Source organism: Phocoena phocoena, chromosome 6, assembly GCF_963924675.1.
Source record: "Phocoena phocoena chromosome 6, mPhoPho1.1, whole genome shotgun sequence".
In the NCBI taxonomy this organism is placed as follows: Eukaryota; Metazoa; Chordata; class Mammalia; order Artiodactyla; family Phocoenidae; genus Phocoena; species Phocoena phocoena.
In genome coordinates this window covers 87,201,438-87,345,616 of record NC_089224.1, presented here as the reverse complement: position 1 = coordinate 87,345,616, position 144,179 = coordinate 87,201,438, and the positions used below count along the sequence as shown (strand labels likewise).

At 36.9% G+C, this 144,179-nt stretch overlaps 1 pseudogene; it reads left to right on the top strand.

Annotated features, from left to right (window-relative positions):
- The first annotated feature begins 33,096 nt into the window (after positions 1 to 33,096).
- On the top strand, positions 33,097 to 130,523 carry LOC136125104 (WD repeat domain phosphoinositide-interacting protein 3 pseudogene; annotated as a pseudogene).
- Positions 130,524 to 144,179: the final 13,656 nt, after the last annotated feature.

The window sequence follows — 144,179 nt, the reverse complement described above, 5'->3', positions numbered from 1 at the left end:
ATTAAAATAAAAGCTAAATGTATATGTAGCTAATAGCATAGCTTCAAATCTATGAAGCAAAAATCGACACAACTAAAGGGAAAATAGACAAATCTATAATTATATCGGGAAATTTTTAACACCCACCTTCAATAATTGGTAGAGTAAGTAAAGAGGAATTCAGTATGGATTCAGAAAGTTGAAAAATACTATCAAACAAGTTGATTTGTTGACATTTGTAAAAACTATTCAACAATTACAGAATATACAGTGTTTTCAAGTGAGTATGGAACATTCACCAAGATAGAGATATGCTGGTTCATAAAACAAATCTCAATAAATTTTAAAACACTGAAAACATACAGAAAATATTCTCTGACCACAACAGAATGAAATTTTAAGCTAATATCAAAATAATAATTAGAAAATTCCAAAATCCTTGTAAATTAAGCAGTACACTGCTAAATAAACAGTGTGTCAAAGAAGGAATCACAAGGGAAACTAAAATATATTTTGAGTTGAATGATCATGGAAATAGAATATGTCAAAATTTGTGGGATGCAGTAAAGCAGTGTTTAGACAGAAAGGAATAGTGTTAAATGATTATAGTAAGATAGAAGAAAAGTTCTTAGTTATCTAAGATTTCAACTAAGGCTGGAAAAATAGGACCAAAGTAACTCCAAGTAAGTAGAAGGAAATAATGAAGAGCAGAAACAAATGAATTAGAAAACAACCCACAAAAAGACAGAGAAATGAACAAAGCCAGAAGTTGGCTATTTGAAAAGAATAATGAAATTGGTAAACCTCTAGCTAACTCATTAAGAAAAAAAGTGAAACCACAAACTAAACATTTCAGGAATGAAAGAGGGAATATTACTGCAACAGAGACAGCTTTGCTAGTGAATTTTGTCAATTTAAAGAGTAAACAGTCTTACAGAAACATTTATATGAACTCAGAAAAGAGGATAAACTTCCACATATCAGGAGAGAACACCTATAAACCTTTTTTATGAGGCCACCATAATCTGGTACTAGCAAAACCTGACAAGAATATTATGACAAAAGAAAATTATAGACCAATATCACTAGTGGATATAGACTCAATAATTATTAATAAAATCTTAGCAAATAATATCCACCATTATATCAAAAGGGTATTATATCATGAACAAGTGGGTATTATACAAGAAAGGAAAGATCAGTTTAATATTTGAATATCAACCAATTAATTTTATCACATTAACAGAATAGAGAGAAAAAATTCTTATGACCATGTCTATAAATGCAAATTTAAAAATTTACAAAAATTCAAACCCTATTTATGATAAAATACTCTCTGTAAACTGGTAGTAGAAGGATACTTTCATAAGGACATCAGCAATATAGTAAAATAGGAGTTTCCAGAGCTTGTCACCTCACAGAAACATCAGTTTGAACAATTATCCACAAATGAAAGTACCTTCACGAGAGCAAAGGATTCCAAGTGAGAGATTAAAGATGGGTAAAGACTTCTGGGTTTTCGTTGAAACCCAGCACAAAAATAAGAAAAGACCCATTAAAGAGGGTAAAACAACAGTTTTGCATTACCCATGTCATCCTCCCAAGCCCGAGCAGTGCAGTTCATAGAGAGACTCCTACTTCATGGAGGAAGAAGAGTGTAGTGTGTACCCTACTTTGTCATGAACCCCAGCACCAGTCTCACCCCAGTGAACCCTGGCACCATGCTAGCACCTGTAATCCCAGGCTTGCCCTTTCATATCTAGGCTCCTGGCTGCCACAGTGCCAGTCCAGACCCGAAGGCCCCAGGGTGCAGGTCAGCCCCCGTGGACCCAGGCTCAATGCCTGCCTCAGTGACACAGCTTCCAGGCCTGCACCAGGGTTAGGTTGGCACCTGCAGCCCCAGGATCCAGACCAGCCCCTGCTAATAACTTCAATAGATGCAGAAAAATGTATTTGACAAAATTCAACACACTTTTCTGATAAAACTTTTGACAAATTATAAGAAATATACCTCAACATAGTGAAGGCCATATATGACAAACCCACAACTAACTTCATATTCACAGATGAAAAGCTGAAAGCTTTTCCTCCAAGATCAGAAACAAGACAAGGGTTCCCACTCTTGCCACTTCTATTCAATATAGTACTGGAAGTCTTAGCCAAAGTAATTAGACAAGAATAAGAAATAAAAGGCATCCAAATTGGAAAGGAAGAAGTAAAATTGTCTGTGTTTGCAGATGACATTTTCTTATATATAGAAAACCTTAAGGCCTCCAGCAAAAAAGCAGAATTAATAAACAAATTCACTAGAGTTGCAAGATACAAAAATCTACATACAAAAATCAGTTGCATTTCTATACACTAACAATGATCATGAAAAGATATTCAACTTTCTGTTGAATTCATAGGATAATTGAATAGAATGATGCCAGGGGCTCAAGATTAGAGAAAAATGCAGAGATGTTGGTCAAATGGTACAAAGTTTCAGTTATGCAGGAAGAATAAGTTCTGGAGGTCTAATTACAGCATGGTGAATATAGTTAATAAATACTATATTTTATACTTGAAATTTGCTAAGAGAGTAGATCTTAAATGTTTACTCCACATACACACAAAAATAACTATATGAGGGATGGATATGTTAATTAACTTGATTGTGATAATCATTTCACAATATATACACATTTCAAAACATCACATTGTACATTATAAATATATATACCTTTTATTTGTCAATTTTACCTATATAAAGCTGGAAACAAATAAAAATAGTATCTAACAACAACAACAACAACAAAGGGTACTTGCAAAGCATAATGAAGGACATCTGTGGAAAACTTCAGCTAATACCAAACATAATGAAAGAAGAGCTGAAATTTTTAATTTTGAAAATCATGATATTTGAAATTTTCTTTTAATACATGTTGATGTTTTGGGATCCTATCTAAGAAATTTTTGTCTTCCCCAGGGTAAAAATGATATTCTGTGTGCCCCACAAGAAGTTTTATAGATTGAATATTTATGTTTAGTTCTATTATTTACCTCAAATAGATTGTTGTATATGGTGTATATACTTGTTCCAGCATTATTTATTGAAAAAACTATCCTTTCCCCATTGAATTACCTTGGCATCTTTGTTGAAAATCAATTGATCATATATGTGTGTTTCTTTCTGTACATCTTTATTCTGTTCATTGATTTATTTGTCTTTCTTTATGTCAGTACTGCAATGACTTGATTATTATAGATTTATATTGAGTTTAATGATGAGGTAGTGTAAATCCTCCAACTTGATTCATCTTTTTCAAGATTGTTTTGGCTCTTCCAGGTCCTTTACATTTCCATATCAGCTTAGAATCTTCTTGTCAGTTTCTCCAAAATTTCTGTCTGGATTTTGAATGGGATAACATTAATCTGTAAACTGACTTGGGAAGAAATGATATCTAAATAACATTGAGTCTTCTAATCCATGACAAGTTATCTCTATAATAGGTCTTCCTCAGTTTCTCTCTACAATGCTTTGTAGCTTTCACTATAAAAGTCTTATACATTTTCTTTTAATTTTCTCTCAGTTGTTTTATATTTTTAATGTATTACAAATGATGTTTTAAAATATATTTTCCAATTGTTTCTTGTTGGTAAATAGAAATGCAATTGGTTTGTGTGACCTGACACAGCCTGATAGCTTGGTAGGTTCTCCTATTAATTTTATTAGTTATTTTATAGATTCATTGGGATTTTTTTATAGTTATTTATATACACAATCTTTGTGAAAAAGACAGTTTCCTTCTTTCCAATTGTAATGCCTTTTATTTCTCTTGCCTTATTGCACTGCCTGGGACACCCAATATAACGTTATACAGTAGTGGTGATAGTGGATATTCTTGCCTTGTTCTTTTCTTTAAAATTTTTTAAAGAATTTACTTTGTTTAAGTATAGTTGAATTACAATTTTGTGTTAATTTCTGCTGTACAGGAAAGTGGTTCAGTTATATATATATTGTTTTTCATATTCTTTTCCATTATGGTTTTTCACAGGATATTGAATATAGTTCCTTGTGCTATACAGTAGAACCTTGTTGTTTATCCATTCTACATATAATAGTTTGTACCTGCTAATCCCAAACTCCCAGTCCCCTCCTCCCCCCTCCCTCCCCCTTGGCAACCACGAGTCTGTTCTCTATGTCTGTGAGTCTGTTTTTTTGTCATAGATAAGTTCATTTGTGTCATATTTAAATTCCACATATAAGTCATATACTGTATTTGTCTTTCTCTTTCTGACTTCACTTAGTATGATAATCTCTAGGTCTGTCCATGTTGTTGCAAATGGCATTATTTCATTCTTTTTTATGGCTGAGTAGTATTCCATTAAATATATGTTCTTTATCCATTCATCTGTCAGTGGACATTTAGGTTGTTTCCATGTCTTGGCTATTGTGAATAGTGCTGCTATGAACATAGAGGTGCATGTATCTTTTTGAACTAGAGTTTGGTCTTCTGCATAGATGTCCATGAGTGGGATTGCTGGATCACTTAGCAACTCTATTTTTAGTTTAGAAAACAGTTTTTATACTGTTTTCCATAGTGGCTGCACCAATTTACATTCTCACTAGCAGTGTAGGAGGGTTCTCTTTTCTCCACACCCTCTCCACCATTTGTTATTTGTAGATTTTTAAATAATGGCCATTCTGACTGTGTGAGGTGGTACCCCATTGTAGTCTTGCTTCACCTTTCTCTAATAATTAGCAGTGCTGAGCATCTTTTCATGTGCCTACTGGCCATCTGTATGTCTTCTTTGGAGAAATGTTTATTTAGGTCTTCTGCCCATTTTTCAATTGGGTTGTTTGTGCTTTTTGTTGTTGAGTTGTATGAGTTGTTTGTATATTTTGGTAATTGAGCCCTTGTTGGTTGTATCATTTGTGAATATTTTCTCCCAGTCCATAGGTTGCCTTTTCATTTTGTTTATGGTTTCCTTTGCTGTACAAAAGCTTGTAAGTTTGATTAGATCCCATTTGCTTATTTTTGCTTTCATTTCTATTGCCTTGGGAGACTGATCTAAGAAAACTTGGTACGATTTATGTCAGAGGATGTTTTGCCTATATTCTCTTCTAGGAGTTTTATGGTGTTGTACCTTATGTTTAAGTCTTTAAGCCATTTTGAGTTTATTTTTGCATATGGTGTGAGGGTGTGATCTAACTTCATTGATTTACATGTGGCTGTCAAGCTTTCCCAACACAATTTGCTGAAGAGACTGTCTTTTTTCCATTGTATGTTCTTGCCTCCTTTGTCAAAGATTAATTGGCCATAGGTGTGTGGGTTTATTCTTGGGCTCTCTATTCTGTTCCATTGATCTATATGTCTGTTTTTGTGCCAGTACCACACTGTTTTGACTACTGTAGCTTTGCAGTATTGTCTGAAGTCTGGGAGGGTTACGCCTCCTGCTTTGTTCTTTTTCCTCAGGATTGCTTTGGCAATTCTGGGTCTTTTATGGTTTCATATAAATTTTAGGATTTTTTTGTTCTAGTTCTGTGGAAAAAGTCATAGGTAATTTGATAGGGATCACATTAAATCTGTAAACTGCTTTGGTAGTATGGCCATTTAAATAATATTAACTCTTCCAATCCAAGAGCATGAGCTATCTTTCCATTTCTTTGAATCATCTTTATCCCTTTTTTAATGTTTTATAGTTCTCAGCATATATGTCTTTCAACTTCTTGGTCAGGTTTATTCCTAAGTGTTTTTTTTTCATGCAATTTTAAAAGGGATTTTTTTTTACATTCCCTTTCTGATATTTTATTATAAGTGTAAAGAAATGTCTTGCCTTGTTCTTGATCTTAAAGTCTTTTAAGTGACTTTATCTTGCTATTTCTCCTTGTCCATGTCCCTACATTCTGCCTCTTTTCTTCTAGTCTATAAATGGAAGGGACTGAGATATATCATCTTTTGTTTTATTTTTAACTGAGGCAAAATTGGTTAAATTTACCATCTTAACCAATTTTAAGTGTACAGTTCAGTTGTGTTAAGCGTATTCACGTTATAGTGCATCAGATCTCTAGAACTTTTTCATCTTGAAAAACTGAAACTCTGTACCCACTATACAGTAATCCCTGTTGCCCCCATCCTTGGCAACCAACTTTCTATTTTCAGTTTTTATGAGTCTGACTACTTCATCTGAGTGGAAATCCTACAGCATTTGCTCTCTTGTGACCAGCTTATTTAGCATAATGTCCTTGATGTTCATTCACGTTGTAGCATGTGACAGGAATTCCTTCTTTTAATGCTGCAGAATATTCCATTATATGTATACACGACATTTCCTTTATCCTTTCAATTGTTAATGGACATTTGGGTTGCTTCCTTCTCTTGTCTGTTCTGGATAATGCTGCATTAAACATGAGCGTACAGGTATCTCTCTGCGATATCACTTTGAGTTCTTTTACGTATATACCCAGAAGTGGGATTGCTGGATCATATGGCAGTTCCATTTTTAATTTTTTAAGGAGGCTGCATGATGTTTTCCATAATGACTGCACCATTTTATATTCTCACCAACCGCGCACAAGGGTTTCAACTTTGTATTCTTGCCAACACTTGGGCATAGGAGCTCCTGGATTGAGGGGCTTTTCTTACTTAGATAACCTAGGTATTGCAAAATCAACATTTTTAATATTCCCATTCCCTCTTCCCCCACATAAAACAAGCAAGCAAACAAACAAACACCGTGTTTCTCCTGCTCTCTTCTGATCTTGAGTAAATCGTTTAATTAACACTCACCAATTTTCAATTACTTTGTTAGGTGCTGGTGATGAGAAGATGATAAAGGTATAAACACTTCCCTTACCATCTTCTCAGTCTAGAAATATAGTGTAAAGGTGGAATCATTTGTGAGGCATGGGAGTGAGTGAGTAACCTTTGCTGTGGTCTGGGAATGGATTACAAAGGACTTCTTGGAAGAGTTGATACCAGAGTTGAATTCGGAAGGTTATCCAAATGAGTATGTGAAAGGAGTGAGTTCCAAGACAAATAGAATAACATGTATTTAAATTTAGAGTTGTAAAATGTCATTTTGCATTCAGGAAAAAATAAGTAGATTGGTGTGATATGATCATTGTATAAAAAGAGGGAGTAGCAGGTGGTAAAGCTGGAATTGTCACACAAGGTTGTCTATGCTAATTTAGTAGCTTTATAGCTCACATTTTAGGTACTAAAGAAATATATTTTTTTTAACCAGGAGAAAAGCAATATGAATATTGCTTAAATTTTAAAAAGTATCACTTTGGTGAGAGTGGGGAGAAGGGATTAAAAATAAAACTGAAATTAAAGCTCTGACAATGAAAATGGATGGGAAGAGTTGGAGTGCTGAGATAGAATAGATTGAGATGTGTATAACTTGGGTTATATTGCCATCTGGTGTTCACCATGCAGTATAACTTGATGCGGGGAGTTAGAACATTAGAGTTGAACGTAATTTGAGAAAATTGGGAAAAGAGGAAAATGAGCTCTCAGCGGAGATCAGAATTTGGCTTTGCAGGTGCTTAATTAATGTCTTATTTTGACACATTCTAGAAGCTCCTGGGAGCAACATGAAAGATGTGTCATTTTCAATCATTTTAGGAGGGTCTATGTGCATAGATAAATCATGAGGGAAGTCACCTAATGAACATGTGGGGCTGAGAGAATGTCTTTGATACTTTACTGATCTTCCTTAAAGAAGACAATCTTTCATCCTGACTGAACGTAAGTCTGGCTGAGTAATCATTAACTTGCCCAAAGAAGAGTCAAGATTATGGGAAAGACAACCTCATCTTCTAAGAAGCAGGGTTTTTACTCAAGTTGAAGACTCCATGGAGTTAAATTTTCTAGAGGGGAAAGACCATTAAACCAAGATTAGGGTTATTGCATAGGAGGATGTATTCATTTGGTAGGCTTCCGTAACAAAATACCATAGATTGTGTGCCTTGAACAACAGAAATTTATTTTCTCCCAGTGCTGGTACCTGGAAATCCAAGATCAAGGTGTTGGCAGGGTAGGTTTCACCTCTGAGGAGACCTCCCCTGAGGCCTCTCTCCTTGGCTTGTGGATGGCTGCCTTCTTCATGTGTATTTACATGGTTGCCTCTCTGAATGCACCTGCCTGGTGTCTCTCTGTGTGTCCAAATTTCCTCTTGTTACAAGGACACCAGTAGTATTAGATTAGGGCCCACTCTAAGGAACTCATTTTAACTTGATTATCTCTTTAAAAACCCTATCTCCAAATATGGTCCCATGCTGAAGTTCTGGAGGTTAGGACTTCATCTTATGAGTTGTGGGAGACACAGTTCAGCCCAGAAGAGAGAGTATGGCTGGCTATTTCATACTTCCTCAGGAACATACTCAGGGCCTATTATTAAAACTAGTACCTGGCTCTGGGAAACACTGGGGAGTCCTGTGAAGTAATCTGCCTGCCAAAATCCATACTGATTGTCTCTCCAAGTAGTGGTGAGTTTTCTTTTGTGGTGGCAGGGATAAGCTTTCTGGAACCTTTCTTGAACTCGGATACCAGCAAAGCAGATGCTTTAGGCGGGGGTGTGATGGTAACTGTTAACAGCTGGGTGCACAGAACTGTGTACTGCATTTCCTAAACAGAGAGTAAAGAAGACATTGTCTCATTCCCAGTGGACAGGGACCTCAAGGGCTGAAGATTTAATGTAGTGTCGTTTTTGCTTCCTAGTATAATTTTTGGTTTGTTCGGGTTCTCTAAGCCTGGCATAGAAGTTAGAGTTTTAAAAACTCATGTTTAAGAAAAATTTCTGAGGAGCAAAGTCAAAGAAGTGTGGTCAAAAGAATCATCAAAACAAAAGGTGGTTTCAGCCTGAACTAGGAACCTGGGGGCAAAGCCAAGGGCTTAGAAAGTCCAAGGAGATGAAAGCAAGCAAGAATGGATCCAAATGGATGGAGGGAGGGCTGAAGTGGACAGAGTAACTTCAAATGGGTGAGATTTTGAATATTTCTGGTAGTGTGGCAAGGGCAGAATAAATTTATTTAAACACATTTAAGTATGACTCCCTTATATCACATGATTGTCTATTTTGTGGATAAAGTGTCTTATACCACTTATGATTACCATTACAGTGCCTGGAAAATAGTAGTGGCTGAATAGAGATTTGATAATTGAATAAATAGCTCATCACAGAGCTCATGCTCTGTAAACCAGCACAAGATAACAAGCAACGAAAAGCTACACTGGCCTACCTTGTGTCGAAATAGGAAGCAGCTCTACATGTAAGCTCTACACGCTTGCATTTTTCCTAGTATAGTTTTAACTATTCCTTGGAAGGATTGAGTTTAAATTTAAGCTCTATACTGTTATAACCCTCTTGGCACACTAGATGGCGACAGAGACTAGCTTGTCTTTCTTTGCGGTCGCCCTACTGAAAAGCTTTCTCAGGAATAAAACAAATTCACTGGTTTGTTTTCTACCTATTGTAATTGATATTTACAAATAGTGAAAAATTGTTTTACTTATATTTTTATTCAGAAGATTTTAAAACAAAATGAACTCTCGAAGAGACTTGTAGTGTCTTATATCAAAGATTAAATAATAAGTAATAGTTCTGTGCTCAGCTCTGAGCTGGAATCTATGGGGAATAGCAATAAGGAGAAGGCTTCATCCCTGCCCTTGAACTTACTAATATCTCTTACATTAACATAATGTAATGTATCAGTCATCGGCTCCCTGGCCTCACCTTGCTCAGGGTAAACAATAGGAAAGCTCTATGAGGAGCACCTCTGATCTAGTGCTGCTTCTGCTTTGTGTAAGCACCAGATAAGATAAAGCATTTGTTTCAATGTTAAGTGATTTTTAACGCTTCAGCCAAGGCAGAGCTCAAGGTTGTCCCACAGTGTGATTTCAGTGGGGGTGGGAGTGTGGTAGTAGACTGTCTTGACAAGACAGACACTATTGTTTCCAGTCAATGACTTCAAAGAAGGTGTATTCATTTGCTAGGGCTGTTATAACAGAGTATCACAAACTGGGCTGCTTAAATAACAGAAATATATTATCTAGCAGTCCTGGAAGAGGCAAGACCAAGGTCAAGGTGTTGGCAGGGTTGGTTCCTTCTGAGGGCTGTGAGAATCTCTTCTGCCTCTTGCCTAGCTTCTGATGGTCTGCTAGAAATCTTTGGCATTCCTTGACTTACAGAAGCATCACCCCAATCTTTGCCTCCATCTTTGCATGGTCCTGTGATCATTTCTGTATCTAAATCTTACCCCCCACCACCTTTTTTATCTTCTGAGAGAAATTATACAAGATAAGGTGCTTTAAGGATATTATAATTTTTGAACAGTTATGAATTCATTTATAAACATAATTATAAAATTGAATGCACACGTGGGATCTAATGAGACACATAAATGCTGACTGAAGGGGACAAGGTAGGGGCTGATTCGAAGATATGTTTAGCCCCTTAATTCATAAACCCTTGCCTGAAAAAAGATTTGGAAAAATCAGAATGACCTATTAATTACAATTAATGTAATGTTTTTTCAAAGTACACCTGGAATGACCTTTCATAGGAGTCATGTGGCAGATTAAAGAAGGCTGTGCATTCTTAGACACTCCAAGACAAGGCATGGGTCTATGTCACCTCCCCTGAAGTGTGAGCAAGCCCTGTGCTTGCTCTAATAAAATATTGCAGACATGATATTGCACCAGTTTTTCAGTCCAGGCCTTAGGAAAGTGGCAGCTTTCGCTTCTTAGCTCCTGAAACACTTGGTCTTGGAGCCCTGAGCCACCATGGAAGAAGTATGGCCGCTCTGCTGGAGCCACCATGTGGAAAGAACAGGCATTTGGGTGAAGCCATTCTGTATGCTCCAGTCCAGTTCTGCTGCAGCCTAATCCCACCAAATTTTCCCTTTTTATAAGAAAGGTCTTACCCTACCCCAGTATGACCTCATCTTAACTAATTGTGTCTGCAATGACCCTATTTCCAAGTAAGGTCACATTCTGAGTTGGGGAGTTAGGACTTCAACAGATGTATATTTGGGGGACACAATTCAACTCATAGCAGAAGTCTTTAAAACTATTTCCCAGGTTGGTATTATAAGTATCCTCTGGTTGATTTCCTTTTTTGGGGGTGTGTGTGGCTTTTAAAAATCATGAGATGACCCCTGTATAAAATCTTTTTAAAATTTTATTTAATTTATGATTTATAATAATTTATGATTTTTAGCATAAATCATAGAATCTGTGCTAAAAAGCAATAAGTTATCTCTCCTTCTCTTCTTTCTTCCTCCCTCCCTCCCTCTTTTCTTTCTTTATTATTATTATTTTTCACACAATGGTTTAGACTTACATCTGGTACATGACTAGCAAATACTGAATCAGTAGAAAACAGGAGGAGCACAAAAGTAGGAAAGGATAGGAGAAGTTTCTAATTTATCAAAATATTAGCAGTCATACTTCATGTTTTAAACAAAAATGACAACATAGAGCCTCATTAAATTGTGAATAACTAAGTTTCCTACAACATATTCTAAGGCCACTTAGCCAAATGAATCTAATTTTTTTTTAAGTCTTGAAGGACACTAGCTGCTTACCTCATAGGCAAGGCAGGCTCCTTGAAGCATCATTCTGTATTCTCTCTGCTATCCAAGACGAAGCACACTGGGGAATGATGTGGCCTAAAGCAGCCAAACTGGCCATGAGGAAGAATGCTCAAAAACAGGATGCTGGTGACCTTAGTGAGAGCATGCGCCAACCTTGTTGTATTGTAACTGGAGTTTTGGTGTTGAATTAAATTTGTCTTTACAAGATGCATTATTTACATTATATATGATTAGAAAAATGTTGTTTTGGTCATTCATACATACAACAAACTTCTAAAGAATTCTTTCTATGTGAAGGCTCAATGTTCAGCACAGAGAACTCAGAGCTGGTTAAGGCATGATCCTTGTTTTCAGGAGAATCCCTCCATGCAGTTGAGCTCATTTGACAACCTAGATACACACGTGTGCATTACAGCAGCATGAAGAACACTTGCCTATCTGCTGAGCCCAGTGCCAAAATCCTGGACAAGTGTCAGAAACTCTGCATGTGCATATGGTTGATGGGGATCCCATGCCAGCTCGTGGGAAATTCTTGTACTCCTGCCCTTGCCTCTTTCCTCAAACCTCTTTGACTGTTCTGCTGGTCACGTTTATGGGTCAGGCAAGTGAGGGTAGACAGAACCTCTGGAGAGCACCTCCTGGATATACTTTGAGCACATTTGCTGAGTATGGTTGTCATCATGATTAGTGTCCTCCTCCCTAATGAAGGTCGACTATTGAATATCCTCTCTTAACCTTAAAGTGCTCATTGATTCTTCAGTTCATCAGCATTCTCAAATAATGTTATTTAAATACTTAACTCTTCTTTCACTGGCTCAAATTTATTTTCAAAGCTCTCAATTTTGCTTTATTCAACAGCTTTTTAATATGTGAAACAATATATTCCTGGTTATAATTATATCATTTATTCAGGCAGTAGAGTCCTATTTCTGCAGAAAACATCTTCCTCGTTTGTATGCCAGGTCAGCTGTACTCCTTCAGAGAACAGCGTGTGTCCAGTGCTCTGCCAGTGGAAAAAGTGTGAGCCCCACTGTCCCACAGCAACCAAAGAGCTGGGCGGAGAACTGCCAGGCAAAATGTACATTCCTAAAAATCGCGAAAGGAGCCCTGGTGGTTGGACATAGCCAAAAGTGGAGGTCTATGTGTTAGTATAAGATAGAGTCCAAGCCTTCAAGGAGTCACACAGACTAAAGATGGCACCTCATTTGTTTTCCTTTACACTGTGTTCCCAGCACTGAGCACAACTTACATGTTCCCCAACTGTATAACAGGTTGAAAACAGTTAACTCAGTAGTTTTATTGGAGGCTCTATGCAAGTCACAGGAGACTACAAGCCCAGATGTTTTTATTATTGATTTTATTATTTTTAAGAATAAATCATTTAGAAATTGACAAACATAACTGAAGCATGGCCTATAAAATCAAATCGAAGCAAAGCAAATTTGCACATCTATAAATCAATAAACCAGAAAAATTATGCTCCTGACTAGTGCATGGTGTTTGCTCGCCTAGCCAGTGCTCAGTAACCATTTATTAATTTGAAAGTGAAGGAGAAACTTCTAAAAAGTAATCTCAAGTCAAAAGCAATGTAAATTCTCTTGTAATAAAAGCTTTACACCATGATGACAAGTTTAAAGCTCTCATTTGGCGTTGCTTGAGTCCCTACTATGTACCCAATATCCAGACCTGTGACGCACCTTCCTTTTCTGAACTTTATTATTTCACAATAACAATTTTTCTTACTATGTAGATACAAATTAAATTGTATGTCATTCTCTATTAATAGAGAGAAGGAGTTTCCTTTATTAAGCTCTTATTGGAGACAAAATTTTCCCACTCTGAGAAAGATCAAATAATTTCTAGCCTTTAAAATTCTTTAATTCCATAAAAATTAATGCTAGGACTATTTCAATTAGGAAATATGTGCAGCAGTCAACTTGTTTAAGACCGTGGTAAAAGTCATTTCAAAGAGACTCAATTCACGGAGGACATTAATTATAGCAAGAGGTCTTTTGATATTGACATCAAATCACTATATTTAAGTGTTTTGACATGTGCGGACATGCTTAACTTTCTGAAACACATTTAAATCTTTCTGTAAGTCATCTACTAAAGGTGAAGAGAAGACTACCCATAATACCGAGTATCCTTGAGAAATGACCACGGCATTCACTGTGAAGCCGCATTACAGAGTCAAAGTTGCTAGTCCTTCTGCAGTGTAAAATGAAAATGTTTCATGAGTCTAAGTGGGACCAGTGAATACTGGTGCTGCCGTTTCTAAAGGAGCCACGGCAAGGTGACTTCAATTCTTGTAGGTAGATAAAACCATCCTCTGTGAGGGTATCTCATAGGACTTAGCACACAACATCCAAGAGTTTAATTATCTGCGGACATAACCATACAGTTTAAAAATAATTGACTGAGGGACTTCCCTGGTGGTCCAGTGGTAAAGAATGGGGGAACTAAGATCCTACATGGCGCAGGGCAACTAAGCCCATGTGCCGCAACTACTGTGCTTTGGTGCCGCAAACTACAGAGCCCACGTGCTCTGGACCCTGCGCGCCACAACGAAGAGCCCACACGCCACAATGGAGAGCCCACACCACAGTGAAAGATCCCGCATGCCACAACTAAGACCTGACGCAGCCAAAAAAATAAAAATAAAAAAATATAAATAAATAAAATAATTGACTGAATTATATGCAGTGTCTACACCTTACTAAAGTGATCAGGCTAAAACAAGGAAAAGTGTCACTGAGTCATCTGCAGTGTACATGTTCCTGTGAACAAAAGAGGAGTCTTACCTACTTAAGTCTAGAAAAGGAGGAATTTTGCCCAGTATAGAAAAACGTTATCCAAAAGACACAGTCTGACCACTAGATAAGTGAACAGGATTGGGGGACAAGGAGAGATTGCTGGCTTTTCTACATCTCTGTTAAAATATTCCCAAGAGCATCCAATTCCTTTGCTCTGATTCTTTGTCACTGAGCGACCTTCTGATGACACATTCATTTTCAAACTACTGAAGTCTCCTGTGTCTAATACCAGGGAAAGAGTGCCCTGAATTTGTTGGAAGTATTTCTTCTTCCATGATAAATTAACAACTCTGCTAGTGTCTGCTTTACCACCTATCTCTTGAGAATTTTGTTGTTATAAACCAGCCCCTCAGAGATCAGTTCCAGCCCCTCAGAGATCAGTTAACTCTTGGCACACTGACAAATTCAAATTTCTAGGACTGAAAAGGAAGAAACTTTTGGAGATGATGGATATAGTTATTACCTGGATGGGGTGATGGTTTCATGGGTGTATATATATATGTCAGAACTCATCAAGTTGTATACTTTAAGTATGTTCAGTTTTCTTGTGTATCAATTATACCTCAGTAAAGATGTTTTAAAAAAAAAGCAAAAAAAATCAAGAAACAGACTCTGGGCTCTGTAAGATCAACAGGCTCTGAGGCTTATTCTCATACGTATGTTCTAATCATGACTTGTCCCTGGTGCAACTGTTTGATACAACAACAGCAGTAACAAATTTGTGAGTGATTACCATGAGTTAGCCAATAAGCTGAGTATGTTCTCATATATTTAATTATCTAATTAGCTCTTTGCCTTGTGAGACAGTTTCCATTTTACAGGTGAAGTAATAGAGGCTCAAGGTAATAAAATAACTTGGTCACACAGTGGTATATTTATGGTTTGAACCTAAGCTTGTGTGACTCCAAGATCTTTATGGTATTGCCTGCTGTCTCTCTCTAAGTTATTAAATGAGTTTTAATAGAGATCCTGTCCTTTACTAGTTCAACGACTTCATGGTAAAGAAAACTCCTACACTGTGAACAACCTAGATGTTAACAGTGGAATAGATCTCACCAATTAAGACAGTGGAATATAAAATGTAATATCTAGTGATTGAATTGATTTTGAATTTCTTAATAGACCTCTATTTGACTAAAAGATTTTAAACTGTTAATCACCTCAGCCATGGATGGGCTGGGTTGATTGTCTGCGGCTTAATTACTCCAGTGTCCTCCACATTGGCAGTCATTTCACAAATACATTTAAACTTGAGTCCATCACTTGGTGCTGTGAAGGGCTACCAAATTTACTATTTAGGCTATAAGGTCTAATAAAAGAAATAGTCAAATAAATATAATTGTAATGAAATGTGTTGTTACAACCATCTGAACCAGTTGCTGTGGGAACCTTAGGTAAGAGCAATAAATCACCTGGGCTTATGGGAGAGCTTTACCAGTAAGGAGCTCTCAGTTGGCTCTAGTCTTAAAGGATAGATGAGTGTTTGCTGGGTGAAGAATTGAATAGGGGAAAGTGCTTTGCAGGCAGTAAACCCAGGCTCTACAAGGCATTAACATGTAAAAAAGTTCTATAAGACCATAGAATGGTAAGAAATGCAATGTGGTAAGTTTTTATTTGTTTGTTTTTGTAATTATGAGCATGTTGGCTAGAGGTTAAGACAGGTGGCATGTAAGGGAGAGCCAGATCACGGGAAAGTGCTTGACTCTCTGTTGCTTACAGGTTTTTTCTCCGTGAGTGATTTCAAGTCTAAAGGAGGAGACTCAATGAGACAGACGTAGGTCCTCCATCATCAGGTAGGGTCTAATTTTTAAGTCTGATTGTCTCAGCTTTCTGGACTTCGATTAGCTTCTGCTTCAGGTCATGTTCAGTGTATGCAGTGAAAAATGGGATGGATCTTTTCATTCACACTGAACATTCTTTAAAGAGGTTGTCAATGTGTGGTTATGAGACCGTTGTATCAGAAAAATCTGGAAAGCTTGCTGAAAAGGCAGATTCCTGGATCCTGGGATTTTGCTATTCTTGGCTTGAGTTAATGGCAGGAATCTAAAGTTTTAACAAACATCCTGCAAGATTCTGTTACGTATATAAATGTGGATACCCTTGTTCTATAGGATAAAATACAAAAAAATATAGTTACATTGATTAATGGCAGCTCTCATATAACTCAAATATTTTCTTCCCTTTAAGAGAAAAGAAACTACAAGGCAATATATTGATAACATTAATATAGAATTACAAATCCATCTTCTAGATCTAGAAGATTATGTATATCATGAGTTAGGATTAATTCAATTTATGTACTATTCTTACGTATATTACAGCAGAGGCTACACAATGGAAGCCTGTTCAACCTGAATTTGCTCATGGAAGTGTTCGTTTTGGCCTATAGTCTAATTTCTCAAAGTTTAAATTAACTTCCTCATTTAGACACAGCAATATTTCATACAAAATATTGAATTCACATTATGCAATCAATAAACAACTGAAACTGGTTAGGGGATGCCTCCTTTGGGAAAGAATACGGACTATGTAGTTCACCATATACCCCACCCAATCTTTTCCACCCTGGGCTCTTGCCTGGCCCATAGGACTAGTCCTGTCTCCCTGAAACAAGGCTCCTCCACATCTGGCTACTGCGTGCCTTCTAGTTTCATTCTTGCTCTTTCCCCAGTTCTCCTCATGCTCAAGCATTGCCAAACATTGGGAGGTGGTTGGTCAGAGACCTTCACACTTCTGTGTCTTTGCACATGCTGTCCCTTAGGTTTAAAATGTCCTTGTCAACTTTGTATTCTTGGTCATCTTTTAAGAGCCATTGCAAGTATCATACCAGTTGTGCAGTCCTCCCTGACTCTTCCCAGGCTAGGTTAGGAATTCTACCTCTGCTCTCTAACAATTTTGTGAAACTCTCTAGCACCTCTTAGCATGTTATACTATAATCAACTGTTGAACATCACCACTAAACCATGACTTTATTCAGTATTTGACATTTAAAATGAATTTTTACCTAGGCTTGGTATAGAAAGGATCCTTTCAAACCCACAGGCAACCAGAAGATCTAATAATCCCAGTGACCCAACTGCTTAATTATCTTAGTAGTAGACATTGTGACATTATTTTGGAAGAATGCATAACCATTTTGACTTTATCCAGAAATGTTTGGGCAGAGTTCTTCAAGTAGGTGCAGTGTATTCTTTCTTATTTCATTAGTTATTACACTTCTGAAACGAATATATCAGAGGAGACCTAAAAGCCTACTTTATTAAAATTCTTCCTATCAGATATACTACAACTACATCTTAGCTGAATGCAATTTGTGGTAAGTTCTTAGAAGAAAATCCTATTCTATATTTAACTGTAGACTTATCTAACATAGAAGTCGCATTTAACTCTGAATTCTGTTTATTCTCTTTTTGGTAAAATAATCTATTGCCCCCTTCATAATAATTCCAGTTTCAACTATTCTCTATCACTTTCAACATTCCATTTCCTCCAAACATCATGCGAGTTATTTTTCCTTTTCTTGAACATACTTATTAGTTTCTCCCTTTCTTTTTCTGGTCAAATGCCATCAGGTTTTAATTAATTCCTTCTATAATATTTGCATGCTATGATTTTCTTTAATTTATTTTGTCTACACTCTTGCCTTATTTAATTCAAGGGAACATTTAGGGAATGGATATAGTTTGCATAAAAGATGCTTCACAAATAAATTATTCTGCTTCCAGCTGCCAGAATGGGTAAGCAAAAGCTTGCAAAGCCATTTCTATAAAGTCTATCTGCAAACAATGAGAACATTCCTGATTAATGTAGGCTAAAGCTACACCGAAAGTCATTAGTACACTTCATTTGCACTTGCCCACTTCAAGTTTTAAAAAGTGACGCTGAGTTTAAATGTTTGAAATTACTTTTTCAGCACCAGTTTTAAAAAGAATGCATAAATCTGGCCTTGTTTGGCTGATAGCTCTCTGTCCAGATGGAACTGTGATTGTGAATTTCTAGAGCATTACAAGCTTAGAGGTCCAGTGATTGTACTATGATGTTTCACAAATTAAATTCCTCTCCTTTGTGAGTTGTTGCCAATATGATAGCATTTACTTTATTGAAAATAACTTCAATTCCATTAAAATTAACTGGGTGAATTAATATAAAGCATATTTTTTGGAAGGTGTTAGGAGATAGAGATGAGCCTAAGGAGAAGGAGAGCAGGGCTGGAGGAAGAAGTACTGGTATGAAGTGACACAGAGAGGGGAAAGTGTCTGATTAGAGGTCTCCAAGAGGGAGAGAGAGAGAGAGGATACAGAGGGGGTGCCAGGCTGTAATGATTTTTCTTCATTTTTTTTACTCTCTATTACCTCTATTTTTTTCATAAAACTTTACAATTTGATGTTTTATAAACACTTATGTAATTGCTTATTATCTGTCTCCTGCAGTAGAGTATAAGTTCTAGGAGTGCAGAAACTGTGTTAGTTTTATTTTCAAATATATACCAAGCACCTGTCATGGTGCTGGTAAATCGTAGATTTTGAATAACTATTTGCTCCATAAAATAAGAAAGGCTGAAAAGTTAATACATTTCCAAGTTCTGGAAGTATATGAGCCATGAAGATCTGAGCAACCCAGGCAGGAAAGGAATTGTGAAGGTAACTTAAAGTTAAGTATTTACAGGGAAAAATGAAACAGCAGGAAGATTAGAGATGGAGCAGGGAAAAATTCTGGTGTTTTCCTACGGAATTAATATGATAACATTTAAAATGCCTTAAAAGCTAAACTAGTTTGTTTGCAGTAGACTAAAGTAGATAAAGAAGTAATTAATATTAGAACATGTATATATGAGTTTTATTATATGGTGAAAGAGTAAAGAAGTAGAGGAAGTAAGAGAGGCTAATTTTAATGGTGTTATACCAGGCATAGTTATTGTGGCCATGTTTCTGAATAAATGGGGGATTCTTCTTTTGCTTGTAATTAATTTAGGAATTCTCTTTTCTACCGAAAGAAATTTAAAACAATGTCTCCATTCAAGGTAGAAAGGCAGTATGGTGCTGAGTGACCTCCAGCAAGGCTGCTCCCTGTCAGGCAAAGGGTTGGGGTGAATCCCACATCAGTTTATATCAAGGTATAAGAAATAGGCTTTACTGGATAAAAAGAAATAACACAAGGCACGATCAGTGACACAGATACCCATGTCTGCCTTCTCTTACCACTGCACAGAATGGTGTACCAGAACCAAGGCTTCCACTGATGAAGTTGAGGGTCTCACTCTTAAAGGGCAAACATGAGAAAGTGGCTTTGTCAAGAAAGGGATAAACTGGCCAGTTGCATTTGGGGTACTAGCTATTTATAGGAGTCATCTGGGATGCTCATGCCCCACTATCTGAAGATCTTAGGACCTATGCAATATTGCAGTTCTCTGGGGGAAGGAAGCCTGACACCTGGGATGCTGAGCCTGCATAAGCTCCTTTCATTGGGAGGCTACACCAGTTTCTCAGCCTGCTTATTATCTGGGAAACCCAGGCAGAGAAACCCAGTAGTACTTGCTTTGTGCCCTTTGACAAATTAACTTCTCAAGGTCTCAGCTTTTTTATCTTAAAATAAGAATTATGTGTATCTCATAAAATTCCTTGGAAATTTGGATTTTATTCTAAATGAACTAGATGTATTTGTTTCTCAAAAATGTACTATAGAATCATTTATTAGTGACCACTAAAGACTACAAAATTTCATTTTCATGACCTTCATGACTTTTTGGAAAGTACAAACAAATGATAACTCCATTCCAGATATGAGTTAATACTGGGATTTAAGTGCAGAGTGCTAGAAAACTAGAATTCTGTTTGAACTTAAATATTATTTAACATTTTTTTAACATAGTTACATGGACCTCAATATTAGGTAACAAAATGCCCAATGATCAAGACTTTGAGACCTTTTTATTTACACATTTATTGCAAAGTAATTCTGGCAAGAAAAAGAAAAGGGTGGCATGATTGTTTAGATGATGTCAAAAGGACAATTCCTGAGTTTTCTGGCACATACTAAGAGCATATTTCTCTGTTTTTAAATGGAGAATCACAATGTCTATGTTCTTATTGCCCAGAAATAACTCAAGCAACACAGTCCATATAGTTGGAGAGGCTAAGGATGTTCTAGACCAGTCTGTGAGGAGGGAACTCTTAGTGTGGTGTGCCGTGGAACTAACAGGATGCTTTCTTTGTACCAAGCACCATGATTTACCTTTTACACATATCATTGTATTGCATTGCATTTTCACAACAGTCCCTGTTGTTCTCCTTTAGTGGTTCATCTGAGGAAAAAAAATAGATTACTGAAGAATACTGGGTAGCAATCTGAGAAGAAAAGATGCCTACCTTTTTTTTTTATTGAAAGAATGATTACTTTAAAAAGTTTCTGTAGACTTAAGGTCTTAAGAAATTTCAGAGCTAGGCAGCAAAAATATTTTAAAAAATAACTAAATTAGTTAAAAGATAATAGACTGAACTCTAAATAGAAGGGTACTTTAAATAAGAAAAACACCAAGGACAATGGCTACACTCACATTGTAGTAGAAGACAGGGTCATGGTCTGCAGTGAGGGGACTGGGTCAGGCTGTTCCAGAACAAGGCCTGGACTCATCATTGTGCATGGAGGTCAGGACCTTAGAAGCTGGAGTGACACAGATCAGGATTCAATCCAGGTGTCCCTATTCTCCAACTATGTGACTTTAGGCAAGTCATTTAACCTGTCTGAGTATTTGTTTTCTATTTATAAAATGAGAATAATAAAATGCCTCCATCATACAGTCCAGATTAACTTAGTTTGTACAAATTACACCTAGCACAGTGCTAGGTATATGAACATTCAGTAAGTGGGCTTATTGTTTTTAAAATTTTTATTGCCTGGGCAACTTTTAAAGGGTTTCTGGCATATAGGATTGGAGTGAATCTGAGGTCCCTAAGATTCCTGTGTCCCCAGTTGAGAAACCAGTGTCTTGAGACTCTGTGCCTGGCATCAAGGGTTCATACCTTAAGGGAGTGACATTGATCTTTTTTCCATTTATGACACAGAGACTCATCAGAAAGGAGACATCCTTCTTAATTCTGTTCATACCAAGTGCCATCTTTCCCTTCTCTTATAAAATAGCACATAGACTTCAATCCAAAGTCCTTGTTAATGAAAATGTGATATGAACTATTGGCTTTAAGAAATCATATGCACTATTTTAAAGAATTGATATTGATACTTTCATTTGTATATTAACAAGCACACTGAACACATTTATAGCAAAACACAGATCTCATCTGAATGTCCTTTGACAATAAGAATAGTTAACTCTTCATTTCTTACCATCTTTTCTCCTGTAGTAAAGAAAAGGCATTAATACTTCTGAGTGAAACATGAAAGCTGCTTTTCTGCAAAATAGATTTATAAGTATTCTGAAGTACTATAATAAGAATGATAGTAAAATTCCAATCATTCACTGCTACAAAAGTTAAAATACAAAGAACTTACTGGAGTTTCTTTTAATCATCTTTTAAATCTACAAAGATAGTCAAAGTAGAACACTATTGGTTTTTATTTCTGAAAGTACTTTCCCATAGGGCATTATGCTGCTGTATCAGACCAAGAACTCCTTTCCATCACTTTGTGTGAGTTTTATAAATTAATGAAGATCTTGTTTGGGGGGAAAACATGCCATTTAAGATATTGTATGTTAGAAAGAGCTCCAAAATTCATAGGTTCCCTTCCATTTAGGCACTTGAAATGCTCAGATTATACTGAAAGCTTCTTGAGGAATGCCAAATGCAGTTGCCTCTGCAAGTGAGCAGCAGAGTCCCAGAGGGTCATCTGAAAGATGTTTTGATCCATGGCTGATGTCACTAGAGGGATGGCTCAGTCTAAGACCTGAGATGTCTTCAAAGACCTAGGATCTGTGGTTTAATTAAAATGGATGGACGGAGGTGTTAAGGGGGAAATTTTTTCAACAGCTTCAAGACTAGAATTTATTGACTTCAAAGACAAAGAAGACAAGACGATAGTCCCAGAGGATAGAACAAAATTTGCTAGTAAAAATGGAGCAACATTTTGATTCTTTTTAAGATCTCTTAAACATTGCAGAACAAACAAAAAAATATTCAAAGCACTCTCCATAGCTCTGGTTTTCAGATTTCTATGTTCATTAGGATCAGCTGTTACAATACAGATGCCCAAGCCAGACACTAACCCTAATGACTGAGATTTTCAGTGGGAGAAGGTAGGTGATTGTAATGCAATCAAGGTCTAAGAATAGTTACTCCATGTTTTTTGTCACCTGACGTACCAGGCAATAGGGAAAGGTCTCTGGATTTTAAGACAGTAAAACACAACTATTTTTTTTTTTAATGAGGTATAGTTGATGTACAATATTGTATAATTTTCAGGTGTACTGCACAGTGATTCACAATTTTTAAAGGTTATATTCCATTTATAGTTGTTATAAAATATTGACTGTATTCCCTATATTGTACAATATATCCTTGTAGCTTATGTATTTTATAGATAGTAGCTGGTACCACTTAATCCCTTACCACTATCTTGCCCCTCCCCCTTTCCTTCTCTCCACTGGTAACCACTAGTTTGTTCTCTATATCTGTGAGTGTTTCTTTTTTGTTATATTCAGTAGTTTGTTTTATTTTTTAGATTCCACATATAAGTGATATCATACAGTATTTGTCTTTCGCTTTATGACTTATTTCACTTAGCATAATACCCTCCAAGTCCACCTACTGGGTTGGCCAAGAAGTTCATTGAGTTTTTTTTTTTTAACATCTGTATTGGAGTATAATTGCTTTACAGTGGTGTGTTAGTTTCTGCTTTATAACAAAGTGAATCAGCTATGCATATACATATATCCCCATATCTCCTCCCTCTTGCTTCTCCTTCCCATTCTCCCTAACCCACCCCTCTAGGTGGTCTCAAAGCACCGACCTGATCTCCCTGTGCTATGTGGCTGCTTCCTACTAGCTATCTATTTTACTTTTGGTGCTGTATATATGTCCATGCCACTCTCTCTCTTCCTCTCAGCTTACCCTTCCCCCTCCCCATGTCCTCAAGTGCATTCTCTACATCTGCGTCTTTATTCCTGTCCTGCCCCTAGGTTCTTCAGAACCTTTTTTTTTTTTTGAGATTCCATATATATGTGTTAGCATACGGTATTTGTTTTTCTCTTTCTGACTTACTTCACTCTGTATGACAGTCTCTAGGTCCATCCACCTCACTACAAATAACTCAATTTCATTTCTTTTTATGGCTGAGTAATACTCCATTGAGAATGATGTTGGCTGTGGGTTTGTCATATATGGCCTTTATTATGTTGAGGTAAGTTCCCTCTATGTCTACTTTCTGGAGGGTTTTTATCACAAATTGGTGTTGAATTTTGTTGAAAGCTTTTTCTGCATCTATTGAGATGATCATATGGTTTTTATTCTTCAGTTTGTTAATATGGTGTATCACATTGATTGATATGTGTATATTGAAGAATCCTTGCATTCCTGAGATAAACCCCACTTGATCTTGGTGTATGATCCTTTCATTGTGCTGTTGAATTCTGTTTGCTAGTATTTTGTTGAGGATTTTTGCACCTATGTTCATCAGTCATATTGGCTGGTAGTTTTCTTTTTTTGTGACATCTTTGTCTGGTTTCTGTATCAGGATGATGGTGGCCTCGTAGAATGAGTTTGGAAGTGTTCCTCCCTCTGTTATATTTTGGAAGAGTTTGAGAAGGATAGGTGTTAGCTCTTCTCTAAATGTTTGATAGAATTCGCCTGTGAAGCCATTGGTCCTGGACTTTTGTTTGTTGAAGATTTTTAATCACAGTTTTAATTTCAGTGCTTGTGATTGGTCTATTTATATTTTCTATTTCTTCTTGATTCCGTCTCAGAAGGTTGTTCTTTTCTAAGAATTTGTCCATTTCTTCCAGGTTGTCCATTTTATTGGCATATAGTTGCTTGTAGTAATCTCTCATGATCCTCTGTATTTCTGCAGTTTTGGTTGTTACTTCTTCTTCATTTCCAATTCTATTGATTTGAGTCTTCTCCCTTTTTTTCTTGATGAGTCTGGCTAATGGTTTATCAATTTTATTTATCTTCTCAAAGAACCAGCTTTTAGTTTCATTGATCTTTGCTATTGTTTCCTTCATTTCTTTTTCATTTATTTCTGATCTGATCTTTATGATTTGTTTCCTTCTGCTAACTTTGGGGGGCTTTTTGTTCTTATTTCTCTAATTGCTTTAGTTGTAAGGTTAGGTTGTTCATTTGAGATGTTTCTTGTTTATTGAGGTAGAATTGTATTGCTATAAACTTCCCTCTTAGAACTGCTTTTGCTGCATCCCATAGGTTTTGGGTGGTCGTGTTTTCATTGTCATTTGTTTCTAGGTATTTTTTGATTTCCTCTTTGATTTCTTCAGTGATATCTTAGCTATTTAGTAGTTTATTGTTTAGCCTGCATGTGTTTGTATGTTTTATGGATTTTTTCCTGTAATTGATATCTAGTCTCATCGTGTTGTGGTCAGAAAAGACACTTGATATGATTTCAATTTTCTTAAATTTACCAAGGCTTGATTTGTGACCCAAGATATGATCTAGCCTGGAGAATGTTCCATGAGCACTTGAGAAGAAAGTGTATTCTGTTGTTTTGGGATGGAGTGTCCTATAAACATCAATTACGTCTCATTCAGTTTTAAGTAAAAATAAAAGACATTTTTCATTTTCACCAAGAATTTTATTGAGCAATGTATTCACTAACCAGATGAACTTTTTGGCCAATGCAATAGTTGTTGCAAATGGCAGATTTTCATTGTTTTTTATGGCTGAATAGTATTCCATTGTATAGACATACCACTGCTTCTTAATCCATTCATCTGTTGATGGCTACTTAGGTTGCTTCTGTATCTTGGCAATTGTGGATAATGCTGCTGTGAACATTGGAGTGGTGGGGGCCTGTATCTTTTTGAATTAGTGTTTCTGTTTTTTTCAGATATATATCCAGGAGTGGAATTGCTGGGTCATATGGTAGTTCTGTTTTTTAGTTTTTTGAGAAACCTTCATACTGTTTTCCACAGTGGCTTCCCCAATTTGCATTCCCACCAACATTGTATGAGGGTTCCTTTTTCTCCTAATCCTCTCCAACATTGTTATTTGTGTTCTTTTTGATGATAGCCATTCCAACAAGTGTGAGGTCATATATCATTGTGGTTTTAATTTTCATTTCTCTGATGATTAACAATGTCGAGCATATTTTCATGTGTCTGTTGGCCATCTGTATGTCTTCTTTGAAAAAATGTCAACTCAGGTCTTCTGCCCATTTTCTAGTTGGGTTGTTTGGTTTTTTGATGTTAAGTTAAATAAGCTGTTTATATATGTTGGATATTAACCCCTTATCAGTCATATCATTTGCACATATTTCTTCCATTCAGTAGGTTGTCTTTTTGTTTGGTCAATGGTTTCCTTTGGTTTTCTCTCCTATCATATGCACTCATGGAAAGTGCAAAATTTTATTAGAACATTTAGCAGTGAGGTTTCTTCAAAGATTTGATGTTGGTTATGTGTGCTTTTATTCAATAAATGCCTTTTGATGACCCTGCTAAGTATAATCCAATGTAATTCCTGTTGGCAATAAAAGGATGAATCAAGTTATCTTTAATTTACTCATATTCTAATTGTAGAGGCACACAAGCAACCAGGAAAATACAATAGAGGGCATGAAGATAGATATGCACAGACAGAGGATGGCAGTAAGGAATGAGAGCTTTAACCCAAGTTGAAGAGGGGAATTTCTCAGAGCAAATTAAGCCAAATCTTGAAAAATGATTACATAGCTAAGATAACTTGGAGTTGTCTATAAGAGCATATTTCATTCAGAATTGATCTGGTAAAAACGTCATGAAACAGCTGGGGTAACCACAAGTACGTAATATATATCACCTTTTAGTATACTTGTGGATATACTTAATTAGTACCAATTAAATATAGTAATTAAGTATACACAGAGTAATAGTTGTGGAAGAAGTGCAAATAATGGAAAGGAGCAGATCACGACAGTCTTGTTCAGTAAAATTAGAAATTTAAATTTTATCCTGTAAACAAAGAACTACTGAAGGATTTTTAAAAACCAAAGTGAAAAGACCAGATTTGCATATTTGAAAGCCCCTTCTGCTGTTCTGATCAAATTATGAAGGAGATTAAAGGTGCAGTAATGCAATTGAGGTCTGAGAAAATATTACGGTAATCTGGGCAAATGACAGTGATAGAGATGGGAATGGATATGAAAGATATTAAGAAGACAATAAACAGGACTTGCAGACTTAATGTGAGTAGATTGTGAGTAAATAAATGCATACAAAATCAATATTTGATCTGCAGAAATACTTCACTGCTGAATGTTTTAATAAAATACCCATTCCCCATAAAATGTGGGATTTGGAGAGAAAACTAAAGTGGACTTTATGCTCTTGGAATCCAGAAACACTGCCCTGTCCTCTGAGGTATGGGGGTGGCAAGAACTGTGGAATTTGATAGACATGTCTTGTTTATTGTCTTCTTAATATTTTCTTAATTGGAACATGACCTGGTAAGTGTTTTAAAAATACTAAATTTAGATCAATAGGAGAAAGATATATAGGTTTTCTATTAATCAATATTTTAAATATTCTGGTGTTAAGGTGGTTAACCTAGGGTCAACAGCATCTGTTGAGCACTCAACAATATTTTTGTTTAATTTAAAAAGTTTTTCCAGTTTTATTGAGATGTAATTGACTCAGGTATATTTAATAGTCCGAATCATCAGGGTTTGCTCGTGGATGGAGGTAAAGTGAAAGGAGAAAGTCTGGGGTGGTAAGTGGATGAATGGCAACACCATCAACTCAGGTAGTGGAGAGAGACAGGTGTTTGGGGAGGATCATGAGCTCCGTTCAGCCACGTGGATTTGAGGGGACCATGGGACATCCAAATGCAGGTACTGGACAGGCTGTTGTACAGGTGGTGCTGAAGCTCAGGGAATGAGTCTGGGCTGGTGAAAGGAATTCGGAAATCATCACTTATTATAATGGAATCAAGAGAGGACGTGTGATGAGCATTCAAAAATATTAATTGCACAATTAACATTAAGCAGCTACTGTATTCCATGAACTTAAGGGATTGAGTGAAGGACTCTGTTCATAGGGCGTATATTGTAGTGTCAATGTAGGACACAACAAATCATGGTCTACATGCCAGATCTTTTCAGGAGTGTTGTGTGAGATGGAGGGAAGAGTAGTCACCTGGGACACTTCATGGTATGGATGAGAATCAAATTTGCTTTATAAAAATATGGTATTTTTGCTTTCCACAATGGCACAGAAAGACACCAGGCAGAAACATATTCATGAAGTAAAAGTGTAGATACATTTAAAGGAATTAATAACATTTACTTTTCTGATTAATTGTAAGAAGAAGAGGGAAGTAAGGGGAAGAGAAGAAAGAGGAGGAGGAGGAGAAAAAAGAGGAAGAAAGAAAATGAGAAGAAAACTATTGAAAAAAATTACCTGTGGGGCTTCCCTGGTGGCGCAGTGGTTGAGAGTCCGCCTGCCGATGCAGGGGACACGGGTTCGTGCCCCAGTCCAGGAGGATCCCACATGCCGCGGAGCGGCTGGGCCCGAGAGCCATGGCCGTTGAGCCTGCGCGTCCGGAGCCTGTGCTCCGCAATGGGAGAGGCCACGAGAGTGAGAGGCCCACATACCGAAAAAAAGAAAAAAATTACCTGTAACACTTCCATCCAGAGATAAGCTTCATTAACAGTTTTCGGAATAACATTAAAGTCTGTTGTAAAAGTACATATTGCACAGTTATTGCAGCTGTTTTTTGCTTTAACTTTTTATCATTTTACATAATTATGAGACTAATACATAAAAAGGTATAAGAATTAGGTGAAAATACTAATCATAGCACTGTTTACGCTTGTCTGCCCAGCTCTTTACATTTAGTCTTTTAGTGTCATTATACTTATTATTTTAGAATGCTAACAAACACAATAGCAAACAAAATTCTGCTATGATAAAATAGTAGCATTAATATTTTGGTATTTTTTATATCTCTGTATATTTCTTTAATAAATATATGAACCACACTATATAGACAATTTAATATTCTTCTTTTCCTCCTTAGAGTTTAACTTTATCCTAAGCTCTTTAAATATTTATTTAAAAACTTATTCAAAATGACTGCATGGTATTTTATCATGTGAGCCATATTTTTAAAAATATTGTTACACTTTCTGGTTATACATAAATATATACGTGTATATGTATTTTCTTAGTGCACCCTGGCAATATGGTAATAAGAAATAGGTTTTATTTTACTGGCTCATGCTTCGCCTGCTAGTGCAGAATCCCACCTTCCCTTTGTTCCATCATCATTTCTGTAACCTCCTGGACATGTGTATCAGATGTGCTTATTGCCAAGTCTGGCCTACTGTCACATGGCATCTGTCATTTTCCTTGTTCCCTTGCCTGCCTGGACTCCAACGGTCCTGCCTCTGCCCCCTAAGCCAGGCTAGTTTGCTATCTGTCACCCTCCAGTACTCACAGGTGAGCTCTGTCCCCTCTGGTGCCATACTAATGTTGGGTACCACCTAACTTTTTGTCTCTTTCTTCTGGCTATGAGCTCACTTTCACAATGTGCCACCTCTTCTGGAGGGACACTGTAATTACTGCCTCAAGCCTTCTGCACTGCTGGTCTTTTCTTGGGGGATTCTCCTACTATGGTGAGGTCAGGGTGACAAAACAGCTTTGGGTACTCTGAGCAAAAAAAAAAAAAACCCAAAAAGCAAACAACAACAACAAAGTAAGAGAGGATGTTCCCCGTTCAGAAGCAAAAGCTTTCATAAAAGTACATTTTCAAGTTCATAAAGTGTAACATGTGCCCTAATTATTTACAGGGATTTTTATAAACTAGCTCTTTCAGCTTTTATTTATTGCTCTCTCATGGAATTTAGATTTACTTACAGTAGGAACTGGGCTAGAAAATACATTTAGAATGGGAAATGTTATATTTGGAATCTCTCTGCCTTTTCAGTGACTGTGGCTTTATTAAGTCAACCTCCTTGTGCGTTTTTTTTTTAAATCTTTATAATTCTTTGGGCATATATACTTTTTTTTCACATCTTTATTGGAGTATAAATGCTTTACAATGTTGTGTTAGTTTCTACTGTACAGCAGGCGTATATACTTTCAAGAAAGGATGATTAAGTTTAAACTGGTACTTCTGCTTACATTTTCCTTAGTTAAGTTCTCAAAATTCTTTGAAAAGATCCTTACTAATATCCAATAATCCATTCGGGATGTGGCATGGGATAGAAATATTCTTAGTAGAGTCACCCTGTCTCTTCCCTTTGGGCAGGCTATTAGAGATGAAGATTTGCCAACCATTGCTAAAAGGTGAATGAAATTCCCAATCTAGACCTATGTCAGCGAATTTTGGCACTAGTCATTTTTCTCTGGCTTTGTCTTGGGAATCTCAACCTCTAACTAGGCCTTTTCCATCCTTGGGTTTTCTCTTAGGCGTGCTTGCCATTTTCTCAGGCAGGATGACCTATTGGTGGAAGGCTATTTCATACCTAGTGTGGTGTAGGAACTGATGCAGAATCCTTGTCTCAAAGACAATAGAGCTGGATTTGGCAAGCCTCATAACCCTCCTCTCTTCCCTTGCAGATTTTCTCTAGTTTCTGCTTCAGACTCTGCTGGTAATCAACCAATTATCAGAGATCTGAATGATCTACCTCTGAGAACCATGAAATACTCTATATGCTTCTGTATAGGTTGGCATGGTGCCTGCTATTGGCCCCTTTCTCTGCCCTCATTCTTTTCTCTAGTGTTTTTTTCTAATACATCAGCAAAGTAAAAGAAGAATTGCTCATAAGCTTCTGATTTCTGAAATTAATCCATCTGGGTCAAACATAAAAGTCAGAAAAGGGTATGGTCGACAAGAACAGAAGGCACCAATAAACATATGAAAAGATGTTTGACCTTTTCCTATAAAAAGAAATGCAATACATTAAAACAACTATAGAATCTCATTTTTTTATATATCATGTTGACAAAAATTACAAGGTTTGATAATATCTTGAGCTGGTGAGGACAGAATTATGCAGAAGTATATATTGGTGCTAAGAGGATAGACATGGACCTCATTAGTATCAACTTGGTAACACACATATAAATTAAAACTGCCCATACCTTTTGTTGTGGGAATTATACCACCTAAAATATACCTCCTAGATACCCTCACACAATTGTGCCAAGATATATGTATAGGAATATTCATTTAATGTTGTGATATAGAAAAATAATCAATAATCACAAACAGAGAAATAAAAAGACATCCAAAAGATCTGGATACAACCAGAACCTCAATCAACAGAGAACTGAACAACATGTTATTGAAGAGAATAAGGTATATACTGAAAAGAAAGGATTTCTAATATATACTACAGGAAAACAACAATATAAAGAACACAATGTATAGTGTAATTCTGGTCTGTGGAAATAAAAACGAATCTATCCATGTGGTATTAAAATTTTTCTAGAAGATAAAAGTAAATACTAATAGTTATTACCTTTGGGAAGATAAATCGGTTGGAGAAGAGTAGCTTTCACATTTCATTTGGAATCCTCTGTGTCTTATAATGCAACTTTTATTTATTAATTATAAATGTATATGGGAGATATGTGGACTGAGTTTTTAGATGAAGATTTTATTATATAAAAGATTTTATTTATACATTTTTGACACAAAACCAAATGTGTATGTCTATACGTATTTAAATTTTTGTAAGTTAAATTTTTAATTTTGAGATCATTGTATATCTGCATGCCATTGCAAGAAATAACATAGGAAGTGTTTTTTAGCATCTCTTTGTATAGCCTTTTAGTGTTGCTAAATGAGTAGTAAAGCTGTTTTAATGTATAAATGCTTACTGATTACAGAGATGAAGTTTTAAAAGTATTACTGTGTTAAAACATGACTGGAGTGGGAAAAAGACTCTCAAACATGGCAGCACGTAAGAATCACCTGGGAGCTTTTACAAAATAGTAAAGCTCAGACCACATAGCATACTAATTAGATTAGAATCTTTTGCGAAGGCAAGGATTGGACACATAAATTTTTACAAGTTCTGCAAGTCAGTCTAATGTGCAGCCAGAGTAGAGAACTATTGGCTATACCAATGCTTCTCACACTTTAATGTACCTAAGAATCACTTGGGAGTCCTGTTAAAATGCAGATCTGGTTCCATGTGTCTGGGGTGGGATCTGAGATTCTGCATATCTAACAAGCTTCAGGGCTGTGACAAGGCAGATCATTCATGGACTGCACCTGGAGTAGCAAGGGACTGTAGCATTTGTTGTAGTATTTGCTGAGACCTTGGATTTTGAAATTCATAGAGCTCTATGTGTGAATATAGAGGCTGCAGACAGAAAAAAATGTGAGTAGGGGAATAGAGGGTAGAAGGAAGGAAGAGAGGGTAAGTGTGATGGGAAAGAAGAGAAAGTGCAGGTGAATAGATAATGGGTAGATGGATGGTTTCACAGGTAGCACCTTTCCTTCTGTCTTTCCCTTATAAGAAAATCATTGTTCTTTGGAGAAATTTTGTCTAAATTTCACCATTATCTTAAGCAGTCCTGTACCTATGAATAGTTACAATTTTGAAGAAGAGTTTTGGATTTGTTCCTTGGAAAAATATGAACGCCTCAGTGAATTTATAGCTCAGTTCAGCCTTGTCTGAGTAAGGACTTTAATGTTATAATGGCTCTAAATATGTTAGAAGCAATGTTAAGGGCAATGAGAGCTCACAACAAAATGGTAACAAATATTTATTGAGCACTCGATGTATGCCTGGAACTTTCACTTATACTATCTAATTTAATTTCAAAACAACTCTATGAGCTAAGTACATGTTTGTAATTTTATTTTTGATGTCAGAAAACTGAATCTAAGGCATTGAAGCATTCAAGATATTTTCCAAGGTCACATAAATATAAAATAACAGAACTAATATCTATACTCAGATGCTTTTACTCCAACTTCAGTGTTCTTTCCATTTAAACTAGAAGAGTTTAAAAATACAGAAATAGTAGATAGATTGAAAAATAAAGAAAAGTTTTATTGCATAATATATAGGTCATCAAAAGATGGAGACTAGTCTGTAGATTATAGAAACAGTTATGAAGAGAGCACTGAATCTAAAGAACATAATAAAAAAAGTTCAGAATATAGTCTTGAAAATTGTGAATGGTTTTGCTATTGGACTACTCCAGTAAAAGACTGAACTATTAAGAAGTAAATGTAAGAGTCATTTAGGAACCCAATGCTATGTTTAGTAAGTTCTTTGCTCTAATGATTCTCTAATAGTAAAAATAATCCTTAGTTTTTCTCAGCTCATTTGCTCAGAACTACATGATACATCGATGCTCTTGTGCAAAGCTGTAAGTACGTCTGTGAGAGAACTGTACAGAATACTACCCTAGGAGTAGAGAAGATATATGCGTGTGTGTGTATGTTAGAAGAAACTTGTTTAAAAAAGTAATGAAGACATTTTACCATCAAGGATGTTATAGGCTCAAGACCACCATCATCTATAGCAGTGGTCCCCAACCTTTTTGGCACCAGGGACTGATTTCGTCGAAGACAGTTTTTCCACAGTGGGAGGGTGGGGATGGGTGCAGGGGGTGGTTCAGGTGGTAGTGCGAGTGATGGGGAACGAAGGAGAATGGCAGATGAAGCTTTCCTCGTTCACCTGCTGCTCACCTCCTGCTGTGCGGCCTGGTTCCTAAACAGACCGTGGACCAGTACCAGTCTGTGGCCTGGGGGTTAGGGACCCCTGATCTATAGAGAATATGTAAAATGAGTTTTAGATTAATGCTGAGATAGGTACACTCTCATGCTAAAGGCAGTTCAAAACCCTCATGCACTTACTGTATACCCACCTGTAGTATGTTAGCAGTGGCTGCCATTAGATTCTTCTCAGCCATTAACCCAGACTCTGCCTTTCTGTCTGATGCACAACATCACTCTCAAGTTGCTTCTCTATTTCTCCTCCTGGCTTTTGAACTTGTTGTGGCATGATAAGGACTTGATATCCCTTGCGATTAATTTTCAGCTCTGGGAAGATGCTCCTCTCTGATACAATCTCTCAGAACTTGTCCTCTAGCATCAGGTTTTAACTAGCTCTTTGTAATGTCCTCCCTTCCTTCCTGAGCAAAAAGGCTCAGGTAAATGTATTGCAATTACAGTTGTGTTGAAGATATTCCCAACATACCTGATGCTGATGTGCATTAACATGCATTAAGTGGTAAAATATCAAGGCTAATATTCTCATCACTACTTTCCAGAAATACATACTGACAATGTGATCTAAGGAAAACAGCAGCAAAAGGAAGCCTAGTCTAGCCCATTTGTAAATTTTGCTTTACCAGTAAACCTGATCAATCTTTGTTATTGTTAAGTAATGGGTTATTGCTGAGGATGTGAAAAACCAAATGAGAGGGAATCTGCCAAGAAAGATTCAAACCAAACATAAGATTGCCCACTATTTAATTCTCTTGTTTCTGTACTAGTTTCAGATTCAGGCATTTCATGAAACTCTGGCCAAATGCCAAGGATAAAATTCAGTATGTTGTGCCTGACTTGGAAAACTAAATTACAGAAAAAGTCCTTCTCAGGTCTATTCCTTAAATGTCAGTGATGCAAAAGCATACTAAAATAAAGTCTGCATGTATTATTATTGCGATTAGTATTTTCATTATTTAAATGTAAATTTTCATTTTTATTAATTTAAGGGAAAATTCTGGCTTTATATATGTGTTCCTGTATAGATAAATATATATTAAATGACTAAAGTAGGAATGATGGTCTCTTCCATATCTTCTTATGGAGTGAATTTTAAGACTCTTATAAAGCCATAAAACATTTGTATTCTTTTTCTTGAAAAAATGAAGGCGAATCCCTATCACCTTTAGATATGTTACACCTCTTGATAGTGTCCCACAGTTCTTGAACGTTTTATTCTGTTTTTTTTCTTTTCCATTATTGTCTTTTTGAGTTGCAGGTTGGAAAATTTCTATTGACCTAACTTCAAATTCACCAATTCTTTCTTCATCTGTGTTGAGTCTAATGATGAGCCTGTAGGAGGCATTCTTCATTTCTGTTACTGTTTTTAATTTTCTTATAATTCCATTTCTCTTTTGGCATTACCCATTTTCATCTTCAGATATGACATCAAACACTTTAACATAGTAAACAAACTTTCACAAATTTTTGTCCCTTTTTGCTTCACATTTTACACTATAGGTGCACCAAATTACTTCATGTATTTCTATACAAACCCTTTTCAATTCCATGTTTAGTGAAATTCTTATCTTTCAATACCAAGCTCAAATATTACTCTGTGAAGCCTTTCTGGTCTGACTTCACCACTCCTTGGCATGATTATTAATAGCTCCTTCCTATGTTTTGTCAGAATATTTTCTATATAACTTTATATATTCAATACATATTATACATATTGCTATTATGTTATATTATTATACCTATTATATTGTTATTACATCTATTGCTGGATATCTATTTCCTTTATAAGACTATAGCATCCTCAACAACAGGGAAGACATTTTATCCATATTTACAATTCCTGGCACATAGTAATTGTTCAATGTTTTATTACTTATACTCTGTCTTATTCTTAAAAGCATGGTAAAGCTTAGAATAAAACATAAGCAGAAAAAAAAGAGTGATAAATTATAAATAGAAATATAGGATCCAAATAAGTGGAAGTGATTATATAAAATTTAAAACTTGAAACCCTTTCAAATAAATGTCTACATATTCAGAATACTTAAGGACACAACTGAGTTTTAAACCTGGCTCTGAGCTTCCTAGAAGGGAAATAAGTAAAATGAGATACGTGGTATATTAGGAAGCAAATTGCCACAACAATGAGAGATAACAAAGACCCACAACATCTCAGCAGTCCATACCATTTATTTATCATGCATCTCCAGGTCAACTTGAACAATTCTGTTGATCTCAGCTGGGCTGAGATCTGGGGATTAGATGGGTATTGGCTGATCTAGATTGCAGTGACATATATTCTGCTTCAAGGTGCAGCTATGAGGGTCTGCTCCAGTGTCTCTCAACTCTCTTGAACCAGTGGGCTAGCCAGATCATGTTCTCAGGGAGATTTGGGGATCAAAAAGACAGGACCAATATTGAAGTCACTTTCCAAGCCTTTGGCTCTGTCATGTCCACTAGGATTCCATTGCCCAAAGTAAGTCAGATCCAATGTCAAGAGGCAGGAAAATACCGTGTTTCCAAGTAAGTGGCACCAATGAGGCACTGAATAACTCTGAATCATAATCTAATCATACATCATAAATACTGAATATATTTTAAAAGAATATTATTTAATAAGGGGAAACAAAACAAAACAAAACTTGATGTACCAGTCTAGTACACCAGTAAATATTTCTCAAGTGCTATTTTTTGTGGGAGGTCCTTAGTGATACATTATCACTGATAATATTTTCTAAGCCAATCTGGTTTTAAATTTGTATCATTGTTTCCTTAGCTTCACCTAATACAAATAGGTGTTTATGATATGGTTATTGTTTCACATGCATTATTTAATAATACCTCTATAAACATGTCAGAAAAGGAAGGCACTGTCTTTATTTCCATTTTATAGATGAGGAAACATTACTCAGGGATATTAAGTAATATTTCCAGTACCAAAGATTTAATAAATGACATAATTCAGGTATCACAAAATCCTAGTTCATTCCATAATGTCATGTCATTTTTCCAAGAACTGGAACTGCTTTAATTCTGAAATTGATAATGATAATGTAAATAGGAACTATATTCATACACAAGGCTAATAGTTGTTTGCAGTATTAAAAGGGCTTGCCACTGCCTATTTTTCTAGCCTCATCAATATTCACAGTGGTGTTTATATTCATTTTTGCATGTGGATGTCCATTTGTTCCAGCACAATTTGTTGAAAAGACTATCTTTTTCCATTGAATTACCTTTTCTCCTTTGTCAAAGATTCAGTTGGCTGTGTTTGGCTGGTCTACTTCTGGCTCTCTGTTCTGTTCTAATGATCTATTTGTCTATTCCTTCACCAAAACCACCCTGTTTCGGTTATTGTAGCTTTATTTTAAGGCTTAAAGTCATGTAGTATCAGTCTTTTCACTTGTTCTTCTTCAATATCACTTTCTAGGTCTTTCACATATAGATCCTGAACATATTTTATTAGATTTGTTCCTAAGTACTTCATTTTCATGACAATATAAATGGTAGTTTTTAATAGACAATTTTTTAGAGCAGCTTGAGGTTCACAGCAAAATTGAGTGGAGGGTACAGAGAGTTACCATATACCTCCTGCCCCAAAATATATACCTCCTCCCTCATTATCAACATGCCCCACCAGAGTGGTACATTTGTTACAACTGATGAAGCTACATTGTCACATCATTATCACCCAGAGTCCATAGCTTACGCTGGGGTTCACTCTTGCTATGGTACATTCTGTAGGTTTAGATACATATATAATGATATGTATACACCACTGTACTATCGTACAGAGTAGTTCCACTGCCCTAAAAATTCTCTGTGCTCAGCCTATTTGTCTCCAATTTTGCCTTTCCCAGAATGTCATACAGTAGGAATCATACTGTATGCAGCCTTTTCAGATTGGCTTCTTTCACTTAGTAATATGCATTTAAGTTTCCTCCATTTCTTTTCATGGCTCATTTCTTTCTAGTGCTGAATAATATTTTATTTTCTGAATGTACCACAGTTTGTTTATCTGTTTACCTACTGGAGGACATCTGGTTGCTTCCAAGTTTTGGCAATTATGAATAAGCTTCTATAAACCTCTATGTGCAGGTTTTTGTTTAGACATAAGTTTTCAACTCCTTTAAAATATCAAGGAGTGTGATTGTGGGATCATATAGTAAAAGTATGTTTAGTTTTATAAGAAACTGCCAATCTGTCTTCCAAAGTGACTGTACCATTTTTCGTTTCCACTAACAATGAGTAAGAGCTCCTGTTGCTCCACATCTCGCTAGCATTTGGTGTAGCCAGTGCTCTGGATTTTGGCCATTGTGTTGTGTTTGTCATTTCAAGTTCCACTTTTCCATGGTTGATATCTAGGAAAGCAATGAACTTCTGTGTATTAACCTTGTATCTTAAACGTTGCTATAATTGCTTATAGGATTTTTGTTGTTGTTGATTATTTGGGATTTTCTACATAGATATCATGTCATTTGCAAGAAACGCCCCCCCAAAAAAACCCCCACAAAAAAACAGCCCCCCAATAGCCAGTTTTATTCTTAAATCCCAATTTGTATACTTTTAATTTCTATTCTTATCTTATTTCATTAGCTAGGACTTCTGGTACAATGTTGAAAAGGAGTGGTGAAAGAAACATTTCTGTGTCCTCACATGGTGTTTCCTCTGTGTACGCATATCCCTGGTATCTCTTTTGTGTGTCCTAATTTTCTCTTCTTATAAGGAGACCAATCAGATTTGATTAGGGCCAATCCATATGACTTCATTTAAATTTAATTACCTTTTTAATCATCCCATTTCCAACATAGTCACATTATGAAATAGTGGGGGTGAGAGCGTCAACATACCAATTTTGAGGGACAAAATTCAGCCCATAAGAAACACTATAAGCATAAGTCTTGCTGAGAGCAGCCTCCAGTAAACTAAGTCTTGACCAAGAAGGATACAGCTGCTTTTGCCTTTCTTCTCCCTTTTTTTTCTGATTGACTGAAGATGTGACAGATGGAGCTAGAGCAGCCATCATGTGATCCTGAAATAAAGGCTAAGTGAGTCAAGGATATATCAGAATGTACACTGTGGAGTCTAAAATGAATATCGGTAGCCATTTAGCTCCAGACTTCTTATTATATAAAAATTTTTTAAAAACCTGATTAATTTAAGGCTTTTGAACCAAGTGTTTTATTATTTCCTGCCAGATATAATTATACTTAATATACTTTCTATGTTAGAGATTTCATAAATTTCAATGATTAAATTTTGATTATTAGCACTAATTAAGACAATGTGTCTGTTTCAATCAGGATCCCGTTAGGAAAACAGAATTCATCCCAAGTATTCCAAATGAAGAGACTTTAATGAAAAAGTTACATATACTGGGTAAGACTAAGAAAAGGAGCAGTGAAGAAATACTGCGGTCTTGACTTCAGAATACCTGCCTCTGCTTCTAGTGTCCAAACCCAACTGGAAGACCTTTGGCAGAGGAGTCTAGTAGATAGCGTCCAGGTATGTCAGCCTTCTAGGGAAAGTGAAGGGCAGAGAAAGGCAGAGAATAAATCTTGGAGAGGTATAGGGGAAATGCAAAATAATCAGCACAGCTTCCTAGAAAACTTCAGCCTCATATTAACCATTCTTCATTTCAGTTACTCTTTGACATAATACAGTCAGTAGCTCTTCTCTAATATCAGATATCCACACTTTAACATGAATGTACAAACCTATGAATTAAATTCAACCATCTCTGGGAAATGAGATTTGACTAAAAAGTATATGAGTGAAAAATCTGTGATAATGCAAGTTGAGAAACTGCAGCTTGTAATCAGTTATAATTCATCAGAAAATAATAATAATAAAAAAGAATCCATAGCTGTATCCTAGGTATACCTTGGTTTTAATCCAATAATGATGAAAAAGTGCTGCTTAAAAGCAGTTGGAAGGTTTGGGAGGAAGTCTCAGTTTCTTTATCTATAAAAGGAAAGGAAGCAACCTCATCAATTATATTACAGGTCTCTAAGAATAAGACAAAATATCAGTGATCAAGTACATATTTTTAGACTAGAGCTTGATAAATATTTTTATAATGTATATGGTAATTAGGTTAGAGGAAAGCCTATATGTTAATGATAGCCCAAATTTAATAAGCACCTCTGATGTGTGAGATGAGTTATTCTTCTTTTCTTCCTTCTTTCTTTCATTCTTTCCTTCTTGCTTGCCTGCCTGGCTGCGTTCCTCCCTTCTTAGCTACTTTTAACAAACATTTCATGCTTTGTGGTAGTTATTGAGAATACAGAGAGCTATGGTATTACTAGAAGAATTACATAACCTAAGCTGGGGGCAGGATAGAACCCATTCTGAAATGTGAAGATCATACAGAAGCTAGCTGTGGGAAGAAGTAGGGAGGTATACAGACCGTGTGCAAAGACACTGAAAGCAGAACACATAATGCATAATACTACTGCATTTTCTAAGCATGCCAGGAAAATATAGGGTGGAGGGTGGAGGCAATCAAGGGTGGAAGAATGTAGGTCTCAGAGTGACTCATATGACTTGCTGAAGAGTGTGGTTTTAAAAGTATTAGAGTTGCTATGTGTTATCATTCAAACTAGGAAAATTTTGAGGGTGAGAGTTGGTGCTATTAATAATTACCCTGGGATAAAAGTTATAAACTGAGAATGGGCAAACCAGGATTTATGGTTGCTCTAAATATTAGAGATACATTGAATGGTTTTAAGGAGAGATGTGGTGTGACAAAAATTCCCTTTGAGGTAAAACAAGTCTGGACCCTATTTAAAAAATTAGTGAGACAGATTCTGAGACCTTGGGCCAAGCCAGCAGCAGTGGGGTTGAATACAAGAAGTTATATTTTAAAAATATAAAGCAAGTAGTACAGGATTAGACATGGATGGTGAAGAAGTACAAGTATCTCTTATGTCACTTGAGCAAGACAGCTGTCTCATATTCTTCATCAATAGTAATTGTTGGATATCCATATCTGCTACAAGTAGATTTTTAAATTATAAATCAGATATTTTTCTTGCTTAAAATTCCTAAAGGATTTCCCATTGTTTTTAGAATAAAACTCAAACTCTATACAGCCCAAAGTCCCTGTGGGGTCTGCCTGTCTCTCAGCTAAACACAGTGTCTGCTCCATTGAGTCAGGAAAGTTGTCTATTTATTGCCCAGTGCTTACTTGCATGGCACATGGTAGGTGATTAATGAATATTTATTGAACAAATAGATTAACCCATGGATTCTCCACACAGAGTCTTCTTAGGCTAGGCTTTGATTGGAAGAAGGTTAAAAATTATATAACATGTTTTATAGCTAGATGAGACCAAGAGAGGTCATTAAATCACTAGCCTTCTTACAGACGGGCATTTTTTGGGAAGCAGCCACAAAAATCAAGGCACCAGACATGTGTAAAGGTCCCTTCTGGGAGATACTGGTGCTGTGGAGCACAGCAAAGGGAGAATGCAAGTATGGCACCTGCCAGTCTCCTTCCCTGGAGAGTGTTCCAGCAGGCTCCTAGATGTATGTGTTAAATTAGATGCCTGCCCCTCAGGTTGAGGTTTTAATATAAGCAGGTGAGCCTCTTTCACTTTAAGTCTGGGCACGACTGACTGTTCTGGGCTGGGCCCTGGGGCTGGTGAATTTGAGAGCCCTGTGAGAGGTGTTTCTTACATCACTGCCATCTTGTGGGTCTCAGGACACATTGGTTTTCAAAATTAGATGTTTTGGAGGTTCATCTCTCAAGAGCATGTCTTAAAAGTTAGAATGCCCAATGTAAGTTTTGAACCCTCTACTCCTCAGGGAGAAGCTCCAGGTTTTGAGTTCCCTCCTAGGTTTTGAATGGGTTGCTGTTCTAGAGGTGGGATTTATGGTGAGATTGTGTCCCACTCTTTCCTACCAACTCTGATGTGGTTTTCTTCTCATTTGCCTGATGTGTAGTCACCATTTAGCCAGTTTTTAGGGGTTGTTTTGTTCCATATGTAGGTGTAGACTCGGATTCAGTGTGTCCATAAAAGGAGGTGAGCTCCTCACCACTAAACCAACATTATAAGGAATGTTAAAGGCGCTTCTTTAAGCTGAACATCTCCATCTTGAACTGGAACTCAAGATAAAACCTCAGAAAAACCTTAATGAAATGGAGATAAGTAATTTACCTAATAAAGTGTTCAAAGTAATGGTAATAAAGATGTCCATTGAACTGGGGAGAAGAATGGATGAACACAGTGAGAACTTCAACAAAGAGACAGAAAATAGAAGAAAGTACCAAATGGAAGTCACAGAGTTGAAGAATATTATAATTGAACCAAAAAATACACTAGAAAGGGTTCAACATCAGACTAGAAGAAGCAGAAGAAAGGATCAATCAACTTGAAGACAAGGCAGTGGAACTCACCAAATCAAAGGAGCAGGAAGAAAAGAGAATAAAAACAAAGTGAAGATAGATTAAAGAACTTATGGGACAACATAAAACAAATTAACATTCACATTACAGGGCTCTCAGAAGGAGAAGAGAGAGAGAAAGGAGCAGACATTTTATTTGAGGAAATAATGGCTGAAAACTTCCCTAACCTGGAGAAGGAAACAGACATGCAGATCCAGGAAGCCCAGAGAGTTCTAAATAAGATGAACCCCAAAATATCCACAAAAAGCTACATTATAATTAAAATGTCAAAAGTAAAGGCAAGGAGAGAAGATTAAAAGCAACAAGGGAAAAACTTGTTATGTGTAAGGAAGCCCCAATAAGGCTCTCAGAAGATCTTTAAGCACAAAATTTGCAGACCATAAGGAAGTGACACAATATAATTCAAAGTTCCAAAAGAAAAAAAAAAAACAAACTTCCACCAAGAATACTCTACCCAGCAAATTTACCATTCAGAATTGAAGGAGAAATAAGGAGTTATCCAGACAAACAAAAGCTAAAGGAGTTCCTCACCACTAAACCAACATTATAAGGAATGTTAAAGGGGCTTCTTTAAGCTGAAAAAAAAAATAGTGCTAATTAGTAAATAAGAACACATATGAAAGAATAAATCTTACTGGAAAAATAAATATATAGTAAAGGTAGGGGACTAATTACTTATAAATTTAATGTGAAGGTTAAAAGAAAGTAGTAAAAATAACTATGTTTATAATTAAAGTAAACACAAGATAAAATATTTAAAATATCAAAAACATAAAATGTGCAGAGAGAGTAAAAATGTTGAGCAGAATGGGATCAAACTTAAGTTGTCATCAACTTAAAATAGGCTGTTATAGATATACATTGTTATACATAAGCCTTATGCTAACCACAAAGCAAAAACCTATAGTAAATACACAAAAGATAAAGAGAGAGGAATAGATAAGCATATCACTAAAGTCAGCTGTCAAACCACAAAGTAAGAGAGCAAGAAAAGAAGAAAGGATCAGAGAGGAACTACAAAAACAGCTAGAAAACAATTAACAAAATGGCAATAAGCACACACCTATCAATCTTTACTTTACATGTAAGTGGACTGAATTCTCTCATCAAAAGCCATAAAGTGGCTGAATGGATTAAAAAATCGAGACCCATCTATCTGTTGCCTACAAGGCACACACTTTATTTTTTTTTTTTAACATCTTTATTGGGGTATAATTGCTTTACAATGGTGTGTTAGTTTCTGCTTTATAACAAAGTGAATCAGTTATGCATATACATATGTCCCCATATCTCTTCCCTCTTGCATCTCCCTCCCTCCCACCCTCCCTATCCCACCCCTCCAGGCGTCACAAAGCACCAAGCTGATATCCCTGTGCTATGTGGCTGCTTCCCACTAGCTATCTACTGTACGCTTGGTAGTGTATATATGTCCATGCCTCTCTCTCACTTTGTCACAGCTCACCCTTCCCCGTCCCCATATCCTCAAGTCTGTTCTCCAGTAGGTCTGTGTCTTTATTCCTGTCTTACCCCTAGGTTCTTCATGACATTTTTTCCCTTAAATTCCATATATATGTGTTAGCATACGGTATTTGTCTTTCTCTTTCTGACTTACTTCACTCTGTATGACAGACTCTAGGTCTATCCACCTCATTACAAACAGCTCAATTTCGTTTCTTTTTATGGCTGAGTAATATTCCATTGTATATATGTGCAACATCTTCCTTATCCATTCATCCAATGATGGGCACTTAGGTTGTTTCCATCTCTGGGCTATTGTAAATAGAGCTGCAATGAACATTTTGGTACATGACTCTTTTTGAACTATGGTTTCCTCAGGGTATATGCCCAGTAGTGGGATTGCTGGGTCATATGGTAGTTCTATTTGTAGTTTTTTGAGGAACCTCCATACTGTTCTCCATAGTGGCTGTACCAATTCACATTCCCACCAGCAGTGCAAGAGTGTTCCCTTTTCTCCACACCCTCTCCAGCATTTATTGTTTCTAGATTTTTTGATGATGGCCTTTCTGACCGGTGTGAGATGATATCTCATTGTACTTTGATTTGCAGTTCTCTAATGATTAATGATGTTGAGCATTCTTTCATATGTTTGTTGGCAGTCTGTATATCTTCTTTGGAGAAATGTCTATTTAGGTCTTCTGCCCATTTTTGGATTAGGTTGTTTGTTTTTTTTTGTTATTGAGCTGCTTGTAAATTTTGGAAATTAATCCTTTGTCAGTTGCTTCATTTGCAAATATTTTCTCCCATTCTGAGGGTTGTCTTTTGGTCTTGTTTATGGTTTCCTTTGCTGTGCAAGCTTTGAAGTTTCATTAGGTCCCATTTGTTTATTTTTATTTCCATTTCTCTAGGAGGTGGGTCAAAAAGGATCTTGCTGTGATTTATGTCATAGAGTGTTCCAAGGCACACACTTTAGATGTAAGGACACACACAGACTGAAAGTGAAGGGCTAGAAAAGGATATTCCATGCAAATGGAAACCAAAAGAAATATGGACTAGCTATACTTAGATCAGACAAAATAGACTTCAAAGCAAAGACTGTATGAGACAAAGAAGGACATCACATAAAGATAAAGGAGTCAATTCAACAAGAGGATATAACATTCATAAATATTTATGCACCAAACATAGGAGCACCTAAATATATGAAGCAAATGTTAACAGGCCTAAAGGGAGAAACAGGCAACAATACAATAATATAGGAAATAATACAATAATAGAGGGAATTTTAATACCCCACTTACATCAATGGATAGATCATCCAGACAGAAAATCAATAAGGAATCATTGGCCTTAAATGACATGTTAGACCAGATAAACTTAATGGATAATTACAGAATATTTTATCCAAAAGTAGCAAGATAACATTCTTCTCAAGTGCACAGGGAACATTTTCCAAGACAGGTCATATGTTAGGCCACAAAAGAAGTCTTAATAAATTTAAGAAAACTGCAATCATAACAAGCATTTTCTTCTGACCACAATGGTATAGAACTAAAAATTAATTACACGAAGAAAACTGGAAAATTCACAAATATGTGGTGAGTAAACAAAATGCTACTGAATAACCAATGGGTTAAGGAAGAAATCAAAAGACAAATTAAAAAATTTCTGATACAGATTAAAATGGAAATGTAACATAACAAAACTTATGGGCTGCAGCAAAAGGAGTTTTAATAAGGAAGTTCATAGCAATAAATGCCTACCTCAAATAAACAACCTAACTTTACATTTCAAAGAATAGAAAAAGAACAGTTGAAGCCCTAAATGAGCAGAAGAAAGAAAATAACAAAAGTTACAGCAGAAATAAATGAAATAGAGACTAAAAAGACAATAGAAAAGATCAGTGAAATGAAGAGCTTGTTCTTTGAAGAGATGAACAAAATTGACAAATCTTTAGCTACAGTCACCAATGAAAAAAGAGAGAGGGCTCAAATAAATAAAATCAGAAATAAAAGAGAAGTTACAACTGATATCACAGAAATACAAAATATCATAAGAGACTGCTATGAACAATTATAAGCCAGTAAATTGGACAACCTAGAAGAAAGGGATAAATTCCTAAAAACATACCACCTACCAAGACTGAATCATGATGAAATAGAAACTATGAACAGACCAGTTACTAGTAAGGAGATGAATCAATAATAAAAACCTCCCCAAAGCCAGCACCTAATGACTTTGCTGGTAAATTCTACCATATATTCAAAGAAGAATTAACAAGAATCCTTCTCAAACTCTTCCAAAAAAATGGAAGAGGGGTAAACTCATCCAAACAAATGTTATGAGTCCAGCATTACCTTGATACCAAAACCAGACAAGGATACCACAAAAAGGGAAAATTATAGGCCAATATTGCAGATGAAGATGGATGTAAAAATCTTCAACAAAGTATTAACAAATTGAATTCAGCAATACATTAAAGGAATCATAAAAAATGATCAAGTGGGATTTATTCTAGGAATGCAAGGATGTCTAATCATCTGCAAATCAGTCAATGTGATGTACCATATTAACAAAAGGATAAAGATCATATGATCACCTTAATAGATGCAGAAAAAGCTTTTGACAAAATTCAATATTGATTTATGATAAAAACTTTCAACAAAGTGGGCACAGAGGGATCATACCTCAATGTAATAAAAGTCAGATATGACAAGCTTATAGCTAACATCATACTCAATAATGAGAAGCTGGAGGCTTTTCCTCTAAGATCAGGAACAAGACAAGGATGTTATTTTAACCACTTTTATTCAACATAGTATTGAAAGTCCTAGCCAGAGCATTTAGGCAAGAAAAAGAAATAAAAAGAATCAAAATTGGAAAGGAAGAAGTAAAACTGTCACTATTTGTAGATGACATATTATATATAGAAAAGCCTAAAGGCTCCATCAAAAGACTATTAGAACTAATAAAGGAATTCAGTAAAGTTGTAGGATATAAAATCAATACCCCTAAATCTGTTGCATTTCTTTACACTAATAACAAACTATCATAAAGAGAAATTAATAAAATAATTTCATTTATAATCACATCAAAAATAATAAAATATCTAGGAAATAAACTAAGGAAGTGAAAGACCTGTATATTAAAAACTATGAAACAATGATAAAGAAACTGGAGAAGACCCAAATAAATGGAAAGATGTTTCATGCTCATGGATTGGAAGAATTAATATTGTTAAATGTCCATACTACCCAAAGCAATATACAGATTCAATGTATTTTTCAGTGGTATTTTTCACAAAAATATAACAAACAATGCTAAGTATGGAACCAAAAAAGAACGCTGAATAGCTAAATCAATAGTGAGAAAGAAGAACAAAGCCAGAGGCATCATGCTTTCTGATTTCAAACTGTATTACAAAGTTATTGTAATTAAAGCAATATGGTATTGGCATAAAAACAGACACATATTGTAGATCAATGGAACAGAAGAGAGAGCCCATGAATAAACCTATGCATATATGGTCAATTAATGTATGACAGAGGAGTCAAGAATATACAGTTGGCCAAAGAAAGTCTCTTCAATAAATGGTGTTAAGAAAATTGAATGAAACGGGGACATTAACTTATATCATACCCCAAAATTGACTCAAATGGATTATTGAATGTAAGACCTGAAACCATAAAACTCTTAGAGGAAAACATAGGCAGTAAACTCCTTGACGTAGATCTTGGTGATTTTTTGAATCTGACACAAAAAGCAAAAGCAGCAAAAGCAAAAATAAATAAGTGGGACAATATCAAACTAAAAATCTCCTGCAGAGCAAAGGAAACCATCAACAAAATGAAAAGGCAATCTACTGAAAGAGAGAAGATATTTGCAAATCATATAATAATGGGTTAATATCAAAAGTATATAAAGTACTCATAAAACTCAATAGTAAAAAACCCAACAATCCAATCAAAAAATGGGCAGAATATCTGAATAGACATTTTTCCAAAAATGACATGCAGATGGCCAACAGGAATATGAAAAGATGTTCAACATTGTTAATCATCAGGGAAATGCAAATCAAAACCACAGTAAGATCACCTCACACCTGTTAGAATGGCGATTATCAAAAAGACAAGAAATAATAAGTCATAGTGAGGTTGTGGAGAAAAGAGAACCCTTTTGCACTGTTGGTGGGAATGTAAATTGGTGCAACCACTAGTGAAGACAGTATGGAATTTTCTCAGAAAATTAGTAATGTTGATCATATTTTGATATGCTTTTTTGGCCATCTGTATGTCTTCTTTGTAGAAATATCTGTTTTAGATCTTCTACCCAGTTTTTGATTGGGTTGTTTGTTTTTTTATTTTGATATTGAGCTGCATGAGCTGTTTGTATATTTTGGAGATTAATCCCTTATTAGTCACTTCGTTTGCAAATATTTTCTCCCGTTCTGTGGGTTTTCTTTTCATTTTGTTTATGGTTTTCCTCTCCCTTTATTTGTTTATTTTTTTCCTGGAAAATAGATTTAATCCTATTCAAATTAGAAATGTTCTGCGTTTTTCTTCCAAACCCCCTCCAAACAAAAGTGTCCTTTCTTTTCCCCCAGTAGTGAGTTGTTTAAATTTTTTTAAATAAAAAAATTGTATATATTTAAGGTGTACAAAGTGATGTTTTAATATATTTACTTCAGAAAATTTGTAATTAAGTTCTTTCTCTGTCTTTTTGAGATGCATATAAGTCTTTTAAAAATGAAATAAGCCTTTTTGCAGCTTTATGGTCCAGGAAGCTCTTTTTCAAGGACCTGGAAACTCTCTCTTTGAAACATAATCATCAAGGAACATGGTGCCTCTATCTCCCACTTTCTGAGGGAGAGTAAGAGCCTAACTTCAGTCAGCCAGTGCCTTGCTCCAAGTTGCAAAACTACCTTTTGTTATAAATATATCAGAAAATTACATTCCTTTGGATGAAGCCAATTAGCTAACATAGATGGTCACCCCGATTATCAAATGAAATTAGGATAGACTATGTGACAAATGGTGCTGTCAAGTCTGCTTACTTGAGGACCAATTATTGTTTACTTTGAGAACATGTATGTAAATGGGTACTTGGCTATATATAAGGATGAGATTTATTTCTGTTTTTGCAATCTCTTAGCAAATTGCCTGGTTTAGTGTTTACTTAATAATAAAATTGTTTCCTTTCTCTTCTACCTTTATGGAGAAGTTTTCTGGATTAGGAGGAAATTTTGTTTTTAATTATATTTCTCCAACATATGGAAGGACTTACGGTTAAGTAGTAAAGAGTTAAATAAATGCTTAGAATGATTTATTCAATCACAATGCTCACATCGATCTGTGCTTATATACATGACTTTTTGCTTCCAAAAGTATGTTTAATATTACTCCTTTCCCTTGTACCTGAACATTTAATGACCAGAAAGCTGCAGCTTTGTTGAAGAAAAGGTGGTGAGTTGATCCATGGAGCATAGAGTTGGTATTGATGTGTGCTAAACTAATATTTCAGGTATACCAGCTGCTATGTCATTGCCAAGATTCTAAATTTGAAACTAAGAATTCTGCAGTGAGGTTCTTGAAGAGATTAGTACCATGATAGATGCTTGTGAAGGGCTGAGCTCCACCTTCAACCAACTTATGTCAAGAAAACCTCATCCTACCTGGAGAGTGGAGCTCTTGCCCTGGACTGGAAGCATAGCCCCTGGGACCTTGAAATCTGTAGATAGACTAACTTGAGGTTGCCTGCCTGCTTGGAATTCAGACTTTGGAATATTATCCATCCATTCATTCTCTTTTACCTCTAGCTACCACTGGTCAGACCACAATACATTTCATTCTGAACTGTCCCTGAAGAGTGAAGGAATGAATCCCTGATTGGGAAGGAGCAGTCTCAGACAATAGCCAAGATTCTGGAAGCAATTGAGAGGGTGGTAGGTAAAGAAAAATGCCACATGGGAAATGCCAGCAGGGAAGAAAAGATAAAGAAGTTATTGTAACGATGCTGCTAATACAGTGTTATGTCATGCAGGTAATTCTGAAATATGTATGTGTGAGCATGTGTGTGTGTACTTATATATTTCAGTTCAATTACCTTTAACTATAGTAATTCAAGCCAAAAAAGTTCAGTTATTTATTATAGCTATAGTTTGTATATGGCTTTATGGGACAGTATTTATAATTTTTTTTGTTTTCAAACCAAGCTTGTGCCTTTTACATGCCTAAGCTGTCCAGATGCCAGTTAGCCAGCACACAGAAGTAGAGAGCTCTGGACAGGGCAGCCCTGTTTATAATTGAAGTCTTCCTCCTTTGCTCCCTGTTAGAGCACTTATTCTTGCCTGGCTCTTCTGTTCATCAAGCTCTTGAACTCTTTTTTTTTTTTTTTTTTTGTTTTTGTTTTTGTTTTTGTTTTTGTTTTTTTTTGTTTGCGGTACGCGGGCCTCTCACTGCTGTGGCCTCTCCCGTTGCGGAGCACAGGCTCCGGACGCGCAGGCTCAGCGGCCATGGCTCACGGGCCCAGCCGCTCCGCTGGCATGTGGGATCTTCCCGGACCGGGGCACGAACCCGTGTCCCCCGCATCGGCAGGCGGACTCTCAACCACTGCGCCACCGGGGAAGCCCGCTCTTGAACTCTTGCCTTGCCTACAGTTAGGATCCTGGTGCTTTCTCTTCAGAAGTAATTGATGACAAACACACATCAACTTGTCTTCAACCCAGACTATCCTTCTTAGATATAGCTTTGTTTTCTGGTCCCTCAGAGTAGCTATCTTTCCTTATCTAGACTCCACTAAAAATAATTTGTAATGTTTTGTATGAATTGAATTATTCTAAATCGCTAGAAGGTTGGTTCTTCAGTATTTTAACAATTATGCTACCACAGACTCCAAATTTATTTATAATATCTGCTGATTGCATTTGGAAATATTGATCATGGAAAGCAAACAAGAGTGTATTCTGGGGCCACGTAGAATTAATGAGGTTTTATGATGTACATTTTAGTCTTTTAATCTGTTATGTATTCATCATTAACAAAAAAAGAGCCACATAACCAATGTAGGCCTGGGGAAATCTGGAGTAAAATATTAGTTCTGAAGTACAAGTTAGAGGTCAGAAGAGGCAAAGGTCAACATCTAAGAAGTGTGTGTTATTAAAGAGTCATGTTCCAATTTTCACACTGCAAAAGTAGTAAAAAAGGTAAAATCAAAAGGAATGGTCCAGCATGTTGGATCAGTTGCCTAGAGAATTAATGGTCAGAAAAAGGGGATTAGGAGAGTTCAAGGGGTCTGTTAGGGGACAGAGAATGAATAAGAAATATTTCCATTTCTTTTCAAGGCAAAGGTGCCATTAGTTTGACAGATGGCTAGTTCATGGTTGTGCTGTTGATCACATACATTTATAGTGTCAAAGATGTGGTGTGATGATGAGAAATAGGGTAGTTTGAAATTATGGATAGCAAAACAAAGATGAAAATAAATGAAAAATTGTCTTAAAAATCTCCAAGATAATGGGGAATAAAGACCCCATGAACATTTGCCATTGCCTAAAACTCCCTACCCTTTGAATATCAAAATCAAAATAATTAAATTTATCTAAAAATCCCATCAGCACCAAAAGTCATTCATTTCTAAGAGAAGTTCTGGGAACTTATATTCATTAAAAAGGTTATACCAAGGGCTTTTGATAAATACTTCCCCAGACCAAAAATATATTAACTTACGCTAGAGATTGGGGGGAATAATATAGCAGGCAAAGAAGGTTGGAGGATCTTAGAAGGAGGGAAACTGAGAGTTAGGAATGTGGCAAGATCTGAGATAGAAATGAATGTACCGACATAGGCAGATGGACCATGCATAATCTTGTAGCAAGTTTCCATGTCATTAGCATGAAACTAAAGTAGCAAAAAAAAAAAAAAAAAAAAAAAAGAGCAAAAGACTCCTGTGTGAGCATTGTTTGAGTACCTAACAGCTGCATAGGAACTGAGTCATCCACAGCTGACTATCTGGTCTTTGCTGAATAGATGCAGGGTCTATGATATTTGCTGTGTCAATTTTTGATGTGACTTATAATAACCAGCAACTAGAATCTAGCTTAGAGACCTCCTAGCAAAGACTTAATGCTTGACTATGCCCTGAGACTTGGTCTAGTCCCCATATGACTTAAGCCATGTGGATACCCAGTAGCTATACATACAATCTCCAGTGATACCCACAAGCTCAGGAAGTGATGTAGACCCTCCCTCCTGGATAAAGGTGAGGGAAGTACCTGTTTTTGGGGAAAGACTGAAAAAGCATCCTCATCAGTTACATTTTTTATTGAATCAAACACATGGTAGGTACTCCATACATTTCATTCAATTTATGTTATTTATCACTTTGGGGAAAATAATTTAAAAAATAACTCCTTAAGGTATTATAATAGAGAAATACAAAAAGAAGTTGAACTCATAGTCAACACTCTGGTGCTCAAAAACCAGTCTTCCTTAAAATGTCATACTGGAGCAGGACTTGTTTCTGGCTGGCTGTTTAGCGTATTATGTATCTAATATGTAAAAATTCATTTTCCTGGGCTTGATTAATATTTGCCTTGTAATTCTGAGAAACATTTTATGTAAGAGTTGGCCACAACTTATTTCTTCGTATGTACTTTAGTCTCTTTTCATCTTTATGAATATAATAGTGATCTAACTGCCATATCTGTCACCCCATTTTTACCCTAGGATTGATCCAGATGATCTATCTGGCTAGCAGGAGCCCACTTTATCTTATAACCATCCAAATGTTTCTTCCTAAAGTTGCTTTCTTAACTAAAGAGATAATCTTCTTCCTTCATTCAACTATAATATTTATTACATCCCTGGCCTCATAGAATGTAGACTCTACTGGAGGGGAGAGAGAGATTAATCAACGTATTTTTATGCAATTAAAAAATTACATAATCTAATGTAAAAATTTTTTAAATGTGATAAACTATATGAAGGAAGATTCTCAGAACTTTAAGAGGACATAATGCAGGATCTTTCATCTAGTGGTGGTGGTCTTCTTTAAATGCTTCTCTGAGAAATGGTGTCTGTGCTGAGATTGAAAGGATGAGTAAGAGTTTAATAGAGGAGGAGAAGGGAATGATGGGATAGAGAAGACCATGTGAGGACAAATATTTTGCTAGACTGTAGCATGATTTGCTACCAATAAAAGGGGGAATTCCTCTACTGTTAATTTTCATTATTTCATTCAGCGTAGTTTTTTAAAGCATTTATCATATGCTAGACACTTTACAATATGTTGGAAATACAGTGGTGAATGAGTAGTTATTTACTTGGCTGTTTGTCCATGCAATAAATTATTTATTTAGCTTGTAGTCTAGTGGGGTAGAGAATTAACAAAATGATGACAAAATAAGTATAAAATTTCACATGCCACAGTGCTGTAACAGATGCTTTATGTAACAAGATGCTTTATAATCTGTAATAGGGGAAAATCTTCCCTGAAAATAATATCCTTATGTTGAGAGCTGAAAGATCAATAGATATTAAATAGGAGGAGACAGGAGAGAATTAGCTTCAACATGAAACAGTAGAAGGCCAGTGTTGTCAAAGAAGACAATATCAGAGGATGTGCCTTACAAGATAAAGATGGAGAAATAGGCAGAGGCTAAGCTGTACAGGGCCTGTTGGAGGACAGAAGGAACAAAAAGTGCACACTAAACTGAGAGGACATCTTTTTTTAAAATATCTTAACATTTATTTAGTATCTCATAGTTTACATTTTCACATTCACTATCTAATGTAAATGAGGAGACAAAATCTACGGAAGAACTAATGGCTTATTCCATCACAGTCATCATTTCAAGTGGAGAGAAAGTGGTAACTTTTATTATTGTGTTATTTAGTTATTTATTTTTGTTGAGGCATAGTTGATTTACAATATTATATAAGTTTCAGGTGTACAACATCGTGATTCACAATTTTTAACGGTTATACTCCATTTATGGTTATTATAAAATTTGGCTATATTCCCTGTGCTCTATAATATATCCCTGTAGCTTATTTATTTTATACACAGTAGTTTGTACTTCTTAATCTGCTGCCCCATCTTGCCCTTCCCCCCTTACCTCTCCCCATTGGTAACCACTAATTTGTTCATTATATCTGTGAGTCTGGTATTTTTGTCTTATATCCAGTAGTTTGTTTCATTTTTTAGATTCCACATATAAGTGACATCATACAGTATTTGTCTTTCTCTGTCTGACTTATTTCACTAAGCATAATACCCTCCAAGGCATCTTGAGACTAAAAAACAAGGCAGATAGCTCCATATACTCAATGGATCAGTTTATTATAGGGTAACTTACTAACAGGGTGAGATTGGGATCGGGGGGACAACCATCCAGAAGCTAGATGGTTAGTTAGACTCAAAAGGACTTGAATAGTTGGATGTATCAATTGAAGAAGGGCAGAATTTTTTCATAGGCTTTCTCAAGTTTTTTAGACTTTGTAAGTTACAAAAAAGTGTGTAATCATTCATTTGTGTAAGACATAAAGGTGGATAAAGATACTTCTGGCAGGGGAAGTAATAGTTATGGTTTTAGATAGGTTGAAATTGAAGGGCTTGGAGGTAATCTAGGGAAGCGAGAACATTTAAATCTGAAGTTCAAGAGTTAGATTAGATATAAAATGTCCCTTAAGGAATCACCAACATATAGGCGATAGAAATGATAATTGAGTTTATGTGAACTGATGATTTCGAAGAGTGTATATATGGAAAAGATAAAAAGGCCAATAATAGACCCCCAGCTAACAGCAACAGGTTGAAAGATAAATAAAGTAGACTGAAAAGAAACACAAGGAGAGAGAATAAAAGCATTATGATAGTGTCGCATGATAGAAACCCAGGAAGGACAGTATTTCTAACAGCAGGAAGTGATGATTACTGTCAGATACCTCAGAGTATTTTCACAAAGTAAGGAATGAAAAGAGATCACCTATTGGAAATACAAAATTGGAAATAAGTTGGAAAACTTAGCAAGAATGTTTCAAGAGTTTTACTGATGAGTACCAAGTTCCCAGTCAGTGATTGAGCACAGGGGCTTGGAATTTCTGACTAACATTTGTCTCCTCTAATAGGCCATCTTTGCTCCAGAGCTGCCTCCTGGGTTAAGCTGCCTATTGCCTATTCAGAAACAAATCATTTCCCCCTCCCGCCAGAAAACTTAGCCCAGGAATTAGAAAAGACACTACCCTAAAGGATTTCTTATATTCTTATGTTTACTAAACTAATTTTACTACATTTTGTAGTATTAGGACTCTTTCTGCACCTTTAGTCATTTTACTATCTTTAATTCAAAGTGTTTGGATAATAAAACCACTTCATAAGCTTGGGAAAAAATAATAAGTATCACTAAAGAACATAAAAGCAGACAAAGACCTTCATCTACAACATACTCCATTCTTGGTCTTCTTCCTGGAAGTAACCACTTTTCAATATTTAAGACAACATCTAGGAATTCTCTGCTGTTTAAAACAGTTTAGTGTACTTGCACAACCTCTTATCTTCCTTCCCAATTCTTCTCCCATTAGAAAAAATAAATTTTGTGTGTTTGTCCTATCAGTAATCTAACTTGAAATTGTATACTTAAGCTTAAATGATTGACTTTACAAGATGAGGGATTTAGGAGAAGTGCATTTTCATTTTCACTTCTTTTTACCTCTGATGACCCTTTCCTTTGTCAATCTTCTACCAGATGAGCTTAAAAATTGTCATTATTTATAACATTTTCATTGAGTTCTGAAGTATAAAAACATTTTCTTTTTAGCCTATGGATTTACTCTAAAATTTGAGAAAAAAATAATGCGTATTATGACCATAAAAATATGAATCATTGTAGAACCAAATAGTGTTACTAACTTATAGAAAGAGAAATGTAATTGTAAGTTAATACCTTGTCAGCTGAAGAAGAATCAAAGTGAATAAATTCTTTTTTCACATACTTCATCAATTATTCACAATTGTGCCACATTTAGTTTTCATTCTTGTATAGCTTTTTGTCTTCTCTGTAATTTCTACTTATTTTTCTTTTTGCCATTGTTGATAGATGAGATATGTATTATCTACATTTTATCATTAAGATTTTCCAAGTTCTTATTTATATATTACTATAAATTTTGTGCACCTACTTTCTTATTAAACTTTCTGACTTCCTGTTCTAATTTAAACCATTTGTTTTCTTTGCCTGCTGTACAACAGACTGTTTATTGCATTTCTGGTTTAGTTTCATTGTTGGTGGGTTTCTATGTCTTTTTCTTTTTTTAGATGCCTTTTTTATTCTGCTGGAGTGTGTCCTGAATGAATTTTAGGGGCAGAGAAGATAAATTTCTAAACCTTTATGTGTCTGAAATGGTATCTTTAATTTGCCTTCACATTTATTTGCCAGTTTGGTGAGGTAGAGAATTAAGAGCCAAATTCATTTGATTTTCAACTTTTGAAGACATTTCCCCCAACTACTTCACCTTCTTGTATCCAATGTTGTTGATGAGAAGTCAGGTACCTTCCATAATGGATGCTCCTTTTCTTTTATCAGTTTTCTGCTGGATGAACTTTTATTTTTATTTATTATTTTTGCATATATCTTAAAATTTTTTTTTAAATTAAAAAATGTATTGGAGTATAGTTGATTTACAATGTTGTGTTAGTTTCAGGTGTACAGCAAAATGATTCAGTTATACATATACATATATTCATTCTTTTTCAGATTCTTTTCCCATACAAGTTATTACAGAGTATTGAGAGAGTTCCCTGTGCTATACAGTAGGTCCTTGTTGGTTATCTATTTTATGTATAGTAGTGAGTGTATGTTAATCCTAACCTCCTAATTTATCCCTTCCCCCCACATTTCCCCTCTGGTAACCATAAGTTTGTTTTCAAAATTTGTGAGTCTATTTCTGTTTTGTAAATAAGTTCATTTATATCAATTTTTAAAATTAAATTCCACACGTGAGTGATATCATATGATATTTGGCCTTCTCTGTCTGACTTACTTCACTTAGTATGATAATAGATGAACTTTTAGATTGTCATGGTGGACTGGCCTGACCATTGCCCCACAACCAACTCTGCACTTTAAGGCTTCCACTGCTTATCCTGGAAGAGCATGTCTGTCTCCATCACTGCCTCTCCCAAGGTGTATTCAGAGCGAGTCTTCTTCATACATATGACTATGATGCTGCCCAATCTCCATCTTCTAGAAATTCATAAAAATGTATTTTATTCGTGGAAATTTATATTGTCTTGAGTTGCATATATATTTAAACCTTTTTTTTTTTTACAGTCATTCCAATAGGATCTTGGGAGGTGGAAAAAATGTGTGTTCCATCTGTCACTTGGAACAGCAAACACCTCACTGCTGCTGTCTGTAGATCCTCAATAAAGGAGCCTATATGTTTTTTTGAACCAAGTGGACACAATTATTAGTTGTGGTTAATAGTCGACTAAATAAGGAAGATAAAATTATCACGGGTGGTCCTCTCATTTAAGAGACAGCAGGGCAAAGTTAAACTATGTCTAAAATCTGATTTGATATAAAGTATCAAAGAAAAGTATCAAGTTTTTTATTCAGCTGATGACAAAGCAAACTCACTTTCACAATCATTGTTCCTTTACACTAATTTTTTATACTTGTACTAATTAAAGTGGTTCTGTTTTTTGACTGTAAGGAACAGAATTTAATCCTGATTTGCTTACTGAAAGAAGTAGAATTTTCAAATAAGATTTTGGGGTGTTGGTAAATCTAAAGAAAGGTTAAATAGTTCACAAGGAAATGGCAGAAATCAGGGAAGCTCTAGGAGCCCCAACAGTCAGTATTCATGAACCCTCTTTCAGGGTAGGAAATCTCCAGCTTTATTGACTCCCATTCACTATACCCATTCCAAATTCTTGGTTGAGAGCTACTGATTGGCTCAAATTTGTTAGGAATCCTCCCCTCAATCAGCGGTAGAGTTACATCATATAAACAGAGCCAAAGATCAGCCCTGAAAGAAAAATGCCTGTGCTTTGAGTGGTGCTTGTGGCTCTCACTTCACTCAAAGAAACAACATTTCAGAGTACAGTGTCACAGTGAACTCATTAGCCACTGAACTCAAAGATCAAAACATCCTTACAGTAAAACTTACTGGCTGCTATCACTAAATAGGAAATTCAGTAGCTCATGTTGGCAACAAAACCAACCCTTCTTTCTATATGTCTTTCATAGTTTCAGATGCAAAAAGTACTAGGGCCTCAAAAAGCAGAAGGTATTTTTACACTGTATTATTTACACACATTTATATCTCTTCCTAACAAATAAGCAAACAAAACCCAACAAAATTGAGAGTGGAAAATAAAATTAGTCAAGCAATGAAAGGAAACAGAATAAATGATTAATCCTAAGGAGGCATTTCATGAATAAGTCGGTTGGCTCCAAGAATCACCATGTTGTAGCTTTCCTCTTTTAAGTTAATATACAATCCTAGTTTAGAGACTATGACATCCATGCTTAAAATAATAGAAATGTAAGTCAAGAAGTTAACATAAGAAAATTGCCTCATTTTATAGACAATAGAACAGTCTTAGAAAAAAGAATTTGTCTTCTAAGACTAAGAGCTTACTATTGCAAGAGGAAAACTCCAGTCCGGACCCTCTCATCCTAAATTCAGGGCTCTTTGAACTGGTTTCTAAAATGGTATTACAGTATTCCAAGAGGCTTCTATTCTGTTGGCTATTGGAATCTTTTGGTAATAATTGGGGTTATTCTACTGGGAAAACATATTACTGCATTCTATAAAAGAATGATTTTTCACCAAACTCATGCTCTATTTTATTTTTAGGATTAGTCTTTGCCTAGAAAGGTTAAAATTGTCAGTGGTATCATTTTGGTTAGTTTCAGACTTGCATTTGAGGACATTTTATAAAGCTAAGTGTTACAACTAAGCTTATTGCTCTGAGATTTTAATTAATAATTAATTTAAACATTATTTTTTTCTGATGACTTCTGAATATCTAGTTTCACTTGATCAAAGTGCCTTTATGAATTTCTTTATTAAATTTCTAATCCAAATGCTAATTTACACAGAAAAATGAGCTACTTTTGAATATGGAGATATAAAGCTAGATAATATGTTTTCTACTTTTGAGGAATTCATAGGATAGATAACAGAGAGCTACAATAAAATAAGTATAATGCAATGTAATAGGTGATATAGAGAAAAATCAGGGTTATGAAAACATATACTATTTGTCACAGGGACTGTGTATGTGTGAAATGTTATAGTTCCTTTCCTCAAGGATTTCACAATTCAGGACCTCCAGTAATAATATTCTCTATCCCATGAGGCAAGTGCCTTATTATGACCACAATTTGCATGACCATTTTTTTTGGAAAATAGATGTTAAAGGACATGGAACTTTGGTAGAATCTTTGGAGTTAGAAAAAAATGTAAGACCCCGTAGTCTTAAGCTTTTGAGTCTCAATTTTATCATTTTAAAAATGGGGATAATATTATCTACTGATTGTTGGTAATTATTAAGTGAGAAAAGGAATGTCTTGGAACATTAGTATTTATTATGCACTCAGTAAATATTGCTTGAATAGTAGATGGTTGAGAAGTGGAACATGGAGGATAGTGACACCTAATGGCAGGCAACAAGAGGTTTTGGTGGATGGTATAAATGAAAATAAGTGAAAGGGAAAATAATGCGTTCCACCATGTTTTTAAATCTAAATTAAATGAAACGGCAATTTCCCATGCCTCTGGGATTTTTCCCAGAGACAATTTCCTCTAAAACCCCCAACTTCCTTTGCTGCATTGCTTTAATGATGTTCTTCTATTAAAATGCCCATGAAAAATTAGAAAAATAAGACAGTGCATATTTATACTTATAAAAACAAGTAAAAAAGATAAACATTTGTAACTCCAATGCACAGTATAGTTGTCTGTCTCTCTTACCTTCACCACAGTTTGCTGAGCAGTTTGAAGAAAATCTGTGATCTGCAGTGCACCCTGCAGAGACTTAGCATCATCCTGCTGTTTCTTCATGAGTAAACTGTAAACTCTGCTTGGGTTTCCCAAACAATTATGAGACAATTAAGCTTTGCTCTTTAAGGATGAGTTCAGGACTAGAACTGACCTCTTCTTGGCTAAATAGTGCTCTGAGGGCAAAACACTTAATTATGGAAGATCATTTTAAACACACACACACAAACACAGAGTAATCTAAGTCCTTTGTAATAGCATCTGTAGACAATACTGCCATTTTTTTTCATGGATTTAAATGTTTTGCAGACCAAAAGGTTTTCTAATTACAAATGAGCAGAAACAGAAATAAGCTTCTTGAGACACGGTGACACACATGAAACCTCTCACTGAGTAAAATCAGAACATTAGAAGCCAGCAGAAAATTTCCAAAATCTAGTCACCTTAAGAACATACAAGAAACCAGTAGTTGAAGAAAAGAAAAAGGTCTCTAGAGACCCTCAAATCATTCCATCCCTATAATCACTTCTGCTTCTTTGGCTCTGTGCTTTGGTAAACAGGAAGTAAATGGAAGAACTTGCCCTCATATACCTCTTCTAAAAGAAGTAAAATAAGATGCTCTGGATAGATGCACATGCATGACTTCTAGAAGAGATTACTTCTTAATCTCTCCTTACTTGCCTACCCTAGGGAGTTGGCTGGACTTTATAGAAAAATAAAACCTGAATTTTGTCTCCCAACCTGTTTTTTACATCTGTAAAGTGAGGCTAATATCCTTCTCATAGGAATTTGTAAGGATTAAAGACATGTATCTAAAAATGTTTATTGAATTTCTGGGGATAAAGTAAGTATTTGAAATGTGTTGAACAAATCAGTTCTATCAGTAAATTTTTAAAAATATCTGTGGAAGTTAGGATTAAGACATGGTACACATGGTCCCTGTTATATCCTGGTACTGAATCTTGAATTTTGATTCCAAGATAAATTTGAAGCTATTGAAGAGTTTCAAGTGGGGAAGAGGGGTAAGATGATTTGACTTACATTTTTAAAAGATCACCTTGATGGATCTATGGGAAACTCTTTGGAGAATAGCAAGAAAGTGACAGGAAACAATTCAATTAATGAGGCTTTTGCAACTGTCAGATGAGAAGTGATGATTACTTGGGCCAACTGGGATTGGAGGAGACAAAGTGACATTTAAACAGAGTACTTAGTTATGGATTGGGTGGGAGTTTTTGGAAAGATGCTGGGTAAAAGGAAACAATTTAGAATGAAATTCAAATTTTGCCATTAGCAATTGGGAGGATACAGAAATGGCATTTTAAAACCATTAAATGGAGAAGAAGAAATAGATTCTATAAGAAATGTGCTGGCACATTATAGGAATGACTGAGGAAAACCTGAGAACCAAATTTAATAGAATAAAATATAGATAAAATTATCTTATTTTTATTTAAGGAATGTCTCTCTAATCTCAGAAGACATAAAGGAACAAATAAATTGGGAAAATGGAAAGATTTGACTATGAATATTTAAAAACTTTTCAACACCAAAATAAATGGTGAATAATATATGATAATATAATTAGCTTAAAAATGCAAATGAGAAGAGGTAAAAATTAGCAATATAATTCTTGAAAAAGGATTGCTATTCCATATTTATCAAGGGTAAGTTGGAAGGGTAAATCAGATAATTTAAATAATGCTAAAGACTAAGTATACAGGAGAGAAGAACTAACATAAAGCCTTTTAAATAATAGCTCCAAATGAATATTGGAAGGCTGCATTGACCATAAATAAGAATATTGGTTAGAATCATGCAGGAACCAGATTATTTTAAAAGGTTATAAAAATAATGGAATATAATCACTTGGTGGAATAAGGGGTGCTATTACAAATGACTTCTAGGAAATTGTGCCATCCCTGAGATTTAATTTATACTTCGTTTATATCTAGAAAGTAGTTCTGTTCTCTACATATATAGACATCTACAAAAACCTTCTCTTTTATGATACAGTTTTCAAGTTATCTGTGTCATGTTCTCCCCCTGCTCCCACCCTCTCTATATCTAGCCAAATATCTTTCTAGCTAAAGTGCTTTAGGTTTTATGCTTCATTTTACGATTGTGAAATTAAAACTGCTGGCTTTTATAGATATTGTGCCTATATTTGATTATAGTTGTTAAAAAATTTGGGTCAATCCTTTGACTAGAAAGCTCTTTTGTGGGACTTTATCATACTTAAATAATCCAAAAGCAGATAAAGAAGAATACCTGCAAAAAGAGAATTATAAATGATTAATGAGTAATATAATGTGCTCTGTATCACAATAAAATAATATGTAGCCATTAAAAATGACTATTATAAAGACTATAGCAACAAGAATATTCTGATGAATCTTTTTTTTTTTTTTTCTTCGGTTCGCGGTCCTCTCACTGCTATGGCCTCTCCCGTTGCGGAGCACAGGCTCCGGACGCGCAGGCTCGGCGGCCATGGCTCACGGGGCCAGCCGCTCCGCGGCATGTGGGATCTTCCCGCACCGGGGCACGAACCTGTGTCCCTACATCGGCAGGCGGACTCTCAACCACTGCGCCACCAGGGAAGCCCAGATGAATCATTTTAAGCAGAGTATAAATGCATATCTACACTATGGTTAAAACATTGTAAAAATGATATGTATTCGGAGGCCAGGTCTGGAAAGGAGCAATAAAAATGAAAACAGTTTGATTCACAGAGGTGATCAGATAGTGGTTCTCAAGCTATAGTGTGCAAATGAATCATCTAAAATACTTCTTAAAAATCCACATTACCAGGCCCACCCTAAGAGATTTGTACTTAATATGTCTGAAGAGAGACTTCAGAAAAAGCATTCCAAAGTAATTCTGAGGCAGGTCATAAGTAGCTTGCTGTTGGGGGCACTGTGACAGGATCAGGGGTGATTTAAAGGATTATAACCACAGTATTAAAATCCACTAATGTGGGTATGCTGTTTGCCCCATCAGTATGAAATATACTGCACTTGAGTGTATCACCCCTAGTCAAAATGTGATAGACTAAATTTTACACTGTCAATGTATAATATTATGATATATGCATATTTCTGACCCACATTAATCATTTTTTTATTGCCTGTGTCTGGGGGACTTTATTTTCCCTATCTACTCCCTGGGAAGAGACTGGCTCCATTTGCTAACTTTCTGCTATTCAGTTCTCAGTATTGAGTAGGGCAAACAATAGATTTACATAAGTTCATTGGTTGATGAAGACCTTAAATGATAGTTCTCTAATGGTGGAGGATTGGAGTTTAGCCTGCTATCATGGATTCAGTATCCATATTTCTGGGTGAACCTACATTTGCTGTATCTTGACTATCCTCCTGCCTCCTCAATCCTGGTTTCCTTTACCCTATCGAAGCAGATCCCATCTATGACCCAATGCACATCATGCCCCACTGTATTCTTGCTAGCACTCTCCCTATTGTACTGAATTGCCTTTCTTGGCAATTACTCATTAGCTTCCTGCTTTGAAGGTACTTATCAGTAGGAAGCATATGGCTCTAGCCTGCTATGATTTAATTAATGATTGCTACCTAAATGGCTACTGTACTTAGAACTGTGACTGGTGTATACTTATGTATACAACAAAAGTTAGGGATTATCCACTCCATCTGGTGGTCTGCATACCTTTAGATATCAACATTGACACTAACCCTAACCATCTCCGTGTCTATGCTGGATACTTGAAATGGACTTTAAAGAAGTAAACCACTATGGCTTCATGAATATCCCACACCTCCAACTTCTTTCCGGTACCAGTTTCGTCTTTCATTCCATGGGGATGAAGTTTCAGCAAGAGTGATATCCAATCATCATATTTGTAATGATTAGATTAGAAAATATTTGTAATTTCTAATGTAGACATAGACAGTCACATTAATAGTTATCTCCCCAAAGTATAATATACAAACTAACTCTGTATTGAGAAGAAGGAAAAGGATGCAATACTATGTCAAGTACTTGGCGCACATAATTAAGTTTACTTCACAACACTTCCATATTACATGAGGAAACTGAAGTTTGGAGATAATAGAGGTTTTTTTCCCCTACATCTTTATTGGAGTATAATTGCTTTACAATGGTGTGTTAGTTTCTGCTTTATAACAAAGTGAATGAGTTATACATATACATATGTTGCCATATCTCTTCCCTCTTGCATCTCCCTCCCTCCCACGCTCCCTATCCCACCCCTCTAGGTGGTCACAAAGCTCCAAGCTGATCTCCCTGTGCTATGCGGTTGCTTCCCACTAGCTATCTATTCTACGTTTGGTAGTGTATATATGTCCATGCCACTCTCTCACTTTGTCACAGCTTACCCTTCCCCTTCCCCATATCCTCAAGTCCATTCTCTAGTAGGTATGCATCTTTATTCCCATCTTACCCCTAGGTTCTTCCTGACCATTTTTTTCCTTAAATTCCATATATATGTGTTAGCGTACTGTATTTGTCTTTCTCTTTCTGACTTACTTCACTCTGTCTGACAGACTCTAGGTCCATCCACCTCACTACAAATAACTCAGTTTCGTTTCTTTTTATATTCCATTGTATATATATGCCAAATCGTCTTTATCCATTCATCCGATGATGGACACTTAGGTTGTTTCCATCTCCTGGCTATTGTAAATAGAGCTACAATGAACATTTTGGTACATGACTCTTTTTGAATTATGGTTTTCTCAGGGTATATGTGCAGTAGTGGGATTGCTGGGTCATATGGTAGTTCTATTTGTAGTTTTTTAAGGAACCTCCATACTGTTCTCCATAGTGGCTGTACCAATTCACATTCCCACCAGCAGTGCAAGAGTGTTCCCTTTTCTCCACACCCTCTCCAGCATTTATTGTTTCTAGATTTTGTGATGATGGCCTTTCTGACCAGTGTGACATGATATCTCATTGTACTTTTGATTTGCATTTCTCTAATGATTAATGATGTTGAGCATTCTTTCATGCGTTTGTTGGCAGTCTGTATATCTTCTTTGGAGAAATGTCGATTTAGGTCTTCTGCCCATTTTTGGATTGGGTTGTTTGTTTTTTTGTTACTGAGCTGCATGAACTGCTTGTAAATTTTGGAAATTAATCCTTTGTCAGTTGTTTCATTTGCAAATATTTTCTCCCATTCTGAGAGTTGTCTTTTGGTCTTGTTTATGGTTTCCTTTGCTGTGCAAAAGCTTTGAAGTTTCATTAGGTCCCATTTGTTTATTTTTGTTTTTATTTCCATTTCTCTAAGAGGTGAGTCAAAAAGGATCTTGCTGTGATTTATGTCATAGAGTGTTCTGCCTATGTTTTCCTCTAAGAGTTTGATAGTTTCTGGCCTTACATTTAGGTCTATAATCCATTTTGAGCTTATTTTTGTGTATGGTGTTAGGGAGTGTTCTAATCGCATACTTTTACATGTACCTGTCCAGTTTTCCCAGCACTACTTATTGAAGAGGCTGTCCTTTCTCCAAGGTACATTCCTGCCTCCTTTATCAAAGATAAAGTGACCAAATGTGCGTGGGTTTATCTCTGGGCTTTCTATCCTGTTCCATTGATCTATCTTTCTGTTTTTGTGCCAGTACCATACTGTCTTGATTACAGTAGCTTTGTAATATAGTCTGAAGTCAGGGAGCCTGATTCCTCCAGCTCCGTTTTTCGTTCTCAACATTGCTTTGGCTATTCGAGGTCTTTTGTGTTTCCATACAAATTGTGAAATTTTTTGTTCTAGTTCTGTGAAAAATGACAGTGGTAGTTTGATAGAGATTGCATTGAATCTGTAGATTGCTTTGGGTAGTAGAGTCATTTTCACAATGTTGATTCTTCCAATCCAAGTACATGGTATATCTCTCCATCTATTTGTATCATCTTTAATTTCTTTCATCAGTGTCTTATAATTTTCTGCATACAGGTCTTTTGTCTCCTTAGGTAAGTTTATTCCTAGATATTTTATTCTTTTTGTTGCAGTGGTAAATGGGAGTGTTTTCTTACTTTCACTTTCAGATTTTTCATCATTAGTGTATAGGAATGTCAGAGATTTCTGTGCATTAATTTTGTATCCTGCTACTTTACCAAATTCATCGATTACCTCTAGTAGTTTTCTGGTAGCATCTTTAGGATTCTCTATGTATAGTATCATGTCATCTGCAAACAGTGACAGCTTTACTTCTTCTTTTCCGATTTGGATTCTTTTTATTTCCTTTTCTTCTCTGATTGCTGTGGCTAAAACTTCCAAAACTATGTTGAATAAGACTGGTGAGAGTGGGCAGCCTTGGCTTGTTCCTGATCTTAGTGGAAATGCTTTCAGTTTTTCACTATTGAGGACGATGTTGGCTGTGGGTTTGACATATATGGCCTTTATTATGTTGAGGAAAGTGCCCTCTATGCCTACTTTCTGGAGGGTTTTTTATCATAAATGGGTGTTGAATTTTGTTGAAAGCTTTCTCTGTGTCTATTGAGAAGACCATATGGATTTTCTTCTTCAGTTTGTTAATATGTTGTATCATATTGATTGATTTGCGTATATTGAAGAATCCTTGCATTCCTGGAGTAAACCCCACTTGATCATGGTGTATGATCCTTTTAATGTGCTGTTGGATTCTGTTTGCTAGTATTTTGTTGAGGATTTTTGCATCTATATTCATCAGTGATATTGGCCTGTAGTGTTCTTTCTTTGTGACATCCTTGTCTGGTTTTCGTATCAGGGTGATGGTGGCCTGGTAGAATGAGTTTGGGAGTGTTCCTCCCTCTGCTATAGTTTAGAAGTGTGAGAAGGATAGGTGTTAGCTCTTCTCTAAATGTTTGATAGAATTTGCCTGTGAAGCCATCTGGTCCTGGGCTTTTGTTTGCGGAAGATTTTTAATCACAGTTTCAATTTCAGTGCTTGTGATTTGTCTGTTCATATTTTCTATTTCTTTCTGATTCAGTCTTGGCATGTTGTGCATTTCTAAAAACTTGTCCATTTCTTCTAGGTTGTCCATTTTATTGGCATAGAGTTGCTTGTAGTAATCGCTCATGGTCTTTTGTATTTCCGCAGTGTCAGTTGTTACTTCTTTTTCATTTCTAATTCTATTGACTTGAGTCTTCTCCCTTTTTGTCTTGATGGGTCTGGCAATGGTTTATCAATTTTATTTATCTTCTCAAAGAACCAGCCTTTAGTTTTATTGGTCTTTGCTATCGTTTCCTTCATTTCTTTTTCATTTATTTCTGATCTGATCTTTATGATTTCTTTCCTTCTGCTAACTTTGGGGTTTTTTTGTTCTTCTTTCTCTAATTGCTTTAGGTGCAAGGTTAGGTTGTTTATTCGAGATGTTTCCTATTTCTTAAGGTAGGATTGTATTGCTGTAAACTTCCCTCTTAGAACTGCTTTTGCTGCATCCCATAGGTTTTGGGTCGTCTGTCTCCATTGTCATTTGCTTCTAGGTATTTTTAAATTTCCTCTTTGATTTCTTCAGTGATCGCTTCGTTATTAAGTAGTGTATTGTTTAGCCTCCATGTGTTTGTATTTTTTCAGATCTTTTCCTGTAATTGGTATCTAGTCTCATAGCACTGTGGTCGGAAGAGATACTTGATACAATTTCAATTTTCTTAAATTTACCAAGGCTTGATTTGTGACCCAAGATATGATCTATCCTGGAGAATGTTCCATGAGCACTTGAGAAAAATGTGTATTCTGTTGTTTTTGGATGGAATGTCCTATAAATATCAATTAAGTCCATCTTCTTTAATGTATCATGTAAAGCTTGTGTTTCCTTATTTATTTTCATTTTGGATGATCTGTCCATTGGTGAAAGTGGGGTGTTAAAGTCCCCTACTATGAATGTGTTACTGTCGATTTCCCCTTTTATGGCTGTTAGTATTTGCCTTATGTATTGAGGTGCTCCTATGTTGGGTGCATAAATATTTACAATTGTTATATCTTCTTGGATCGATTTCTTGATCATTATGTAGTGTCCTTCTTTGTCTCTTGTAATAGTCTGTGTTTTAAAGTCTATTCTGTCTGATAAGAGAATTGCTACTCCAGCTTTCTTTTGGTTTCCATTTGCATAGAATATCTTTTTCCATCCCCTCACTTTCAGTCTGTATGTGTCTCTAGGTCAGAAGTGGGTCTCTTGTAGACAGCATATATATGGGTCTTGGTTTTGTATCCATTCAGGCATTCTGTGTCTTTTGGTGGAAGAATTTAATCCATACATTTAAGGTAATTATCGATATGTATGTTCCTATTACCATTTTCTTAATTTGGGGGCGTTTGTTATTGTAGGTCTTGTCCTTGCCTTGTGTTTCTTGCGTAGAGAAGATCCTTTAGCATTTGTTGTAAAGCTGGTTTGGTGGTGCTGAACTCTCTCAGCTTTTGCTTGTCTGTAGAGGTTTTAATTTCTCCATCAAATCTGAATGAGATCCTTGCTGGGTAGAGTAATCTTCGTTGTAGGTTTTTCTCCTTCATCACTTTAAATATGTCCTGCCAGTCCCTTCTGGCTTGCAGAGTTTCTGTTGAAAGATCAGCTGTTAACCTTATGGGGATTCCCTTGTGTGTTATTTGTTGTTTTTCCCTTGCTGCTTTTAATATGTTTTCTTTGTATTTAATTTTTGACAATTTGATTAATATGTGTCTTGGCGTGTTTCTCCTTGGGTTTATCCTGTATGGGACTCTCTGTGCTTCCTGGACTTGATTTACTATTTCCTTTCCCATATTAGGGGAGTTTTCAACTATAATCTCTTCAAATGTTTTCTCAGTCCCTTTCTTTTTCTCTTCTTCTTCTGGAACCCCTATGATTCGAATGTTGGTTCATTTAATGTTGTCCCAGAGCTCTCTGAGACTGCTCTCAGTTCTTTTCATTTTTTTTTCTTTATTCTGCTCTGCAGTAGTTATTTCCACTATTTTATCTTCCAGGTCACTTATCCGTTCTTCTGCCTCATTTATTCTGCTATTGATCCCTTTTAGAGTATTTTTAATTTCATTTATTGTGTTGCTCATCATTGCTTGTCTCATCTTTAGTTCTTCTAGGTCCTTGTTAAATGTTTCTTGCATTTTCTCTATTCTATTTCCAAGATTTTGGATCATCTTTACTATCATTATTCTGAATTCTTTTTCAGGTAGACCGCCTATTTCCTCTTCATTTGTTAGGTCTGGTGGGTTTTTATCTTGTTCCTTCATCTGCTGTGTGTTTTTCTGTCTTCTCATTTTGCTTATCTTACTGTGTTTGAGGTCTCCTTTTTGCAGGCTGCAGGTTCGTAGTTCCCGTTGTTTTTGGTGTCTGTCCCCAGTGGCTTAAGTTGTTTCAGTGGGTTGTGTAGGCTTCCTGGTGGAGGGGAGTAGTGCCTGTGTTCTGGTGGATGAGGCTGGATCTTGTCTTTCTGGTGGGCAGGTCCACGTCTGGTGGTGTGTTTTGCGGTGTCTGTGGCCTTATTATGATTTTAGGCAGCCTCTCTGCTAATGGGTGGGTTTGTGTTCCTGTCTTGCTACTTGTTTGGCATAGGTTGTCCCACACTGTAGCTTGCTGGTCGTTGAGTGAAGCTGGATGTTAGTGTTGAGATGGCGATCTCTGGGGTATTTTCACCATTTGATGTTACGTGGAGCTGGGAGGTCTCTTGTGGACAGAGTCCTGAAGTTGGCTCTCCCACCTCAGAGGCACAGCACTGACTCCTGGCTGCAGCACCAAGAGACTTTCATCCACATGGCTCAGAATAAAAGGGAGAAAAAGTAGAAAGAAAGAAAGAAAGGAAAGAAAGAAAAAAGAGAGTAAGGAGATAAAAGAAAAGAAAATAAAGTAAGATAAAATAAAATAAAGTTATTAAAATAAAAAATAATTATTAAGAAAAAAAAAATTTTTAAAGTAAAAAAAAAACAAAAACGGACAGATAGAACCCTAGGACAAATGGTGAAAGCAAAGCTATACAGACAGAATCTCACACAGAAGCATACACACTCACAAAAAGTAGAAAAGGGGAAAAAATAATAAATCTTGCTCTCAAAATCCACCTCCTCAATTTGGGATGATTTGTTGTCTATTCAGGTATTCCACAGATGTAGGGTGCATCAAGTTGATTGTGGAGATTTATTCTGCTGCTCCTGAGGCTGCTGGCAGAGATTTCCCTTACTCTTCTTTGTTTGCACAGCTCCCGGGGCTCAGCTTTGGATTTGGCCCCGCTTCTGCTTGTAGGTCGCAGGAGGGCGTCTGTTCTTTGCTCAGACAGGACGGGATTAAAGGAGCCGCTGATTCGGGGGCTCTGGCTCACTCAGGCCGGAGGGAGGGAGGGGTACGGAGTGCGGGGCAAGCCTGCGGCGGCAGAGGCCGTCATGATGTTGCACCAGCCTGAGGCGCGCTGTGCGTTCTCCCGGGGAAGTTGTCCCTGGATCCCGGGACCCTGGCAGTGGCGAGCTGCACAGGCTCCCCGGAAGGGAGGTGTGGAGAGTGACCTGTGCTCGCACACAGGCTTCTTGTTGGCAGCAGCAGCAGCAGCCTTAGCTTCTCATGCCCGTCTCTGGGGTCCACACTGTTAGCCACGGCTCACGCCTGTCTCTGGAGCTCCTTTAAGCAGCGCTCTTAATCCCCTCTCCTCGCGCACCAGGAAGCAAAGAGGGAAGAAAAAGTCTCATGCCTCTTCGACAGGTCCAGACTTTTCCCGGACTCCCTCCCGGCTAGCCGTGGTGCACTAACCCCCTGCAGGCTGTGTTCACGCCGCCAACACCAGTCCTCTCCTTGCGCTCCTACGGAAGCCCGAGCCTTAGCTCCCAGCCCCGCCCACCCCGCCCGGAGAGCAGACAAGCCTCTCGGGCTGGTGAGTGCTGGTCGGCCCTGATCCTCTGTGCGAGAGTCTCCCCACTTTGCCCTCCGCACCCCTGTTGCTATGCTCTCCTCCGCGGCTCCGAAGCTTCCCCACTCTGCCACCTGCAGTCTCCGCCCGCAAAGGGTCTTCCTAGTGTGTGGAAACCTTTCCTCCTTCACAGCTCCCTCCCACTTGGGCAGGTCCCGTCCCTATTCTTTTGTCTCTGTTTATTCCTTTTTCTTTTGCCCTACCCAGGTACGTGGGGAGTTTCTTGCCTTTAGGGAGGTCTGAGGTCTTCTGCCAGCGTTCAGTAGGTGTTCTGTAGGAGTTGTTCCATGTGTAGATGTATTTCTCATGTATCTGTGGGGAGAAAGGTGATCGCCGCGTCTTACTCTTCCGCCATCTTCCCCCTCTCTCTGATAATAGAGGTTTAAATGAAGTGACAGAGGCAAGATTTCAACTTATATATATCTGGCTCCAATGCATTTTTTTTTTTTTTTTTTGCTACTATGCTACAATGCTAGTCAATCTGTCAGGTTTGTTGAATTTAGTTTAGGAGGTAAAAAGAAATCATGTAGAAGGAAAAGTTTATTGCTAGCTGCATGGTGTCAGACAAGCCAAACTGCTGAATTAAGGTTTTTAGCTTGTGTGTTTTAAAATTTTTCTAGAACTGCTTATCTCAAGTATTTGACTATTGTGTAACTTTAGATTTTGATCAAGTCTGAAAAACAATGAAAGAAGAAAAATGAGGTTTTAAGTGTATATACTATGGACAAATTCTCGACATAAAATTAATGTGCAGGGCAAACGGATAGCTGAGCAAAAATGATTAATTGCTCATTAAAATTTACCTTGATATTAAAGTGTGTCAAGGACATATAGTTATGAAGGCTATCAGAGGAGACTAATAGTGTGAGAAAAATAAGAAGTGGCCATGAGGTCATTCTTTTGTTCTGTTCTGTGAACTTAATAGCATGAGAACCATTGCATAATGACTGACACAATAATACAGATCAAAAATGAACAATGTAGCAATGCAAATTAAGAGGCGGTATTGGTTTGACTTGGATAAGAATATTGAATAAGCAAGGTTAGGTCATGTGAGAATTTTTCTTTTATTTAAGAGCTCTAATAAGAGTTTTAAACAGAAATTAGGGACTTCTCTGGTGGTCCAGTGGTAAAGAATCCACCTTCCAATGCAGCTAAGCCCACACGCCACAACTACTGAGCTCGCGCACCTCAACAAGAGAACCTGCGTGCCGCAAACTACAGAGCCCACATGCCCTGGAGCCCGTGCACCACAACTAGAGAGAGAAAACCTGCCCTCCACTCCACAACTGGAGAGAATCCTGTGTGACGCAATGAAGATCCCGCGTGCTGCAACTAAGACCCAACGCAGCCAATAAAAAAAAAACAACAAAAAACAGAAGTTAAATTGTAGTTTTTATTTTAAAGATGTCAGTACCTTTTTCATTAAAATGTTCATGGAGACAAAGATAACACATATAAATCATTCTGAGAACTAAGGATATATATCAACAATTGGAAAGGGACCCACCCAGAGGAGTTTGCATCAACCACCAGAAGCTGATAAAACTGGATTGAGAAATACTATTATAACCTATGTATTGATTCCTGGTGGAAGGAAGTGGGGATTGAGGAGAAGAGGAAATCAGTATAAAATACAGTTTTATTCCTTCCAACTTAAGTTGGAGACTTTGGATTAAAACAACCTGAACAACTACAGATTTACCCATGGGTATGCTTTCTTTACAGCTAGGACCAGGACCACATGCCACCCTCCTCTATCCCTCATCAATATCTCTCCTTTTGCATCCATTCAAAGAAACAAACTCTCAGGGTATAATATAGCAGGTTGAAAAAGAAAAAGACAGTGTATTGTATCAATATTTCTTCATGTGTTTTTTCACTTATATTCAGTGATGTATGCACAGAGACAAGCATAATATTGAGGTAAATAATGCAGAAGATTGTAGGCTTTTATGTACTCAAGTGGGAAAAGAGCCACAGACACATTTTTTTTTTTTTGCGGTACGCGGGCCTCTCACTGTTGTGGCCTCTCCCGTTGCAGAGCACAGGCTCCGGACGCGCAGGCTCAGCGGCCATGGTTCACGGGCCCAGCCACTCCACGACATGTGGTATCTTCCCAGACCGGGGCACGAACCTGTGTCCCCTGCATCGGCAGGCGGACGCTCAACCACTGCACCACCAGGGAAGCCCCCACAGACACATTTTTATCTCATATTTATTTGTTGATGTACCGAAATTGAGACAGTCTTCATTTATATCAAGATCAATTCAGTTTTTGTCAGTTTAATGGGCTTTTAACGCTTACCTTTAATTCTTCACACTACCTGATATTTATAATATTTATTTTTATTTCCATTATTTTCTCTATATAATTTTTATTTTTAATTTATTTTATTTATCCTTTTTCAATTCACTTCTATTTTTCTAACTGTTGGTTTTTGTTTTGGCAGCTAATTTTTTAGGATTACATATTTATAATGTTTTAAAGTATTTGGTAGTGCAAGTCTCACTTATTAGTCTCAGAAATGTTGACTTGCCTATTCAAGTCTGCTTTTCCTCTCAGAATTATTTTAACTATTCTCAAATATATCTGTATGCAATATTGGATATTGATACTGTGATAAAACAGAAATTACTTATGGAAGAATTGTGACTTTTATGAAATTCATTCTGCAGGTATAGGGACTCCCTGAAATACTTTATAACTTTAATGAGAATTTTGACATTTCTTACACAGAATTACTATACATTTCGTGCTTATTTATTTTTAATTGTATATAAAATATTTTATTTCTTTGTAATTATCAAGCTGGTATTGTTACTATGGAGGAAATGTATTAGCATTTAAATTAGAAAACCATGGTGAGAATTTGGAATAGAATAGAGAATTGATTAATAAACTAGATGATTCAATCAAATAGTGCCTTTACCTGAGTAGGAGCTAAAATTCTAATGGCTTGAAAATTAGGTAATGATATGACTCAAATCTAAAGACAAAGGCTTTGTGACCACTTCCTTCTATAAGTTACAAGATTCCTATTGCTAATTTTAATTTGAATTAAGTGTACCCCATTATTGTCACAGACAATAATGGTCATGTCACAGCCAATATTCCTATTCATTAGGAGACCTCAGCAAAATCCAAAAAGGCAAACCCAAAATTACTTGCAAACTTCATTTCAAAATTTGAATGACACAAGTATTCCTAAGTGAGTAAATATGTGATCATCCAGGGAATCTAGAAGAATATAATAGTTTGAGGAAATCAAATTAGTTAAGAAATAAACTAGTCTTCCAGGTAGCCATAGACAATGAAGTCAGTGTATTAAACAACCTTCCAAGATCTCTTCCCCCAAATATTTAAAGTAGCTTCACATTACACAAGGTTATTCCCTAAGCAGTACTTAAAGACAGAAGAAGCTGAAATTTCTAGATAACTGTGAGGAAATGAAAAAAATCAACATATACTAGCACCTTGGTCTCACTGGTGTCTGCCTCACCCCTGCCTATGATAGGGCTTTAAGGAAAGCAAAGATAGACCAAGAAAAGTGTTAGATACTGAGAGTGAGTTGGAGCTATCACTAGAAAGCTTAAACCCACCCTAAATCTAAAAATACTAAAGATAGAAACAAGGCAAAAAAAAAAAGCAATTATGAGCATTATTGAAACAAATAAAATAATAGAAAGTACCAGAAAAGAAATAGAAAATCTCTGCAAAGTGATAAAAGATATAAAGAAGACCAAATGGAGATTTTAAAACTGAAAATTTTAACATTGCAATATAAAAACTCAGTGGATGAGTTTAACAGCACTGTGGAGGGGAATGAGGGGAAAGAAATCAATGAACTGAGTGATATAACAATAGAAATTACCCAGTCTGACTAACAGAGAGAAAATAGACTGGGGGTATAAAAAGAACAGAGGCTGAAGGACCTGTGGCTCTTTAGTCAAAACTCTAACAGGTGTATCATCAGAGTCCAAAAAGGAGATGAGAAAGAGGGCAGGGTAGGAAAAGTACTCAGAGGAATAATGGCTTTAAACTTTCCAATTTGGCAAAAGACATAACCTACAGATTCAAGAGCTGAATGAACTCCAAATAGAATAAACTCAAACAATTTGCACTAAATGCATCATAGTCAGTCATCTGAAAACTAAAGAAAAAGAAAAAGCTTAAAAGCAGTGAGAAAGGAAAGACACCAAGTTCTGAAAGAAAAGAATTGATAACCCATTATATTATATCCAATGAAAAATCTTACAGAAATGAAGAGGAAATCAAGACATTCTCAGATAAAGGAAAACTAAGAGAATTTATCACCAGCAGACCCATCTTAAAGAATGACTAAAAAAAATTCTGTTCTATGAACAGAAAGAAATGATAAAAGGGACCCTTGGAACATCAGGAAAAGGAAAAAGAACAGAGTAAGCAAAAATACGGGTAAATGCTATAGGATTTCCTTCTCTTGAGTTTTCTAAGTTATGTTTGACCAGAGAAGTAGACAGTATCATGTCTTATGTGATTCTAAATGTATGTAGAAGAAATATTTAAGACAATTATATCATAAGCAGAAGAAGATAAAGAGATGTAAAAGGAGGTAAGATTTTTATATATTACTTGAGAGGTGAAATGATGATACTAGTAGACTGTGATAAATTGTGTATGTAATATAATATCTAGAGCAATAACCAAAATAGCTATACAAAGAGACACACTATAAAGCACTACAGATAAATAAAAATGGAAAATTGTTCAATTTAAATTCAAAAAATCATTCAATTATCCTACAGAAAGGCAGGATAAAGGAAACGGAGAAATTTAAAACAAACAAAAGTAAAATGGGCAACTTAAGCCTCAACATATCAGTAAGTACATTAAATGCAAATGGTCTAAATACACCAATTAAAAGACTGAGATTGGCAGAGTGAATTAAGTAACATGTCCCAACAATATGCTCTCTACAAGGCATTCACTTCAAATATAACATCGTAGGTAGGTTGAAAATAAAAGGATAGAAAAAGATGTATCATGCAAATATCAAACAAAGGAAAGCAGGAATGTCTGTGTTAACTGACTTCAGAGCAAAGAAAATTACCAGAGACAGAGAGGGATATTGTATAATAAAAGGATTAATCCACTAAGAAGATTTAGCAACCCTAAATGCATCAAACAACAGAGCTGCAAAATATGTCAAGAAATAATTGATAGAACAGAAAGGAAAAATCAGCAAACCTACAATTATAGTTGGAGATTTCAACATCCCTCTATCAACAATTGATAGAACATATAAACAGAAAATCAAGAAGGATATAGAAGAACCAAATAACAAAATTAACCAACAGTATGTAATTGACACTGATAGGATACTCCATTCAACAAAGCTGAATACGCATTCTTTTTCACCAAATTTTTAAAAAATTAAAAGTACAGAGTATATTCACAGACTACGTGGAAGCAATTATACCCATTATAATATAATCCATAGATTATATCCATTATAATCTATCCATTATAGAGGATAACAGGAAAATCTCCAAACAGTTGGAAACCACACAATATATTTCTAAATAATCCATGGGCCAAAGAGGAAATCTGAAGGTAAATTTAAAAATAACATTAAATGGGCTTAAAATGAAAATACAATAGCTTAAAATTTGTGGAACAAACTCAATGACAGCAAAAAACCCTAAACAACCCAATATAAAAATCAGCAAATGACTTGGATAGCCATTTCTCAAAGAAGATATATAAATAGCCAACAAGCGCATGAAAAGAGGCTCAGTATCACTAACCATTAGGGAAATGCAAATCAAAAAGCACCATAAGATACTGCTTCACACTCATTAAGATGGCTATTATCAAACAAATAGAAAATAACAATTCCTGGCAAGCTTGTAAAGAAATTGGAATGCCTGTGCATTGCTGGCAGGAACGTAAAATGGTGCAGCTGCTGTATCAAGCGGTATGGTTGTTCCTCAAGAAATTAAACATAGAATTACTGTATAATCCAGCAATTCTACTTTTGGGTACATACCCAAAAGAAGTAAAAGTAGGGACTCCAACAGATATTTGTATACCCATGTTCATAGCTGCATTATTCCCAATAGCCAAAAGGTGGAAGCAATCCAGGTGTCCACTGACAGATGAATGGATAAATTGTGGTATATACATACAACAGAATGTTATTCAGCCTTGAAAGGGAAGAAAATTCTGACACTTGCTACAACATGGATGAACCTTGGAGACATTATGCTAAGTGAAATAAGTCAGTCAGAAAAGGACAAATATTGTATGATTCCACTTATACGAGGTATCCAGAATAGTCAAATTCATGGAGACAGAAAGCAGAATGGTGATTTTTAGGGACTGCGGGGAATGAGGAATGGAGAGTTATTGTTTAATGTGTACAAAGTTTCAGTTTGGGAAAAAAAAAATTTCTGGAGATGGTGGTGATGGTTGCGGAACAATGTGAATAATGCCATGGAATTGCACTCCTAAAAATGGTTAAAGTGATAAATTTTATGATATGTATATTTCATCACAACTAAAAAATGTGGGGCATAGCTAAAGCAGTGCTGAGAGGAAAATTTATAGCACTAATTGCACACATTAGAAAGGGGGAAATGTCTCAAATCATTAGTGTAAGAATCTAGAAAAAGAAGAGCAAAATAAACCCAGAGCAAGCAGAGAGAAGGAAGTAATAAAGATAAAAGCAGGAATTAATGAAATTGAAAAAGAAAAAAATAGAGATATTTAACAAACAAAGAGCTGGTTCTTTGAAGAGTTCAATATTATTGGCAAACCTCTACTAAGACTGACAAAGGAAAAAAAAAAAAAGAGAGAGAAGACTCAAATCACCAATATGAAGGATGAAACATGGTATATCACTACCAACTTGCCATAATGTATATCAGGTGTTCTGTTTGAGACATATTAAGTTTGACATGTATCATGAAACTTCCAAGCCATAAAGTAGGCACAGGGATTTAGGTGCCTTGGGGCACAGGACTCTTGTTGAAACCTGCCTCAGCAGGTTTTGGTCATTTGCCATGTGACAGTGCATCTTTCACCTGAGAACAGATACATCTGATTAAACTATTAGGCGGAGTACATTGCATAGCCAGGCTTAGTTTATTTCATTCCACGGAGATAATTTATTTAAGTCATAACAAGAAATAAAATGAAAGCATGTCATTTTCCTTATATATTTTTCATTATGTCATGAATATTTTTGCATGATTGTTACTTTATAATAGCTCCAATAGAGAAAGAATGAGCCACCTCTACATCCCAAATGATGTCACTGTCATCAATGGGTGTAAATGAAGGAAGGTCACACAGAGAAGAAAGGAATGAAAGGCTGTGTCTCTGTAGCTTAATTGCCAATGAACCTTGTTTATCCACCCCCTTGCAAGATATAGCTGGGGGCTGGATGATTGATCAGGAAGTGTGTTCTCCAGTGCTGCTCAGACTTTTGAAACTTGAGGCAGAAAACCTTCATCATCATAATGCAGAGAAATTAGAGTGGGTGATAGCTGATTGCTACTTACTGTCTAGCGGAAAATGGGGATTTTGTTGGAAAACTTCTCAGACTGATGTCTGTCTCTAAGTTCTGAACATTTCACTCTCTGGTTATAAAAAGAACCTACTATATAATTAGACCCCTGAGAGGGAGAAAGTATCTCTACTGATTTTTGGCCACAACTTCCACTAAAACAACAGGGAGACACCATCATGTACATCGTTTAAAGTCATGGGAATTTCTACAATTATGTGGAACAGTGTTTCTAAAAATTTTGGCAATTTTAGGTCTCCATTAGAAAGTATATTTTAAAAAGACTTATCAAAGTTTAAAACAATAGTACAAATAAAACAGAATATTTTAAAATTGACATTTATGATTATTTCAGATCAGTGAGAGAGATGAAATTATCTGAAATTTTTCAGCAAGCTTTCTATATCTGGTTTAATAACGAATGGCTGTAGTAGACAACTGGGGCCATGTTCAGTTGGTACATTCTTTTTAATCCCTTTTTCTACTAGACAGTTCTGACTTCGATTTTAGTCACCAGGAATGCACAACAGTGTTCAGTGTATCTGTTTAATGGTTCTGGAGATTCAGATTCAAAATGGACTTAAAATTTATAGACAGATTTTTCAGTGACTACATACACTGTAATATCAGTTCAAAAGCTGAAAAGTTAAATGTCTCAACATGAAAGATAATGGTGAATGGGTCTTTATCCACTCTTTGTTTCATTAATCTCTGTAAAGCATTCCTTCAGGTTTTGATTACATATGCCCACATTATATACCTACAGTTTCATTCTCCAGCAGGTGAAAAAGTTATCAGGTGTTGTGAAAGAGTGAAACTCAGCAATCAAGCAATCTGCAACATGGTTTAGTTTTCTTTTGAAACCTCAATATTTTATCCTTAACTTGAAAAATTGTAGTATTTTAGCATGGTGTCATAGATTCAAACTGTTCAAGATTCTGCCCATTTCAATGAGAAACACAATTTAAGGAAATACTTAAAATCTTGTAAATGATCTGACATTATCAGAAATGTTTCATCTAATGTCTCATTTCACTCACTTGCATGCCTTTATAACAATCTGCATTCTTATGTGTGTAAAGGCATTTTGTTGCATAGCATGTTAAAAATACTGCTCGATTTGATCATATTCACAATTATCCTCTTTTCTTTTTGACCCTGAATTGAGATCAGGAGTGGGCTCTAGAGCTGGAATGCCTGGGTTGGAATCCCAGCTCCACTACTTACTAGTTGTGTGACCATGAACAACTTACTTAACCTCTCAGTTTCTTCATTGATAAACTGAGGATCATTCTAGGTAGTGACAACCTCATAGGTCATAGTGGTCATTAAATGAGCTAATTCATCTAGAGGTTTTAGAGCAGTGATTGATATATAGTAAGTACTGAGTACATGTTATTTGTTATTATATATGAATAGCAGAAAAAATAAGAATTTATGCAAATATCAGAGATTTTATCTCCTTGTAGTATATACAGTACGTGTGGTTTTCATTACTTTTCTAAGTGATTATGCTTTGTTAGTCAGAACTCTTTCTGTCATGAGTTGAAAGAAGAAAATGTTGAACCTGGCTTGAATGGAAAAAAGGAATACATTGGCTCACATAAACTGGGAAATCTAGAGGAGATTTCTCGTTAAGCTTGGCTGAATTATATCAGACAGTGTCATCAATAATAAATCAATCTGTTTTTCTCTCTCTCTTCAATCGCCTGGTTCTGCTTTCTGCAATTTTGCTTTACTCTCAAGAAAGAAGTGGCATTCAGCCACCCTGTGCTTATAGTTCTTAACTATCACAATCTCAAAAAAGACTTTCCCTCTCACAACATCCTTGTGAATGCCCATGTAAAATAAATATATAAAAATGGCTTATGGGAAAATCAGTCTCTATTTAATTGCCCCTTGCACCTTCTCTCTAGAAGCATTTCTCCTTATCCCTGGATAAAATCTCAGGCTTGTTCCATATCTTTTAGTTAATGACAAATAGTTTTCTTTCTCAATGTTAAAAAACCCAGGCTGATATTAAAGCTTCAGTGCTTAATCCACTTTAAAGCTTCTTTCATTCCCCAGCTTAGCCCTTCTTCAGACTGGAAATTCTGCAATGGGAACACACAGGTGGTGTTGGTTTCCTCACCTTTTTCTGTTCTCGTTCCTCTACTCCTTTCCCACTCACTATGCCTCTTTCGCATCCTCTAGTCTTGGAATAGGGGAATAAGGGGAAGAAAGAACAGAAAAGGTTTGCTCATATGATGCAGTCATAATCTAGCACTGGTGCCTCCGAGAGTGGCGGATGTCCAAAGGCTTACTCTTCCTCTAATTTAGCCCTTTTGTGGGTTTCTTGGGGACTTGCTGGGAACCTCTTACTGGCAGTTCCCTGATGCTCACAGAAGTCTCTCCTGGCTAACTTATTTCAGTTTCTAGGTTCTGAAAGGCATTCCAGGAGTCGCTCTGGAGAGTCTACTCACCACTTCAGGTGGTGCTCTTGATTGGGAATCCTTTAAAATATGCAAGTCCAGCCGTCTTCCACAGGGTCCCTATCTGGTTCTTCCATGCCTCACATCTTGCCCCCAGACTCTCGAAGTCCAGGACATTGCAGCTCTTTTTGCTGGGCTTGGGAATGAGCCTGACTATAGGCAGCATGAGTTATCCTTTTACCCTGAACTTACCTTGTCAGGCTTTCGTGCTGCCCTGGTGCTGCCTTGACTAGATAAATTTTTCTAATTTTTGATTTGTCTTGGTAGGTGTGTGTGGCTCTTCCATAAAGTGCATTTTTCAACTTAGCTTCATCAATAATATAGGTGATATTTTTGCCTCTGATTTTATTGTTTTATTTCTCATATTTTTCAGAATCTAGGTAGGAAAAGTGTTTTTTATTAGACGGAAGGAAAATCTCAGAGATCTACAGACCACCATACTGAGAAACACTAATCTATTGGGGAAAATATAGGATGAAATGGAGAAGGCCTAGGACATGGCCTCTGCCTTCAGATTTTTAGTTTAATTAGAGAAACAGGTAAGTAAACAAAATGTACAGTTCAAATAACTTGCCCCAGGTTAGGAAGAGTCAGAGCTTGAATCTGAACCCAGGTCGATTTCAACTTCTTAATCCTTCTTAAGGCCTTACTCTGGCTTTTAGAAGCTTGGAGTTTAACAGAGAAAGGCATGCAATCTTCATTTCAGGATAGCATAGTAAGAAAAACCTTACTTCTATCAAGTGTTTTGATGTAGTAAATATTATGATAGAAGGTCTTTCTTCAGATGCCAGTGTCATTACTTGGCAATGACAGAGTGACTGTCTTTGTCAGTTCAGGCTGCTATAACTAAGTACCATACACTGGGTGACTTATTAACAGCAGACATTGATTTCTCACAGTTTTGGAGGCTGGAGGTGTGAGATCAGGATGCCAGCATGGTCAGGTTCTGGTGCAGAATTTTGGTCCAGGTTGCAAATGACTGATTACTTCTTGTATTCTCACATGGAGGAAAGAGAGTGAGCTAGTTGTCTGGCCTCTTCTTATAAGGGCACTAGTCTCATTCATGAGGCCTCTACCCTCGTGACCTAATTACCTCACCAAGGCCCCACCCCCAAATACCATCACATTTAGGATTAGATTTCAACATATGAATTTGGAGGGAGCACAAAAATTTAGTCTGTAATAATGTCCTGGGTATAAGTGCACGTATCTGCATGAATCTTGAAGTTCATCTCTAGTACCCAACTGGTTTAGTCGCTCTCCACTTGTGTATACTGATCATGTGTGTATGCTCACCAAAACCCAATGCATTTTTAACATATTCTGAAACATTAGAAAACTATTCAGAATCAGAAAATCCCACAATTTCTGAGATTTCAAATGGTTTATTTTTACTGTACTTTGTTACATATTTAAAGAAATATGATATTCAATTCCACAAAAATAACATTCATATTTGGACTTCATTTAAGTGATTTTATACATCCACTCATTTGATACTTATACTGATGTTATGGAATATGTTATCATTATTATTATTATCAACACTATAATTATTATTATATCATAAGGAACCTAAGTCTCAGAGTTGTAAAGTGGCTTGCCAAGTAACAGTTAGCAGCTGTCTGGGTTCTCTTCTGATTGAAACCTTTCGGCTCGACCTCAGTGCCTCAGATACTGCCAGCAGTCACTCTAGCTTTTCCTTGGCTAGCTCCTCCAGAATGATGGATATCTTCAGAAAGTTGCCAGTGTGACTGCAAGAGCTGATGATTGGCTGGCTAGAAATAAAACATATATCAGACACTGTGGTAAAGCACAAACACATTTATAGACGCATTGTTTTTAATCATGAAAAGCTGGTATGACAGGTAATTTTGAAATATTAAATTGTGTTTTGCTTTTCTACCTATAAAAAAATTTTTAAAAAGAATGAGCAGTATTTATGGGTTGTTTTTGTTTTGTTTTGTTTTGTTTGCGGTACGCGGGCCTCTCACCGCTGCAGCCTCTCCCATCGTGGAGCACAGGCTCCGGGCATGCAGGCTCAGCGGCCATGGCTCATGGGCCCAGCCGCTCCGCGGCACGTGGGATCCTCCCGGACCTGGGCACGAACCCATGTCCCCTGCATTGGCAGGCGGACTCTCAACCACCGCGCCACCAGGGAAGCCCAGTATTTATGTTTTATACTTTGTATTTTTCTCCCCTTATTCCAAGAAGGCAACCAGGACTTTGTATTCCCTTCCCTTGGGTATAAGTTCTAAGAAAACAAAATTTCTGGTAGAAAAATCACTTTTTATGGACTTTTTGAAAGCTTAAATTCCTGGCAGGTATCATGAAAAAGAGGAAAGAGAAGCCTGTCTCTTCCAGGGTGAGAAGTAGATAAAAGCAATGAAAGAACTGAGATATACTACAACATTTAAAAGGGGATGGAAATCTGCTAATTTGTGGTGTATTTGGAATGTGAAGTCTGATCCATTAAAATATCCACGGAAACGGGCTATTTCAAAGGAATGACTGCTTGATAAAGCTCAGAAGGCTGGACCCTAGACACTATGGCTGGAACATAGGCAAACATTCAGGTGCCTGACTGCTACAGAAGCTCCAGAGCTACAGGACTTCGAAGTTCAGTATAGGATGAATGTTAGGTGTATCAACTCTTCCAGAATGTCTCAAAGGCAGGTGAGGCCTCTGTGGACATATAGTTTTACAGAAGCCTCCATTATCATCTTTGTATGAAGGCAGGGAAAGAAAGGATTCACCAAAAGATTGCTTTTCTAGACACCTACTAGCTAGAAACTGGAAGACAGATTTAATTTTATTTAGAAACAATAAAGTATATACATGCATATGTGTGAGGTGGAGTTGGATAGTTGAAGTGAGCTTGGCAAACCTGGATCATTTTTGACATTGAGTGATGGGTATATGGGGTCTCATGATACCATCCTCTTTTTGTATATGTTAAAAAAATTTTTATAATAAAACATTTTTAAGAAATCAATAATGTAACAATTCTTGCACTCCTACTTTGTAGAAAAAGATTCATCCTGGCCATGCTGGAAAGAGCCTATGAAGTACAAAATAAAGGGAGTGAGTAGCTCAGTAGCAATGCCTGCCATGCGTTTAGAATGGAGAAGTGGCAATATACATGACCTGTATTTTCCATCCTTGATTAAGATTCTCCAACTTCTATGTTTTATACAGAGTCATCAGAAATCAAAATATTCTATTTTAGTCATCTTCACACAGAAATAGAACAAATATGTCATGCTTTAGTGGAGATAGATTAATAATTTGAATCAATAGCCATGTCTTTTATTATAAATAAGGTTATTGCCCAATATATGATTCTATAGCCTTTTTTTTTAATTGAAGTATAGTTGCTTTACACTCCTGTGTCAGTTTCTGCTGTACAGCAAAGTGAATCAGCCATATATATACACATATCCCCTCTTTTTTGGATTTCCTTCCCATTTAGGTCACCACAGAGCACCGAATAGAGTCCCCTGAGATACACAGTAGATTCTCATTAGTTATCTGTTTTATACATTGTAGTGTATATATGTCAATCCCAATCTCCCAGTTCATCCCACACCGCCCCCCTTTCCCCCTTGATATCCACACATTTGTTCTCTATGTCTGTGTCTCTATTTCTGCTTTGCAAATAAGATCATCGATACCATTTTTCTAGATTCCACGTATATGCGTTAATATACAATATTTGTTTTTCTCTTTCTGACTTATTTCACTCTGTATGACAGTCTCTAGGTCCATCCATGTCTCTGCAAATGACACAACTTTGTTCCTTTTTATGGCTGAGTAATATTCCATTGTATATATGTACCACATCTTCTTTAACCATTCCTCTGTTGATGGACACTTAGGTTGCTTCCATGTCCTGGCTATTGTAAATAGTGCTGCAATGAACATTGGAGTGCATGTATCTTTTTGAATTATGGTTTTCTCTGGGTATTTGCCCAGGAGTGGGATTTCTGGGTCATATGGTAGTTCTATTTTTAGTTTTTTAAGGAACCTCCATACTGTTCTCCATAGTGGCTGTACTGATTCTATAGCCTTTTAAACCAAAACCTGAATGAAATGTTTCTGCTTGCTTTAGTTACAAGGGAAGCTCTACTAGGAACAGAGATGGGATTTAACTAGAGTCCCTGATCCACTTAAGCTGCTAGATCCAGATACCCTTGCTGGTTTGGGTCCACCAGACTAGAAGATGATGAAATAAAACCCAGCCTGTATCCTTACCAGAGTTCGGGGGCTGGATTTCATTTCCAAACTCAGAAAAAAGTTCTGGTACCCAGCTCCTCCCCCACTACCAGCTGTGATGCCCCAAACCTTCTCTCCCAGCTCTGTGGGTGCTCTGGGATGACACAATCAACCATCTAGGGCACCAGGGCTCAGATTCTTGCTCTTCCTAGAGCCCTAGAGCTGTCAGGCTCAGTGAGGCTCCCGAGTTGCCAGCCTCTCTCAAATTCTGCCATAGGACCTGCAGCTCAGCAGCCCCGTGAGCCTGAGCCAGAAGAGCTCCTTCTTCCAGACTGTATTATTAACACCAGGATACACAAGATGAGACGAGTCTAGCAGAGGGAAGTCAGAGCACCACCCGAGAGGCCTAGGACAGACCTCTAAGGACTGCCTGCTCTTTAAGCCCAGGCCGCTCCAGGGAGGAGCTATGTTCCTGTGAACCTATCATAAGTGAAAGCTTCCAATAGCTCAAGATTTGACATTAGCTCCTGAGGAGCATGTACTACTAACCAGCTGTCCACGTCTAGGTCTCTGGGGAATGTCCAGCCACACTTAGGACTGGCCCAAATACAGCTACTTCCCCAGAGAAACCACTGCTTTGGAACTGCTCACCCACATTCAGGCCCCTGAGAGTTCCTTGTCTCTCAGGGCTGAAGGTGGAGTATCAAAACCTAAAAAGGTTTCAGAGGCTTCCCCAAGGGTCTCAAAAATGATGTGCAGGAAGAAAATATTACAACTTTTATTTATATTCATCTAATGGGCTAAAAAGAAAGTACACTTAAAATATATATATAATTGACCGTGACATCCCCACTTGGTCCATGTGTCGCTTAAGGTATAAGCTGTATCCTGAGGGGAGAATATAAATTCCACACCTCAAAGGGGTTGACAGCTGCACCCTCACACATCCATTCAAGCACATTGCACCCTAGTGTGGCTCACATATGCTTGGCTATGTGTGTTTATGAATTTGATATCATGAAGAGTAGACTTTGTATAATGCTTAAATTATAATGTCATAAGGTGTGACCATATAAATCTGTTCTATGTGTTGTTTTTATTTTTGTTTTTTGTGCAACATAGTTCCCTTATTATCTTTTGGCAAAGAACCTAAACGAGTAACAGTTTTCTTTCACTAAATTACCAGTGTTCCAAATTTGCTGACCTTTTTTGTGATGACAAGTAGCTGTCGATAGAATGCCACCTAACAGAGATCTTCAAGAAAGATAAAGACACTTACTGTCTTCTTTGAAGGTAGAGGTGACTTTCTAAAAATGAGTGAGAAAGTGATTGTTTTTGCTTTGTTTTCTTTTATTTTTAATCCTGGTATGGGAAAAGAATGTTGAAAAATGGATGTTTGGAAGTGTTTATATTATTGTTGTCAAAAATGATATGTCTCAGACATAAACTCATATCTTCCACTTAATAAAAATTGAATCAGAACTCTCTAACCTAATTTAAGATCTTCCAAATAAGAGTTTCAGTGGTTTTTAAAAAACCATTTGATGAAAATATTAAAATAAAATCCCTTCTGATTCATTCCAAAAAGAATCCGATTTTGACATCAGGAAAAGGGAGAACTTATTAAATATTTACAATGCAAGTGAACAAGAAATTTTTTGAATGAAACTCAGAAATTAATACTATGATTTAGAAAGTGTAGCCAATGATGCACCTCCTGTTGGATCCACAGATCTTTTGAGAAATACTTTGCAGCAATGTTTTGATGGTCATCAAAACCAAGTATCAAAATAAACACAACTAGACCTTTAATTTCTGCAACATAAGGCATTAAACCCAAATTTTATTTAATTAATGAAGTATACTCCCATCATATCACAATGCTCAGTGTTATTAATAATTTAGTGAGCCCGTGAATACAGATTCCTGTTTAATTAATACATATAATTTAAATATTTAAATATGCATATTCACTTGATTGTATTCTTTGTATAATGTCTGTTTTGTTAAATGGTGTGTAGTGTGCATAATACCTAGTACTATATTACATATATGTATACACACACACATATGTACACACATGTATAAAGAAAGAGGGAGAGAGAGCCAAAAAATATGCAAGGATGCCCCTGGGTCACACACATGAAATCCAGAATATCTGGCTATAGCTTTTGAACGACAGCTTGAAATAGGGACTCTGAGGATGGCACATTTCTATAACCGTAGTTTTAAACTCAAAGCTCGGCTTCTAACAATGTGTTTGATGAATGAAAATTCCAGTATGGCTAGAGGTTTGAATTGTCCTCAGATAATAATAAGCATCCATGAGTTCTTTCAAAAATGTTTTAATCCAACCACGTATACACAGAGCAGTGAAATAAAATTGCAGAATATTTACCTTTATAAAAAATTTTCTATTTCTGTTAGACCTGAGGAAAGGAGCCTGATGTTTCTATTGTGAACCACTAGATGGCAATAGCTCTACATTACTCTCAACCTCACTTCCTAGGGATCCTAGTGGTCTTGGAGTTGGCATTTGGAATAAATATTGTCTCTGCAGATATTTGCCAAGAAAAGGCATATCTGCTTTAGGAACTCTGAGATTGATATTATTAACGCAAGTGCATTTCTGTGCTTGTATCTTGTTGCATATATCTATGGCTACTGCAAGTTATCCACCAATTTGATTATCCTGGAGCTGTAAATTATTATAGCAAAATCAATAAAGAATTTATTTTAAGACATAAAGGTCTGCATATGGAAAGTTTAAGATAATTGCAGTGCTTTTATGTATGCTAACCTAACCTCATGGCTTTGGAATTACTGAATAAGACTCATGCTCATGCACAGCTACAAATACAGATACAGACGGCAAAAGTGAGAGTTCGCTCTTGCTTCTCTTCCTGGCTATTGCTGTGTATTCACAAATAAGCCACCTAACTGTCACTGAGAGCTGTCCAGTTCCTCTTCCATGGAATATGGATCTACAAGGAGCACCTGCAAAATGCATGAGGTTTTGGACAGAAAAAATGACAGAATTGGAGACAGAGTAACGACTGGGCAGCAAGGAACGCTCTTTGGCTCAATACCTTGAGGAAACTGATACTGTGTAATTTTATATTGAAATAGGAACAAAATGTAAATTAACATTTCGTGGGGCTGTTTTGTTTGAGTTTACTCATGTAGCCATAGTGGGGTGGTGGAAAGAAACCATACTCAAGAGTCCTGGAGTTGGTGTAATCACTAACTAGTTTGAACTAAAGCCCCCACAGATGAGACATATGAGATCTTTTAAGATTTCTTTGTTTTCTATGACTTTATCAACTATTAGTTCTAAATGACTCAAAAATTGGGAAAAGAAACAGGTGGAATTAAATTTTTAAAACACCTCTTGACCTTTGAATTTGTATCTTTTTATTTCTCAAATACTTTTAGCTCTGACCGTTTCAGAAATGCGATTTTGTTTTAGCATCTTTCTCTGCCCTGAAAACTGCCTCCTGTCCTCTTCCAATTTTTAAAGCTTTCTGATGGCAATAAAAAGAGAGTGAGAGAGCACTAAAATGCAGACACCCTGAATATTAATTTTTTTAATTAAATAAGTATTGGTGAGAAAGAAACAAAAAGCCACAGTTTTCTGTAATTTATCTAAGACCACATTTGGCTGTTTATATGGAATATAACACAAGTGACTAATCTCTCTCAGGCTTTTTGCATTTATTTAACTTAAATTCCATCTTAATCTAGTTCTCATGGATTTCTTCCAGAGAGAATACCAAAGGATTGTTCTGGGACTGAATCTTCTTTTGACTGCCTACAACCAATTGATCAATGTGGTGTCTCAAAACAACAGTCATTCATCCATTCAACAGGCTCACACAGAGTATCCAAATATTGTGTTCTCACATAACTGTCTAGAGCTAGAAGGAAGAAAACGGCAAAGGGGTCTTCTTCTAGTGTGCCGTTTTTGTTTTTGTTTTTGTTTTTCCAGGGAGGATAATCTTTCCAGGTATCTCATAGCTCACTTTCCTCACATCTCTTTGGCCAGAATTGGGCCTCATACCTCCTCTAGGCTCATCCCTGGGAAAGGTGCATGGGGTTTATAGGAGAAAACATTTATAGGAGAAAACATTATAGGAGAAAACATTTGAACTTGGTCTTGAGAAAAACTATCGTCTTGGTATAATACATGCAGAGAATAGAAAAACATATCCATCATTTTCTTTCCAGTGAGTAATTTGTGATCCTCAAAATACATCGCACAGTTCCCTTTCATGCTACTAGGTTCCTCTGATGATTTTAGAATCAGAGAAAGAAAACAAGTTATTTCATCTGAGAAATCACCCACTGAGCCAAAGCAAATAAAATAAAGTTTGTGATGTTGTAAAGGAAGATATGAGTGCGAGAAAACAGGAAATCAAGTGGAAACTGAAATTTTTGAAAAAATCAATTGGAGTTGAAAGATCAGTCAAGAGGGCTTCCCTGGTGGCGCAGTGGTTGAGAATCTGCCTGCCGATGTAGGGGACACGGGTTCGTGTCCCGGTCCGGGAAGATCCCACATGCCGCAGAGTGGCTGGGCCCGTGAGCCATGGCCGCTGAGCCTGCGTGTCCGGAGCCTGTGCTCCGCAACGGGAGAGGCCACGGCGGTGAGAGGCCCGCGAACCGCAAAAAAAAAAAAAAAAAAAAAAAAAAAAGATCAGTCAAGAAAGGAAACAGTAGCGGTAGCTCTGAAGCTTAGGTATTGATAGCACAATCCGTGCTGTTCTTAATGGGTCCTTACAGACACACCAAGAGAGGTGGTAAATGTTGGTGGCAAAGAGTGCTTAAACTCTAATAAAGACATGTTTCATCTCGTCACTAAGGAATCTAACTTCCATTTCAGAGAGAAGTAGAAAGGGCATTATTCCATAAATAAGTATCTAGGATATTATGTAGTGCTAACTAGGGAAGTAAAGCTAAAGAATATTTCAAGTGAATTTTGGAAAATTCCTAGCATTACGAGTTCCATAGGCTTTAACCCAGATAAATGAGTTTAATTCCAAAACTCTGCCATTTAATAGCTGGGGTACCTTAAGTCACTTATATTAATGAGCCTCAGTGTCCTTACTTGTAAAATGGTGCTGATAACAGTATCCTGCAACAAAGAACTGCTGTGACGATCAAATGAGATAATGATGAAACACCCAGCACAGATTCTAGTGTAGAGCAAGTGCTCAGTAAATAGAAGTTCCCTCCTTTCTCTAGAGCAGTGCTTAGCCTACACCAACCTGGCTGCATCAGTCAGGTTCCAATCAGGAGACAGAAACTACACAGCGATTTGTACAAGTTTAATAAAAAGAATATTAACAATAACAGGAGATTTGAGTAACAAGGGAGGGGCTAATAAAGAAGTAAAGAGAACTCTAAAGAACATAGGAAAGGTAGATAAAAGTAGTTACTACCACGTAGGGGTATGACAGAGCATCCAATATATTAGAGCCCCCTTCCACCCGTCCCCCCATGGCTGAGATCCAGATCTTGTTGAAGAGGGCATGGCCATGACCCACTGGATGGCAGAAAAGTAACTGTGGCGACGCACCTGTGGAAGCCACTGGAAGTCCGTACTCTACGGTGCTGAGAAAATTATGCACAGGGCATTATCTTGCCAGAGGCATTCCACTGCCAAACCACCAGAGAGGGTGCTGGAGGAAGCTGTTGGTCATAGGTGCTGCTCGCCACCGTGCACTGTGGGAGCTGGTGTTGGAGGAGACATCTGGGCTGAAGATTCCTGTTGCCGGAGAAACCACAATGCTGCAGGAGCCAGGACTGGAGCTGTGTGCAGTGAAGGCATCAGGCACTGAAGAAGCTACACACACTGCAGGAGCCTATTAGTGGAGCACTCCGAAACCAGAAAAAAGACCCCCTTCCTCCACCATTGATTATCTCCCCAGGACTCTGTATTGACAAACCTTAGCATTGTCCCTTATATCAAAGAAGAAATAAAGAGCCCAACTTCATTCCACAGATCAGGCAATAAAGAGTAGATTTGTAGTTGAGAGGCAATAAAATGATGAAGGCACACTGGCTAACCTCATTTCCTCTTTGGGGTGCATCAGTGTGGAATCATTCCCTGAATTTATTCAGAGGTCTCAGTGAGTGTGAATGGCCAGAGACAGGCTGGCTAGGGAAGGGCCATCTAGGGATACTGACTGCAACAAGCAGGGGAGGAGACTTGAGTTTCTTTCTCTCCACATCAATCCTAGCTCCCTCACCTTCCCATGAAGAAGAAACTGCTAATCTTATTCATCAAATTCTAGGCCATAGATTCATCCATATTTGCTAATGGGCAAGAATACTGTGCCAAAAATGTTAGGAGTCCACATTATATTTTTTCTCTTTCACTTTTTCTCTTTTATGGTGCTCTTGGGAGGAACTCTGTTACCTCTAATTTTTTCCACAGAACCTCCTGAGAGTCCTGGTCAGTGTGTCAGGTTCCTTGTACCATGTGGTTGGTCATTAGGTGGTAATACTCCAAAATTTGAATTTAGGCTGATTGCAGGCAAAAAGCTGCAGACCTCTAACTCAGCTTTGCCAACATTTTGCATTAGGAGTAATTAGGTACTTACCCAATAATAATGAACTAATATTTGTTTCCCATTGGCTTTGTTCCCTGTGTCTATCTCCCTGTAGAGTTTTCAGGGATGAGTTAGGATTTGCAGAACAGGATTCAGGCATTCATACATTTTCATAAACACCTTCAAAATTCCATCTTAATTTCTAACAACTGCCATCTTGTTTTTGCAAACAAATGTCTAAAGTGGTTGGCATTTCTTAAGTACTTCTTATATACTTACAATCATAAATACAGAAATATTTATGTAGCAATTTATAGTCTTCAACAGAAATATTTATATAACAACTTTACAAACAACTTCACATGTTTCCTTAGGCCATCTTCACAATTTCTTTATGACATTGTTATTTTTACTCTTATTTTATACCTAAGAAAACTGAAGTTGAGAGGCTAAATATATTTCTCAGTATCACATCATTTTAATAAGGCAGAGTTGGGATCTAGGCACAGGTGTTCTAATTCTTAATCCTATGTTCTTTCAAATAAATAAATACATTTTTTAAAATTCCTGGCACTACTGTTTATGGAATAGTAGGTGTTCCATAAATGTTGACTTTACAAGTCCCTGCCCTCTACTTGTGCTAGCTGCTTTCTTTGTGTAGGAAGTAGATCTGTTAAGGCAGCTTATTTTCAGCTCCCATTGCCATGGTAATGCTAATTATTTAACATCTTGTTCCAAAGGCCAAGATCCCAATGGAGATCATACACAGGGCTCCTGCTATAATGAGCATGGCTTCCGGTGGTGGGAAAGAATACATTTTGATCTCTTCCTCCAGTATTACAAAGTTATTTTGCCATTTGTAATTTTTGTTTCTTGAGAAACAAGATAAATTCCCCCAAGTATGTGCTCATGCTGTTTAAACCTCCACACTTGTTTTTAAAGTTCTCAGGAAATGTAACTCTAAAACAGCTTTTTGGACAGCAGGGTCAATTGTTGTAGATAGATTCATTTAGTAAAAAACAGAGAACATCTGATGCTTTTAAAAGGAGATTTTCCCAAAATACTTACTGTTGGGGATTAAGAGCTTTTGAACAATCAGTGTTTACCCACTATTACTGCCACACTACGTTTAAACAGTTCCCAATTCATTCAGGATATATGGCCCACAAAATGTACTTCCTTGGCAATGTAGGAAACTTGCATTAGTGTTCTATAGAGAAATAGAAAATGAGGAGGCAAGATGCTCTTTTCCTCCTCTCTGTTACCTCTTTCAGCGGTACAGCATCCCCAGATGCTCTTCGATTCTGGTAACATTTCTTCCCTTTTGTCCTCTAACCTTTGGGGAGGTATCTGGTTTTGCAGGTATTAATTTCTGGACAATATTCCTTCCCCTACTTTACTCTTCCAGGACTCCTACTCATTTTTGCTCTTCCAACTTTCCAGTGCTAGGGTAACCAATTCCTTCGTTCAAAGCTCCCAAAAGGTTTCTATTTTCCTGATTGAACCTAATTGATAGAGGAAACAAATCAATATGTTGATTTTGAAATGCATCAAGGTCTTAAAAGGAGTTAAAGGGTAGAATTAGATATTCTTTAGATATTGTTATCAAAGCCTTCTTAAAAGTGAATATATGAGTTACAGTCTAAAGTATGAGAAGGAGATAATAGTAAGGAGATCTGAAGGAAGTGTGTTTCAGCCAGAGGGGACCTTCTTTGGATGATAATTAGTGGTAGTTTGGATTAGAGGGGTGGCATTGGAGGTGAAGTGGGTGGATTCAAGATGTATTTTCAAATAAAATGAAAAAGAATTGTTCATGAAAAAATTAAAAATTGGGGTAAGAGAAGAGCAATAAGAGATGATGTCGTAGGCTGAATAACAGACCCCGAACATATTCAGGTTCTAATCCTTGGAACCTGTGAATATAACTTCATTTGACAAAAGAGAGTGCAGATGTGATTAACTTTAGCATCTTGAGATGGAGAGGATTAGCCTGAATTACCTGGATGGGTCCTAAATGGAATCATATGTGTCCTTATCAGAAGGAGATTTGATAGGGCAGAGAAGGAAACCATGTGACCAAAGCACGGGGAGGAAGAGTCAGGGAGAAGATGCTATACACTGGCGTTAAAGATGGAGGATGGGTCACAAGCCAGAGAATAAAGGCAGCATTTAGAAGCTGGAGAAGGCAAGGAAACAAATTCTCCCTAAAGCCTCTGGAGGAAATGCAGCCCTGCTGACACCTTGACTGTGGCCCAGTGAAATCCATTTTGGACTTCTAACTTCTAGAATGATAAGAAAATTAATCTGTGTTTTTTTAAAGCCACCATGTTTGTGGTAATTTGTTAGAGCAGCCCTGGGAAACCAATATAGATGACTCCCAGAATCTCATTTTGAGCAACAGGGTAAGTGTGATACTATTTACTCAAATGAGAAATATTGGGAAATGAGCAAACATGTTTGAAGAGTGGGAAGTATCAAAGAAATATCAAGAGATCATTCTGAACTTGCTAGTCTTAAGATCTACGAGTAACCCAAATGTGAAATGATTAGTTGGCTCTTCCATATTTCCTGCGTGGAGCTGGCCGAATTTCCTGGGTCAGTTGATTGTGGGTTTTCATCACATTTGGGAAATAGTCAACCTTATCTCTTCAAGTGTTTGTTCTGCTCCATTATCTCTCTTCTCCTTTTCTGGGACTCCCAATGTTAGACTTCTTGATATTACTTGACAAGCCACTGAAGCTCTGTTGATTTTTTTTTTTTTCCATTTAAAAATAATCTGCGTCTGAGCTTGGAAATTTCTATTTACCTATCTTCAGTTTCACTGATACATTTCTTCTGAAAGCACTTTTTATTTTAATTTCAGTTCTTGGGTAGCCATTTGGTTCAATTTTAGTTTCCATATATTTTCTGAAATGTATCTTTACTCATCATATCCATTTTTCTTATTAACTCTTTAATATATCTATAGTAGTCATTTTAAACTTATTGTTTGCTAATTCCAACATCTGCTATGTCTGTGTCCACTTTTATTGGCTGATTTTTCTTTTGAATATAGATGTCAGTTTCCTGCCTCTTTACATTTCTAGTAATTTTATTTTACATTGAATAATATTTTGCAGAGACTTTGGATTCTGTAACTTTCCTCTGGGAAATGTTAATTTTAATTTAACAAGCAATTAAGTTGCTGGTGGACCAACTTGATCCTAAGGTTTTGTTTTTCGTTTTGTTAGAGTGATTGTAATTGAATTTTTCGCTCAGTTCAGGGCATAGACTTTAGTCCTGGGAATGGTCTTTACTACTCTAAGTTGTGGCCCTTCTGAAGTATCAGTTACAAACCCTAGATTTAATTCCTCTAATTAGGCAGAGCTCGAATTCCAAACTGCACCTCCCTAATACCAGGCGGCTACTAAAATTCCTGTTCAGTGTTTTAGCTTTACAACTGTTGTTTTCTACTAAGTTCATTAGAATCTCACTCTACACATGCACAGCTGAATTTTGGAAGAGTTCACACACAGATTTGGGGATCACGCCTTCTGTGGTTTCATCCTTTCATGCACTTACCTATCCTCGTCAGTTTCTAGCAGCCCCAAACTTTGACCTCAGACTTCTGTTTTCTGCTTGAACTGTATCTCCTGTGCACAGGGCAGACTGGAGAGTGCTATCATGGGAAAAGCCAGTTAAATGTGGATCTCACCCAGTGTGTTTCCAATCTGGAAAGTGTAATATCAGCTCCAGGTTCTGCCTGCTCTCAGTTGATATGAAGAGACGTAGAAATAGACATAGATATGCTTCTTTGTCCAGAGTTTGTAATTGTTATTGTCAGGAAACAGTCCAATATAAACTGCCATACTATCATCAGAATCCTGGCAGTTGGTTGAATCTTGATTTCAGGAAAGAATTCTGGAGCTAATATAGAAATTTATATTTATCAATAGGAGAAACATCTAGTAAAGTGCTTCTAATTATTGGTTTCACATTACAGTAACCTGACAGTTTTTAATCTATTTGGTTAGATACCCCAAAATCAAATAAATCAGACTTTCTGGAGGTTGGACCCAGGGGTCATTAGTTGTTAAACCTCCTCAGGTGATTAAAATATGCGTTTAGAGTTGAGAACCTCTAATCTTGAAGATAAGCAGGGTAAGAGAAGAAGTAGATTCAGATTTGACAACCAGTATTATTCAGTAAAGGGACTGAGAAGGAACAACCAGAGGAAGGTAGTATCATGAAAGCCAAGAGAGGAGAGTGTTTCTCTAAGCAGGGAAAAGTCATCAGATGTGTTAAATGCTGCTTACAGTTTCAGTTGAGGACAGAAAAGCAATAATATTTTGCAACATGGTATTTGTTGGTGATAAACATATCAAAACAAATGCAAGAGTTTTTAATATTAATTGTGATCAAAGTAGATGAGCAGTATTGGGATACACATACTATGTTTCAGATGTGGATACAAAGAAAACCTTATTTCTGTAACTGCTCTCATCCACCTCATCGTCTATTGTTGCATAGTCATGAAAAAAAAAAAATTAAACTGCCCCCGTAGCTCTCTCTCTTCCAGTTTGAAAGTCTCTTTCAAGTCAAGTCAGCCTCTTTGAGATTCTTAGTCATGACCACAAGTTGAATCAATTCTGCCCTTTTCCCTCTCCCTTTTCTATGTATATGTGGGAGGGGCTGGAGAGACATAAGTTCTTGGGTAGCACACATACTATCTGCGGTGTTAGGGTTAAGAATGATGGATGTCCTATGAGTCTTCACTAGATTCCTTATATGCATCCATCACCAACTAAGTCATTGGGCGAGATACTATGCTTGCCAGCTTCCTTATTCTTGTACCTGCTTTTGAAGTCTGGGGTCACAACTAGAATCTCTGACCTTGAAGTCTCCCAAATCTGTATTCCGTCCTCCAAGCTTCAAGCCTCTATTGCTTTACAGTTTCCTCAGTTTTCCTCATTGTACATCTGAAACCAAGCTAAAGTTTTTAAATAAGGACTTATTAAAGATGAAACTGAAAGTAATGATAAAAGGGAATATAGCAAGTAACATGTAAGTTGTTAACTCATAGAACAAAATATTAAAGCATATTTATATTAGAAGTCCCAATTAAAGAGATCAAGACTTAGAGAGGTATCTACTAGGAGTTATGCCTCTATATTCTGCCTTGATAGTTCATCATTTCCTGTTATCTTCCTGGTCCCTTATCTTAGGAACTGCCTGTTCCAAAAATAACTGACTCTGATAATAGCCTTTCAGGGAGATCACCTCTTCATACAATCTATCAGAATGTAATAGTTATAATAGGATATAATAATTCCAATACCCACAACAGATGAACACAGTATCAAGTGGCTCATTTTCTTAAGTTTCAAATATAAAAATATTGAATAAAAAAAATTAAATTAAAAAATGACTGAAAACAAAGTTATTGACATGAAAATTTTGAATATATTAATATGTTTAAAAGCAAAACATACATTATAATTTGAATAGTATAATTCATTAGTTTGAAAACACAATGCACATTTTTTCAAGGATTCAGAGAATGTTTGTAAAAATTATCTCTTGCTTCAAAGGAAACACATAGAGAATCTGGGACTCTAAGTGATCTGTCTCAGCATTCACTGTTGCTGAATGTCTACTTCTTGTCCCTATTTCTGGGGACTCTATTTGCAGGTAGGTTTTTATAAGGCTGATAGGTGTGGGTACTCCAGGTGCTAACTGTGGAGCTGAGACAAACAATACAAGCCGTAGTTGACTACATGGCCCAAGGCCTACACCTGAGAAAACTTAAGTATGAATCTAGGGGATAAGTGAATGACTATAATAAGAGGCAAAAGAATCAAGGAATGCAGAGAAGCAAGTTCAAACAATTATAGTGAATTGAAATTATCTAGAACATTACTACTGAAAATGTGGTCCCTAGACCAGCATCAACAACATTATCTAGGAGCATGTTAGAAATTCAAAATCTCAGACCCCATCAAAGACTTACGGAATCAGAATCTGCATTTTAAGAAGACCTCCAGATGATTTGAAGACACAGAGTTCAACAACTGATCTAAGATATAGCTGAAAAAGCAAAGCTAAGTTATGTTGAGCCTAGGGTTATAATTCAATTCTTTTTTTATATTAATTTTTATTGGAGTATAGTTGCTTTACAATGTTGTGTTAGTTTCTGCTGTACAGCAAAGTGAATCAGTTATACGTATACATACATCCACTTTTTTTTAGATTTCCTTCCCATTTATGTCACCACGTAGCATTGAGTAGAGTTCTCTGTGCCGTACAGTAGGTTCTCATTTGTTATCAGTTTTATACATAGTAGTGTATATATGTCAATCCCAGTCTCCCAGTTCATCCCACCCCTCCTTCCCCGCCTTGGTAACCATAAGTTTGTTCTCCACATCTGTGACTCTATTTCTGCTTTGCAAATAAGTTCATCTGTACCATATAATTCAATTCTTCATCATTATAAAGCTAACTTGGGTAATATTATGATATCAAGGAGTGGGAAATAAAGCCAGAGATGGAAATTCTACTTATTTCAAGTATAAAAAAACTAATGCAATAATTTGGCCTCAGTGTGGCATGTAGTGGTTCAAGGTCAGAGGCAGTAGATGATAAATGTTTACTGGGGGAATGCGAGTCACATAGGAATTAATTTACATTAACTCAAATTCCAGTTATGGAATGTTTGACCTGAAATGCCGCTCCTCTGATGAGAGTCAGTGCTTCTCCTTTGGTTAAGATGGAAGGAAATGAAACTCATTGAGTTACAAAGGTCCAGGAATAGCAGTGATAGCTCAAAATAAACATTAAATGCTAGTTCAAATATTTGTAGGTAACGGGGATTGAAATTGAAAGCACACTTGGTTAATTACCTAGGGTCTTAAATCCTGAGTTTTATCACACCTAATAAATGAGACTTGAATGAATTGAAAGTCTAATATGACAGCTCCTAAAATCTTACCTTCAAAACAATAGTCAATGTTAAACATCAGGGAAGTTAAATTGAGGCTTGGAGTTGCTTCTCCCTACATAGCTTTTCATAGTCTGACAATTTTCTCCCACTGAATTGACCTTGGTAAAAATTTATTTGCTCATAATTCTGGCTTCTTGATTTCCATGTATTCTTTCATCAAGTATTTATTAAACATCTTTTATGTATCAGATAATGAGCTAGGTTCCTGGAATACAGAACTAAGGCCAGTTTCTGACCTTTGGGGAGTCAGAAGTCAGGGATGCATCTACATTAATAGGAAAATATCCTTAATAGTGGCATAAACAGCTAATTATGGAGAAGAAGAGGGACTGGTGGAAGACTAGAGGGCCAGAGAATATAACTATAGTGAAAAAAAGATTTAATGTGTATAACCTTTATCAATGAAAAAAATGATTAACACTGAATGTCTCTTTTGATAATTTCAGGAACCATGTGAAATAGGTATTCATCTGCTTTTGCAAATGAAGAATCTGAGCCTGAAGGAAGATTAGCAACTTACTCAGGATTTTACAGGCAAGTGAGGACTCAAATGAGAAACCGGGTTTTATAACACTGGAATTCCAGGCCTTCCGCCTAACTAGCCCATGACCCATGACTATTCTAAGTAATAACATATCCAGGAGTAACATTTTAGGATACTTCAGGATCCTTATCCATTAGCTATGAATGTGGTCCTGCTGAAGGATATATCACCTGACTGATTGATTTGGTGTGTTTGGGTGATGTAATAATTTAGACAGGTCCCTCTCACCACCTTGCTTTTCTTTATCTCTCTGAAAGCTAGTCATTTGTTAAAAAATAACCACCTTCCAATACTCAGGTAAAGATAGCTGAGTGCTTGGATTCCACTGCTAGAATTTTAAAGTAAGCTTAGTATGTTATTTAAGGTTTATTTATAAGGCATGCCTCTACCACGTACAAAATGGTACATTGGGGCTTGTGTGAAAAAACATTTCTGATAACCTAGTTGCCCAGGACTACCCCAAATAAACTAAATCAGAATCCCTGGTAGTTGGACCCAAGCATCAGTAGTTGTTAAACCTCCCCAGGTAATTTTAGTGTGCATATGGACAGGATGACTGACTCTAATGTAATGTAAAATGGCTACTGCAAAGACAACGGCTAATTGCTAGTCACTACTCGGCCTAAGCCAAGCAACATGCTAAACTCTTTAATAGGATGGTCTCATTTTCACAACAATCCAATGAGGAGAGTGGTATTGTTACCCATTATCTCCATTTTTTTACATGAGAGAAATGAGGCTTTCTCTGGGGCTCGTTAGTGTGTCCAAGGTCAGTGGTGAACCCCAAATTTCTGATTCCAGATTCCAGGTCCTAGCCACTAGACTATACTGACTTCCTATAATAAAGCTAAATAGAAGAGAGATGCTTTTGAGGACTCTTTTCTAAAAATTAAATTTGGAGACAGTTGGGGTAAATTTAGTTCAATACTTGAGCACATTATTCTTTGTCCAGTGAAGAAAAGAGAATGAGTAGAGAAAGATGAAAAGTTATTTCCAAATGAATTAATATCCCTTGTTTTACTTCCTTTGAAATTGAGAGAAGTGTTTTGATGCAGACCTATGGATTAAAAGATATACCTAAGTAGCCTCTGAGGTTAGCATAGCCCACAGCTAGTATCTGGAAGGAGGCCTCTGTAGCAGATACCAAGGCAGATACACAGGAGAGCATCTGGTGCCAGCAGAGGGGGCAGCATCTTGTAGAGGGTGGTGGTGACATATTTAAGACCATTTAAAAATCAAAACGGAGTAACTATGGTTCAGGCATCCAAAATGGAGCTGGGTGGCCATTGTGGATGTGGTTTCAGACACATTCCTGCATCACTGAGAACTGGAATTTTTTCTGAACTGTATCAGACTCAAGAATACCACCAGCCAGTTTTCAAAACAATATCTGCTAGCAGCTGCTAGCTGCATCCTGTAGTTTCAAAGTTTCCTCTACCCTTTGCAACTATGTAACCATTTTAGAGGCCAACCAATCCTTGCTTAACAAGCAATCTTGCCAGCTCCAATCCTAATTCTTGACAAACAATTTACGTAACCTTGTAGGTTATTTTGCCTTTATAAGCTTCCCTTATTTTGTAGTCTGGTGGAACACAACTCAAGTGCTTCTTGAAGCTGTGTCTCCCAGGCTGCAATCCTAACAAACCGCAATCAGGTCTCTCTTTCTGAAATTTTGGTTAATGATAGAGTAGGTGTATTCAATGGGGTTCTGGAATGTCAGAAAAGTATGAGACCTGAGTTGCAAAGCAATGCACATCTCCAAGTTTCATATGCTGAGGAATTATCAATGCATAAATGTAGACTGCCTGCTTAATGTTTGTTTTATATGAGGCCCTATAGCATATTGGTCACCATATATACATAGCATAGAACCTGAGCTAGGTTCAAATCTTGCCACTAAAATGGAGTATTAATATTAATATTATAGGGTTATTGTGAGAATTACAAAATACAGTGTGTGAAATGTATGTTTGGTCTTCATCCCCATTTCTGGCATGCAGTTCCTAAAACACTTGGAATTTCCTAAGTGGTAAGAACAATGAAGGTGTCTTTCATTAGGTTGATAAGGTGATTTTTGGAACTCCCCTAAAGACAGGAGCTGGTTGCCAGGAGAACTAATGTGTGATTAGTAATGTGTGATTAGAGTGTTGAAACTTTCAATCCCTCCCCCCCTGACCTCAAGGGAGGGGAGAAGGGCTAGAGATTGAGTCAATCAGCAATGGCCAGTGATTTGATCAGTCATGCCTGTGTAATGAAGCCTCCATAAAAACCCAACAGGAGGGGTTCTGGAGAGCTCCTGGGTTGGTGAATATCTGGAGATTTGAGGTGAGTGGCATGCTCCAAGAGGGCTTGGAAGCTCAGCACCATTTTCCCATACTTTGTCCTATGCATCATTTCCATCTGGCTGTTCCTGAGTTGTATCCTTTTATAAGAAACTGGTGCTCTAGTAAGTAAAATCTTTCTGTGAGTTCTGTGACCTGGTCTAGGAAGTTAATCAAAATCAAGAAGTGGGTCATGGGGACCTCTGATTTATAGCAGTCTGTCAGAATTACAGGTAACAACCTGGACTTGTGACTGACCTCTGAAGTTGGGTAGGAAAGGGGGGACATTCTTGTAGGAATGAGCCCTTGTTACCAAAACTGAACTTGAGTTCACTTGCCTGAAGTACAGCAAAACCAATCTACTGTCATCAGGTTGTAGTGAAGGAAAGTGCAGTATTTATTTGCACGGTGCCAAGCAAGGAGACTAGACAGCTAATGCTCAGGAGATCCAAATTCCCTGATGGCTTACATGCAAGGGTTTTTAAAGGCAACATCAGGGGCAAGTGTCACAGGGTACGTGATCAGCACATGGACATTCTTCTGATTGGTTGGTGGCGAGGTAACAAGGTGATGTTTTGGGAATCTTAATCATCGATCTGGTTCCTACCAGTCTGGCATCTATGTGCTTGTGGTTAGCAGTTTTTGTTTAGTGGGAGTCCTGGTTTCTGTAAAACAACTCAAGGATATGAATCATGTTATTATCTATATCCCTTTAGGAGGAACTAGGAGTCTGTGACTCTATTGTTCAAGCTATTATTACTTTTCTTGCTTAATTGCTTTTCCTTTGTTTCTGCATTTTTTCATGTCTCTAGTCGTTACCAGTTTGAGAAAGCCCTAGGATACTAAAGCTTTTTCTACAGATGAGAAGTGGGGACATGGAGAGTCTTGTACCTGGGAGGGCCCTGCAGGGTCCTGCTTGGTTTCACCCTTAACCTGTGAGACCTGATGCTCTCTCTATGTAGATAGTGTCAGAATTGAGTTGAATTGTAGGACACCCAGCTAGTGTTTAAGAATTGTTTATTGGTTGGTTTGGGGAAACCACCCCCCTCAAAGTGGAATTAGGTCCAGAACCCTTTTTATACTGTGTATCTGTAATATATAAGAATATAGTAATCTTAGATATTAGAATATTAGGCCTAAGATATAGTAAGTCTCAATATAGTTTGGTTGTTATTCCTTCTATTATTATTCCATTAAATGAAAAATCAACATAACTAATAATAATAGAATAATTTCCTGTATTTTAGTCAAACCCAGAATTTCTGAGAAAGGAGGGGAGAGATGTATCACTTGACAGTTTTCTTTGGAAAAAAATCAGGAAATTCAGGGAAAATTGCATGAGTATAGATACTACAACTAGACATAATAAGTGTGAGGAGCAGAGTTTAGCGGTTAAGAGAACAGGTGCTGAAGTCACATGATCTACCAGTTATTAGCTTTGTGAGCTTGAACAAATGACTTGATGTCTCTGAACTTCAAATGCATTATCTTTAAAGTGGGAGTAATAATATTAAATAATTTAGAATTATATGCGTTAGTATTTGTAAAGGTATGAGAACAGTGTCTAATATAGTTAGGATATAAGAGTGTATTGAACAAAATAAATATGATATAGAGATGCAAGCTTGTCAGTATGCTTCAAGGGAAGATGTGGTTAATTCTGAACTTTTGATAGAAGTGGCATTTTAGGTAGCCTTGCATATTATTACTGTAAGGTTTTTGCCTTGTACTACAGTGTTTGGTGAATTGGGATGATCTTTTTGGATGATTCCTATTGCCTATACTAGACGTAAGCCTAAATGACCTCCAATATAAATGGTAAGGGACCTTGTCTCTATGACAAAGACAAGTCCAGAGCTAAATACCTGATAGAAATAAACATAAGCCAACTAGAAATCATTTGCCATTTGACTGAAGAGGAGAGTATTTACGTTCCCCTGCCAACCAATGCTCATGTCACTAACCCAGGCTCTTTCAGGATAGGAAAACTTGGCATTCTTATTCTTCCAGCTCTGTGGAAGGAAAGGAGATTCTACAAAGATACAGAATCTCATGGCCCAGGTACTATGGTCGACTGTGTATCCTAACTCATTCTTAGGGAAACAGTGACAATGGGGTACAGAGGGGAGCCTGAGCAGGCTGTAGAGCTCAGCTTTCCTCTACTTTTGATTCTTGCTTTTTACTCGTCTTACCAGCTTAGTTCCAGTGGTTAGCTAGAGACATCGTTGAAACACTTAGGAGAGGAAAAAGATCAGTGGATTATCAGAAAACACCTTCTTACACCTTCATGTGGCTCCATTATTTTTAACAAGTCACATGCAGTCACACTGTCGGGAAGTCTGGGCAACTAATTTAGGCAATGCGAATGCAGTGACGAGGGCAAAACAGATGTGGGTCCTGCTCTCAGGGAGCAACTGAATAAATTGGACTTCATATTGTGCTGGAGTCAAATCAGAGAGGAGTTTAAAAAAACAAGACTGCTGCAGAAAAACAAAATTGTCTCCGTCTAAAAAGAGATTTCACCACATAATAAATAATCATGAATTAATAAAAACAAGATTAGCAAGATCACTTTACAAATTCAGAGAGGAAATTTTAATACAAATATAATTTTAAGTGAAGAAATATAACTTCTAATCAGATATGCTTGACAAAATTGTTTAAACTTTTACATTTAAAACATGTAGTCAGACATTCATACTTCTCAGAAAGTCTTATTTTGTTGTAGTAATTATTGATAAATACAGAAAAGATCTCTTAACATTGACAAGAAACAAATCATGCACAGTATCATCTTTCAAAAAGCAATTTTCCATCTGGCTAGCATCTTCATTTGTATTCCTGTGGTTGTAAGATGTATATATTCTTGTTCCTTCAATTTCCTGTCTTGCTGAAAAAGAAAATTTCAACAGAGTGTTTGTATTCAAGTACATATGTCCATAAATATGATTTAACCCACATTTTTGCAACTAATGTATATCAATGTAATTAAAATTTCCTAATTTTTATTTCCACAAAGCTTATAGTCTGGCAGGGACCAGTTAGACTGGCAGACCATCCCCTTAGGCCATCATGAAAATCCCTGTTGATATTGTCCCCCAAAACCTCTAATATGGGTCAGTACAGGAATTAATTGAGTGACACCCCAAGAGCATACTCTATATTAGAAGAAATTATCCAAGTTTCTATTTCCCCTTCTCCTACCTATTCACCAGACAAGCTTATACAAGGTGTGTCAGCTAATAGCAGAGCCCAAATAACACAAAGCCACCAATTTAAAATCCCCCAATTTTGCAACCAAATTTGTACATTTTAACAATATTAACCCTTCATGTTATTATATAAACCTCTTTTTACCACAGGGAAATTTGATAGCTGAAATGAAATCTTGTCTCCCTTTTTACAGATAAATTAAAGTCCTAGCTTATGTCTAAAAGCATTTTCTCTCTTGCATTTTCTTCTTATTTTACTGAGGTTCAGTCAAAGGAGAGCTCACTTAGATGTCTTGGCAGAGAAATAGGATTTCTTCTTCATTAGTAACGCCCTGTTGAAGGCCTACTTTCTCCCACTGGATGTAGATGTCCAGAAATGGATGTCTTCCAACTAGAAAACTTTCCTATGTTCTTGTAAAGTTCCAGAGGAACCACAAGACACATAGGAACATTATAGCACCAGTCCCACACTTTCTCCACAAATACTCAGGACCCATGTGGCATTGGAAGCCCCTAAATTCCAAGCAAATTCCCACAAATAAAAGCATTTTCCAAGCAAAAGCGATGTCTCTAAAACACAAAAGATGTTACAAGACAGACCTACATTCTATTACAAATAAAAGATAACTTCAAAGACTTTGTAATAGCTGGTAGAACTGAAAAGGAAAAATAAAAAATTTTAAGAAAGAAAACTTTCTTGGATTATTTAGCTTCTCCAGAGTTTCCATCAAGTTCCTGAGTCTAGTGTCTGTGAATTTAACCCTCACATGTGAGAAGTCTCTCACTTAGAGCTCATTGTAACACTCTGCCTCTTATATTCTGAGGTGAACAATGGAACAAAAGAAGAAAATGATAACAACAAAAAACCCCTGCCCTGCATACCTAAATTAGGAGAGGTTTATTAAAATATCCTTATCTTCTTAAATATATATATAAGTAATACTCAGAGACTTCTCTTTTTTGTTGCTACCTTTTCTCCTTTTTATTTAGTCCATTGATCTTAATTCGTATTTCCCCTTTAGACCAGAGTTCTTGGAATCCCAAGTTTTAACTGAGTGTGGTCTCTGACTAGGGCCAGAATTTCCACTCTCTTGTGAGCTGAGAATTTCAGACTTAAAACAAAGACTGGTATAGTTTATGGCCTTACATTTCCTACTTCCCCAAATTCTTGTTTCTCTCTCTCAAATTTTCCATTCTTAGAAGAACCACCATATTCCTTAGCCATTTGCTGGCATTTATGTTAGTATGTAACAATAGCTGCATCAGCAGCCCCCAACTCCTGAATTCCTTAGACCTTGGATGCTCCCTCCCAGGAAAGATTTCTTCCTGAGTTCACATTTGTCCCTGCTAGAGAAATAGACTTATGAACTAGAGATGGAATTCCTTTTGCTTTCCAAACCTGTACCTTTGGGCCCAGTGCAAGTATTTATATATACTCCTCCCCAAACCTACCTTCCGAAACCTTCTCTATCCAGTTGCATCCGAAAGACTCCTTGCATCTTCAGTTTATTGTCTACAGAATGAAATCTGACTATACTGACTCTAGAAATCCATTTCCTTTTTACTTTGGTGTCTCTCAACACCCTTTTGAAAAGGCCAGTTGAGATTTTAACACTTCAACGTGCTTCTTAATTTGATCCATTTCTCCTTGACTGTGTATAAAACTAACGTATGCTGAATTTGAATGTCTTCCTTCCTTTCTTTTACTATTTCCCACAGCTCATGTTTTAACTGCAAAATCAAAACCTCTTACAAGTGGATTTCCTTGCCCCTAAGTTTCTGATAGTTTTCTTATACAATGGAAACTCAGTTTTCTGTTGCCAGCCTTCTTACCTGCTGCTTGTAGTTATCCCTTAGTCTATTAGCAATTCTGATAGCAGAGTCACTGTGTTGTTTCCTTCCTAGCAATTGAATTTCTGATAAATGCATTTGTTTTTCACCTCAGTGCAAGGAGATAGTACAACTTTTATATACTAGTGATTCCCATTTCTCCTTATCTTTACAGATGAACTTCAGAAAAGAACTGTGCTAGAACTCATATTCAGGAAACTGGGTCCCCCCAAATCTATCCTATTATCAAGATTTAGTAATAAGTGGGTCCCTTAGAACTTGGCTGGCGATAGAGGGGAAAAACAAGACAAAAAGATCCTGGCATAAATACATCAATCTGAAAGTAAAAGATCTCTATACAGGGGTCCTGATAATTTTGAAGTGAATTTTCCATGATACTGGAGATGAATATGAACACCTAAACCACAATAAGCAGAAGAGTGGCAAAGAGTATGTGTTCATAAAAACCCATTTTTTTCTCCTCCTGGGATCATAATAAAACTACCTTTGCTAGCCTCCTCTTCAGTTAACGAAGTCTGATCCTTGGGATATGAGTGAAAGTCACGTGTACCACATCCAGGCCTGGCTCATAAAAGCCTTCAGTATGACCTGCCACATGTGCTTGTCTCTTTGCTTATCTGCCATCCAAAGACAGAGGATTCAGTTGAGGCCTCGAAGGCCCTAGGAACAGTGAGGCACACAATAGGAGGAGCCTGGGTTCCTGAGAGACTCTGTGGAGCAGAGCACTCACCCTTCTCCTCCATCCTATTTGATTTTGAGGGAGTGAAAAATACAATTCTATTTTACTAGTCCACTGAGATGTGGAAATTGTTTTATCAGATAGCCTGCCCTGAATAATACAAAAGTGAAAATTAATATAAGAACTGTTTTCTGTGTGGAAAGGATGGATTTATTCAGCATTTTCTGACTCAAAACTCAAGTAGCAGTGTCCTGAAATCAAAGCCACTTTAAGATAAAGTGAGTCTCCAGAACTCTTTTTTTTCTTTCATTTCCTTATTTATTGAAAAAGCTACCTAGTGATGACTTAGAATTTTTTTTTCTTGGAAGGTTTTGCCTTTACCTTGTTTCTTGTTTACTGTATGTAGTTTATCTCATTTTGACTTTATTTTCTCGCTATGCTGCACATGTAGGAGTCACCCAATCAAAACTAAAGGTATAAAATTGAATATAATAAAATGTTGAGAGCTCAGAAGCTAAAAATACTCTCCAAGCAAATATCTCTAAGAAGCTAAAGGTTCAGGTTTACTTGTCTCTCTGATGGTGTTCAAAGTGGTGAGGGGGTTGTGAAAATGTCAAAAAGTCACTGAATTAGAAAACGATTATCAAATATTGCAATAGGAAAAGGAGCTTTTCCCTACTTAGGTCTTGTTCAGAAGATCTACTTTGGATCCAGACCAAAGAAGACTGTGGCTTAGCTCCCAAAGTTTAGAGTCACATAAAAAAACAATAAAATTTTGTTTTTATTTTGGTACTTTACATCTCAACATTTTGCCCTTTATTTAATGGATATTCTCATTTGTTCCACCAAAAGATATTGAGTGTAAGTTATGTGTCTTTTAGGATGCCGAAGAGAAGTAGTAGGTATCCAAGTTTTTACTGGCTACCTGTTACCAAAAGTTTGAAGAGAGCGCTAATGTGAATGGATAACAAAACTATGTGAAGGAATGCTTTACTATTTCCTGGGGCTTTGTCCTTAAGCTCTACTATGGAGCCTAAGTTGCAATGAGATTGACTAGAGTGCAGAACTCTGATGACCCCACAGGCTGAGATTAGGGAGGCTTAATTTTTCTCCTTTCAGATAGCAATATCCTTTTTTCTCCTTTCAGATAGCAATATCTCTCCCATATTGCTTCTCTCTTTCTAACATGTATCTCAGTATGCCTGAGTGGGTGGATACAGGATGAACCTATTCTCTTGTGGTCCATGACTTAATGCAACCTCCCCACATATAAAGAACTAAGATGGAACCTGACATGACTCAGCTCAGAAGCAAATTACTTTATCTTCTTAACCCCAAAGGTTTACCCTCTGGCACTGTAATCTAGTTAAAGAGAAGTTAATGGCCCCTCAACAGGACAGCCTCTTCCTAGGAGTGGAATAAAGAAAAAAAGCAATAGTTTCCAAGTTAATTTACTTTTTGAATCAATAGACATAGTGCATAGTGATAGGAACCTTTTATCAAGTTGAGTAGCGAGGTTTTTGAGAAGAGGGGCAGATGTTGAGAGAAAAAATGACTTGAATGTTGGCAGGTAAATATTTTGATTTCATTTCCCCAAATGAAAAACTCTTCTAAACAATATTTTAATGCCACTGGATGAAATCAGGATAGAAGCTTGAAGAGGAACATAGATAAAACACAACACTTAGAACCGAAAGATCTGGGCTGCTGACTTTACTTTCCTGGGTTTTGTTTGATTTTGAGTATTTTAAAACTAATTTATAATCTTTGGTTTTCTAAGTGATCTTGCATATGTATATAGCTATGCTTTTGTGGATATCAAAATAATTGGAGATCTTATTTCCAGTTGATGATATACTGGACATTATTTTCTACATTCTTTATAATATCCCACATTGCTCTAGTGGAGACTTCTGGCTATACTACATAGAATGTCACCAACAATCACAGGGAAGGAGTCCAATTTAAAATATATATATAAGATAAAAGTCTAGATGTCACAGGAATCCATGAATTATGTCTGTAGGTTTATTTTCAACCCAGGAAAATAATCAAGGCTTTGAATTTCTAGATTATTAACTCACATTGTACACACACACATACACACACAAACAAATTTCAGATGCATGTGATCTGTTAAGAAAACAAATGTGAGACATCCAGCTGAATACCACACATTCAGACTCCTATTTCATAGCCTAAGTTGAAGTAACCATCTAGGAATTACATTTCCCAACCTTCCTTGCCTCTAGGTAGTGCCACGTGAATGAGTTTTCTGACCAATTAAAAGTGTGCAAAACTAATACAAGCCTATAAAAACCAACCAAATCCATTCTCCCCTCTCTCTTTCCTCATCATCTGATTGAATGTCGACCCTCAGGGCAACCTTGGAAGTCAAGTGCTGAATCTGACTGATGGGTATTTGGCTGTTCATTGTAATATTTTTAAAACGTTTTCATTTTTAAAATTTGTTCTCACCTCCAGTTTGGACCCAGTTTGGGAAGGCTATCTTCAGTGGGAAAGTAGCCATGCTTCACTCCTCCTCTAGTTCCCTAACTTATATCCCTTCTCTCCCATATTGCTAACCACGGTTTCTGACGTGTCTAAGATCCACGTAGACAGGACAGGATGGGTGAGGCAGATAGAACAGAAAATTTCTTCTTGATTAGTATTATTCCAAGCTGTTATCAAATTCTCTATATGGTAGGGGAATAAGGACTACCTTTTTCTTTTTTGAAGTGTTGCATGTGGTCTTTAGTGCCCTCTTATGCATAGTTTCCTTTCAGAGGAAGTCTCATCTCCCCTCCAACTGGTTTTGGGGGCTATTTCTAAGACAAATTTATGGCGGTGCTCTCTTTAACAAACCATGTCTGGTCTGTTGAAACCTGGCCCTTAGGTCTAATGTCATTAGAAAGTATACCTCCTTCCTTACTGAATCCTCCCTTTCAATGTTATGGGTTACCTCAGGCAGCCTCTTGTATTTTAGATTTCGCAAGTGGGAGTCATACACAAGTCCACTATGTCCTCCAAATTGGTGGGGTCATATATAAATCTCTCTCAATGCTTACCTGATGCTACTATCACTAGGCTTCAGTTGATGTCTGAGTACCTTCCCCTTCTCCACAGGAGACAGGGACTCACAGCACACAGAGGAAAATTAGCTCCATTGAAAGTTTTTTCCAAATATACTTTACTTTTGGTTTTCCAATTCCTTTTCAATATCTTGACATAGGTGAGAAAAAAAAAGGGTATATCTAACTTGTGTTATATGTGGGGTGAAATACTGTATGCTGAGAGTGGGAACCAAAGGTATAAATTAAATTTACAGAAGAGTCAAGTAATTCACTAATTAGTGCTAGGAAAAGTGACTATCCGTATATTTTTGTTTTTAAGTTATTTTTTTGATGTGGACCATTTCTAAAGTCTTTATAGAATGTGTTACAATATTGCTTCTGTTTCTATGTTTTGGTTTTTTAGCCATGAGGCATGTGGGATCTTAGCTCCCCCACCAGGGATCAAACCCGCACCGCCTGCATTGGAAGGCGAAGTCTTAACCACTGGACCACCAGGAAGGTCCCACTATCCATATATTTTTTTAAATCTCTCTATAAAGTAATATTTTCCATATGGATAAGACGTGCAAAATTAAGTTATAAAACTTTTAGAAGAAAACATAGAAAAATGTCTTCATGACACTAGAGTGTGGAAGGATTTCTTAAATGTTTCAAAAATGACAAAAATAAATAAATTTAAAAGTATCATTATTAAAAATATCTGTATTTAGCAACCCACACCACTGGGAGAAGGCATTTTTTAGTAAATATAACCAGTAAAGGATTAAATGGACACACACACTTAAATATATATTTCATAAATTAGTAAGAAATATAGAATAAAACAGTATTTAGAAAGAAGGAAGCAATAAATCTACGAATGTAGAGAGAAGGGAGTTCTCATACATTATTGGTGAGAGTATTAATTGAAACCATCTCTTTGGTAAACAAAGTTGAAGATGTGCATATTAGCAAGTCCCCATTTAGATATATACTTTGGCTCTTTGCAGTCTTGTTTATTGTAGCTGAAAATAGGCCTCATCTTTATTATTTACTGATGGAGGTAGATTAATTATTATGAACTGACATAATGGAGTCCCATACAACTTAAAATAAATAAACTGAATATAAATTAATCAACAAGGATAATTTCCAAAAACTAAAAATGTTTAGAGAAGAAAAAAAAAGATGTGTTCTTATCTTCAATGCATGGTTTTCATCCTGGAGTACCTCGCCACTCTATCCTTTCTCTCTCTTTTGAAGAGCCCCTATCATAGGATTTAGATATGTTTCAAAGAGTCTGTTTTCTGGATTCAACCATGCATAGAGAGCTCTTGGGATTACAGTGATCTTGAAGGCATTTGAATCTGAAAATCTCTGCCTTTTAAAATAATGACTTTAATTTGTTCACTGAAGGAGTCTGTCCAGTGAGCTTTCTAGGCTCATCACAGCTTTTTGTCTTACTAACTTGCCTTTGCCAATTTATCTCTACTCCTTTCCTTAGGAATGGTCTCGTTTCTCCTGCCCTAACTTCAGAGATGTCCTCTGCTTTTCAACCCTTTTGTCCTACTGAACATATTTGTTTTTATCAGCAAGCTTCTTGTGATTTGAGCACTAGCTATCTCATGACCTCTTTCCTATAATTATCTTAAGCCTCTTCCTTGGGAATTATTTTGAATCCTGTACCCCAGAAGGTTGAAAACAGAATAAACTAGAAGCATCAGATCTGTTGACTAAATCATTTCAGCTGCTCCTAATAATTCCCACATTGGATTACCCCTGTCTTTAAGAGAAGTAAGGTTTGGTCATCTTTCCCAGACACAATCCAATATGTCATCTCTCAGCTGGTAAACTGAGAAACTAGTAAACTAGTCTGCATTAAGATGAGAAGAAATGTGAGTTATTTTATATCTTACAATTATCAGAGTACATGCTTAGAAAAAGTACATAAGAAGCTTTTTCTGAAGATCTTAAATGCCTTCATAGTCAACGGAAAAAAATTGTTTAGATCTTGCATTTCTGAGTGTATTCACTAAAGAGTAGAAGTTTTCTTGATTTCTAAGAACCTATTTTGCAATTTGAGAAACTTCTTTAGATTGCTCTGATTTGAGCTAAAAACTTCCTTAAGCCTTTAAGACCAGTTAAATAAGGTGAAAGGAGGCATCTGGTGACTTAATGAAACCAGACAATCAATCAGAGTTGAAAAGACTTTTCTTTCTACTCTTCTCTTTAATGCTTTCCTCTTGATTTTTGAATAATGTCTTTTCCCAAATCGAGTGTCTTCATGTTCAGAAAAACTGAAAACTTCCAGCAGATATTCAAATATTTGGTTTGCATAACTGCTAAACGTTCCAAATATTGGAAACATCTAGACAACTGTTCCTGGGTATCTTTTGTTACTCCCAAATCAACGTCTATCCACATATATATGTTTTTGTGAATTTTTTTCTGTTTCTCTCTTGTATGTCAATTCCTTTGTGAGATGACTGACAGTGTCAGTATTCATACATTATTTTTGAGAAAATATAACAGCACAATGATTGTGCTGTTTTCCAACAGGAACCTGGACAAATGAACATAGAAGCATGGTGCATAAGACAATCACTGTCCTTCTTATCCACTCATAGACATAGGCTGTACAATGTTAATCATCAGAGCATAATCATAACCTGAATTTTTAAGGACACAGAGCTTCCTGTAGCATTAAAATTAAAGTTTTGAGAAAAGATAACAATTACTTTGAATCTACCTTGATTATTTAATATTAGTAAATACAATAGTTAACAAATAATGAATTGTCCTTTACTAATAATCGCAGTGGAATGGTTGGGAGCCTGGTAAAGCATGAGAATATATTATTTACTTACATATATTCTGACTTCTTCTCTAAATAATTTATTGTGTTTTTATATGAGAATGTTTAGAAATATGCCATTAGCAAGCTGACTGCAGCTCTGCTCCAAATTATTTTTGTTCTGGGAACCAGACTGAAGGAACAAATGCAATCTGGGCATACAACAGAGGAAAAAAATATATATAGTATACTGTTTACTGATTTTTAAAACTTTAGTGGAAGTGACAATCATAACGTTTGCTCTCATTTCATTGGTCAAAGAAACTGACATAGATAAGGAGCATATCGATGGAATAGGAAACATAATCCTCCTGCAGGGAGGGCTACTGAAGGAAGAAGAAAAAATCCAACCCATCGCACCCTTCATGAGCTTATTTTTATCAGTCTGTCAGCTAAAAGTACTCCCTAGTATCTTTCACAACTTGCTGTTTCCTAATGTGCTGTGTTTGCATGTGATCTGAAAATTTAAATCTGCCAGAATCCTTCGTTTTGATTTTCCTTCTGGCAATTTCCTACTCACTCTTTAAGAACTATAAGACCTGTAAAGGCCCTCTTAGCATCAAGAAACGATGTGGTATATTTAGAGTTACTTTGATTGAGAAATTTCTCGTAAGTACGTAACTCTTCTCTTTACTTTCGTCACAGCCACAGCTGTATATGTCAATGAATATCCAGTGCTTGTGCAGTCACAGCCTCCAAAGTTGAAGCCTCCTGAGTTGGAAATAATACCACATTTGTTTTATTATAAGTGGTGCAGGGCAATTAAAAAGACCGATAGAGAGATACTTGTCTTTGCTTCCATTTAAAGGCAGATATGTTTATTTCTTGAGTTCCCTAATGTGGGGAACAAACCCATCACCACACCTCATCAGGCAGAAGATTTCCTCACAGGCCATGTGGGCTGAGTATCAAAAGATCACTATGTAATTAGCATATTATTTGGTATATTGATATATTATTTGGCATATTCAAAACATATCACTTGGTATATTACTCTTTTTCTTACATGTAGTAACTCCCAAATGGTTTTTCTGTCTCCTTAATGTAATAGTTGCCCCTTATGTCCCATCTTTAGTTCAGCAGTCTTGTTCTTCCATGAAATTAGTTCGGTGGTCTCCAGACCATCCTTCATCCCATAGCAGAGAGACCACTGTGACTGCAGTAAAGTTCTGCTATTATAGAAGACTATAGGGCAAAGAGTTGGAGACACAAATGGAAATAACATTTTAAGATCAGAACACTCTTGCTCTTCTCCCATACTTCTGGGAATTTCTCAGGCTCTGTGTCTCTGGGGACTTTAGTTAGTCCTAGAGTTTCATAAACCTGAGCTTATCTGAGGTTTATGAGGCTCTTGTGGTTTTCTATATTGTAAGGAGCAGTGAGAACTAGCTGCTAATAAAACCCATAGCTTTTTTCTTTTGGTTTTTTTTTTTAATAAAATCACATTAATTCTTTTTATATTTATTACATGTTAAAGTGATAATATTTAGGTTATATTGGGTTAAATAAAATATATTGTTAAATTAAAAATACAGGTTTAGGGCTTCCCTGGTGGCGCAGTGGTTGAGAGTCCGCCTGCCGATGCAGGGGACACGGGTTTGTGCCCTGGTCCGGGAAGATCCCACATGCCACGGAGCGGCTAGGCCCGTGAGCCATGGCCACTGAGCCTGTGCGTCTGGAGCCTGTGCTCCGCAACGGGAGAGCCCACAACAGTGAGAGGCCCATGTACTGCAAAAAAAAAAAAAAAAAAAAAATATATATATATATATATATATATATATATATATATATATATATATAGGTTTGTTGAATATATGACAAATGTGTTAAAGTATGAAATTTGAAAGCCTAAAAGAACTCTAGAAAGATCCAGTCTAGAGGATGCTAAATTACATTGCTGAACATCAGAATCACCCTGGCAGATTTTTAAATTATGGATGCTGGAGTCAAAGCTGCAGAGAAATTTTGTGGATCTGAAGTAGGGTGCAGATGACTCAGTCATCAGATCCAAGCCTCTCTTTACATTTTATCAGTCTCTTCTATTATCTTCCCACAGTATTCAATTCAGGAAGCTACAGAGAGCAAGTGCATATAAATGTGATTGAATGACATCTAGTATACATTCAGAATCCATTTTTTGCTGACAGTACATCCCATGCTTGTTTTGTAAGAAGATAGACACCTAGGATATTCTTTCAGCATGTAACATTTAAGTCAGCTTCTTTGCTTTTGATGGGCATGTCTGATTCCTACCTACTGGTTCTCACCTAGGTTGCAGAGTTAGAGAGTAACCTGAATATCACCCCCTACCACCCCCACCAAGAAATAAAAATCTCTAAAAGGAGCTTCTGTTTAACCTGCTTAACTAAAAAATAATGCTCATGAATATCCTGGGATATTTCTCAACCCCTCATCCCAATAAAAAATTTTAATTTTCTAATTCAATGTAATAAATAATCTTGAGCACTACTATATGCCAGATATTCTGCTAGGTGATGGATTATGTGACCTTAATTGCACTGATGAGAGCATACAAGATCACAGCAGAAGACTGAGCTAGTTATTATCCTATCAGCATCCTTGCCCCTCACACTCAGCTTAATTATGTGCCCCTAACACGTTCAGGGATGCAACTTCAATGCCTTGGTACACTTTACTTCCAGAGCCTTTCTCTCTGTTTAAGGTTGCATTGAACAAATACCACTTTTTACTCTGCCCTCTGATTTCTGCTTCTTTTCTTTGCTCAGGACGCTTTTTCTCCCTCAGTTCTGCTTATGAAATCTAAAACACTTTTAACTAATTTCTGGATTTTTTTGTCTTTTGAAAGTAGTTACATTCAATTCTCAAATAGTTACTTAGAAGAGAATACCACCACCTCCTTTGTAAAAAGAATATGAATTAAATTTAAAGTTTCTGCCACACAGATTCAAGTAGTCATGTTGCAAACACCACTGACTATCCAAAAGCAGTCTAGTTAATTCTTAGGTGCCATACTGACTGGTTCCAGGACAAACTTGTTTTTGTTCCATACCCTTGCCATTGTTGGTGTCTTGCCTTCACTGTTGGCCAAGAGGCATCATGCTTGATCTTATGTGAATTTGGTCAGTACTGTTTACTTTGTTGTCACATCAACATAATCAATGTATTACGTGTGTTGTTGGTACCAATCATTTTGAATTTAATTGCTTTTCACGATGTCTTCAAAAAGATTGTTACAATTACCAATTAAATAAAAAGTGTATGTATGTACGATGTCCTGGACACAGAACAGCATGATATATGACTATAGTCTAAGTGTAAAAAAAAAAAAAAATCTGAAAGTATTCTTTAAATGAGTAGCAAATAAATATTCTAAATGAAAAGAAAATCATGCCATAGTTTCATTGGTAGGAGACTTTTTTTCTCTTTTAGTGGTATATAAAATGATGTGTTTCACAGTCAGTTTTTTTTTAGAGGAGGCATTGTGCCTGGCAAAACATTACATTTTCAGATTTACTTACTGCCTGACATGGCCAAATGACTTAGTTCTACACATTGAGATATGACTACAAGTCATTGGGTTGAGATTTGGGGAAAAAAAAAAAAGAGAGAAAAATAACTCCTTTAAATGGGCAAACTTCACTGGCAGAGGCTGTCTTCCATCCTCCTCATTGGAATGAGGACTTGACACTGGAACTTGAGGACACTTCTTAAGATCATGTGACCTGGAATACATGATAAGGATGATAGAAATATAGGGGCAACCTGAGTATTTTATGAATTTATGGGACAAAGGTACCAGCCCTGGACTTCCTACCTACAAACTCCCCGGTATATGGGAAAAATCAAATCTTGAATTTTTACTGGTTTTCAGAGATTTGTAACTCACACCTGATCACAAATTTTGTTGCTACACGTAGATTCAAATGCATAACATGAAATTTATGTTTATAACACCCCAATGAAAGCATTTCTAAATAATTCAGTAAGAATCGTTTTGCAGGATGTTTTATTTATATAAGTAATTCATATTCATTGTATTAGAATATGTAGATGAATAAAATGAAAATAAATTGTCATCATCTAAATTCCCAACATTAGATTACTAATTAACGTTTTCCAATGTAAATAATAAATATAAACAAATAAATATTAGATTCAAACTTTTACAAAGATATGTCAAAATATATATGCTGGAATCAAAGTGAAGAATTTAAGGGTGTTCATTGTACTATTGTTCCCATTTTTAAGTAGGTTTAAAATTTTTCAGGTTAGAGATTATGTATACACATGTATAGATGTATATGTATAAAACTTCTTCGTATATTTTCCAGAACATTTGGTCGTCAAATACCATAGTTGGAGAAACTTTGGCACTTCCTTCAATGCTTCTTTGGGCAAACTCAGGATTCCAGCACTGAGAACCAAATATTTGAGTCTCTATTTCACTGAGCCTAGTCCCATAACTATCTTTACCCAGAGAGTTGAAGAAATTCTTTTATTTATTCCCCTTCCCCCAACCTAGAAATAATATCCCTCAAACGTACACTCACTGCCCAACTTAAAAACTGAAATGAAAATTTTGACAATGCAGAGGTGTGTTATATTATAGAACTAATTAGAATCCTTTGAATTTGAAAGAAAAAGGGAACCTGCTGTATTGAAACAGAATTATCAGAAAATGCCTGCTCTGAAGCATATTCACATTTGGTAAGTGAAATGGCTTTCAATATGTTGTTCAGGAATCCCACAGCAGATCATTAATGAGCTAGTCCCCATAACTGATTACAAGTCCCTTCTAGCAAGGGATGTAATTAAAGTCTTAGATGTTTCGATTTTCATGAATAGAAGTTTGTCCTCCCTTGGTGCCTTTTATCCATGCTCAAGAGTTCTTTGCAATTATTAGCTCATTAGTCCTAGTGGATTTTTTAATTTAATTGTAAATTAGTAGACCCTACAGAGTTAAATATAAAACAAAAAGAATGTTAATACCCCATTTCATGAATATATATACCAATGGCTAAACATTTATTATCTCAACATATACATTAATAATACCAGCATTGACTTCAACTCTCCTCTAAAGCACAGTTCCTTGCTTCACACATATTACTACTCTGTAGAATTTATCCCAACCTGAAAGCTCATTTATTTTCCTTTTTTTTATACACCATTCCAAAGTTTAACTTTTTGTAGAATTTATTTTTTATTGGAGTACAGTTGCTTCACAATGTTGTGTTAGTTTCTGCTGTACAGATGCACCACATCCCACCCGTCTGGGTCATCACAGAGCACCGAGCTGAGCTCCCTGTGCTATACAGCAGGTTTGCACTAGCTAGCTATTTTACACATGGTAGTGTATTTATGTCAAACCTAATCTCTCAATTCATCCCCCTTTCCCCTTCCCTGCCCCATGTACACACGTCCATTCTCTGTGTCTGCATTTCTATTCCTGTCCTGCAAATAGGTTCTTCTGTACCATTTTCCTAGATTCCACCTATATGCATCAATATACGATATTTGTTATTCTCTTTCTGACTTACCTCACTCTGTATGACAGACTCTAGGTCCATCCACATCTCTGCAAATTTCATTTCTTTTTATGGCTGAGTAATCGACATTTCATGGCCAAGAGGTACATGAAAAGATGCTCAACATCACTAATTATTAGAGAAATGCAAATCAAACCTACAATGAGGTTGTCACCTCACATCGGCCAGAATGGCCATCATCAAAAAATCTACAAACAATAAATGCTTGTAAAAGAGGGTGTGGAGAAAAGGGAACCCTCTTGCACTGTTTGTAGAATTTCTATATATGCTCATATCACTACTTTGGTATATTAGTGTAGTAAAATCTCTCTCATACTTTATGGACAAACATTTTGATCAAATACTCTGATTACTGAAATATCGTTGTAACTATTTTTCAAGGATCTTACATTGTCATTGCTTCCATTAACACCTTCAACCTGGGAAGGAAATCATGGACATTTCTAGTGTTTCTAAGGGCCTGAGAAACACTTGACCTTGTGCAGAAGAGAAAATATCAGGTGTAACTGAAAGACTGAAAGAGGACAAATATTTATCACATCAATAAATAGAGAAGTGAACTCTGTTCCCCCTGAAATTGATAGAAGATAGGGAACTGTATCATTGACAGCTGAAATTTATTCTACCCAATTTCCATTCATCCTCCAACTCTAACATCCCCCTGAGACTCACCCCCTCCCTCAGTCTGTTCCAGTGCTGTCATTCCATTCCTGGTATGGCGGGCCTGCATGTGACTCAAGCCTGGCCAGAGTATTGCTTTCACTTGACCGTGGTGATTGGCGCATGTATTAGTTTCCTGGTACTGACATAGCAAAGTACCACAGACTCGGTGGCTTAAGCAATAGAAAGTTATTATCTTACAGTCTTACAGCTCCAAAATGAAGGTGTCAACAGGGTTAGTTCCGTCTGGAAGCTGTGAAGGAGAATCTGTTCCATGCCTCTCAGCTGGCTTCTGGTGTTTTGCTGGCAATCTTTGGCATTTCTTGGGTTCTTCTGCATCATCCCAATCTCTGCTTTCACGTGGCATCTTCCTTGTGTGCCAGTGTATCTGCAAATTTCCCCTTTATAGGACAATAGAACACCAGTCATTTGGATTAGGGACTTACCCTACTCCCATATGACCTCACCTTAACTAATTAAATCTGCAGTGACCCTATTTCCAAACAGGGTCGCGATCACACGTCCTGGGGGTGGGGAGGGGTTAGGACTTCAACATATGAATTTGAAGGGGACACAATTCAATCCATGAGTCCAATATAAATGCGTAAGCTAATGAGACTCAGTGAAGTGCAATAAGAATTTCACTGTGAATCCTAAGAAATACTCTCAGACTTTTTCCTGCACAGAAGCATGAAGGGACAGGAGCTGCTGCAGTCACATTGTAGCTGCTGGGTGGGAGTGAGGTTCTGCAGAAAATGTATCTAATGTTGTAGAAGCAAAACCAAGAAATGAAGATAGAAACGTCTATTTGCTTCTTGTTGAACACTGGGTAAAACCATATCTGAAGTCAAATACCCCCTTAACTGTTCAGTTTTATGAATGAAAATATTCCCCCCTTTTTGTTAAACCTGTCTTAGTATCACTTTCTTCCCATCGCCACAGAAATAGAGTCGTAATTAATATGATTAAAGAGTGGGATTAGAGATGGGATATTCATGTGAACTGCAAAAAGAAGGGTGAGGGAATGAATAATTCCTTTCTGCTTTTCTGTTTTTGTATTCTTTTAGATCAAACTCAACTTGATGAGTTCCTGCACAGTAATATGTAATGCCTTGAAAGCATAAGTGAATCTAATTATTCTGTTTCTATGAAATATTGAATCCCTTCACATAACAGCAATACAGAAAGGCACAATTTCCTGTAACAACAAATCTCCCAGTAAAGAATCAAGGTACATGTTCCCAGATCCTGGGTCCATGCCTTGCTGGGAATAAAGAGACAATCAAGCTGAGGGCAAGAGGATTAGCACAGATCACAGGTCAAATGCAGACAGTCAATGACATTGAAAAGTGGTCTTCCATCAGAGACAATGTCCAAACAGTGGAATTAGAAAGTTCGTGGGGGTGGGATGGGAACCTGACTTTCTAAGTGCGTAGTGGTGATGATGGCATGTCAGGCAAAGTCGCATCATCTCTTAGAAATATTTAGGAGCAGGGACGAAGGGGAGCAAGGCCTATCTTCCAGAAGCACGGCAGACAATAACAAGTCAGGCACATGTGCTGTGTCGGGTTCTTCCACATGTATCATTCACCATGAATCTTCAAAATACTTTAAGCACTCCACCACTTACTTTACTTGTATGCCCTAGGAACCCAAGGAGCCTGGTTTCAGAGCACCAGTAGTCTTCTTATTGTCTCTAGTGGTGTTTGATAGTGAGGTAATTCTAGTCAGGGAGGAGACTTATGCCAAAATTATCATGGAGGTGCCTGGTACCCTAACTATAATTTCCATATCTTGTTCGTTTTCTAAGGGTGTACCATACACTTGAAGCTAAATTAGCTTCTCACTGGTTACAGGTGAAATACAGAGCAATGCTCAATAGCAACAGAAAGGAGAAAGCTTGAATGGGGGGTAAGAAATTAACAGTATAAGGAGCAAGGGAGATGACACTGTACAGAGAGTGCCAATGTAACGGTATGTAAGCAGCATAACTTCATGCTGTTTTTGGTAATTTGGAGAACTCTGGAACTATTTCAATGCATAAATAAGGGTACTAAGCCTTGGAACCTCACACCTCTAAGCTGCAGGCTCACGGCAGAACAGTAGCCTCCCGATACATGCATGACTGTATAGGACGACTTCTGTGCCTCATCCTGGTCTTCCTGGCCCAAGTTTTAAGCCAGCTGTTGTTGTAACAACCAGCTTCACACACATATGGGATCTGAGAGCGCCTCCGCTTTGCCTGTCTGCGTGCCTTCTGTTCTGTGCTCCAGGTCTTCTCTGACATTGTGGTATGGGATACTTGTAGCAACTGGGTGGCACTCACACTTGTGCAGACTGGAATGCCATAGAATAAGCATCTGATGGGGCAGTCCTTGACTACTGGGAGATGGGAGCTGGTACATGAATGGCTTTCTCTTTTTTCCTTCCAATGAGCAATTTGGAGGCACATTCTACATTGCTCCTCAGAAGATTCCAACATAATCTAGCCCCAGTGCCCACAGCTGTGACCAACTCAAGAACACCCCTTGTACTGTTCCCTGGCATTACACCTCACCCTCTGCCACCACCAATTACCTGCATTCAAGTTCTTATCTCAGACTCTTAATTTCTGGGTGGAACCCACACTACCAAAATGACCTTCTGGGTTCGCTGTATGTTTTACAGCTAGAATCCCATTGTGGTTCAAGGGACTTAACACTTATAAATTCCTAAATCTTTTTACAGTAGAGGACGCACAAAAGAGTTGCTGATGTGCGAGAAGCAACAGGTCACAAATCAAAGCTGGCAATTGAGAGTATCAAGCGTTGTGATTTGGGTTCATATTTTAAATCTTCACTGTTTCCTCTATAATGTAGGTCCTGATCAGAAGCCACCCGGTTCTGAACTGGTATCATGGTTGCAATAGCTGTGGATGGTGAAAGTTCCTGTCTTTGCCTTTTCCACAGGGGCCTCCAGGGTGAACTTTGTGAACTACATGTTAAGTCAGACCAATTCAAATTCTCTAAATTTGGTACTCGGCTTCACGTTTATGTAGATTTGCTTTTTGGAGTAGTGGAAGAATGAGAGTGGGGATAGCAAGTGATGGTAGGAAGTACGTAACTATCTAAAATATTTTATTCCTAAACTTGATTACACATAAAAATAACCTGGAGAAGAAATTTTTTGAAAATATGAATTCTTGAGCTCTACCCCAAAGGTCCTGACTCCGTTGATCTAGACAGAGATCCTGAGATCTATATTCTTAAAAGCTTCCTAAGAGATTCTGATACATGGCCAAATTAGGGAAATAGTGATCTAAATAATTCATGAAGGATTTTAAGAGAATTTGTTACCTAAAACTGTAAATTTTTCTACCACAGGGCTGGAAGCTTAGGCATTTTCTAAATCACATTTCCTTACTTTTTAATGAGAAAAAGTATTAACTTCTTGATTTGGGAAGAGGAGTTTAGAATTTAATTTTCAAAATAAAAGGTCTAATTTCATATGTTTTGACCTTTCTGAAAATTTACACTTAGAGGTAATTTTTTACATACTTTCATTTAGAGGCATCTATAGACAAGCTTAGTTTTAAAGAAATTATGTATAGGTGTAACCACATAATAGAAAGTGTACACATTTAGTTATATACTTCATCAACTAATTAGCATTAACTAACTATACAATTAAGATTTTGATTGAAAAAGGCAATTAAATTGAATATAATGTCAAAACAGAAATGCACCTGAAATATGGTGCAAACTGCAAATTATAGTACGTATGTTTCACCTTCACCTTCTTTTTGTTGCAATTCATGGGGATACCAATTATACTTAGACATATACGTGGACTTACAGAAATCGTCCTGTATCTTGAGACTGCTGAGTATGTGCTGAACCATTGATATAATTTATGAAACCATCTAATCTGAACTGCCTGAATGAGAAATTTGGATATCTCACTTGGCTATTATCTGATATTCAGAAAGTCTCAATAGAATATATTTAAAAAGATGTGAATATTTGACTAGTATTAAACTGCAATAAACTATAATAAGGGTCTTTGAGAAATTGGAGTCAAGCTAGCAGTTTAATAAGAAATTTACTTTTCTGAAAGCCAACTTTATGCTGAGTCTGATTTAAACCTTTGGATCCCTCCAAGAGCAGTGCTTCAAGTTCAGTCTCTTTTATCTAATCTTATTTTGCCTGTGACTGCTGCTTTTACATCTGAGAATCCCTTATTATGAGTCTTAGAAATAGAACATTTGATTATGAGTCATTAGTGGAGTTTAGGGCCCTCAAGGGAGTAGACAGTCTTGGATTTTGAGGTGCAGAAGCAAAGCATGGTCCAGAAAGCTTCTGTACTAATCATAGGGCATGTTGTAGGATACTCTAATACTGGTGTAAAATAAAAGAAAAGGAGAAATAAAATCCATAGTAAAAGTGCCTCTGAAACAAAGGATGAATGATGACCATGCATTTTGGCCACTGTGGAAAAAGCAGGATTTTTGACAAGCCTTTATTCCACCTCCTTATTTTTATTTCCTTTTCCTTCTTTTCTCCTCCACCTCCTCTGCTTCCTGCTCCTCTTCATTCTTCATCTTTGTCTTCTTCTCCTTTGAATTAAGGGGAGGAAGGGGGTTTTCTATGCTTTGTACAGTGGGTCACTTTGGAATGCTCCTAAATGAGAAATTTGTCTTTCATTTTTCTTTGCAAGCTGCTTATGCTATTGTGTCTAGACTCTAGATCATACTGCCAGTGAGAGCCAATTAAGAACATCTATGTTAATATCAAGGCCACCAAGTGCATGATTTTCAGATTATGCTTATGCTTTAGCCATACATAGAACTCTACAAACAGTGGCGGGCTGGGCAGACAAGCCCCTGGGGCTGGGGGTGAGGCTTCTGATTTAAGGTATGTGCTGATTTCTGTGGTTTAAAGTACTCTCACAGTAGCTGATTTCAAGATATCAGCATGATGAATTGAATTTAGAGTTAGGGAAGAGAGCCACTTTGCACTCTGCTTGTTTTGTGAATCAGCTGTATCTTTTCTAAAGCCCAGAGTGAACTACTAGGTGATTGATGTGGGACAATTTAAGTTTAAATGTAAAGAGCATGTGTCACTATAGGAAAGAAAAGGGAAATTCTAATGTAAAAATTGCTTGGGAAGCTTTTTATGAGAGTTAACTAAAACTGGGGGAGCTATAGTAAGCTCCCTACTGAAAGAGCAGGGAAACTGGACTCAAATTTCCTGGGACTGTTATTTCTGGTCTCCAAGATTAGGCACTATCAGTGCCTTCTATCAACCAGTGTTCCTTTATGTATAACCAGTAGTTACCTGCTACATCATTTACTGTAGAATATTTTGCCACCTTCTTTCTTCATGTTAAGGATTTATCTAGCTTTGGATGCCATCTGACTTATTGAGGAATAAATAGGGAGGTCTCCAGGTAATACATCAGTACCCAGATGTTCAGAGAGTTCATATCCATCTGGAAATATTTGAATGCTCAGCTCAGTAAAAGTTGCCTAAGATTTTCCAAGCCCAATAGCTGTCTATTTTCTCTACATTATACCAGACTTGAAGGGGCTACAGCTTCTAAAGTGGGACAGGGGAATGGGAAGCGTTCCCATTAGAATTAGAATCACAAAAATTTGGTCAAACTTATTTGTGATCACAAGTTAGGTTTTCTATTTAAGAAGTTGATAATATCGATTATTTAGTCATAAACTCTTTTATATGAATATCCATTAGATGGATACCTTCATGAGAGCTAAAAGTAAGTTTTTTTCACCTAAACTTATGCTGCCCCTTATCACTGTTTCCCCTAGATATGATTCATTATATCATAGGACAATGGAAAATAGAATGCAATGCCTCTTAACTATTTAAATGTGTCATGAGACCAAAAGCATATTTTAGGTGATTTGAAGTAGATTCATAATCTGAACAAAATAAATTAGTGCTGTGTTGATTTTAGTATCAGAAATCTTTTGGTTCAATGATGTTTCTAATTACTCAGCCATAAAAAGAAACGAAGTTGAACTATTTGTAGTGAGGTGGATGGATCTAGAGTCTGTCATACAGAGTGAAGTAAGTAAGAAAGAGAAAAACAAATACCGTATGCTAACACATATATATGGAATAAAAAAAAAATGGTTCTGATGAACCTAGGGGCAGGACAGGAATAAAGACGCAGAGGTAGAGAATGGACTTGAGGACATGGGGAGGGGAAAGGGTAAGCTGGGATGAAGTGAGAGAGTAGCACTGACATATATACACTATCAAATGTAAAATAGATAACTAGTGGGAAGCAGCTGCATCGCACGGGGAGATCAGCTCAGTGCTTTGTGACCACCTAGAGGGGTGGGACAGGGAGGGTGGGAGGGAGACGCAAGAGAGAGGTGATATGGGCATATTTGTATACATATAGCTGATTCACTTTGTTATATAGCAGAAACTAACACACCATTGTAAAGCAATTATACTCCAATAAAGATGTTAAAAAAAAAAGCCTGTATAGTAACATGAAAATGTGTTAGAATATTATAAAAAATTACAAGAATCCAAATTATATGTAATTATTCACAGACCTATGCATAGACTGTAGAAAATACACTGTATTATTAATATATAGCAAAACTATGGATAGTTAATATTATTTTTTATTTTCTAAATTGTACATAATGGCAGTACATTACATAAAAATTTTAAAATAAATTTATAAATAATCACTCAGTTCATAATTAAAACAATTACCAAAAGAAAATCAAAATCTTTAAAAATTTTGGCTTTATCTCTATATGGGAAGAATATCTTAATTTCTTTTTATGCTCGTTAACTTTCAAATCCTAGATCAAGAATTTAAAGCCTGCCTTTAAAATTTCTCACAAAAAAAGATTTATAGAGTTTTAGAAGTGAACAGACACTACTCCCTGTGATTTTTATTCATCTTCCAAATTGAAATCTTCCAAACCTTTTTCGTCCGTGAGTCAAAGTTTCTAATGACTTAATTTTTCAGGAAAAGTAGGGCAAAGTTTGATGGTCAAAGGACATCTTCAGAAATCAAGTGAGGTCAGAGATCACTGAGCAGATCCATACCATCTGGGAGGCCAGAGCCAACAGAGATGGTTAAATCTTGAAAACACAATTTACCAGAGGCTTTGAAAGTTCTCTGAGGGTCTCTTATTGCTTTAGGCATTTCAATTTTAATTTTATCCCAGGTTAAATGAAGTTATTGTTATTTTAAATTATAAAATATGTGCTTGTTTTGAAGGATACAAAATATGGGAAGAGAGAAAGATGAATAAAGACAACATTCTTGCCCCATGAAGGCAAAAATGGCTAACATTTGGTTGTGTTTCCTTTCAGTATTTTTCCATGAATATTTTTGCTCAAGGGTAATATAAAAATATTACCATATGCACAATTTAAGCTCCTATTTGGCTTCTTAACAGCCTAACATAAGAATCGCTCCACATTACTTCTGGAAACACTAAATAAGTTTAAATTGTTGGATCAAAAATAGGAAATTACACAGTAGAGTAAGGTGGGGACTGAGAGTCATGGGGTTCAATCCCCAACATGTCCGTGTTTGGAAGTACAAATATGGTACCAGTTTCTGTGGCTGGCAGGGAGGATAGAATAGGTGGACCAGAATGAGTTGGTGCAAACAAATCACCTAATAAGGTGTTAAAATACAGGTTTCCTAACTCTAGATACAAATATTCTGATTCAGCAACCTTAAGGTAAGACTCAGGGGTCCGCATTTTTAATAAGGACCTTGGGTGATTGTATTGCAGGAGATTCTGGGACCACCCATTGAAAATCAATGGATTAGATCACATTTTGTTTTCAAAAATTGTTATGGAGGAGTTGGAAAAGTCCATAGACAATAGAGGACATGTAGGGAAAATACTAAAGTTACCAGCACTGCCTCTCTTGAGTCCAGGAAACCCAGAATAAGTAGCTCCCTAGGCGTAGCTGGTCAAAGGGCTACAGCCACACTCCTCAAGGCCCACAGTCTTTTCCAAGCTATGTCAAGCATTCTTTACTTTCATAGCATCCTTGCTTTTCCTGTCTCTTCCCTTCATGAATGCTTCCCGTGACCTTTCAAGTCTCAAGTTTAGTTAATGGTAGAGTTCATACTGGAATGTAGGCCTCTTGACTCTTTTCCAGGGATGTTCCTGCTTGCACCATCCTTCAAATCCTAAATTTCAGGGTTCCCAAGCAATATCTCTTTCAGGAAGCCTTTCCCAGTTCTTCAGTCTTTTCTGTGTTTCTACAGTAACTCCCCACACTCCTGTGAGCTTACTTCTTTCATTATGTTTATAATACAATTAGTTCACTTACCATCCTTCCCTACTAGACTGAGTTATCCTAGTGCCAAGCATAGTCCTTGGCACAGAATATATACACAATAATGTTTAATTAATTAACAAATTTTAAGGCATTTATGGTTAAAAGGACATAGCAAATCTACATGGTATGTTTTCCTCTCCTTGGTTAAGCTCTGTGTTTTTTCAGTTGCCAATATTTTGAAGTTTCATCTCTTGTTTAGGCAGCATTTATAGTAATTCATCTTTTCTGAAATAGGAGGAGTGTATCATTTCACTCTATTATACATACATCTTGAGGTAGGATTTCTTTTTAAATTTATTTATTTCAATTGGTTGGCCTGATTTCCATCAGAGGTTTCATTTTAAGTTGTTATTTTATCCTCTGATCAGAATTACTACTCTGTAAAGGAAAGGAATAAAGTGTTCAAAGAAGATAGTTATGTCTATTGGCACGATATTAAAATGCAAATGCAAAGCAAACTGGAAGAAGTCAAGCTGCCAAATAATCTGGATCATTTCTGAGTCCAGGAGAAAAATTCAAATTACTCCTTTTCTCTATAGCAAGCCATTGCAAGCCTCTACATGCTTATTCTTTGAAAGAAAAACAAAACTAACTACAGAAGTGAACCGGAGGGTATTCATTCTTCATGCTAGGTTACCCAATAAGAGCACCCACTGACACTTTCTAACATATTTTCAAAAATAAACTTTTATTTGAAAATATATTTATAATGCAAATTATTTCTGAATCATTTTGGGTTTCAAGGAAACCCCAGCCCCACCTTCTTAGCCCCCAAACTGTCTCCAGATACCTTTCACACCTGTCAATAGACCTAAGTATTGACCCTGTTTTGTTTACCTGTTGGTAGTCATTACCTTTGGGGATTCCCTTCACCTAAGACTCTCTGAGAGTTGTACAGAATCTGTCCAGCTCCTTGCTTTCTTGTAAAACTTGGACATAAGGCTTCATAATTGAAGAATTTCCTTGCTAACCCTCATCTCAATATGTTGTCTGACTCTCTATTACCTCTCTAATTTTATCCCTTCCATTCTGCCTTTGCCTTACTCCGTTGTAGCTTCTTTGATCTCCTTGATGGTCCAAAGCCACCAAACACTCCTGACCCAGGGCCATCATCCTGTCATCTTTGCTTGCAATGCTACTCCTTTTCCCCTGGAACTCAGCTTAGCCTACCTCCTCACTTCCTTTGGGGTCTTTATTCAAATGTCGGCTAAGCAAAGAGGCTGCATTCTCTATTTATTCATTCTGCTTCATTATTTTTTTTCACAGCATTTATCACTCATTGACACGTTTGGCTGTTTAAAGTCAATTACTGTGAACCTGACTATGCTAACATGAGAACAACGACTGTTTTCTTTATGGCTCATGCGCCAGCACCTAAAAAAAGTGCCTGGCACATAATAGGTGCTTAAAAATATTTATTAAATAAATGAGTGATTACTATGGGGAAATAGTGAGGCAGTTTTTGAAAAGGATAAGTGACAAAAGTTCTGAGGTTTTAAAAGAGCATTTAAAATAAAGTTCCTGATCTTCATACCTTAACTCCTTTGGAGACAGTTATTAGAACTAGTGATGTTTATAGGCTCAGTTTTCATTTCTGAGAGGAATCCCATCATTGCTGTCTCCTTTTTCACACCCTTGACTTTAAAACAGAACTCCATTTTCTGTAGGAATGCAGGTTTGTGTCAAAAAATTATATATAAAAATGGCATCATAAGTACATTCTGTTCTTTCTTTTTTGTTTTTTTTTTTTAGGGTCTAGAATTTATTCCTTGTCCTTGTTTTCTCCAGTCTTATAAATCTCTTTTCTTGGTTGTCATAAACGATCATATTTTACAATAAAAGTAAATATATGAAATTTAAAAGTAGAACATTACAAACTATTTGGAAAATAGGAAAGAGAAGAAAAATCACTCTTAATTCTACTGTACCACAACAGCTATTGGTTATATTTTGATGATTCCCTTCTAGATTTTTTCTACCCATATATATTTTTTTGAATTTTATTTATTTTTTATATAGCAGGTTCTTATTAGTTATCCATTTTATGCATATTAGTGTATTTATGTCAATCCCAATCTCCCACTTCATCATACCACCACCGCCCCACCACTTTTCCCCACATTCTGTTTTATAACTTCATGTTACATAAGACTAATACAAGAGTACCCATTTCTGTCAAAAAATAACCTTCACAGTGTAGCTTTGAAGGATAAAATAATTCTCTTGATAAATCCCCAATAATGAGACATTTAAGTTATGTCTAATTATTTTTTAGTTTCCTAAGCTATACTGAGATGTTCATTTGTGTGGAGAAATCTGTAAATTCATCCACAGATACTTCTATTGGCTAACTTCTAGATGTAGAATTGTAATCTCAAAAAGCATGGCTATTTTTAAAGCTTTAGAAGTACACTCACAAATTCCCTTCCAGAAAGACTGTAGCAATTTACCAGCAGTGCAAGAGAGTGACTATTTATGGTGTCTGTGTTAGTTAGGGTTCTCCAGAGAAACAGAGCTAATAGGATATAAAAGGAGATTTATTATGAGAAATTGACTCGCACAATTATGGAGACTGAGAAGTCCCACAACCTGCCATGTATAAACTGGAAACCCAGGAAAGCCGGTGATGGGATTCCCTCTGAATCGAAGGCCTGAGAATGCAGGGAGCTCATGACGTAAATCCCAATTTGAGGGCAGAAAAAGAGATGAAATATCCCATCACAAACAATAGGCAGAAAAGGGGGCAAATTCCTCCTTCTTCAGCCTTTTTGTTCTATTCAGGCCCTCACCGGATTAGGTGATGCCCACCCACATTAGGTAGGGCAATCTACTAAGTCAATGATTCAGACGCTAGTTTTGTCCAGAAACACTCACAGACACACCCAAACATAATGTTTAATCAAATATCTTGGCATCCCCTGATCCAGACAGGTTGACATATAAACTTAACTATCACAGATCCACCCCTTGTCAACTTGGCACTCATATCCATCTCTTTAAGCCATACTTAATTTCCATATAAAAACAGTAACAAGGTTATAATTCCACCTAACATGGTACAACTTGCATGCAACTGAAAGCCTAACCCTTTTGCCAGAAGAGGAGCTCTTGAAAAAGAACACGCTCATTAACCTAGACTTTTCCACAGAATTCAAGGAAGCCAAATTGAGGTGAGACAGAATTGTCCCTTTGGACCTCGTGATTAAGGTGTTTACATGCGCACACAACCCCTGCCAGTTAGTTGCATGTCTTTAAAACCTACTATAAATCTAAAGGCCTTTGTGTCTTGTGTCCCAGTAGTAACAATCCCTTCTTGGACTTCCCAGACACGTACGTGAGTCAGGTGCAGCTTGTGGACCTGGCCAGCACCGGGATGCTGCCAGTGGACATCCCCGTACAGGAAGGTATCCGGAGCTGCACTGCTCTCGACCTGTAGGGAAAAAGAATTGCAATCTGAAAAACGGACTCATGAGAATATTTGCTGCTTCTATCAGGGCATTGAATCCAGGAACTATGAAGAACATCTCAAGCAGTAAATATTTATCATAGCGTACTTCCCTCATCTGTGTATCTAGTGACCATGGCACAGTGTACATTTTTGCTGCCAAAGATCCAAAAGAATAAACAGTCTAGTTTGGCATCAGCCAGTTTCCTTCCAAAATACTTCATTTCCAAATGGAGTTTTCCCAAATTTCAGGTTCCCTCAGCTGATCACCCCATTGAAGTGCTGGGTGTGTCTCTCAGACCCCTCTGGGGCTAACGCTGGCACACTGTGGACCTGTGGGTAAAAGGCAGGAAGGGATTGCCCCAATGACCTTTGGCCTCAAAGCCATATGAAGTCTTTTCCTTTCCTAAGGAAGGCTTTCCATTTATTAAGAGAATAATTACCAGGGCATAAGTAGATACTTAAGTGGCTTTGAACAACTTGTACCTGACTGTTGGTTTGTTATCTTATCACAGTTCAACTGTGAAATTTAGCTCTAGCAGTTCCACTGCATCCTTTAAAATTTGAGGGGACTCCATATAAACTTAGGAGCTGGGTTGAGAAAAGGGTGAACAAATTGAAATTTGTTTTTGGCAACAGATTCCCTCCTTTTTACTGGGCCTACAGTGAAGAAATGAGCAAATTGGCAAATGTTAGTTCTTACAGTGTAACAAGATTTAAATAGGTTAATAATACCAGCAGCTCACCTTAGAAATGGAGAAAAATTCCTTCTCCAGTCTGAACATGAAGAAAAAAGACACAATTATGCTAGAAAACACAGTGTGAACATTTCCCCTTGTGTAAATTAAATGTTGGGATTTTTCCATGCCTGTAACATTGTTTGGTTATGTGTGCACGCATGCTGCATGCCACCGTCCCCTGTTTCTGTGTTGGAGTTGTTACAATCGACGCGAAACACCAGACCCCCAACAGTGAGAGCCCAAGCATGTTGTAGTGTCACTGTGGGGAGTAGCCATCCTTCCTAGGGGGCTTGACTGGGTCTCTTAAACAGGAAGAGTCAGCTTTATTCAGGGTTAATAGTCAATTCTCTGTTATGTGTAGGGATCAAAGCAATGCATAGACTTTAAAAATTAGTCATTTAATTTAGAGTATATGAAGGAAAATATTCTACACCTCTTTCAACAAAGTGATACAGGAGAAAGTGTCCTCTGGTGATTTCTGTCGGTGTTGAGAATAATGCTTTAGTCTGTCATTTCTACTTATGTTTACCGACATCTTTTTCTCTCCCCAACGTTTTTAAGAGCTACACACTAATATTTTGAAAATGAAAGGCACATCACTTTTTTTTAACATTGGGTAACTACAATAAGTTATGGGCTCTATATTGTTAAGTACTATTTGAAGCATATATTTAGTTTTCTTAAATTCTTGATAAAGAAATTTAATTTTGTGTTTTTGATTTCAGGTTGCAAATATTTAGAATCAGTATAGCAGCAAATTCTCAGTTTTGCAACAAACATGACAAAGAGACTAAGGCGTGAACATAATATGGTAATTATGCACTTCGTGGTCTTGATCTTAACCCAGGTGTCCTTAATAGGCTCCCACTGGCAGCATGATATAGAGTCCAGATCAACAGCTTAACCAGCTTGCTAAAAAAAAAAAAAAAGAAAGCCCAGACTTCCCCATTAGGGGCATTCCTGAGCATCCTAAAGCATCTATAATACAAAGAAAATTCCCTTCCTCCCTTAATTCAAAAGAAGGAAATTGGGCTTTCCTGGTGGCGCAGTGGTTGAGAGTCCGCCTGCCGATGCAGGGAACACGGGTTCGTGCCCGGTCCGGGAAGATCCCACATGCCGCGGAGCGGCTGGGTCCGTGAGCCATGGCCGCTGAGCCTGCGCGTCCAGAGCCTGTGCTCCACAACGGGAGGGGCCACAACAGTGAAAGGCCCGCGTACCGCAAAAAAAAAAAAAAAAGAAGGAGATGAAGAAGACCAATACCCCAGTAGAAAACTGGTAATAAGACATAGAAAAGCAATTCACAGAATATGGTTGTCCAATAAGTATTATGAAACAAGCCTCACTTCACATATAATAAGGAAAAATAATTATTAATTATATATTATGTTTTGCCTGTCAAGCTGTGCACTTCTTAGTGCACCTACAAATTAGTAAAAACTGCGCAAAAAGCAGTTTGGCAATAAGTGGCAAAAACTTTAAAAGTGTAACTTATACTTTGACCCAACATTTCTATTCTAGGATTCTGCCCTTAGAAAGTCACCAGAGCTGTGGAGATGTGAAAAGTGATTCATGTACAAGAATGAACATTGCAGAGTTCTTAAACTATAGAAAATTAGAAGCAATGTTAATGCCCACTTGTAAGTTAATAGTTGCATAATTTATGAAATAACCTTATAGTGCAATATTATACAGCTATTAAAATATTGTTTTCAGAGGATATTGAATATTATAGGAAAACACTTATGGCATAATTTAAATGAATAGAAATAAGTGATAAACATATAATATATATGTGTGTATGAAAGGAGTGTGTGAAATATTTATGATAGTTATTTCTAGGTCTTTAGGAATAATTTTTATTTTCTCCTTTATACTTTGTCAGTGTTTTACTATAAACATACAATCCATTTTTAACAGAAAAGCACTGTTTTATTTTAACACCTAATAACTTCAAGGGAAAAAAATCCGTGAAACACTATTAATGCATTTCACTTCCAAAATATATTTCATTTTGATAAAGTTTTTGTTTTCAATTCCAAACTTGTGCTTTAAATTTACCTTTGTGGAATAAAATTCTCAGTTTTAGGAAGTGACATTTTAGCACTTGTTATTCTATTGGAAAATTTTACCAGACTAACCCTCAGTTCAAACTAGTAGTGATTGATGGGTACATATGTTGAGTAATGCACACGGAGTTTTCACAGGAACAGAAACATTTGTAGAGATTGATAGAGCAATTCTTTTCAGACAATATACACTTTACTTTTCTAGACATTCACACTAAAACAAAAAAAGCCGTTTTCTTAGTTTGATCTTTTCACTTCTTCATTTGTTTTGTGCAGGCATGTCTTCTGAACTTTTTTTTTTTTTTGCGGTACGCGGGCCTCTCACTGTTGGGGCCTCTCCCGTTGCGGAGCACAGGCTCCGGACGCGCAGGCTCAGTGGCCATGGCTCACGGGCCCAGCCGCTCTGTGGCATGTGGGATCTTCCCGGACCAGGGCACGATCCCGTGTCCCCTGCATCGGCAGGCGGACTCTCCACCACTGCACCACCAGGGAAGCCCTCTTCTGAACTTTTGTGTCTGTAAAATAGCACTCTGGATGAAGCAAACATAAAATTCATAAATAAAAAGTTCTTTGATTATATGCACAATCCTGAGGAAAGCATTTAATTACATCATATCTTAGATTTTACATTTTAGAAATTGGGATAATATTTGCATTATTACTATGGTTTTAAATTTTGTGTCTCAAAGAGGATTCGCATTCTCATTATGTCCAGGAGGCCTTGCAATTGTCCCACCACAACTACCAATCTGATTATGTGCTTCTCTTCTTAGGGATCTTCAAATTCTCCCCCTGGCCTTCAGGATAGTTACAGAGACGTTAGCACTGCTTTAAAGGATTTACAACCTATTTCCTCTGCCCAAACTTCTGTCCCTTCTTCTCGCTACTCCACCTCTACCACTCTTCAAGCTGTATTCCAGCTATCAAGATTTTCCAAAAGAGCTGGCTCTTTCCAAACTCTGTGTCTTAGTTGGCTTTTCCTTTTTCATCAAATATGTGTCCCTAGCTTTTCTGGCTAGCAAGAAAAGCTTCAGCCTGTAAGATTCATCACAGGTGCAATTGTCTTAGTGAAACCTTGCCTGCTTGCCCCAAGATAAATTAGTCCTTCCATCTTTATTCCCACAGCACCCTCCAGACAGCTTCCCTTGTACCATTTATTGATATTATGCTGTTATATACATATATAATTGTTAATTTATGGCTGTGCGTGCCACTGGACTGTGGGCTTTGTGACGATGGGAATGGTTTGTTTCCCATTGCTGGATGTGTTCAAGTCCAGTGCTGGAACCAAAGGATGAGTCAGGCTATAGTAGGAACCCAGCCTTGGGTGGGTGGTTTACCTTGATGACTGTGAGTCCCCTTTTAGTTCTAAGCATATGGAATTCCCATGCCCAACTCACCATTCTCAGTGGGGAAGGGGAAGGAGAAAATTGGGGCTAGGGGCTGGGCAGAGGGTGAAGTTCCTAGTAGCAGTATATCTTTTCCAGTTTTAATCAGCACCTTTAATAAATACATTCCTTTCTCCTCACTATTTCTTGAGATCCCAGGGCTCTGATAAATGAAAAGCAGCTCTCCTGACTATAAAACATTTGAGGAAACTGCTGGGCTGATAATAACTAATGTTATTAAGCATTTGCTATGTGCCAGGCATTCTTCTAAGTGCTTTACGTATATTAATGCACTTATCCTCACAATAACTCCATGAGTGAGGTATCATTAGTGTAGATGAGGAAAGGCAGGCATAGCTCATAAACCTTGCTTAAATATATATTATGAGTAAGTGGCATAGCTATGATTCACACCCAGGCAATATGATCCAGGTCCCTACAGCTTTCTGCCAGCCATGGTCAAGGGTACATTGTCCTCAGAACTATTGCCACCTTCTCCAATTGTTAGCCTCTTAACACTTAGTTATGGGGCTCAAGGTAGCACTACCAGAACATAGCTGTTTTCTGAAGTAGTTGCCTTCAAAGTCCAGGAAACAGCTTACCAAGTTCATGTCACCTTGTTACCCTCTGCTCCTCTCGTTCTTCTTACTCTTCTTACTCTCGTTACTCCGCTTTTCTTTCCTTCACTCCCATTTACACACTGTAGCCAATTGATCTGAAAATATACAAATATGATCATGTTACTCCCCAGCAAAACAGTCCTTCAGTATCACCCACTGCTTTGGGGATGATGTCCAAACAGCTGAGCATAAAATGCAGAGCCTGGGGCTTCCCTGGTGGCACAGTGGTTAAGAATCCGCCTGCCAATGCAGGGGACACAGGTTGGAGCCCTGGTACGGGAAGGTCCAACATGCTGCGGAGCAACTAAACCCGTGCGCCACAACTACTGAGCCTACGCTCTAGAGCCCGTGAGCCACAACTACTGAACCCGCGCACCACAACTACTGAGCCCACGTGCCTAGAGCCCACGCTCTGCAACAAGAGAAACCACTGCAATGAGAGGCCTGCGCACGGTAACGAAGAGTAGCCCCCCCCCACTCGCCACAGCTAGAGAAAGCCTGCAGGCAGCAACGAAGACCCAACACAGCCAAAAATAAATAAATAAAATTAAAAAAAAAAAAAAAGCTTTGCATGAGGTGGTCCCACTGTGCTAGTGTCAGAGCTGGGCTTGGTAGAAGCCAGAAGCAAAGTAGGGGATTAGGCCATAAGGAGACCCTGAGGGCAGCTTCAAGATGTGAGGCTTAGCGCATATATATGCCCTAAATGCCCCAGAACTTCTCCAAATCCACGGGGTTCTCTCACACATTACATATGTTGTCCCTTCCCTGACCTTTGCTCCTCTTCCAGATGAATTTGTATTTACTCTAAAGTACTGAGCAAGGCCAGACCACAAAAGGCTGGTCCAGGCTGGAGGAGTAACTGCTGAGACTTGGCTTAATTTGTTTCACGGGATTGGGCAGAGGAAGAAGTTAAACTGAGGTGCAGTTGCAGCAAAGGCTTTAGCTGATGCCATGCTGTATACTTTTCCCATGTTCACTGTAACAAATTACCATAAAATGGGTGGCTTAAAACAATGCACATATTTTCTCTCCCATTCTGGAAGCCACAGACCTTAAATCGGTATCACTGAGCCAAAATCAAGGCATCTGTAGGGCCACGCGCCATCTGGAGGTTCTAGGGGAAAATCCACCCCTTGCCTCTTCACGTGGCTGCTGGCATTCTTTGGCTTGCAGCCACATCACTCCAATTTCTGCCTCTGTCTTCACATCACCTTCTCCTCACGTGATTACATTTAGGGCCCACCCTGCTAATGCAAGATCCTCTCTCAATCATTAAACCCTCTGGTTAACCACATCTGTGAAGACCTGGTTTCTATACAAATAATATTTCCGGGTTCCAGGGATTAGGACTTGATATCTTTGTAGGACTGTTTTTCAGCCTACCACATATGGAGATCTCTGGAACTCAGATTACCCACCAGAATTACCCTCTGTCAGAGGCAATGCAGTTAAGCGTTTGCATACTTGAAATGATAAATCAGGCTGCCCCCGGCAATGGAGGCATTGGGACCCCTTTGGAGGAAGGTGATTTCCAGGGGAAAAAACAGCTTTGAGCCTTCAACAGATAACACTGCTGGCTGGCAGTTAGGGTTGAGGGCTTTGGTTCTAAAGGGGTGATCTGGGTGGTGCATCACTACACCTCTTCAACCTACTACCTTTTTATGGCCTGTGACTGTGCCATAGTTGCTGATTTCTGGGGTTTATTTCTTACTGTGTCATGAAGCTTTCTACTGCACTGGCCATTGCCTACCGCAAGGGTATAATTTAAATATCACTTTGTCTGTAAACCTTCCGGTATCTTGCCTTTCTCCACCTTCTCCTCCTCTGCAGAATTAGTCTGTCTCTTTTCTGTGTTGCCATGTTACTTTATTCATACCTCTTCTGGTACTTATACCCATTGTGTAATGATTAATATTCACCAGTACGTCTTCCCTTACTAGACTGTTAGCACCTTAAGGGTGGGGTACCTGATTTGTTCCTGTTTGTAATCGTCTCAGTATCTGGCAGACAGTAGGTGCTCATAAATGTTGAATGAATGAACCATTAAATGTAGCTTAAAGCAGCCACTCTCTGTCTCTTCATCAGTTGGTGGAGCAGACAGAACAGCCAACTATGTGAACGAAAGCCATCAAGCATGTCTAATCCAAGTGATTGAGTGCATGTCGGGAGGCAGTAAAGTAAACAATATCTCAAGGGTCACAGCTGTTTCACTCTGGCTTTCAGCCAAGAAATGCCATGATTTACTTTCTGCTCTTGCCAAGAATGAAGAAATAAAGTCATAAAGAGTGAAAGAGTGAGGAATTACTCAGTTTGGATGGACAGGTCAATCTGCTTGCCCGCCTGTGGCCTAGCGAGCATGATCAAGAATAATATACTTTCACCTTCTATCCCACTTCACAGTCTTTATTCTTTAACAAAAAGGAAGGGATATTCAATGAGAAATGTAGTTCCAATCCTGATAATGCTAACAAAGTTGGTTTTATACACAGATGACAGTGGGTATCCCCAACATTGTAGGGACTGTTCCAAAATTTCTGCCTCAGATATACCCCTTCTTGCCTCAGGTTGCTAAATTCTAAAAGCATTCCTATGTGTATCTATTTCACAGGGGCATTAGGAGGATTTAACAGATTAGGAATTAATGAATGTAGAAATTCCTACGATAGTACACATGGTGTGTACCTAATAAATGTGTTTCTTTTCTTTATTTTCCTGAAACAGTTTAAGTTCAACAACAAGTCATTTATTAATGTGGAAGGTTTGGAGGAACAAGGTCAATGTGGCAGTTAATATGTGTTTTATTTTGAAATTTTACATTTTTTGAAGTAGCATAGGTACATAGTAAAAGTTCAAACAGTATTAAGCAATATTAAATGAAAAAATTTTTGTTCTGTCCTCCTCCCCACAAACCTTTTGTTAGTGCATTTATTCTAAACAATATGCTGAAATCTATTTTTCTCAATATATCAGTTTTAAATAGTAGCTATAAACTTTGCCTATGAAAGATTAGGAATTTAATTTATTTATACTACTTCTTCCCTACTAATTTTATTTGTATTGCTACTTAGTTCTTCAGTTGGTTTCACTTATAGCTCTAAGTAATATATACAGAGAGATTTACATATAAATCTGTTTCTGTTCTTGTCATCATGTAGATTGCTCCTTGATACCTGCCATTTAAATAATAAAATTATAAATTTGCAGAAGCTCATACCCAATGGTTTACAGGTAAACTGACTGATTGGTGGGGGAAGGAAGGCTGATTTGTAGCATTTTCCTATTTCTGTGACTGATTTCAAGCTACCAACCTGACTTTACATTCCCTTTTGTAATTATAATCATTTTCAATACTTCTCCTATGGCTTGACTTTTTAACAAAATCAATAAGGTGCACTTGCAAAATTATGATAATGGAAATGTTATTCAATATACAATCAAATACTATGTTTTCCCATAGAGAAAGAAAAGTAATCTTGATAGGAAATAAGTAGATAATCAAATAAACTAGAATTTTCAAGTTCCAATTGTATTTTAGAAAATAATTAAAACCCTCACTCTGAAGGAGAACATGGCTCTTCCAAAATTCAAAAAGAAAATACAAGGTAGCAGGAATAATAGATAACAGAAAATGGGTGCTAACATAGTTTTAATCACAGGAGCATGCTGTTTTGCAACACAATTGGAAGGATATCCAGCAGTTTTAGCATTATTAAGGGTTACCACTGAAAAGAGGACAGAGACAGAAAGTTATTTCCTAACCACATCAAATGACCCCAGAAAGGAAACAAGCAGGAATATGGACCTAGATTCCTAGCAGGACTTTGAGTGATGTGAAACAAAGGGGAGATAGATTTGTGGTGTTTTATAAACATGTAAAATCATGCCTTGCTTCCTGAGAAATTATTAGCCACTGCAGACCTGTTGCTTCTCCAAGTACCTGTAAATACTGAGATGCAAAATTGCCTATCTTTGACTCATTTTACCTGTTGGTCTCCATCATTTGTTGGAACAATAGAAGTTTCTGTGATGATTAAAATTTTTTATTTCTTCACTGCTCAGTTTAATTCATTCAGAACTAGTCACTAGTTACGTGTGGCTATTGAGCACTTGAAATGTGACTAGTACAACTAGAAAAGGAATACTTAACTTTATGTAATTTTAACTCCATGTAAAGCTAAAAGCCACATGTGACTGGTGACCATACTGGCAGTACAATTCTTAAAGAAGCCATGGACTAAGGAAAGACAAAGATTTCTCCATTTCTCCACTGGAGAAATAGTTTGGCCTGGGAGTGAAATAATCTGCTCAGCTACTGCTTAGAAAGTTCTTCTTGCCCTGGGGGTCTGGGTCACACAGTGAGGAAGAAATAAGAGTCAGCAATTTGATGACATTAAAACAGTGCTACTGGAGGCTAAATATTCTAAGCATAAAAATCAAATAGAGTCTTTCATTTCATTCTCTTCATTGCTCAAAATCACAATACATTTTTTGGTTCATATTTGGACTATGATGTTTTTGCATATATTTCCGTAGTTATTTCTGGAGATTCTAAATGTTTTTGTTTTACCTGGTGGGCAGAAGAACTATATGCCTTCAAAAGCTTCCAATTGCTTTTTTAATGTTACATGTTTAGTGGAATCCACTTTTCACAAAGATGCTGTTCTCATACCTTGTGAATTCCTCCACTAATTTAGGCCTCTTGCTTTCTTTACCTGCTGAGCAGCTAGCTGGCCTCTTGAGTTTTCTTGTCATATTACTAAGTTCATTTATACATTCAATAAATATTTGTAGAACACCTACTAAATGCCAGATACTGTCATAAACACTGGGAAATCAGCGGTGAACAAAACCAAATCTCTGAACTCATGAAGTTTATATTTCAGTAGGGGAAGAGAGCAGGTAAACAAATAAAACTAATATTCCAGGCAGTTAGTATAAAGAAGACTAAGGGGGATAAAGGATGCTATGAGTGGAGACAGGTATGTCACTATTTTACACAGATTGGCATGGAAGCTTTTACAATAAGATGGCAGTCAGAACAAAGGTCTAAAAGAAGAAAGAACAAAGTTGTGTGAATATTAGTTAAAGAACGTACCAAGCAGTGGGAACAGCAAATGCAAATGTTCCCAGGTGTGGCTGCTCTTTGTTCATGGACAGGGTTTGTTAATCCTTCCTAATTTGTGGGAATGGGAAAGCACAGACGGAACACCTTAAAGAAGGTTCAGCTCTGGGGCAGGAACACCTTTATTAGAGATTCCCGTTTCTGCCTTTGTTTGGTTGAGATAGAAGATCATGACTGCAGCCTGATTCCCTGTGTGTGTGTGTGTGTGTGTGTGTGTGTGTGTGTGTGTGTGTGTGTGTCTGTATCTGTGTGTCTTTGTGTTAGGGATGGAGGTGTAAGACAACTCACCTGGCTATTGGGACAACAGTTCCCTAACTGCTTAGACTTCTTCATCATAGCCCAGTTGAGTTCTGTATCCACAACTTCTTCTTCAACTGCAGATTTTCTTTATTTGTGTTGTGGACTATTTTCTTTCTCTGTTATGATTTATCAAACAATCTAAACTTCTTAACATATTATAAAAATTCCTCAATATCTCTTATCACTGATGGCTCCATTCTCAGGTTGGGGCTGTATATAGATTATTCTTTACTTACTAACATTTTAATAGAATTTTGGAAGGAAAGTAAATCTATGTGCTGCCTTAAGCTTGAAGTCAGAATTCTGAGCTGATGTGGCTGGAGCATGAGGGAGAGCAGACTGTATGGGACAGTCCTGAGTGGGCCACCACAGTGAGGAGAATACTGGAGAATCAACTCTTTACTGCTATGTTCTGAGAGCCCTAGTGTATGAAGATTACAGTAACTAGACTATTACAGTTTTGTGATATACTGTATGCTAAAAATCGATGTTGTAAGACTGCAAGTCAGGGGCCTCACAGACTGAGTGACTTAGGAAGGGTCCATAGGAGGGTGAGATATAGTTAAGGTCGGGATGTAGACATCAGTATCAGTAATTCAGTGACATCAATATCAGCATGAAATGGATATGTCCCTTGAAATATATCTCAAATGAGAGAACAAGTTCTAAAGAGTCTGGGGTATGTCATTTTAAAAGATTATGTTTTAAAGTCTTCTATTCATTCTTCCAAAAATGGGAAAATCTTGAGGAGGGCTAGCCTAGTGGTTAAAATAAAGACTCCAGTACCCGATTTGGGGGTGGGGGGTGGGGGTTGAAATCTATCTGTTAAATGCAACAGCTTGTTAAATAGGCAGTAGCCTGCAAGACTGGAAGCCAGAAATGGTACTCAGGGATTGCAGCTCAATTAAATGAATGTGTCCTGATCATTAGATGGCAGTCCCAGTGCTGGTCCCTGAGACCAGAGAGACAGTAAATGTATTTTTCCTGTGTATAGGGAGCTTACAACTAAATAGGGAGATGGCATAAAGACATGATTATTCTTGTGTAACTTTTCTAGATTAAATTCAAAATTAAAGATGTAATATTAAAAATCACATCTTATAAGCTCACCATTAGAATATGAACTCTTTTATAGGTACATTAAACTGTGTTTTTAAATCATATCAGAAGCTATGTATCTCAGCAAGATGATAGCACATAGTAGAAACTAAATGGAACTGGATTGAAATGCAGGAAACTATCAACAAAATTACTAACAAATTTGATAATAATGTGTAATGAAAATATTCTAAACACTAAAAGAGAGGAAGGAATTTAGAGAATTTCTAGTCTATCCTCCACACTTTTTATAAATAGAGAAACTGTGACCTGGAGACCAATCTGGGAAATACCTAGAATTTAAGGCAAGATGCAAACTTCCAGTCAGAAGTTCTTTTTCACTGAAGTTACAAGGCAAAAATCTCAGATAAGGCTCACACGGCCCACGCAAAGGCACAGAAATCAATTTTATTATGTCACAGCACCCACCATAATAGCCAGTTATGCTTCTCTTGTCTTCTTTCACTTTAACAATTATCCATTCATTCAAAAATATAAAGAGAAGTATCAATTCAAAGACTCTGTTTTAAATGCTGGAGATACAGCCCTTACCTTCATGGAGTTCATGGTCTAGTAGGGAACACAGATAAAAACAATATAATATTATTGTTATATATAACAGTTATATTAGTATTACAATCATATGTAATATGTATAAATGTATATACAACTATGTACATATAAAATAATGATAGTCCTTTTTCAGGAGAGAAGTGGAATGGAAGGCATGATCTCAGTTACAAGCTCACTTGAAACTAAAATTTTCCTGCTGTGGTAAACTTAGGCCTATTCAAAACTAGAGTGTGATTATTTCTGAAGACAGAGAAGGGAGCATTTCATTTTAAAATGAGTATTGATTTTTTTCTTACTAGAACAGAACATACACATTGTGAACAATACAGAAAATTATAAAGAGGAGAGCAAAAATACCTAGTAATCCCATCTCCCCATGTTAGTTACACAGATAAAACTGTGGAATATTCCCTTAAAGTCTTTCTCCTAATTATATGACATTATTTTTGGAAGATAAAATAATTTAAACTACTTGACATATTGGAGTATTTTAATAGAATACAATTCTAATATTCCAAAGCTTTTTTGTACTTTCTATTTCACACGAATAAATTACCTATGCTTCTTTGGACTTGCTGAGCAATAACCAGAAGCTACTTTCTCTCTCTTTCGAGTGCACTTCTGTCACTATTTTCCAACCACCTTTCTTCCCTTTTTCTCTCCCCTCTGAGCCTGTGATGATCACATTATTCTGCATCTTTCAGTCTTTAACTTCCATGTTACCTCAGCTGAGTTGAAATTCTCTCCTAGTAGAAGGTTTATTCATAAAACAATATTAAGAATAATATAAATAATTGATATTTGGACTTGACCCAGTTGGTCTCTCCTCAGAATAGTAAAACAATTAATGAGAACAAGGATGTAAAGAACTTCTAAATCTCAATTCTACAGAGATATAAAGCACCAATTATTTAAATCTGGGATAAACTTATAATTTTTCTTCAAAGGACAGGTGAATATTCAGATCTACCTCAGTGGGATACTATCTTATGAAGAAATCCAGGTAGAAAAGGAAAAATATCAAGGACTTGGAAATTCTGATGTACACAAAATAGGAGAATTCCAGGAAAGCTGCAATGCTTCAAATAAAAAGTTCTCGTTGACTGAGTAAAACATTATTCATGATGTTGTGATTAGGATAACCTTAAGTGTAGCACTTCTCAGAGAACTTATCTTTAACAAAATCATAATGCAGGGTTGTTATTAGCTAAAATTATCATATTCTTTATTTCTGTCTGGGCCATGTTTTTAGAACAGTGCTTAACAAAGTGTGTATTCAACAAAGATTTGTTGAACAAATGGCAGATAAGTGAATGAATACTGGGTTGGTCTTGGAAATGTTGGATTGTAAAATTTAATCTGTTGGAGGCAGAATTATACCGGGCAGTGAAGTTCAATTACAGGTTTTAGCACTAAGGTGACCCTGATTGTCATTTAAAAGCATGGGAGCAAAAGTCGGGAGCAATACTAAATGGTAAACTAAAATTCGGTGACCAGGATTCTGGGAGCAGGAGTAGAGCCAACTTCTGGGGAAAAATAAGACTGTAGGCTCCACGATGTTGAGGGCCACATCAAGAGGTTACACTGTTGCATTTCTAGCAGAGCACAATGCCAGGAACAGAGTAGCAGCTCAGAAATAATATTTGTGAGTTGTTTGAATAATGAACTCTAACCCAGAAGGGTTGGCAAGCAGGCACATAAGAGTGTATGAATGTGTTGGTATTTGCTCAGAAACATCAGTCACAAGACAGCAAGGAACAATTTTTTATACCTAATGAGTAATTGTTGTTCCACCCATTTTCATAGGTTTAGTCATACGTTCAACAGATTTCACCCTGGGGTATCTCAAATGGCCCACATATCTTCTCACAGAAGCTGACAGAATTGATTCTGGTTACTTGGGGAATATGGATAGATTTCACACAAAAGCAGAAATGGTGTATGGTCTATTTCTTAGCACAGTTTCACCTTCTAAAAGTTCAAGATTTAGGAAGGAAATGAGAGGACCTTCAAGATGCAAGAGGAGTAAGACATGGAGATCACCTTACTCCCCACAAATACATC